Source organism: Anabas testudineus, chromosome 24 (genome assembly GCF_900324465.2).
Source record: "Anabas testudineus chromosome 24, fAnaTes1.2, whole genome shotgun sequence".
NCBI lineage: Eukaryota > Metazoa > Chordata > Actinopteri > Anabantiformes > Anabantidae > Anabas > Anabas testudineus.
Window position 1 is genome coordinate 3215037 of NC_046632.1, and position 143000 is coordinate 3358036.

Below are 143000 nucleotides of genomic sequence, written 5' to 3' on the forward strand. Positions count from 1 at the left end.
AGGCAGGCTGTTCCAGAGTTTGAGGGCTCTAACTGAAATGAGACAGAGTAACAAATGAAGATGAATGCACTAAAGCAGACAAAAAACTGATATACACACTAGACATACAAAGTACCAACAAAAGCCCTGCTCAAAGGCAGGTAAAGACAAACTAACACTGAGAAACAAAGTCCAAAGGGAAGAAAACAATGAACCAAAGAACAAACAAACTGGGAGTGAAGGTGTGTGATCTAGTCAACAAACTAACAAAAATCCTGAGTCCAAAAATGGAGTCCAAAGTGTAACAAACCAGCAGCAAACAAAAGACTGAGGGGAGCTTATAAAGGGATGGGGACAAACAGGTAAAATGAATCAGTCAAAAATGAGTCTGGTGAAGTCCAAATATGGGAAAACAGGAAGAGGCAGGAGAACAGGGTGAGAGCAGATGACAAACAAAACAAAACCAAGAGAACAGGGACCAAAGGGAGGAACTGTAACAGAAACTGGGAGGGGTTGGGTTTACTAGCATGTCAACAGTCTGAAATAAAAACTTTGGATTATGGAAGTGAGCAGTGATCAGGTCTGAGAAGTATTTCGCTCTGGCATTCTTTACCGTCGCATTGTAGTGGAATAGTGAGACTTTCATAACTTCATAATGCACTTAAGTCCCTTTTTCCTCCATATTCGTCTGCTTTCCTACGCTCAGCTTTACAGCTACGAATGCTGAGATCTATCAAAGGCTGTTTGTTGGTGGCTTTAGGGGACACAATTGCAGTTTTAAAGGGAGCAGCTGTCACTAGTGCAGAGGCCAAATTATTATTGAAAAAGCGAACAATATCATCAACATGTGATGCACAAGACATACCCTGCTCCAACATAGAAAAGGTGCTAGTGAACTTTGCTGCTGACTGGTTACTAAATAGACAGCGTTTAACTGTGAATTTTTGAGGTACAGTGATTGGATGAAGACAAGTATCAAATAAAACACATTAATGATCAGAGATGGAGTCCTTTAACTCAATGGAATTTAGAGTCAATCCTAAAGTGAATATCAAGTCAAGGGTATGCCCCTGGCTATGGGTGGGACCTTTGAAGTGTTGAACCAGGTTGAAAGATTCAGTAAGACTGATAAAATCATTTGTATTAATATTATTATCTAAATGAAGTTAAAGTCTCCAGCAATAATTATCTTATCATAACAGCATTATCATAACAGCAATGTCAGCAATATACTCAGAGAAAAGTTACAGTACAACATACAGGAACAGAACAGTGGATAAGAAATGACAGAGTTTCAAAGCTGTGAACCTGTTTAAGTGATAGCATTGAGCATTTGAATTTCACCAGCACCCCGACCACTTAATCTAGGGAAGTTCAAATAAATAAAATTAGGGGGACAGAGCTCTTGCAACTGGATATACTCACCTATCCTAAGCCAAGTTTCATTTAAGAAAAAAAAGACTAAATTCTGAGAGAGGATAAGGTCGTTTAGGAGAGATGCTTTGTTAGAAAGAAATCTGACATTTAGAAGACCGAGTCTTTTATTAGAGCCATTAATATTAGTACAGGGGTCGGTCAGAGGCTTAACAAGAATGGGATAGTTTCTTTGCACTGCTCTGTAGACTGTTTGCTGTCTGCCATTGATAAGAACTGGAATAATATTGACACCGATTGGAGAGACACTAGCTGAGAGAGAACTTAGATGAGTGGGGCTCACAGAACAGAGAGGGGAGGGGAGGGGAGCAGATCCGTGAGATGAACGTAGGGGAGGATCTCCATTAATTACATATTCTCATTCATTGTGTTTGCCTGACTGTCCTGACAGTGCCAAGAAAAAGTATATGAACCTTTTGGAATTTAATAGTCATAAACTGTCATAAATCTTCTTGTCAGTAAACTCAAGAGTAACAACAATTATAATGTGACTACCAGCAGTACCACACGCAGTTAATACTTGAAAAGTTTCTGTACTTTTTCTACTAGCACTATGAGGTTTTTACTTCAATATAGACATAAAAGATCAAACTTTTGGTCTTATTGTATTAGGTACATAATATTTGTTTAATTTTAACTTAGATGAAGATCAGATCATATTTTATGACAAAATAATGCAGAAAACCATGAAATCCCTTGTGACTGTATTTTAATACATGTCACGGCCAGCACTCCAAAAAAAAAAAAAAAAAAACAAACAAAAAAAACACCTGTTGCTACAGCAAAATGAAACACAACTATAGGCTTACAGTCATTACAAGTATAAAGCAACACTGTCTACCAAAAAGTATGTTTCTATGTAAGTAAACTGCTCATTTTCGAATGGTGAATGGCAAGGAGATGGTTTAGTGGATGGAAGATGTAAATATGTGCAAGACAGATAAATGACAGACCCGAGTTTGAGTCCAAAGTCCCATGTCAGGTTGAGTTCATATGGTTAAAGGAGGTAGGTTATTTAATTTGCATGTTTGCATATTTTCACTTCAGCATATGACAGAAATGTTCAGTTAAGTTCAGGTTGGGTGATTGATTTAGCTACTAAATAACTGAAGATTTGCTAACTTTGAAATAATCTGTGCTTTAGCACAACGTGTGGGATTATTGTCTTTTTGAAGGATAAACCACTGGTCAATGAGAATGTATTTTGTACTACTCCCAGCGTGTATTTTTTCAATGATAAGTTAGCCAGCCCCTGTAGGAGCTATGTTCAATGTGCCCAGGCTGTAACACCCACACAACTGGATTTCTCAGTTAATGTCTTATGATTTGTTTATGTTGTCCACAAGAGCCAAAGCTTGGGTTGCTCTTCTGAGTACTTCAGCAAAACCGTAACCTGACCAACCTGTTTTTATAGTTAACAAAGCACATCAATTTGACTCCAGAAGTCTTTCTGGTCTCTGAGTTCATGCTGGTGTTTGGAGAATATTCATTATTACTGTGAAAATTCTTCATTTTCGGTATTACCATTTATAATAACATTGTCAGACAAAGCAGCTGTGGTTCTCGCATGTTTGAGAAGTACAACTGCTGTTATGTGAAGTATTTAATTTGCATACTCAGTTTTGAGATTGTTGATAAAACTAAATTCTCTTTACTTCATGTTTGTTGTATTTTCAGCTGCTGGTGTGATCATCCAAAACACTGGAGCTAGCTCAACATCAGCACCTATTTCTACCAATGCTCCAACCACAAACTTCCAATCACAAGGCCCAACTACGTCCACTAAATCCACCAAAATTGCTATCAATGATACTACCACTATCCCTACCACTATCCCTACCACTGTCCCTACCACTGTCCCTACAACAGCTTATACTGCTATCCCTACCACTGTCCCTACCACTGTCCCTACAACAGCTTATACTGCTGTCCCTACCACTGTCCCTACAACAGCTACTACTGCTATCCCTACCACTGTCCCTACAACAGCTACTACTGCTATCCCTACCACTGTCCCTACAACAGCTTATACTGCTATCCCTACCACTGTCCCTACAACAGCTTCTACCCCTCTCCCTACAACAACTACTACTGCTGTCCCTACCACTGTCCCTAATACACCTACTACTGCTGTCCCTACCACTGTCCCTACAACAGCTACTACCCCTCTCCCTAATACACCTACTACTGCTGTCCCTACCACTGTCCCTACAACAGCTTATACTGCTGTCCCTACCACTGTCCATACCATGACTATTGCTGCAGTAATTAGTACTGGGAATATCACAGCTACCACCACTGTCCCTACAACAACTATTGCTTCTGTCCCTAACACACCTATTACTGCTGTCCCTACCACTGACCCTACCACAGCTATTAGCGATGTTCTTACCACCCTCCATACCACAGCTACTTCTGCTGTCCCTACCAATTCCCACACAACAGCTGACCCTACAACTGCCGACACAACTGCTACTACTTCTGTCCCCACAACCCATGCCACGGCTAATACCCTTACAACTACTATAACTACAACCACTGCGACTACTATGGCTACAGCCATCATCCCCACTACAAGGTCAACTACTACCACCCTAAGTACAAACACTACTAGTACTCTTTCATCAACTATGACAACTGCTACAACACTGCCAACAGGTATTGTTATACTTAAAAGAATGAAGTAAGGTAGTGCTTTAGATTGCTTTATGATTTCATAATTATAAATAATATATAATAATAATAATAAAGTGACAATTTATCTAAACTCAAATCAAAATCATGTTTTTCTTATGTTTTTTCATCTTTTTTTAAATTAACAGTATTAAATGTGGAAATGTCAGTCAGATTAAACATGGAATACAAACAAGAATTAAATGATAACACCAGCTCTGCATACAGCAACCTTACGTCAAGGATTCTTCCAGTGGTAATAATAATGTTAATACTGCACTCAATTATAAAATGTACATTCAGTTTGTGCTACTTGATGTTAATATTGCTTCTCTCAAACAGTTAATAAGGCAATATCAAGGAATCACAGGGTTTGTTGACGTTTTAGTAAAACAATTCAGGTAGGGAAAAGCTGGCAGTAGTAAAAAATAATTTCCTGTAAAATATTTCAGAAAAGAATCATGACACAATCATGACACACATCACAACTCTGACTTTTGCTTTTTCTTGCAGAAATGGAAGTGTGATTACAGACTTTGTTGTTCGGACAACACAAATTATTGCAAATGAACTCAATGCTGCAAATCTAACACTCCCAGAAGCAATGCAATCTGTTGCCCCTGTCATTGGCTCAGTTTCTGCATTTTATAACAGTGAGTAAAAAAATTATAGCATTTTTAAAATTTGGACTAAATTCCAAACTGATCTCTCTCCTTGTCCTCAAAAGGTCCAACGCCAATCAGCATTCCTAATCTCACTTATACTGGTAACAGCATGACGCTGACATGTGGAATATTTTCTGGAAACATTAACATCGGACACATTTCTGGTTCTGTGTGGAAGTTTAATGGACAGCAAATTAATACTGGTGGAAGGATCAACATTGCTACTGGCGATGTTTCAAATCTCACAGTTAACAATATAATTCCTGCTGATGTGGGTAAGCCAATGCTATTTAATGGATAGTCATTTGTCAGGAAATGACTTAATGAACTATTCATTTTATATTATAATTCATTATTGTGAAAAAACTAACATTGTCACTTGCTGTGTTCTAAAAAACTCAAATGAATAGTCTGTATCTCTGATGCACTTTACACTGCTTTTCATTCTCCCATTCACTCGCAAACACAAGCATACACTGATGACAGAGCTGCTACAAGCAACTTTATTGAGCAACGGCAGCACTGTCAGCTTAGCAGTCATTCTGTACACAGTACCAAAATACCTAATACATCTTTTATTAAAAGTAATATATACAATATATAGATGTAATCAATATCAAATACTTAGTCACAGCAAAAGTGACTAATTGAAGGAACCCTAACATACTTGCAGCTATCCAGTTTTGCCATGTGTTATACTGTCCTATTGAAATATTGGCATATACTCAACTTTCTGTTAACCACAGGACTTTATGAGTGTACCTTGAGGAGCAGTGGCATGGATTTTCTGCAGTCAGGAGTCGTAACAGCAGATCAAATCAAACAGGCTCCCATTTTGCAGTTACCAAGTCAAGTAAATATTCAGTGCATGCAGGGACAGACAATACTACAACCACTTCAGTGCTGTGTTCAGCAGCCCTACACAGTCCAATGGTTTAAGGACACAACCAATTTGAACTCAAGTAAGTATGAAGTAATGTTTAAACACTGTGATTTAGGAAGGTGGACATGTCTATTAATGGTTTGTCTCAATATAAACACTGTTAAATGTTCACAGCTTCTACAAACCATGTACAAAAGTACTGCGTCATGTATAATTATCAGCTACTAAGCTGCAATGAAACACACGAAGAGAAGATATCTTTTACATGTAGGGTGGATAACCTGCAAGGTTATGAAATGACAACAACAGTGACTACTTTCAGTGACGGTAAGCACAAATTTTAAAATGCAACTACACAATTTGTTTTATGTTTATTGTTCCTTTCTTTTTATAAATAATTTATTGAACTCTTCAGCTGTCACATGCAATGACACTCAGTATGGGACTGGAAGAGCAGGTGACATATCAGTCAGTTGGTGTGATGAAGGCCAAGAGGGCAGCAAGACTGCGGTCTGTCAGTCAACAGGACAATGGAAGCTTATGAGTGACACCTGCATAATGATAATAATCAAGGATTTCCTAATTTATTCAAAGGTAGGTGATAAATTACCTTATCAACTTGTGTATAATCATAAATACTACTAAATAAAAATATCTCTTGAGTAATCCTCTCTTCTGATTAACATTACACAGTGCAGTGTCCACAGACAGTTTGTATGTGACAGTTTGTATGTGGACAATAAATACTGACACTAAATACTGTTTAATATCCAATGGTAGTTTGATATCGCTGTTTAACTGATATTGCAAGTGCACTTATCTGTCACATAAGAACATTTCAAGAGGTTCGCCACAAAAAAAGCACAAAATTTTATTTTAATATTTAACATGAAGTATCTATACCACAAGCAACAAGTAGTAGCGGGTAATAAAGAGAGGAACAAAATAAAGTTACACGGACATACTACTTAAACTGTTATGTACCAACAACATCACAAACTAAATGAGAGAGTGACTTCAAAAACTATTTTGTTTTAACCAGGTCTTAAATCAGAAGACACGGGGAAGCAACAGAAAGATTTGAAACACAGTCATGAATAAAGTAAATAACAAACAAGTGACCACTCAACCAGGAAAACTAAATGATAAAAATTAAAACCCTCAATCCAAACGTGGCAACAAAAAAAATCACTGCACTAACACAGGCAAAAAAAAAAAAAAAAAACTCATCATAAATATAAAGAACAAACAAAAATCAAAGCTATGATGCAGACAAAAATATAATCCAACGAACTAATGCAAAGTACAAAGAACCAACAAAAAAATCAACGCCATAATGCAAACCAAACACAAACTCACCAAGTAGAACTACATACTAACAAACAAAAATAACTGCAAAAGGCAGTAAAGCAGCTCACAAATCGGGGGAACAAAGTCCGAAAAACAAAGGCAAGGTCCAGGGTGAAACAAATGGTGGTGAATCCTTTCATAGTCCATGTGGAAACAATCAACGAACCAATGAACAAATCAACAAATAAACGAACAAACAAACAAACCATGTGTATGTAATAGTGTAGTGCAACAAACCAGTGACGAGCAGAGGACTGAGGGAGCTTTTACATGAACGGGGATACACATGTGAAACTAATCCATGATTAAAGGTCCATGAGAGTGGAGGGTAAGGAAGTCCACAAATAATGGTATGGCAGGAAGTGGCGGGGCAACACGTGAAAAATTGAAAGGAAACAAACGAAACCAACTGAAAGGAGACAAAGGGAGGAATCGTAACATAAACACTAGGCTTAGGTTCCATTCAACACAGCATTTACAATGGGGGCCCTGCAGTCCTAAACAGAGGTTTGTGACATCCCACCCACTCTCTTCCATGGGATTCAGAAATAAGTAGGTTTATGGTATGTCACGTTCCCATTTTCTTTTGGCTGGTAGCTGTTCCTGCGCTGGTGCTCCAGAGTCCAGAAAATATAGTCCTGCCTGAAAAAAAAAAAAAAAAAAAAAAAAATATATATATATATATATATATATAAAATATAGTCACAACTACTTAGAAATATTCGTCCATGGAAGTCTAACTGTATCTGAAGAGACACTAACTTGTAATTTCTCAATAAAAGTACTGTAAATTAGGAACACACAGAATTTAGTTAGCCTAGGCTGCAGATACTTAATTTTACTGCAATTATCTTTTGGAGATGTTAAGAATATATACTGTTGTCTGTGATGCATTGTCCCTTGTATATTAATTGATAATTTCAATGGACCAATATAAGGCCTTAATGTGTTGTGCAGAAGTACTCTATCTACACACAAAATGTATTGTGAGAAAGAAAAGCATTTGTTATGTACATTTTTAGTTTTGAAATATGTGGTGTCACATATTAGTATTTTCAAGGTGTCTTTCTTTTAGGGTTTGGTTGGGGAAGAAGTGTCGTCGTTTGTAGTGAATCTGAGTCAAGCTGTCCATCAACACCAAGCTGAAATTCTTAATTCATCTGCAACCCTATCAGCTATTGTTGACATCCTAAACACTATTGCAAATGTTCCCATTCCTATTAATGTAACTGTCATGGAGGTAAGTTAAACTACAATCCATTTAAAAAAGGTTTGATGTTACACATCTACTTTCATATTTTAATGATATTTGTATGCTCATATTGAAATGTTTCTTCATCTCCAGAATGTACTAAACACTGTTGATGTTATCATTGGAGATAGTGCAAGAGATTCCTGGGTATTTCTGAATCGAAATAACACCAGCAATACCAGTTCAGAGTTACTAGGTTCACTAGAGACCCTCTCTAATCAGCTGGTTGGGGAGTTTACTATTGGGACACAACGGATCCTGCTCAACAGAACCACATTTAACAGCTACTTCGCTGCAGATCTGAACTCCAGCATCATGATAAACATTCCCCAAAACAAAGCTACCAACACCTTTATCACCACCATCAAATTCTCCAGTCTTAATAATGTTTTGCCAACACGGAACTCCACCACCAGCAATGGAACTGTCACTGATGGTGTCATCAATGCAGATGTGGTGCTTGTCAAAATAAATGCAATAATTCAGAATGTCACTTTGAGCTACGTCAAGTTAAACAACTCCCTGCCACTGAAATCACGCTGTGTCTTCTGGAACTTCACACTCTTTCATAATCTTGGTGCTTGGGATGACAAAGGCTGTACATTAGTTACTGACATAAACAACACAGTAACCTGCAACTGTAACCACCTCACATCATTTTCCATTCTGATGTCTGACAACCTTTCATCCATCCCTCCAACACAGGGGGAAACCCTGGATATAATCACTTATGTTGGAGTAGGGATATCTATGGCAAGCTTGGTTATTTGTCTCATTATTGAAGGCTGTGTTTGGAAAGCTGTTACCACAAATATCAGTGCCTTAATACATCATGTTTCCATTGTTAACACGACCCTGTCTCTGTTGATCGCTGACATCTGTTTCATCATTGGAGCCTCTATTGCTAAGAACCCAGCTGAAAACCCAGGGGAGGACTATAATGTACCAGTTGGACCATGTAGCACAGCAACATTTTTTATGCACTTTTTCTACCTGGCTCTGTTCTTTTGGATGCTTGTGTCAGGCCTTCTGCTGTTTTACCGGGTGATCACGTTCTTCTCCTACATGTCCAGGTCAAAAACGTTGGCCATCAGCTTCAGTCTGGGCTATGGCTGCCCTCTGATTATAGCAGTTATTACTGTTGCTGTCACAGCACCAGGACATGGATACATTAGCAAAGACTATGCTTGCTGGCTCAACTGGACTGAGACAAAGGCCCTGCTGGCTTTGGTGATACCTGCTTTAAGCATAGTTTTCATCAACATTTTAATCCTAATTATGGTCCTGTTCAAAAGCCTGAGAAATCGTGTTAGAGATGCCATACAAAGTAATGAAAAACATATGCTAGTGGTCATTGCAAGATGTGTGATCATTTTGACTCCTCTATTTGGACTGACCTGGTCATTGGGAGTGGGAACCATGGTATCGCCAACAAACAGAGCAATCCATATTGCCTTCGCATTCTTCAATTCACTACAGGTATTTATTGAATACAAGGCTGGAATTGAATACCTATGAGGCACCATTATTCTGTAATAAAACATGTTATTTTCTTTCTCTGTGATTTTCCTCAGGGCTTCTGCGTTTTAGTGTTTGGGACACTATCTGATTCAAAGGTATGTTGACTTTATGTTTGCTATAAAGCAGGCTAACATGAGCAGCACGTTATTACAGCAGCAGCTGCTCCTTCTGTTTATACACAGGATATATCCCGGTACACTGTTAAATGTGCATCACCAACCAGCAACAGGCTGGCCTTCTGTGCATTCAGTAGTTTTTCTAATTGTCCAGTCTGTCTGAATCATTCCTGCTGCAGTGACAGGATTTATCCAACCTGTAATAGAAGTAAATAGCTTTGCACGCAGGTAGTTGTTGCATGTGCAAAAATAGTAAGTTGAATGTTTAACGATAAACTAAATACCATTTTCAATTTGACCCGTTAGGTTGGGGTGATTTCATAGCAAATTCCTTCACTGTTTTTTGTTGGTAGTCTGCCCATACAACAAATTGAACCCAAAACAAAATCAGTCTAGATCCACAAACCAAAAAGAAAATATGTGTAAATATAGATAATGGTCAATCTGTACATATTTGACACATAAAAGACAAGTCTTTATTGATCATGTAAAGACAGCTAAATTAAAATAAGTGTATTTGATTGGAGAAATAAGTGCAAAACCAAAAACAGTTATTCACTTTCTTATCAAGAGTTGAATCAGAAGATTGAGACCACTGTGTAAAATGCTAATCATGCTGAATATTTTCTAAAATTCCTATTTGTTGAACACATTTGAATTTTAACAGGCGTAAATGTAATATTGCTTGTAGGTCTGTTCCATCCTCACCGGCTCTAACGAGAGTGAAAGAGTAAGTGTTTTTCTTTGATATCTTAAACCATTACATTCACAGTGCTTAGAATTTTTTAGCCTAATGTGTTCTACTTGAATCTACAGATCTTCCAAATGCTACAGAAAAATAAAGTCTCTGATCAAATTAACTACATATACTCTTCTTTTACTACAGAGTACAAGTTTTAAACATTCCTCTCTGAGAGGAATAAATGGTTTTCGTGGACGAGCATGTAAGTTGTTTTCCATCAACCAGCTTTTCTGCTTACTTATATAATATAGCTGACTTACCAACAATTTCTTTGTTTTTCAGCTGTCTACCATGTTTCAAAAGCCACAAAATTAAATAGCAGTCATAAACAAGATTCATATATTAGTATCTAAACAAATACAAATATTAATGATTTCATGGATAATCCATAAGGTAAATGGTTTCAAAGAGCTTATTTTAATTTAATAATTGTCTGAGTTCAAGTTATAATAATTGAAAGGCTCAAGGCAGTAATTCCTGGATAGGTCTGAATGTATGGCTGCGGATAAAGGAATGATGTGCATCCTCTCAGCTAAAGAAGAGAATCCCATAACCACACAAATTTTGCACGTGAGGCATACCAATTAAAGCTAAAATCTACAACTGATAATTATTTTAACTTTTAAAGTCACATTATTTTACATTAATTAAACTCTTGCCTTGACTACTGTAAAAGTCTTTACACTTGCGTTATTAAAACATCCTTTAATGAGGTCCACATTATCCATTATCCAGATTGTCTCCTGTGTGTTCGTGAGATTCAACTAAAGACTAGAGGTGACTGTACTTTTGCAATTATTGCCCCAAATCTCTGGAATGACCCATCTGAGGATATTAGGTCTGCAGATTCAGTAACTTCTTTTAAATTTCTTCTTAAAACATCAAGCTTTAATCAGAAAGCCTTCCTAGATTTAATTTCTTTCTTTCGACTTCGTGGTAATTTGGTTACGATCTTTTATTGCTTCATGCTGGATTTTATGTATTTGAGTTTCGCTGTGTTCTTTTTTATTACTGCATGTTTTTTTATATTATTGCTTTTTATTAACAATGCCTTCTTGCTCACGTGAAGCACTTTGTAACACACGTTTTGTGTGTGTGGGTGGTAAGGAAACAAAACACAGGACACAGGAGTAAGAGATATAATCAGCATTGTCTCTGTTCTTAGTCAATATTGTTGCTGTATACAAAGACTTTTACACAACCCTTATATAATGTTTGTGCCAAATCCAAACATAGTATGTACATAAAGATAATAATCTTAATAATAATGATCTAATGAGCCACATAAACTACTGGTCCCTACCTATGGAGGTGAGAGCACATAGTGGCCATTAAATTAAATGACGAGATCACATCTGGGCCTGGTGGCACATTCTCTGTTGTACATCTGTGTAATTGACAATGAAGTACACCAAACCATTTGATTACTCAAACGTGATATTGTTCATCACAGTGATATTCACATTTCTTTGTTGCATGTTTAATGCCTCTTTGCACATTTTCATTAAGTTTAAGTTTAACAATTACACATTCATAAAGTCATTACAATATAATTTCTTGTCATTGTTTCTGAACCATTAGAAATGTAATTCAAAGTCTTATTAAACTGCACTGTATGTCTCTTTTGTGTCTGCAATCAGCAGGTCAATAATTTGTGGTGATGAAAACACTGTTTTGCCTTATATTACCATATTGCTTTGATGTTTGTTGTTTTAGGGTGTTTTTTTGAAGCATGGATACAGATGATAACAAGTCCTGTAAATGAAGGTGTTTTAACTGCTTAAATTATGTTCATTTCTATAATTAAAGATACATTTCTTTTTCCATCAGTGTTGACATGATCAATATCATTCAAATATTATCTGTGACACATGCAGCATGGTGGGGGAACTAAACTACATTCTCTAGTTGACTACTAAACCTGTGAACAAAAATGAGCCAGGTCATTTCCAGGCAGTATACCTAGGAAAATAAGCAGGGCACTGAGCCTTGAGTACTGGGGCTCTGTTCTTTAAATCTTACTAACAGGATCAAATGAGTCATGCTGGATGTTTTATCGAAAACATATTGACATTTGCATGTCCAATGATTGTCATCAGACTGACTCAAGTTCCTGCATGTTCTCTCTCCAATTTATTTTGTGTGTCTATTTATTGGAATTCTCCAAAAATCCATCTCAGTTAAACAAAAAGGTCCAAATTACTGATTTTATGTATTAATGGAGTTGATGGAGTTGGCTGACTTCACAGCTTGCTGCTGCTGCAGTAAGGTAGAGATGACTGCATCTTGGACTCTAGACTCCCTCCTGTTTCTCTGTTATAGGACAATCCAATGAGCCTCTTCCTGTATAAAACATGTCTGAATTCTGGGCCGCGTCCTTTGCCAGCGGCCTGAGAAGATGACCAGCAGCAGCAACAACAGCAGCAACTAGCCTCGGCAACCTTTGCACTGGTAACTCAGAACAATATAAATTAACACAGGCAAGAATTGTTAAACATAAGTATGACAGAACAGAAGATAACTAATTGTGTGCACTATAAATAGAAAATAATTTACTGGCAAACAAACTAAATAAAAGATATTAAATAAACTATGACTGTTTCCTTTCTTTAACTTCTAAATGTATAGACTTAATCTTTCTAAATGTATAAACTGAATATGTTGGTTAACGTATATAAATCCAAACCAATACCTGAGGTTACCCACAGTTCACTTGTGTGGCAGCAAGTGCGGCCATCACAATCTGTCTGTCTGTCTGTGTGCTATACATGCAACCCCGCCCTGCCTCTCCTGCTCATTGCAGACACACACACATCAACACACATCACATACTTGAACAGTCATGTGAGGCTTCAACAGAAAAAAAGAAGAGAAAAAACAGCGGCTCCCAGGCAGGAGCTCACTCTTCTTGTTCACTTCAAAGAGCCAGCTCTAAGAGCAGTATTGATTGTGACTGACACATGACTAGTTCTGTTCCAACAAATTCCAGTTCTGCAGATCTCAGTTATGCAAACAGGTATTAAATGGGCCTTCCTTATGTGGTACACAATGCTGCACTGTAATTAAGTATGGCATTGTGTGCTTCCACAGACAGTGATGACAGACGATAAATTTGTGTTTACTTTTTTTCTCTTGACGTGAAGTTGGATAAACATATCAACGTCAGATGGAATATAAAGTGAAAAAGGAATCAGTAATCTCTTGTTGTGTTTTCTTGTCTTGTCCTGCCTAATATACATTTCATCCTCTTTCCTAGTTTCAGGTATGTTTTGTGAATAAATATGTCTTATTAAGTGCATTTTAGGGTCACCTCCCTTTTTATTTGTCATAACCATTCAAGCTGGTTGTGACGACTTAGGGGGTTTGTCAAAAAAGTAACTTAAGATTTGTTGAATTTGTTCTGCTTTTTGGCGGTGCATTGAAATACACCTTAGAGTGTAATTTCTCGTAGGGTTTCCTCATGGTAACCGCAAGGGAATTCTCTTTAATTTGACTAACGCACCTGGACCTGATGTGCAGTTTGTTGGTAGACAGCTTTGGTAATATAAAGTGTGCTTTGTTTCCTGGTTCGACTAGTTTTTTTGTTTTTTTGCTGGTAAGAGTCTTCAGTTAAGTTCAGGGAATTAACATGCAAGTTTGTAATGCAGCTTAAGTTTATTGTCCCCTGTGAGGTACAATGCTACTTATTTGAGTTGGACTGAGTTTGCTGTTTTTGTAGTGTGGTGGAGAAAGTTATAAAAGTTGTCTTGAAATCATGCCAATGGTATCTGGAGGATTGCCAACATAGTCTATTGTCTTTCATAGCATAAGTACTCAGCACAATTAACCTAATAAAGAGTAGTGATGAGCTCACTTTAGTATGTTGTTATGTAGTTAGTGGGGAGGGATTTCTGGCATCTGGCATGTTGATACTGTGCTTCCTGTGGTTTGTAGTGAGTAATGTTTTGTAACTCCATCTAAAGATAAAGAGCAGATACTTAAGAAAGTAAATCATAACATAAAGATCTGATTATAAAATTGAGTTTGTATTTCTTGTCAACCTTTTCTCAGTTTATTTTACAAGCAAAGCTGTTTAAATTGCAGATGGCTTTGAATCATTTGGCAAGGAAATATCAACAACAGTTCTGCTGTCCTAAGTATGGTGTTTTTTTTTCTGAAAACACCATTTGATACCTTTGCCTGTGGTCTGATATCTTGCTCTCTTTAGGTCTAACAAGCTGTGGTATCTTAGGACCAATTATAAATGGAATCAACCTTAAAAAGTTCCAGTTCTCATGGGCATTACCTCCCATGGTTCTTCTGCTTGAGAGATTTTGTGGCAATATATGTGGCTTATTTCTTTAATCTATCCACTTATATGAGGAATGTAGAATGGAAATGTTAGTATCTTCCAAGGTGATATACTTCTTTGATATCAGCAAATGTGAGACTAGGAGGAGAGGAGCAGGAGTTTGTCAGTAGAGGTCCCCCAGCAGACTAACCTATAGCAGCAGAACTAAGAGATGGTTCAGAGTCACCTGATGTAAACAAGTAAAACTTTTAACAGACTACAGTGACTGGACAGTTGTTGTGGGAAAAGAAAAAAAAGTGAAAATGTGAAACTTGAAAAAAAAAGGAAAAAGAAGTATGGTTTTGAAGGGAAATTAAAAGTAGTAGAATGTGAAAATTTATTGAGGGACATTGAAAAGAATGTTAGAAAAAGAAGGTCATGAGGAAGTAACAGATTAGTTAAAAGAATCAGGGAGGAGGAAGATTGGGAGAAAAGGGAAAGAGAGACGGTTGTAGTCATAGCAGGACCTGAATCATCCACCCCCTCATCCCAGTGGCAACCTCTATCCTGCTATATCACAGTTGGACCTGGCCGACTCTTTCCATAGTCCTTCAAGTCCTTCACCCTTTGTCCCTGACATAGAGCCTGACCATATCCACAGCAATTGAAATAATAATATTATTTCAATATAATATTTACATACTATACTAGTTTTGTTGACTTGCACAGCTACAATTTTCTTGGTTACTCTGAAGTAACTCTTCAAACTGAGTAGAGCAACCATGGTACTGCAAGACATACTGTAAAATACTGGCTTCTGCTTAGGCCTAGGCTTAGGCTTCTGCTTAAGTATTTTGTCTACCAGCTGCTGCGCTGAGGTATGCATGCTCCTTTGTGCAAGAGAACTACTGCCTTATTAATGTCATCGGTGGTCCTGAGAAGTTTATACAAACTTTAATTGTAGAAACTGTGCTTACATTGTTTATCAAAGACAGCACCGATCAAATCGTTCAGGATATTGTAGTTATTCTTTGTGAAAGTAAAAAGGTTTCTTACAAAGCACATTCGCAAGTTTTTAATGAAATACTAAAAGTTACTCAAATGGCAGCTTAAGAAATACTGATAACTCTTCATTACCCCTAACCCTTTAACTAATAAGCCTACTTTTAAATAACCCCTTATAAGAGATAGAATTTCAGCTATTATCCCCCAGTGATCAGTGATGTTTAAACTTGATCCTAAACTGCAAAGTTGCTACTGTAAAGTCTGTTTAAACATATACCATACCAGGTAAATCATTGATTTTTCGAATTGTAATGATAATTGAAATATCACAGTCATGATAGTTTAGTTAAGATGAATTTGTGTTATAAAAGTTCTAAACATATTTCTTAAGCCTTTGTAAGATTATACTGTTTGTGGACAAGTTTTTACTCAAAGTAACCTGCAATTACTGTACACAGGCAAAACAAGCTACAAACCTTTCAAACGCAATTATCTAACTAAATTATTTCAATTTTCAGCAGTATTCCAGTTAACTATATACTGACTATGACTATAGAGGACTGTCCTTACCCTCGAGATCAAGCCTGAAGCAATTGAGGAGTGTATGTGATAATTTCACCCATGTTACCAGTCAAGAATTATTTTAATGGTCCAATGTTCAATTCAATATAATTTTTCTTATTAAATTTTATTTGTGTAGCACCAAATCACAACAGTTGTCATCTCAAGGCACTTTACAGTGTTTAAGGTTCAAGACCTTTCAAAATATAACTGTATACATAAAGTATCGAAAGCTGCATTAAGATAATGTGCGTGTGCATGTGTGTGAGCTTCATGTGACTTCAAGTTTGTATCTATACCAGCATCTCAGTCCATCTGCCTCTTTCTTTGTGTCACTCTCTCTGTCTTTCTTTGTGTCTTTCTTCTTTGAGCTATCTGCAGTATTTAGATAAAGCCCTCTAGGAAAAGTCATTTTTTTCCCTAAAGGCCATTCCCTGATTCAACATCAAAGATGAAAATCATACAAGGAAATGAGGGCGTAATCAAACCTGAGCCACTCCAAGCATAGTCTGTTCCCCGCTGTATATTTCGGGAAGTTTTCTATCATTCAGAATGTAAATTTGACAGCCTGTACACTTTACACAGCATGTATAATGAAGTGTGGTGCTGTTTATACAGGAAGCAACTAAAGCCAAAAAGAGAGAACATATAAAAAAAAAAGGGTTAGGGTTAAGATTTATATTTTACAGAGAGTTAATGTATGTATTTTTTTGTTGGGATAATCTTTTTCTTTAATTTTTTTGACTCTTTTAAGGGATGTCCTCACAAAAGGAGCTGGATATTACCATTACTTTGACATTTAGTGATTTGGGAGATGCTTTTATCCAAAGTGACTTACAAGTAACCTATTTTCTGATTGTTTGTTTTTTCAACATTGACAGTGTTTAATTCCAAAGTTACCGCATTAGGGTTTATTTTTGTATATAACAATGGAAACACTCACGATAATATGTGATTTCATGGAAATCTTCCTCCAATTCTGAACAGGTCTCACTGCTGATATCTTGTTCATGATAAATCTTTTACTTATGTGCAGCACTGGATCAGTGTGGAACCTGCTCTGTCTAGTGCTCGTAGTGTTACCTGTTAAAGGTGCGTGTGGTAGAACAACATTTATTTGTCTCTAAATAAAACATATATCAAATAAATCATATATATAAAATTATATGGCAGGGTTTACGTGCCATCACAGACTACAAAGCAACACACACACACTTGGCGAGTGTTGATTCCTCCCTGCCTGACGAACTGAATAACTTTTTCCCACGCTTTGTGTTTGGAGACCGACCACATGCTGTGTTTCCAACTGGAAGCGAGGAGGAACTCACTGTGACGGAGCGCGATGTGAGGAGGGTGTTTAAATGCGTAAACACCAGGAAAGCACCTGAGCCAGACGGCATTAGTGGATGGGTCCTTAAAACCTGTACTGATCAGCTGGCGCCTCTGTTCACAGAGATATTCAACCTCTCTTTAAAACAGTGTGTGATACTAAGTTGTTTCAGGAAGTCCATTATTATCCCTACCCCGAAAATACCACACCCCACCAGTCCCCACGACATCAGGCCCATAGCCCTCACATCCGTAGTGATGAAATTTGAGAAGCTTATCAAAACATTCATTACCACCTCCTTGCATTACAATTTGCATGCAGGCCAGGGAGATCCACAGAAGATGTTGTTGCCCTACTTCTCCATAAGACCCTTTCCCATGTAGATACTGGCAAGGGGAACTACGTGAGACTGCTGTTTGTTGACTATAGCTCAGCATTTAATACCATAGTTCCCTCTAGACTGGTCTCCAAACTGTGTAACCTGGGTCTGAATCCATCCCTGTGCAGGTGGGTCTATAGTTTCCTGGCCAACAGATCACAAATTGTTCGGTTGGGCAGCCAACCTCATCCCCTCTTATCCTCAACACTGGATCCCCTCAGGGCTGTGTACTCAGCCCTCTGCTGTACTCACTGTACAACTATGACTGCAAAGCCACCTCAGACTCCAATATGATCATAAAGTTTGCTGATGACACCGTGGTAGTGGGGCTAATCTCCCACAACAATGAGGCAGCCTATAGGAGGGAAGTCTCCTACCTGGAAGAGGTAGCCGAGAGAATCACCTCCTGCTGAACATCAGCAAAACTAAGGAACTAATTGTGGACTTCAGCAGGAAACAGCAAAGGGTCTTCCACCCAATACTCATAAATGGCTCTGAAGTGGAGAGAGTAGACTCTTTCAAATACCTTGGAGTGTCTATTTCTCAAGACCTGTCCTGGACACATCACATAAACACCATGGTGAAAAGGGCCAGACAGGGTTTGTACCTCCTCAGAAGATTAAGAGACTTTAGACTCAAGGTGCTCAAAAACCTTTACACTTGCACCATCGAGAGCATCTTGTGTGGAAGTTTAATCACTTGGATGGGAAACTGTACAAAGCAGCACCTCTTAGTCCTCAACAGGGTGGTCCGCTCAGCTGAACGGACCATCAGAACCACCCTCCCTAATCTGCAGGACATCTATATGAAACGCTGCAGGTCAAAGGCTAAGAAGATTCTTAACCAACGCTCAACCCCTGGTCACTCTCTTTTCTCACTTCTCCCATCAATTCTTGTGAGATTATCAATAGACAAATGAATAGAATCCATGAGAGGGTGCATGATGTGCCTGTCGAGTGCCTTTACCTGCATCAGTGCGCCTTGGAGGAATAGTTAAGGGTGCGGCACAGCACCCTTAACTATTCCTCCCTTGTCTGCTGCCGAGCCGTGGCTTTTACTAAACATGATGCAACGGGATGTGATGAACCCCCATAGTAAAGATACACATTGTTCTGGATGCTCTGGATCCTTTGTCTTTCTTCTGTGCTAAGTCGGGTTAGTCCAATCTGCATCGGTTCAGGAGTGGTGACCTCAGATTGCTGAGCCAGGGGAAAATGAGCTCAACTGCAGGAAACAGATCTGTAAGAAGGCGGACTGCGAGAAGATGGGTGTGTCCGGAGGTGCTCCCTGGCTTGCTCTCTGATCCTATGGTCAATGTGAATAGCCCCATTAATTAACCCATCAAATTTTTCAGGGAGCCCCTGAGCCACCAACTCTTCCTTGACTTTTTCACGCCCCTTGCAGAAAATGGTAAACAGGGCTTTTCCCAGTTTTCAGGATTACCATTATAGGGTGGGGGTTTACTTAACAATAGTTTGCGAAAGGGAGGAGGAGAAAACACAGTTGTCTCCTAGGCCCTGAATGGCTGTGAACAAGGTCTCCACGTGGGTTCTGATGTCTGAAAGTAAACCTGACCCCTACAAGCTTTTGGAAACAGGAAACAGACCAAGTAAGGGCAGGAAGAACAGTCAGGCCGGAAGAGCTGGGACAGTGACAGTCAGAACTTCTGGTTTACAATCTATTAACGATGAGAACTATAGTAGTCTCGTGTTCTGCTCTTTTGGGATCCATAGATATTAGTTTGAAAGCTGCAATCTAAAAACATGCATGTTACATCCTAATTATTCTTCAGGTGTGTACTAACGTATATCATATCTTACAACAAAACATACACAAAAACCAGAGCACACAGAGTGCTGACACCATGGCAGGCAGACTGTGAGTTTGCTTGTCAATCTGCAGAAACTACAAACACCGGAAACAATATTCTACAATGGACAATTGCATTCTTGTAAACACAAGATGTTTATTTTAGCAGACCAACATAAAAATGACATGACTGGCTTACAGTCTTGGTCAAACACTTTAAAGCAGCTATGAGTTGCCCAAGTACGTGTGCCTGCGCACACACACCCACACTGCATTATCAATGTATGTTGAGACACTGAGTGACAGTATTTGAAATAAGATGCATAACATTACTTACCAGAAAACCTGGGCCACAGCTGAGGCACTGCAGGTGTCTGACGGTATTCTGCTGCAGCAATAGGAGCAACAACAATACAAACAAAAAACTGCTACAATCTGAAAGTGACTCACAAAAACAAAAGGGAGTGGACACTTTCTGACGTTCACCAAAAACAGTGAGCGGCTGACGAATGACCTCAGCAATGCACTGGTATGCCTCGCTGTCAAAACTAATCCAAAATGTAAAAATTAGCAGATGACCTTGCTGCAGATGCACATAGGCCAACTGTATCAATGCAAGCGATGCAATCACAACACCAGCTACATATCTGTGTAAATGAAAATAAAGCAACTCTATATTCTTTCACTATGACTCTATGCTTACCACACTAAATAACTTAATAAGCACAGAAATGATCAGCTCAGTGGTGTGGCACTTTGATTGAAAATTGATGCAGATCTTAAAAATGTGCAAGCAAATAGTTTCACTGGTGAACTCCCAGTTCCCTAACTTATGCTAGAGACTTGCAAGACAGTATTCAACATATGATTATGTATTCGTCAATATTTAAATGACTCCAGTACATATATGATTTAAATTATACACAATACAACATTACTTAATACAATAGTTCTTCAGAACACAAAACATTTGTGTAAAGTCCACACAAATGGCATTTATTTCACTGTAGCTTATTTGAACGTGCTACTTAAATATTAACATTGCATGTTCTTCTAGTCTACATCACAAATTCTTAGTGTACAGAGAAAAAGTACTAACATCTTTACCTTAATGTGGAATTATTTGGATTTAATGGATGTATGGCTATGTAAGGTACAGGAAATGCAGATGAAACTGAGGGAGGAAACAAGTTAAATTGCAGTCCCACAGTAGTCACTTAATATGTTTCATGAAACTTCCTTTAACTAACCATTCAGGCTTAACAGCCTCTCCACTGCAGACTGATTACAGCTCAAGAGAGGAACAGAGAACTACAGTAAGATATTTGCCTTAGCTTTTATTGTACTGTAATATACTTTTTATTTAGTTTTGTTTTGTTCACATTTGGAGCTGGTTGTTTAGATTGTGGGATATTTTCTGTTCATGTAGAAATCTATTTGGGTGTCACTGACTATGGAATTACAATGCAATGAACTAGTGTGATTAGGCCTTTATATGTTGACAATGAGTCTTTCACTACACGTGTTGGACATTGTGCTCTCATTGAGGGCAGCCCTTTTTGCTTCAGTACTCTCAATAGTTGTTTGTCTCCACAAAAAGCAGACTTTAATGTGTGTTGTGGGCAACTGTGGGTGACAGCATTTACACGGCATGTAGCATCTGTTTCTGTGGAGTTGAGCTGAATACATGAAAATACATTGGCAATGACCAGTATCCTTCATGCAGCATACTAAGCTTTGACATTCAGCTGCATCAGAAGCATCAGAAATCTTTGTTACCTCACTGGTACCATGTCCAGTATCTTGAAATTAATCAATAGCACAATAGTTTTATAATCTGTGGTAAGTTTTTAAATCTATTATCTGTTAATGTCAATCAAGTATGTTGTGAACATTTTAACATTAGTGCTAAACAATCCTTTCTGCTTGACTTACAATAAGCAACTGAATTCTAGCTTTCCCTAAGCATCAGTGTAAGGAAACCCCAAAATCTGACATTTGCTGCAATAGCCCTTTGCCAATGTGCAAATTCACAGTGCTGTTCCCAGTCATTAAATATTTGTGAGTTCCTGAAACTAATTGATATCGTTCACTTTCACAAGGTTGGCCCAGGCTCTGTTGACACACACTGTGTGCTCAAAGATACACAGCTTAGGCTGCACAAACAGACTTTTCTTGCTAAGTTTGAGGCTAGCATTTTCTCTTATCCAAGTGTGTTCTGCTGGCGTATTCCATGTGTTGCCATGTCCTTTCCATTAAAAAGTTCTCGCGAGCAATGATTATCCCATATTGCAAGCATTTGAAACAATATCTCTTAAAGGGTGTGAGACTACTAGCTGCATCCAGGGATGTGGGACTGTGGAGCCAGACAACTAGGCTAGTGTTTAATCTGTAGTTGGAAGTTGATATCTTTCTCTTGTTGTTGAGGCATAAGGCCTAAAGTACAAATCCTTATGGCACTTGTTTGCATCATGACTGGCACAATAGGTCTGCAAGTGGGACAGTGTATGTATTTTTTCAGTATTTTAGTCAAGTAACACGTGAAAATAGAAGTAAGTAGCAGAAGTAGAATACAGCTGTTATTGCAACTACACAGTGTAACTGTGTAACACCTTTCAAACATCTATCATTAAGCCTTTAGAAAGTTAACATCTGCAATCGATAAATTAATATATATTTTCTGACTTTTTCTCTCTAGGCAAGATGGCATTATCTAAGAAAATGGGATACGCAATTGTTCTTCTGGCTTTGGTCTTCGTTGTAAAAAAGGAATATAACTCATCTGTGAAAGTATTCTTTGAGGTAAGAGAGATAATTAACGAGGAAAGAGGAAACAAGTAATAGATTATATTACATAAGCTACTGTAGCAAGTGTGATTTGGCTACATGATTAAATATTAAATGCAGAACATTATTGTTGACTGACCAGGGTTAAAATCAGGCAGGCAGTGAAAATCATGCAATAAAGGTCCTAATTGCAGCAAGAAAGGGTAACATCTGTAACTAGGGCTAGGCAATATGGAAAGAAATCCTATCACAAGAATCATTATTAATATTAATATTAAGTCAATATCAAAATATGATATTTCAAATGTATATGTAAGTAGATAACATTTTAAAAACATGGAACTGACAGAGACTTAAACAAACAAACCTGGCAAACTAAACATACACACAGTACGTGAGGATGCTTTCTACAGAGCAGCGATAGAATGCTACTAGCAGCATCTCAGAGAGATGTTGTTTCTCGAGGAGTATGAGGAAGCATAGTCTCTGCTGGGCCTTTTTAACCAACATAGTGGTGTTAGAGCTTCAGGTGAGGTCCTCCTCAATGATTACGCCCAGGAACTTGAAGTCAGCCACCCTCTCCACACAGTCCCTGCTAATGAACAGGGGCTGAATGTCTGTTTTGCTTCTGTAGTTCACTACGACCTCTTTGGTCTTGAGTTGTTATCCATGAACCACCTAGCCTCTCCACCTCGTTCCGGTAGGTGTTTATCTAATGGTGTTTATCTAATGTTTGGAAGGCAGGAAATAATGTGACTACGGACCAACTTCTCAAGGCACTTCATAATGATTAGTGTTAGTGCCACTGGTCTGTGGGACTGCAGATGTTTAGCTTTTTAGGCAGAGGAACTATGATGGAGGACTTCAGGCATCGAGTAATAATGAACTGGAGTAAGGAGCAGTTGAATATGTTTGTAAAGACAGCAAACTAGTCTGAGCATTCCTTCAGCACACATCTTGCAACACCCTCGGGTCCAGTAGCCTTTTTGGGTTCCTGGTACTGGTTAGGCTCAATGCTTTTGTCTACAGTGACAGCGTCTGTGCAGTATTTGATTTGATTTTCCAGATCTGTGTTGTCAAAAATATCCCAGTTGATTCTTTCAAGGCAGTACTGCAGCTGCCGATAAGCACCTTCAGGCTAGTAATCAGAGCCTGTTTTCTGAGGGGGTGTATGCTGGTGCAGAGACATGTGGTCTGACTTGCCCTGATGTGGTAGCTGGATAGCCAGGTCGCCCTTTTTGATGTTGGAGTATTCCTTGTCCAATGTATTCACTCACCTAGTAGCACATTTCACATGCAACATGTCATTTAGGAAGGACGTTTTTTCGTCAGTATGGTTCAAGTCTCCAACAATAGCATGCACAGCAATGGGATGCCTGTCTGGCTTGCAAAAGTCCCAGGGCTTTCACACCTATAGGCTTTAGTTTGATTAAAGTGAACTCAAGTTCATTTTCGCACTCGAGTGTGCACCAAAACAACTGTGGTCTCGATCCACATCATCTAGCGAATTCTGGTGCGGCCCTCCTGGTGAGAAAGTGTACTGAATCTGAATCGCATTATTTGTTAGCACATACCTCACTTAATAACATATGACCTTCAAGAAATGTTGGAGACATTGTATCATTATTTAATCAGATAATAATTGTTTTTCCAGGAATTGTTGGGTATAAAACAATCACACATTCATGATAGAGAAAAAAGAGCAGGTAAGTCACATTTTGATAGTACTGACACAATGCATCAACTGTAACTCACTATTTAATGTAGCTGAAGCCTCTTTCAGTATTTGAGTCTATCCGTTTCATGTTCTCCCATTTGCCTTGAATTCCTCTTTACATACCACTGATTATGAACTCTAGTAGTTTATGTCTGCAGCCTCCATTTTCTGTTTGTAGCTGTTTAATGTATAAAAATTTACCTGATGTTTTCTTTACTGTCATTAAGATGATTCCAGTTCAAGAGCCTCAAGTTTTTACCCTTCCTTGATCATGATACTTCCTCAAGTTTTTACATATATAAACTTCATTAGATAACTTGTTTTGTTAGATACCTATAAAAAGGAATCTGTCACATGGAAAGAACCTTAAACAGACTTCCTAAAAATAGATTACAACTGTTCTGCTTCATATCCTAAAAGTACCTCCTGGTTTGAGGGAAAATGTTGTTTTGATTTTGTTGCAGTGTAGTCTTTGATCAATTGCATAAGTATATAAATGTATAGAGACACAAAACAATGCATAAGAGGGAGTTGCATGTGCAATGCTTTGATTAACTGATTCAGGTTCTGATGACTGTACGCAGGGCAGAGTCTTGTCAATCTGGATCTTTTTGATAGGGATACTTCTGTCATGCATTTTCTCTTGTTCTCATCCATAGTGGCAGTAGACATTGATTTAGTAATTGATTTAATTTTCACAAATAACAATATAAAGTCAACAAAAATCCTTTTGTCGTAGTACAAATTTTTTTTAATATTTAAGAGATATAAAAATATTAAAAAGCAATTAATCAAACCTAAGTCTGGATTAATCTTCTTTTCTTTTACAACAACAGCACTGTCAAATACCACAACTACGGACAACTCAACTACTGCCACAACTGCAAATACCATCCCAACAAGTATTACTACGACAACCTCGCCAACAACTGCTACCACTACTACAACTACTACTATCGCACCACTTACCGTCATGCCCATCCCAACAACAAGTATTACTACCACAACTTCGCCCACAACTGCTACCACTACTACAACTACTACTATCGCACCACTTACCGTCATGCCCATCCCAACAACAAGTATTACTACCACAACTTCGCCAACAACTGCTACCACTACTACAACTACTACAACTACTACTATCGCACCACTTACCGTCATGCCCATCCCAACAACAAGTATTACTACCACAACTTCGCCAACAACTGCTACCACTACTACAACTACTACAACTACTACTATCGCACCACTTACCGTCATGCCCATCCCAACAACAAGTATTACTACCACAACTTCGCCAACAACTGCTACCCCTCCTACAACTACAATTGCACCACTTACCTCAACAACTACTACTACCACCTCTGGTAGGTATGCCTTTACAGTTTATCTAAAAACAGGTCCACTTGGTCAGTCAACAAAGCCATTGGGCCTCATTTATGGTTCCTTGGTGCTTTGAATTCTTTCATATATTATGGAGTTCCTGGTTTTATTTTACATATCTGGCTAGTCAGAGACCCAGAGTTTGAGGTGAACCTGTTTTTGTATACTAGCTGATACTATTTTCTCCTTCCAAAAATCTCTAGTAGTTTTTACCCTTCCTTGATCATGACACTTCCTCATGTTTTAACATATCTAAACTACATTAGATAACTTGTTTTGTTAGATACCTATAAAAAGGAATCTGTCACATGGAAAGAACCTTAAACAGACTTCCTTGATAAAAATAGATTACAACTGTTCTGCTTCATATCCTAAAAGCACCTCCTGGTATGAGCAAAAATGTTGTTTGGATTTTGTTGCAGTGCAATCTTTGATCAATTGCAGAAATATATGAATGTATAGAGACAAAACAATGCATAAGAGGAAGTTGCATGTGCAATGCTTTGATTAACTGATTCATGTTCTGATGACTGTACGCAGGGCAGAGTCTTGTCAATCTGGATCTTTTTGATAGGGATACTTCTGTCATGCATTTTCTCTTGTTCTCTTCCATAGTGGCAGTAGAAATTGATTTAGTAATTGATTTAATTTTCACAAATAACAACAAAACGTCAACAAAAATCCTTTTGTTGTAGTACCAAATATTTGGAATATTTAAGAGACATTAAAATATTAAAAAGCAATTAATCATACTTAAGTCCGGATTAACTTCTTTTCTTTTACAACAACAGCACTGTCAAATGCCACAACTACGACAACTACTATAGCCAACACAACTACTGCTGCCACTGCCACAACTAGTACAACAATTATGACTACCACAATCTCAACAACTACTACTACCACCTCTGGTAGGTATGCCTTTACAGTTTATCTAAAAACCGGTCCACTTGGTCAGTCAACAAAGCTATGCGCCTCATTTATGTCTCCTTGGTGCTTTGAATTCTTTCATATATTATGCAGTTTATGGTTTTATTTTACATATCTGGCTAGTCAGAGACCCAGAGTTTGAGGTGAACCTATTTTTGCATACAAGCTGATACTATTTGCTCCTTCCAAAAATCTCTACCAGTATATACAGGTGCTTTGCCATTCTGCCAGACTTTACAGAGTTGTTCAGTGTTTATTTATAATGAGCAAATACAATCACAAAATCAACTGAAGCAAAGACACAGCTACAGTTATAATTGAGAGAACAATCCCAGTCATAATCCCAGATACTGCTAGTCAGTATCACAGTCTAATAACACAGTGTGAAGAGCTGGCTGGCTCTGATAATTATGTCGCTGTATCTATTTCACAAAGTTGTAGTCCTACTTGCTGCTCAGCAGCCACAGCTGAGGTTAAATCCATTGATATTGGTAAGTTAGCCTAATAAGTTATAAGATATCAAGACATCACTTTGCTACTGGAATAACATATGATTTCATTAAACTAACATTTTGTAAACTAATTAAATTGGGTTGAATTTGTTCATCATTGTATCTGTATAATCAATATACTTATTTCATCTTTCATCAAATGTCAGATGCAGTTAGGATGTAATTAATATAAAAATGTATTCCTACCTAGGGGTGAGTAATCTGGCTTAAAGGACATATCACAATCATTTTAACAAGAATCATGATCCTAAAGTTAGACTAGGAAAAATCAGTGCAGCAGGTAATTTGTCTAATGACCATAGGCATGTAATAGGCTACAGTTAACCATAACCATAACCACCAAAGCTGAATACATTTGCATTCAAACATTAGCAATGTATGGACATAACTTCAAAAAGCTACTTGTTTTTAAATACTGAAAAGATTTCAGCTATGAAGCTGTGAAGCTATGAATAAAATGTATTCATTCAATTCGCCCAGCATGAATATTCAGCTCTGTTAAAGAGTGATGCCAGTGTTGTGTCGAGGAAGCAGAAAACATGTATATTTTGTCAACAAGCCCTCCAACCTTAACATCACAACCATCTGATACGAACCATATACATGTAAGCATGCTTACAGCATGCCTCCATATACTGAGATAAAATTGGCAAAATTGCAGTTTTTGTAAGACTTTTCACCCTAAATTGTTCATTAAAAGGAATATCGTTAAAATTACGATATTTTAAATATGTTTAGGCGCTAAAAAATGTTGTTAGTTTTGTTAAAAATTAATGTTTGTCTTAATAATTATTACTTCCTTAACGTCATGAGGTTTGATCATCATATAACTACTTGGAATACCAGCAAGATGTGAACCCGAACTCCAGCCTCCTGTCTGTTTTTTGTTGTGACAGGATGACAGTAATTTTTTTCAATCACATATAACCTCCAGCTACAAAGTTGCAGTGGACCATAGCAAAACAGTTTTATCTGTAAGGTAGATAACCCACAAGGTTATGCAAGGACAACAATAGTAAATATTTCCACTGGCAGTAAGAAGAGTATTTGAAATTAAACTATAATAATAATGCCTTGGTGTTTTTAATGTTTAATATGTTTTTACTTACTGTTTTTTGACTCTTAAGCTGCCACATGCAATGATGCTCAGTATGGGACTGGACAACCAGGTAATATGTCAACCATAAAGTGTAATCCAGGTCAAGAGGGCAATAAGACTGCAGTCTGTCAGTCATCAGGACAATGGAAGATTACTGTCGACACATGCATCTTAACAATAATCAAGGATTTATTCAGTCAATCACAGGTAGGTGATCAACAAATCTACCAAACGTCCTGTATGATAATAAATGCTGAGAAATATCCTATAAGGGCTTTGGGTCTCGCCTGATTCTTTCACGTATCAGAGAGTACATCCAATGCGTCAGTGCCTGTGGATCCCAACTGATACTCACTATCTAACCATAGCTAGATATTGTTATGTAATTCACATTTTTCAGTCGATATTGCTTAAGAATTCCATTCAGTGAATTGTACTGTCTGATTCTGGGAGGCATCTAGATTATGAAAAGCACATCTTTAGATGTAGATTTTATAATCTACATGTGTATTTTTTATTAAATGTTCTGAAAGTGCAATGGGGCATATGGTACTTGGCATATAGTATGGTTGTTACTTCACATCAAAAGCATGTATTTTTAATCGTTTAACCTGCAACTTGCTCTTCACTTGTGTGGCCTGTAAGATGCAGAGTGGATGATTACAGCAGTAAGAGTGTAATAGAGGTTATCACAGACTCTTCTGAGGCATATTTCAGAGTTTACTGTTTTCTATGTTTCATTCTTTCAGAGTTTGAATGGGTCACAAGTGGGACAATTTTTGGGTAATCTAAATCAAGCTGTCCAGCAAAACCAAGGAGACATTGCTACTTCACCTGCAACTATATCAGCTATTGCTGACATCCTAAACACTGTTGCAAATGTTTCCACTCATTTGAATGAAACTCTCATGCAGGTAAGGTAAACCTGCCACTGAAAAACGTATGTGTGTGTTATGGTAACAGATATTTTCCTTTCTGACCTTTTGACGAGATGTGTACACTCACACTGGAATGTTTCTTTATCTGCAGAATGTGCTAAACATAACTGATGTCATCATTGGTGATAATTCAAGCCAGTCCTGGGCATTTCTGAATGCAAATGTTAGCAACAATGCCAGCTCAACATTCCTGGGTTCAATGGAGACGTTCTCTACTAAGCTGGTTGGGGAGTTTGTCATCAATAATACAAAACAGATCCTGCTCAACACAACCACAATGAACAACTCCTTCATGGCAAACCTGAACTCCAGTGTCATGATAGACATTCCAAATAGTAAGGTTACCAACACTTCAATCACCATCATCACCTTCTCCAGCCTTAATAATGTCATGCCAGCACGGAACTCCACCAACGTCTTCAATGCCACCAGCAATGGAACTGTCACTGACAGTGTCATCAATGCTGATGTGGTGCTTGTCAAAATAAATGCAACCATTCACAATGTCACTCTGAGCTACGTCAAGTTAAACAACTCTATGACAATGAACTCTCATTGTGTCTTCTGGAACTTCTCAGCTTTTAATAATCGTGGTGCTTGGGATTTTGAAGGCTGCAAATTAGTCTCTGACAAAAACAACACAGTAACCTGCAACTGTAACCACCTCACATCATTTTCCATTCTGATGTCAACTGACATCCCTTCATCAATCCCTTCATCAATGAGAGAAGCCCTGGATATAATCACTTATGTTGGAGTTGGGATATCTCTGCTAAGCTTAGTCATATGTCTCATTATTGAAGGCTGTGTTTGGAAAGCTATTACCACAAATATCACTGCCTTCATGCATCATGTTTCCATTGTTAACACTGCCCTGTCTCTGTTGATCGCTGACATCTGTTTCATCATTGGAGCTTTTATTGCAAAAGCAGCTGAAAGTGTCCCAGTTGTACCATGTACCACAGCAACATTTTTTATGCACTTTTTCTACCTGGCTCTGTTCTTTTGGATGCTTGTGTCAGGCCTTCAGCTGTTTTATGCAACCGTGGTGGTCTTCTCCACTATGGCCAAATCAACCATGTTGGCTATCAGCTTCAGTCTGGGCTATGGCTGCCCTCTGATTATAGCAGCCATTACTGTTGCTGTCACAGCACCAGGGCATGGATACATCAAGAGTGACTATGCTTGCTGGCTCAACTGGAATGAGACAAAGGCCCTGCTGGCCTTGGTAATACCTGCCTTAACCATAGTTTTAATAAATATTTTAATAGTAATCGTAGTCCTGTTCAAAATGTTAAGAAGAGGAGTTGGAGACACTGCCCAAAGAAATGAAAGACATATGCTCATGGTCATTGCAAGATGTGTGGCTGTTTTGACTCCTTTATTTGGACTGACCTGGTCTTTAGGAGTGGGGACCATGATAGCACCAACAAACAGAGGAATCCATATTGCCTTTGCATTCTTCAATTCACTACAGGTATTTGCAGCCACTGAAGTACAAGGCTTCATTTTGGCATGATAAAGCATTTTGTTATTCTTTCTGATTGCTAAGCAATGCACGTCTCATTCTCCACAGGGTTTCTTCATTTTAGTGTTTGGGACCTTAATCAATTCAAAGGTATGCTGATTTTAGTTAGAGTATTTAATTCATTTCAATTTTATTTATACATTTACAGAGTATAAATGTATAAAAAATTATAGAACAAACCCATTAGAGCAAGCCCAAGCAACAGTGGAGAGGAAAAACACCCTTCAGAGGAACCAAGGTTCAGCAGAACCAAGTTTATGGAAAGAGGAGATATAGGAGGAGAAATAAACAAAGATAAATTGGAGATTAGACATTTACTATGGGCAAAATATATATTTATAATTACAATACAGTACAACAGAACAATTTTGTCAAAAGTATTATGATTAAAATGTAGTTAAAATCCACCTAGCATCTACACTTAGCATGAAGACTTGAAGCAGGGGGGATGCAGGGATAAGGTACATTTTTTACTTAGATAGGGGATACCCTTCAATTACTATGTACTGTATATGAAATGTACACTTGAAAATACTAGTCATATCCTTACTGTATCTTAAAATCTAGTGTACAGACAAGGTAGTAGTCTTCTGAAAACCTGTATTCAAGTGTTCTTTTAAATTGCAAATTTTGCTGAAAACATTACACACTAGTTGAACACAATTGACTGTGACAATGACCTGAGTTTGATTTTGCCTTTAGATCTGGTCTATCCTTTCAAGGAGATCATCCACAACAAACACTGGCTCAAATCCAACAAGTGTAGGTATTTTTTTACCAGACATGGAAAAATGTAGGTACACTTCCTTCAAAGAAAGAAAAAACCTGGTATGGTCACTGAAATTTAATAATCATCAATAACAAATTACTAATAAGGGCTGCCTATTTAAAGGGTGAAACATAGTCACTTTGGTATCATAGGTGTCTGAATTTATGTATGTGTATGTGTTTATATCACTTAATTTTACTACTTTATTAATAACCTATTTGTTTTTCATGTAGAATACAAGCGGCAGAAGAAGAGGTAAGTTGATTTACATTAAGCAGCTTTTCTCCTTACTTAAATCAACTGTCTTTTAACAATTCCCTTTTTGTCTTTAAGCTATCTACCATGTTTCAGAACCTGCAACCAACTCCTAAGATCACCCAAATTGTATTTAGGAACAAGGTTTGTATGATAACTTATACTGGGATAACAACGAAAACAATGGTATAACAATCATGTTCTGGTTTAAAATGAAGAAACATAAAAGATAAAAGAAAACATTAATAAAAGATTGATTTGAACAAAGGAGCATGTTGTGACAATAAATTAAACTATGTTTTTAAAGTGGCCAAAATCATGTATATATATATATGTATAAATATATATATATGTACATTATATAAAATGTAGGGTATGCTTTTTATTCTATGGCTGCATTGAAACAAGGTTACAGGCATAGTTGTTAAAAAGTGCAAAAACATGCCTCTTTATGCAACAGCATTGAGATTTACAATCTTGCTAAAGTTTTTGGGTCTTCCCCATAGGTGAAACTTTTATATATTGCTTGCTATTGCCCTTAGGTAGCAACCTAGCCAAAAACCCTGCTGCATACTGCATGTGTTTCGTATGCAATTAATCCTTGCTATGTAACATACATAATAACAATAAGGCAAAAATTTTGACTTCTCAGTCTCTACAACTCAAGTGACCAGGTTAACTGCAGACTGATCTGCCAGATTTGTTAGCTAAAATGTATGTGTCCATTCAATGCCATTGATGCCTCTAATGAACTCAAAAACCTTTAAGATATCTCAACTTCCTAATTGTACATCTTTATTATCACTATTATGCTACTATATACTATTGATCTATTCAGTGTTTTTGTACCATATTGTATATTCATTCTGTTCAAAATGTTTTAACTTTTGATGTAACTTTTATTTTCTTGGTGTCACATGTGAATCTCCTATTTGGGAGATGAATACAGAGTTATCTAATCTAATCTAATATAATCTGCAACATAAGTGCTAATGTAACAAGTAGTAATCAAGTGTGTTTGCAATCAAACTGAGTTGTATTACATTGTGTTGTTTTTAAAGGTGAAAAGAACTAGAGAACCAGTAGCATCACCTGGTTTTATGAAGGAACTTTGCAATTGTATTGCTGGTATTAGTGTGTATTTACTATGAACTAATTCAGTGTATTTTGTGAATGTGTACAAAATAGGTATGAATGTGAAACCCTTCTAATTTTACACTGAATTGTTGCAGAAATGTTTTCTCTCCTAAATATCAATAATTATATCCTAATAAATATATTCATAAGACAAGGAGTAGTCATAATCTTGTTTGTCTCATGTTTGAAAAAAACCTGTGGTGGATAGTTGCACAGTGAAAAGGCAGGCTCATCAATTTTTGGACAGTGACACAGTTTTCCTTATTTTGGCTCACCAAAACTCTCAAAATGAGAAATTGTAACTTTGGAGGAGGTTGGCAACAGTGGAATGGGTTCAGGAGAGTAGTGACAGTACACAGAAATGCAATGAGAGACTGTCCAAAACCTAACAAACATTATAATGATGCTGGTGAAATCCAAAGTACAATAACCAGTGTAATAATACAGTCCAGGGAGATGTACAGAGGCAGTTCAAAACAATAGGTCCAATATGGTACTATCCACAATGGAAACAACAGTGCAGGTCAAACACTAGGAGGTCCACACCGAGTCAGAGCAGGGAAGGAACAACGGGGGAGAGAAGAGGTCAGAGGAAACACTCATGGTACAGAGGGCATAGGCAGGAAGGAGGTTCAGGTCAGCCAGGTCTGGTGAGGGAAATCGTGCAGAGACAGTGTCAAAGGGGTGCAGGTCCAGGAAGAGGAATCAGGGAGACATAGGTTCAGGTCCGGTACTGTGATCAGGGGAATGATGGGGAGTAAGCAGATCAGGAGAGATTAACTCACAGTACCAGAGGACCAGGCAAAAGGCAGGGTCCAGGGCAGGGACAGTCCACAAAATCAATTTGGCAAACCTAGTGAAACGCTGGATAGACTATCTGGCAGCGGGGGAAAGCAAACAGATCTGAAAAACCAGGTGCAGTCAATAAGTCAGTGAGAGTAATTATACCGAGAGGTGGAATCAGGAAGCTGACCAAACAAGGAAGTGAGGCACGAGGAGCTGGAATCGTGTCAGTGATTGACAGTGACATAGCCTCTAAACTCAAAACTTCCATTAGACTAGAACACTGCCCTAAAAAGTCCTGATCTTCTAGATTTGCTGTGTTTACTCTAACTGCATGATTCTCTAAATATTAGGTCTTTCCCGATTCATTTCACATGTGCAGCATATTTTGAATTGAACACAGTCAATCACTGCTGTACATTCCCTTTTCCATCTGTAGACAGAGCCTTCATGGGGATGCTTAAGCTTAGATTTAGTTTAGTCTGTTAGACCAAAACATTTCTAACTTGGGTTTTGGTCAGAAAAGCTCCGGAATCAATGATTTCTGTCTTGCCTTTAATTAACTGAAGAAGATTTAAGTCTGTGCGGCTGGTTAGTGTATCGGTAACATTGCCACCCTCCTTGTTACCTACCTCTAGTAGGGGTCTTTAGGCAAGACCTCCTTAAGCTTACCCTGCCTATCCTTATAAGTTGCTTTGGAGCATCTGCCCAATGACTAAATGTTAATGTAAGTCTAATAAAACATTGTGCTCTAAAACGGATTCTCTTGAGTTAGAAATGGTGACAAAACAGTGAGAAAGTTATGTAATACATGAGAGACACACAAACTTTTGTCCTTTAGGTAAGTTCAATAGGATAGATGATGATGATATATATATATATATATATATATATATATTTTTTTTTTCTTATAAAGTTTATTTGTATAGTACCACATCACAGCAGATGCCATCTCAAGGCACTTTACAGTGTTTGAGGTTTAAAACCTTCCAGAATATAACTGTATACATAATGCATCAAAAGCTGCATCAAGATAATGTGCAGCATGAACAGAGTCATATGAAGCTTGGACGAGACTCAAGTTTGTATCTATACCAGCATCTCAGTCCATCTACCTCTTTCTTTGTGTCACTCTCTCTGTCTTTCTTTGTGTCTTTCTACTTTGAGCTATCTGCACTATTTAGATAAAGGCCCTCTAGGAAAAATCCTTTTCCCCAAGGGCCATTACCCCACCCACGCTGATTCAACATTTCCCCGGTGTTTTCCGTTATCATGTTACTTTTGAACGTTTTTCTTAAGCTGCTGCTTCATTATATTTTACTTTATAAGAACTTTCTCCTTTACTCCTATTTCTCCTAGTGAGGAAATAATTTAATTTTTCTTTGTTCATTCATCAATCAGTTTTTCTGCTTAAGAAATTATTGTCTTTGATTCAAGATTCATACAGGTACAAAGACAAAGATGAAATCAAACATAGAAAATGAGGGTGTAATCTTCAGCCACTCAGGGCCACTCCCAGCACAGTGTGTGCCCCTTACTATATTTCAGGAAGTTTTCCATAGTTCAGAATGTGAATTTGACAGCGTCTACACTCTGCAAGCAGCTGTAATGAAGTGTGGTGCATTTTATACAGGGAGCAACTAAGGCCAAATAGAGGATGTATTAAAAAAAAGTAAGAAGTTTGGCAGATTTATATTTTACAGAGAGTTTATTTAAGCATTTTATGTGAACAAGCTTTTTTTGGGGGATTTTTTATAGACTTGGTGTTTTCACTGAAGGAGCTGGATATTTACAGTATGACCTATTTTCTGATCGTTTGTCTTTTCAACATTTATAGTGTTTAATTCCAAAGTTATCTCACTATGGGTTATTTGTGTGTGTGACAATGGAAACAGACATGCTTATATGTTATTTCATTACATTTTAACTCCAATTCTGAACAGGTCTAATTGCTGATGTCTTGCTCATAATAAATTGTCTACTTACTGTATCTGCAGCACTGCATCGGTGTGGAACCTGCTCTGTCTAGTGCACTTAGTGTTACCTGTTTAAGGTGCGTATATTAGAACAACATTTATTTGTCTCTAAATCAAAAATATATCTACTAAAAATACATCTAACTTGTCCCTTTACTTTTTCTGACAGGAATGGCAGTATCTAAGTATGGCTTAATCCTGCTTCTGACCCTTTCTATTTTGAAAATAGGCAATGTTACAAAATTTTCATTACAGGTACGTCTCCTGTCTTTACAATGCTCAACATCAATACGGAATCAAAGCTTTGTGCTTACATATTTCTTCTTTCTCAGGAACATGATGAAGAAGAACATGTTCCACCTCATACAAGACAGAGAAGACATGGTTTGTTTGATTAATTCATATTATATTATATCAGAATCAATTTTTTTTAAATAGTATTTTGGGAAATGGGAAGTGATCTTTGGAGATGCTAGTATGTGGATATTGCTATTTGGGAAGAGCTAAGTGAAATGTTTTGTCCTTTTCACCGTCTTTTACTAAAGCATGATTGTCTCTTAGATGTAGCTTCAAAGTTATCATACGTTTGCTACTTCATTAGCTAGACCTCTAGAATTGAATGCAATCCAATGTAGCAGTTCTGCTTAAATTCTGCTTTTACAAGGTTATACTTTCTCAGTTTTTAAGTTACAACTGTCAAATTTTATTTTATTGTTGATTTTATTAAGATGTGTTTTTAATGTTTTAGCATCATGCAATTTAGAAATCACAATTTTTAATGTTATGCAGTCCAGTACAACTCCACTGCAATTAATCATGTTGCATCTGTGCAGCGGTGCTTGCTCAGGTTGACTATGAGGTTGATGTGGAGTTGAATGCGACAGATGTCGAGACAGTGGACTATCTTAGGATGTTACTGAGAAGTAGCAGCTTTACCCTGGCATTTAATCCCAATTTAAATGTCACACACATTGATATCACCACAGGTAAGAGTTTCTGCTGGTCTGAACATAATGGATGCAAATTTTGCAAGCAAGGTGCTAGGTGTATTTATAGTAAGTGTATCAGTACTTTAAATGTTCCTAATGATTACCCATGTATATATTCATGTGTGATATTTGCTATTTTCGTTATTGAAAACATTTCAACATTATGTTATAGCTTTATTTTGCCCCATTGCATCAATGTATCATTGCGTTTATGATTATACATGGAGTCATTGACCCCCACAATTCTACAGGGAAAACAGTAAAAAACCCTTCACCAGCTCTTTAGTTTTTAATTTTTTCCATACTTTATACTGAATACATTATGGTTAAACTGAGACTTTCTTAATTTCTTACTAATGTGCCACAGTTTCACTTGCAGTCACAAGACAAAGTGTGTGAACCTTTTGGAATTTTATTGTCTTCTACATTAATTTGTCATAAAATGTGATCTGATTTTCATCTAAGTCAAGACTAACTGCACCAGCGTAGGATCTGACAATGGGTCCAAGGATTTCAATCTCATACCTATTGTCACTCAGGGTGCCATTGTCTAGCCTGTAGAGGTCTCCATTGATTTGCCTCCTCAGATACGAAGTTATAGGTAGCATAATGTTCTCCAGAGCTTCTCCAGACCCTTTCACATCTGTCACATGTGGTCAGAGGCAACCTGCTCACATCTATGAAAAGCACAGGGTGCCAGCGGAGCACCTGTCAATTCTGGTGTTCTATGCAAACAGCAATTGAGCTTCAGAGTGCAGGGCAGTGAGCATGGGGCCCACTAGAGGATGCTGGGCCCTCAGACCACTCTAATGAAGTCTGTGTGAGAGTAGCTGTCACTCTCCTAGAATCTCCTCCATGCTATTTGGATTGTATTGGGAAACACAGCAACCTTTTTTGCAATGGCACATATTGATGAGTAAATGAATATACGTTATTGTCCAAAGAGCTAAGCTCTAAATGACATAGCAGGGAAGGAGCTTCATGGGCTGAACAAAAAAGGCATGTTCAAGTGCGTAATGTAAAAGCAGCTATGAAAATGTTGGAATGTTGATTTTCTTCACTATTATTTTTCAAATGACTTTTTCTATTTCTAACTTTGTCTTTTTTTTAGCATGTTACCTAAATGACTCCATCTACCAATGCAGATGTGAGGATGAGTATTTTTGGTCATCTGAAAACTGTTCTACATATGGAGCTTGTGGTGAGATCATTGATGACACGTGCAGCTGCATCAACAGTGCTCCATCTGATGGGCTGTTCTGCCAGCCAAAAACAGGTGACAGAAAATGTAAAGACTCACTTAACACTTAATTAGGCTTGTTAAGTGACTTTTACTTGTCAACAGCAACTTGATGTCCTAACATTGCATCTTTAAAAGTGTAATAACAATAATATATAATAATAATAATAATAATAATAATAATAACTGTTAATTTTTATTCTATATGAATCAGAAAAGTCAAATTACTAGAGATTCTCTATGCTGCTATGGAAAAAATCATGAATGACTTGAATGAGTAAAACTAGAATAATAAAAAGAATAATTGACAGGAAATGTAATTTCAAGTTGAACGACATGAACATGCTAACAGATTTAGCACATTCTTACACACACACACATTATACATATACAGTACACGTATATACATATACACGTATATACATACACACATACATGTACATATACACGTACACATACATGTACATGTACACATACACGTACATGTACACGTACATATACACATACATATGCATATAGTCCATTAAATATAGATATAAGTATATAGATATAGGGCTATCTCTGCCATGGATTGTTCTAATCTAGTGAATGACACATTATTTTAACCTTTACAGGCAACAGAATGAAGCAATCATCACCAAAATTAGATTACCAGCCGTGTTAGCCAATGAGAATAAGTTAAATACAGGCGCATCAGGTCCTTTAATTGTACCCTGTTTTAAAACAGTGCCTCCAACTCATGAATATCAACTGTTTATTGAGGTGAGTACTCCAGATCCAGAGCAACTGAGAAACATTCTGAAAAACATCACATTTCCTGCCCAAATCAACAAGCATATTAAAATATCAGCTGCTGATATGACTACAGGTAAGAACAAAAATTTTTGTATTCAAACGGTGGAATGTGTTGTGTGAAATGTATTTTTAACAGTTGACTGTTTACAAGGGAAAATGTGGTGGTTCTTAGTTTGCAGCAAAAATAGCGCTGGTTTCCAGTGCCACTGTGAGGATCACTACCTCTGGCCCTGTGACAAGTGTGACACCTATGGGAAGTGTGATGGTGATACAAACAGCACATGCAGGTGCATCAAGGCAATTCCCATAGAAGAACAATACTGTCAGTCAATGCATGAAAGTAAGTTCTGTTGTCACGCACTACTCTCAGTTTTTACACTAATTGTGCTTGATACATGCTAATTTTGTAACTTTAACTGACTGTTAATGTTGGTAAGTTATTTTACTTAATGTAAAGGATAGTTATTTTGATAGTACGGCAAATCTTTGACTTGTTTTTTTTACAGATTTTGCAACCTGTTCTATTCCAACAACCTCAACATCAACAGGTAAAGCTGAGTAGAAATTGCTGAATTAAATCAAACAAAAAAGTACATAAACAGGAATCATTGTTATTCATGATCTATTTAATGTGTTTTTTCTTCTTTCCTTTTTTTCCTCAACACGATTAAACCAATTCAAGATTTCCAGTTGTTTTCTGCTCCTACAGCTCCTGCAGCTCTTTATGAATACTTAATTTTCATTGAGTTGAACGTCTCAGATGTTGCAGTAATAAATCAGCTAAGGACCATCCTGAGTAACATCAGTTATCCCATCATCATCAGCAACCAAATACAAATTTCTAACATCAGCGTTTCTACAGGTAAGAATTGTCAGTAACAGCCAATGTAAACTAATTTTGTCAAAAAATTTGACCTTGACAAAATAGCTCAAGTCAAAGGAACCTCTTGCAAATTTTATCTCTTTATTGTTATCATCAGCTCACATAAACTAGATGGTATTGCAAACTGAGGAAATGATAGTCCCACTTTAGTTTAAACAGACTTAATATTTAACAACACCAAACACCCTGACAGTGGTACCATCAACAACTGTAATACGCAATGTATACAAATTTTACAGTAAGTGTTCATACTGAAAATGCATAACCATTGCATAGAAGCAATACAGCTGCTCTTTTCTGCTGCTATTTACAAGGAAGGTACAAAGCAAGCAAAATATCTAAGCCAAAGAAAAAAAACTATAAAGTAAAGTGCTCTAGAAAGAGCAGTTTCAGTTCAGAGAAAGATTTAGAAGAGTTTCAGTTTTCAAGTTTTAAGTTTTTTTAAATTAAGAGTGAGGCAGCAGTGGGAGAGTGAGTAGGTAATTTCACCATCGTGGAACCGCTGACCTGAAAAATTTAGCGCAGGATCTTTTGAGGTAAGGTAAGATGATGTTCGCTAGCAGAGCGCAGTGGGCAGGTGGGTTTGTAGACCTGGATGAAGGAGTTTTGCTAAGCTGGTGCTGTTGAGCCAGGGCTTTGAACCTTTGCCAGAGATTTGTAAAGTGGTGTAATGTGGCTGATCAAAAAATAGACATGTTGCTGCATTATGGATCATCTGGAGGTGTTTGATGGTGCATGATGGTAACTCCGTCAGTAAGACATTGCAGTAGTCAAGACAAGATATGACCATAGCCTGCATGATGGCTTATGTTCTAAAGAGCATCCCAGGGACTTACTGGAGACACTCACTGTAGAACCTAATTATCTTTAAATATAAATATTGGTTTTAACTATTTTCTCTTTTTATTGTATTCTTTTCAGATTCAAAATTTACTGTCACAACAGATGTTACCACAAAAACAACTGAAACCCCAACAACTTTTGTGACAAGTAAGTTCTAAAAAAATGTTTTGGCAGTGAGGTAAACATCTGGACTACAACTCCAGAGAATGCTTTTTTATTGTCTACAATGCATCCAAAAAAACACATCACATCACATCATGTTATTCTGTATAAGCGTTGAAGTTTAGGTTATGTGTGTACAGTGTTTTGTAATGGAGTGGGCGCAGAAGAATGCACAGCACTATTTAAGTTAATGAAAAAAAGTCAATTCCTGGTTTACAAGTGGTGCACGCTCTGCTATGAACAGCTTGACCTGTACTCTGACTCATTAGATAGTGACCAGAATCGCTGCAATAATGATTGAGGCCTTTTCACACTCAATCTAGTTTAATTAAATAATAATGCCATTAAATGCATTGCTATTTCAGTAGAACAGGATCCCACACATCCACTCAAAGAACATTTAGCTCTGTTGCCCTCAGGTTGTACAGTACAAGTGCAAGGCTCTGAGGTTCATAGTTGTTGTCGTTAATTGTCACTATTGTCGCTATCATTCCTGTTACTGTGATATTATCACAATTCCTACCTGGCCTTCTGCCCATGAGATAATTTTTCTGTCCCTGCTCTCTCAGTCCTTTGCTCACTCAACTTGATCACATCACATGTGAAGATGTGAAGGAGGTGATCTGCTGGCTATAACTTATGAGTACTGGTGTGTGAGTGTGATGGTTCCATAGTGGTCTAGAGAGTCCTAATTGTACTGCTGCCAGATTAACCACCTTAGCAATAGGAAACAGGCTAACAAATTGAGGGGACAACAGAGTTCCCTGAACCACCTGATACTCCAATGCAGATGTTATAAGTTGCCTATTGTTCATACAGCTGAGACCTATGGAACAGGGCAATCCGAAACCCTCCTCCAGATCTGATGACATTTTCACAATGGCATGGGCTAAAGGGACCTGGATTTCCTCTTTCTTTGTGGAGAAAGGGTCAGCTGAAAGCCATAGAAAGCTGGGAAAGGGGACACCGTAGTGGCAGAAGGTGGGAGTGAGTGATACATACATGAGGAAATGGTGTCTACACCAATGTCTGAGGCATTAACCTCAACCACAAGCTCCCTGGAGTGAAGAACAAGTGAAGCCATTGGGGGAAGCAAGAGAAGTAACAGATAAATGGAGGATTCTAAAGGTTGTTGTAGAGCAGGAGAGTCCAGAGCCAGGAAGCATGGGATTTTGGAAATAGTAGTTAATTGGATGATTACAGAGTCTGAGTTTAGGATTCTGGGTGTAGTAGTTCATCGGTTGAGTACAAAGTCAGGGAGTTGAGAACTCTGGGCAGGACCTACAGAGGAGCTAATACAGTGAGTCTGTAACCTTAACTGGTAGATGGAGGTTGGGCAAGGAATGCTGGGAGATGAAGTCCAGAGTCAGAGAAACAGTAGTGTTGGTGCCAGTAGTAGTAGTAGTAGTACTAGTACTAGTGAGCTGGGGCAGGGGAGAATTGGAGAGAGGAGACTGGAAAGAACTGATGAGAGGCTGAGGCAAGCTAGTTTCAACATACAGTGGTCAATTGATTACACAGGTCGTTTCCAGGTAAACATGAGGCAAGCAGTCCGAAATCCAGAAGCAGGCAGCAGGTCAGGCCAATTAGGGGAAGACATGTAAATGATAATCAGAAGGTCAGATCCCATCATGTTGCCAGCTGCAACACAGGATGTTGAATTGTACGCTACAACAGCTGTGGCAACACCATTGGTAACAAGTGATCTCTTACAGATTACCTTAATAATTTTCTAATTTATTCCTCATTCTCTCTAGATTTACCAACAGTAACAGATACTGTATGAGTACCACAAGCACATAACACAACATGCACAATTTCACCAACAACAGTAACTACTTGTAGGTTTCTCACAAATAAAAATTTAACATCAACATTTGTAGAAAAATCTTAGGGGATTTTATCATCACTTTAGCATTGTCTGTTTTCTTCTGCAGATGCAACACCCACTGATGCACCAGATATAAACATTTCAACAGCTGAAACATCAACAAGTAAGTCCCTGTAAAGAACCCTGCATCACTGCTCCTTTTCTAAATATTCTTGCTATTTGTGTTAGGTAAAAATAAAATTTCTGTTGACTTAAATTTCTCTTAATTTACCCTTTGAGTTTACCAGTACTTTGTCAGTTGTACAATGTTTTAACTTGTCTCTTCAGATCCTGCAACAGTTGCAACACAGTATAACAGTTAACAGTTACAATACCTGACACATTATTACAATTAAACAGTACTCTCTAACATGATATCATGAATTTAAACACTAATGAAAAAATAGCAACTGAAATTTTGTATAAACTGTATTTTCAGCTACAAGTGTCACCAGTCAAAATGCCACAGTTGCAACAACAATTTCAGAAGCTATCTCTACAACTGCCAGGACCACAAACTTCACAACAGCTAATGGTACCATGGCTAATACAGCGAAGTTCCCCATGACAAATTCTGCGGCTAAAACCACTAACCCCAACACTAGCATGGCTAGTGCCACTACCTTAACCCCAATTGAAGCTAATATCACTCTGCCCACAACAAACCATACCTCTGTTAATACCAATGTCCCCACTATGACCCCTATTTCAGCAAGTAGTGATGTTTCTACCATGGACCCAACCTCAGAAATTACCGCTACTCCACCAGCATCTACAGGTATTGTGTACTAACCCTAACCCTGACGAAGGGCTACATCTGTATTACCTTATGCATGGCTGCAGAATTCAAGTATGATGTTTGTAAAACCTACATTTCAGTCTCTTACGATATAATGTCAGCTTAAGTAACCTCTTAAAAGTGTGTTACTTTGTGAACTGAAACACAAGGTAAACAATTTGTGTGCTCTATACGGTAACTGTGTATCTACTGCCCTAAAAGGCAATTCAATTTTTGTTGAGGGACATAAGAAGGATGCAAATTGCTGACAATTATAGCTTTGTTGAAGATTGTTTGTTTTGGCATAATAAATATAAAGTTGAAGTAAACTGTGCTCAGCTAGGATGCTTTCATAGCATTTATAAATAAATAGCATTTATTGAAGTACACATATTCATACATTTTAAAAAGTTGATTTAAACTTAATTGTCTACTGCCTGCTAGAATATTAGTCCAGTTGTAGGCTGCAGTAAGAAACTCTCAGTTTTGTTGGCAATAACTCTGTGGTATACAGTGCCTATAAAAAGTATTCACCCCCTTGGATGTTTCAACCTTTTATTGACATCATAAATCAATCACGGTCAAAAAAAAAATCTGAAAAATTCCTCATTAATGTAAAAGTGAAAACAGGTTTCTACAAAGTAATGTCAATTAAATAAAAATATATAAGGTATTGACCATGACTGATTTACAATGTCAATAAAAGGATAAAACATCCAAGGGGGTGAATACTTATAGGAACATGATGTGTAATGATCTGCACAGTCAAACACAGGCACAGCCTTGTGCTGCTTTCTCAACATGATCAAGATGTTAAAAAGAAACTCGACTACTCTCTTCAGTGCCATTATGTGTCCTGTTTAGATTTTTTTTAACAAAAAATTTTAAATGCTTATTCATACTAAAGTTCCTATTTTTTTAATCTTTTTTATAAACAGTATTTGATCTGGAAATGTCAGTCAGATTACAGAAGGAGTACACACCACAATTAGGCAATGCAACAAGTCCAGTTTACAAAGAGCTTAAATCAATGGTTGATCCAGTGGTAAGTGCTTAACTTTATACCAATTTGTATCTTGTAAGTTTTTTATCTAATGTTGATGTCATCAACCATGTTTTGCCAACAGTTAAAAGAGCAGTACAAAGGAATCACAGGCTTTGTCAGTGTTTCTGTAAAGCAGTTCAGGTAATGGTAATTCTTGTACCAAACATTTTGAAAGCAGGAATCACTTGCACAAAGTCAATGTTGTTTTGCTCATTGTTACAGAGAAGGAAGCATTATTGCAGACTTTGTTGTCCAGACCACACAAGTTATTCCGGATGAAATGGCTGAAGCAAATCAAAAACTTCCACAAACAATGAAGCCTATTGCTCCCGTCATTGGCTCAGTTTCTGCATTTTACAACAGTAAGTAAAGAACAGTTAGCTGTTTACTGCAAAAATGCCTGATCAATTTTAATTGAAAATACTTAAGATATGAGTTTTGTAGATTTGATTGCTGGTGCAATATGCATTCATGCATTATTATTTCTTAAATTGGGTTAAAATAAAGGCATAGAAGGAGCATAGGGGGCCGGTGCGGTGTGGATTGGGTGGCAGCCGTGGGGAGGTGCCTCGACGACCCAATCCCTGGACACGGAACCTGGCGATTGGGACATGGAATGTCACCTCACTGGGTGGAAAGGAGCCTGAACTTGTGTTGGAGGTGGAGCGGTACCGGCTAGAGATAGTCGGGCTCACTTCCACACACAGTCTGGGCTCTGGAACACAACTCCTTGGGGAGAGGTTGGACTCTCTTCTACTCTGGAGTTGCCCATGGTGAGAGGCAGCGGGCAGGTGTGGGCTTGCTTATAGCCCCCCAGCTCAGCTGCCATGTGTTGGAGTTTTCCCCGGTGGACGAGAGAGTTGTTTCCCTGCGCCTTCGGGTAGGGGATAGCTCTCTCACTGTTGTTTGTGCCTATGGGCCAAATAGCAGTGCAGAGTACCCGGCTTTCATAGGGTCTCTGGAAGGGGTACTGGAAGGTGCTCCGACTGGGGACTCTGTCGTCCTACTGGGGGATTTCAACGCCCACGTGGGCAATGACAGTGATACCTGGAGGGGCGTGATTGGGAGGAACGGCCTCCCTGATCTGAACCCGAGTGGTGTTTTGTTATTGGACTTCTGTGCTAGTCACAGCTTGTCCATAACGAACACCATGTTCAAGCATAAGGGTGTCCATCAGTGCACGTGGCACCAGGACACCCTAGGTCGGAGGTCTATGATCGACTTTGTGGTTGTGTCATCTGACCTCCGACCATATGTCTTGGACACTCGGGTGAAGAGAGGGGCTGAGCTGTCAACTGATCACCACCTGGTGGTGAGTTGGATCTGATGGCGGAGGAGGGAGCTGGATAGACCTGGCAGACCCAAACGTATTGTGAGGGTCTGTTGGGAACGTCTGGTGGAGCCCTCTGTCAGAGAGGTCTTCATCTCCCACCTCCGGGAGAGCTATAATCAGGTCCCGAGGGAGCCTGGAGACATTGAGTCCGAGTGGACCATGTTTTCCACCTCCATTGTCAATGCGGCTGTTCGGAGCTATGGCCGTAGGGTCTCTGGTGCCTGTCGTGGCGGCAATCCCCGAACCCAGTGGTGGACACCGGAAGTAAGGGAAGCCGTCAAGCTGAAGAAGGAGTCTTATCAGGCCTGGTTGGCCTGTGGGACTACTGATGCACCTGATGGGTATCGGCAGGCCAAACGTGCCGCAGCCCGCGCGGTCGCAGAGGCAAAAACTCGGACCTGGGAAAAGTTCGGCGAGGACATGGAGGAGGACTATCGGTCTGCCTCAAGGAAATTCTGGCAAACCGTCCGACGCCTCAGAAGGGGAAAGCAGTTTCCTGCCAACACTGTTTACAGTGGAGGTGGGGAGTTGCTGACTTCGACTGGGGACGTTGTAGGACGTTGGAAGGAATACTTTGAGGATCTCCTCAACCCCGTTGACACGCCTTCTGTTGAGGAAGCAGAGGCTGGGGGCTCAGAGGTTGAATCGTCCATTTCCCTGGTCGAAGTCACCGAGGTAGTCAGTAAGCTCCTCGGTGGCAAGGCACCAGGGGTGGATGAAATTCTCTGGATGTTGTAGGGCTGTCTTGGTTGACACGCCTTTGCAGCATCGCGTGGAGATCAGGGACGGTACCTCTGGACTGGGAGACCGGGGTGGTGGTTCCTCTTTTTAAAAAGGGGGACCGGAGGGTGTGTTCCAACTATAGGGGGATCACACTCCTCAGCCTCCCTGGGAAAGTCTATTCCAGAGTGCTGGAGAGGAGAGTTAGGCCGCTAGTCGAACCTCGGATCCAGGAGGAACAATGCGGTTTTCGTCCTGGCCGTGGAACACTGGACCAGCTCCACACTCTTGCTAGGGTGCTCGAGGGTTCATGGGAGTTCGCCCATCCAGTCTACATGTGTTTTGTGGACTTGGAGAAGGCGTTTGACCGTGTCCCTCGTGGCATCCTGTGGGGGGTACTTCGGGAATACGGGATTCGGGACCCTTTGTTAAGGGCCATTCGGTCCTTGTATGACCGGAGTAGGAGCTTGGTTCGCATTGCCGGTAGTAAGTCAGACTTGTTCCCGGTGCATGTTGGACTCCGACAGGGCTGCCCTTTGTCACCGATCCTGTTCATTACTTTTATGGACAGGATTTCTAGGCGCAGCCAGGGGTCGGAGGGAATCCGGTTTGGGAATCACAGGATTTCATCTCTGCTTTTTGCAGATGATGTTGTCCTGTTGGCCTCATCAGACCGGGACCTCCAGCAGGCACTGGGGCGGTTTGCAGCCGAGTGTGAAGGGGCTGGGATGAGAATCAGCACCTCCAAGTCCGAGGCCATGGTTCTCAACCGGAAAAAGGTGGCTTGCACCCTCCAGGTTGGGGGGGAGATCCTCCCTCAAGTGGAGGAGTTTAAGTATCTTGGGGTCTTGTTCACAAGTGAGGGAAATAGGGAGCGTGAGATTGACAGACGGATTGGTGCATCGGCAGCAGTAATGCGGTTGGTGTACCGGTCCGTCGTGGTGAAAAAGGAGCTGAGCCGAAAAGCAAAGCTCTTGATTTACCGGTCAGTCTACGTTCCTACCTTCACCTATGGTCATGAGCTTTGGGTCATGACCGAAAGGACAAGGTCGCGGATACAAGCGGCCGAAATGAGTTTTTCCTCCGTAGAGTGGCTGGGCGCACCCTTAGAGATAGGGTGAGGAGCTCAGTCACCCGGGAGGAGCTCGGAGTAGAGCCGCTGCTCCTCTACATCGAGAGGGGCCAGCTGAGGTGGCTTGGGCATCTGTTTCGGATGCCCCCGGGACGCCTCGTAGGGGAGGTTTTGCGGGCCTGTCCCACCGGGAGGAGGCCCCGGGGAAGACCCAGGACACGTTGGAGGGACTATGTCTCTCGGCTGGCCTGGGAACGCCTCGGTGTCCCCCTGGAAGAGCTGGAGGAGGTGTCTAGGGAGAGGGAAGTCTGGGCATCTCTGCTTAAGCTGCTCCCCCCGCGACCCGGTCCCGGATAAGCGGATGAGAATGGATGGATGGATGGATAAAGGCATAAAACAAAAGTCTGACTGTCCAGCTAATGTCAGAAGCCAATATTAGCTAAAGCTAGTGCTGCACATATCACAAAGCACAGAGGGCTTTTTTGAAAGTCTTGAGAAATCGTGTCTCAAACTTAACAACTTTAGGTTCACAGTCTGACCTGGTAACCACTGATTCATCAACCCAAACTGTAGTGTTGGTGACATCCAACACTTTTTCACAAACTGTTGGATGTCTTTACCAAGATATAATGAGAAGTAAATGTATACATTTAAGTACTGAGCCTAGAGGGCAGCTTGGGGTTCCCCTAGTTTAAGTAAATTAATATGCAGAATATATAAATGTATGGTTTTAAACTTCCCACTGCCTTGCCAGTGTTAAAATATCCTCTTCATCTAGCTAGATTAACAATGAACATTGTTAAATGCTACTTTTAATGACCCCTATCACCACTACTGGGAGGTTTAGTTGCCAAGAGTTAATAATGACTGCTGTAGTTGTAAGAAGTTTAATCTCTTGGGATTACGGTATATATAGTTTTACTTGTAGTATTTTATCATATTGTTTATTTAGAAATGTGTTTGACTTCACTGATCTCTCCAAAAGGTCCAACTTCAATCATGATTCCAAACCTCACTTATACCGGTAGCAGCATGAAGCTGACATGTGGACCACCTCCTGAAAACATTGATGTGGGACAAATCTATGAGTCTGAGTGGAAATTTCAAGAACTGACCATTAGAAATGGGGGACGAATTGAAATCGTTATTGATGACAATGTGTCAGTGCTTACAGTTAACAATGTAATTCTTGCGGATACTGGTAAGTCAAACCTAGCTTAATTTATTATCTTGTAACAAATGATTTGAAAACCAATAAGAATTACACAGTGAAGAGAGATACAGCAGTTACTTCAGAACAGTTGTGGATGAAAATATTGACACCCTTGCATATTTTTAAAAAAACATTTCTCAGAGCAAATTGTGAATTTAAAATTCATATATTATTAGTTATTTACTAGAATGACCTTGTTATAACACACAACACAGTCATGGTCATACCTGTTCCTGTTTTGTTCTTTTATTATGGTATACTACATGTCATCTCCCCAGTCAATGTTGTCCTTTGGCTAACCCTAACCATGCTTAATTGTTTCTACTCGTGTCTTTGTTATGTTCACTTCACATACTCTTCCCCATCAATGACTCCGCTGCCAGATTGTCAGTATCCATACTGCTCTCCAGCCACCTTTTTTGATAATTTGCCCTGTGTGTTTTAACCTTGCTATGTCCTAGAACCTAGCTTGCCTGCATGTTTTGGACGTTTGCTCACCTTCAGATTTTGCCCCTACATTATGTACGTTGTACCTTGCCATTTTAAGTTTGCACACCTTTTGTTGTTGTTTTACTCAATAATTTTGGTACGTAGTTTTGGTTGTTACTTAACTTTTTTGTACTTGCCATTTCCTGTCAGATTATTTTGTTACTTTGTATTTTTGTGACTCACCTTGTTTCTAGTTGTTTTTTGTTGTTTGTAACTTAGTTATTTTCGGTGCTCAGTCGCGTTTCTTTGTTTGCAAAAGAGTAGAAGACCAAGAACTGAGCCCTGTGCCATGCAAGTGGAGAGGCAGTGAGAGTTAGAAACCTGCCCCTGCAATGTGCTGTTACTTCTCCAGATTTATTTCTCTGTAGGGTTTGCTATTAAATATTTCTGTATATGATTTAAAAGGAAGTTATACATGCTATTGTGCAATGATCTCCTTGACCAGGGCCATGTTTATCAAGTGACTCAAAATCACTCCTAGGTTACTGCAGAAAAATACATTTTCACGTCAGTCTCCAAAAACTCAGAAAACTCCCCAATAACACCAGATAAATAGGTACTCACTTTTGATAAAGAAAGAAGATTTAGTTGCCAGACTTAGCGAGAAGGTTGCCACTGGCAAGGGCTAGGACTGCTCCTAGGTTAATGTGTTACATCACTGTTTTATGACCCAAAATGTACAAATGATAATAGTACTTTAAATTTTTATTCAGACAGTTGATGTTTAAATCTTCAAGTTTTAATGTGAGAGACTTGTGATTAAAGACAATAACTAATAATAATTACAAATATTTTAGTTATAGTAGCATTGTTGATAAAATGGTCTGAAGAAAAAACAAAATCATGTCACTGAAATGTTTTGGCCAGTTAGGAGTGATTTCCTGATTGTGTGCAAGGATGCCAATATTTTTCAATCATTACTGTCAATTATGAACATTTGCTTCTCAATCATTAATTCATTTGTTAATCACAGGACCTTACAAATGTACTCTGAGAGGCAGAGCAATGGATTTCCTCCAAGTAGGTGTTGTAACAGAAGCTCAAATCAAACGAGCTCCGAATGTGAGACTACAGAGTGAAGTAAATGTTCGATGTACAGAGAGGCAGAGGAGCTTCCCACTTAAGTGTTGTGTACAGCATCCTTATACAGTGAAGTGGTTTCTAGGTATAAAAGGTTTAAACACAAGTAAGTATGAGCTGACTTTAAAAACTCCTCATTTTAGCCAAGCAGATAAATTAAATACAACAATTAACTGTTTCTTATTACTATTATTAATTTTTACAGCTTCTACTGATGATGCAGAGAGTTACTGCATTACATATAATCACTGGTTACAGAACTGCAGTGGATCACAAGAAGAAAAAATACATTTCATTTGCAGGGTAGACAACCCATTGGGTCTTGAAATGACAACAACAATGACCTTTTTCAGCAACAGTAAGAACAATTATTTATAAAATACATATGTAATATATTCAGTATAAAGAAGTAGTAAAGAAGAAGTATATGTGTGCATATATGGTAATATAAGTATAAGTAATTATACTTTTATTTTGATGTTTTAGTGTCTATTTGACTAATTGAGTATTTAACTCCTAAGATGTCACATGTAATGATGATCATTATGGGACTGGACAAGTAGGTGACAGATCAGTCATAGGATGTGATAAAGGTCAAGAGGGGAGCAAGACTGCAGTCTGTGAATCTACAACCAAGTGGAAACCTGAGAAGGACACTTGCATAATAACAATCATCAAAGAGTTATTAATTTACTCACAGGTGAGTGATCAAATAGTCTGTCAAACTTTTTCATTTACGCCAATGCATATTAAAAATATTTGGGTGTTTGGTGTTTTGTCTGGTTCTGAATAAGACTGGAGAATTTGTGAGTTACTTCTGCAAATCTGGGTTTGCTTAGTAGCTTGATAGAATATTAGAAAGTTTTGCAAAACATATTAACTGCAATGCATTTCTTGCAAATTAAGTAGATATGTGGATCTAAGTCTAAATTATTAATGTTTAATCTTTCAGGATTTGGTGGTTCAAGAAGTACCGAAATTTGTGGAAAATGTAAATCAAGCTGTCATGCAAGATAAAAAACAAGTTCCAAATTTGTCTGCAACCGTGTCAGCTGTTGTTATTATTCTTAACAACATTGCAGATGCTTCCACTGCTGTTGATGAAACTATCATGCAGGTAAGAAAACCAAGAGGACTTTCTGTATTTCTATTATTTTTAACAAATCTCATAAAGAGACAGAAACCAACAAAAGAGGTCCATTCAGTATAATATCTGTAAATCCAGTCTTGAAACGGCCAACAGCTACATAGCTGGTCAAGATTACTGCAGATGCTTCCTTTTTTTTGTTTTTTGTACAGAGTTAACAATAGAAAATAAAGAACTCTGTACCTTGGGAATACCAAGACTGCACAATTCGTCCCATAATAGCATAGATGCTACAATTGTTGTTACAATCCCTAGCTTGACTTCCGGTTCCCTGTTTTTATTTTCTTCCTGGCCTGCTCCTTTCTCATTCCTTCTTGCAGTGTTAATTGGATATACTTATCACCTTGTACTTTTTTAAGCAGTACTTCTCCCGGAGCTTGGTGCCAGATTGTCTGATCCTTGCACTGATTCTCCAGCATTTGTTTGTTTTTGCCCAAACCTCTGATCTTTGGATCTGACCACATTTTGCCCTGGCCCTGCCTCTTCCTGCTTCTGGCTCCTGGAACCCGTGAGTTTAATTCTGTTTCCCTGGTGTATGACCATCGCTCCGATTTCTGGACTCTGTCTCTGGCTATTCCCTTGGAACTTGTTGGTGAGGATTCTCATTCATCCAGTTGAAGTTATCTTTAAGTTGAGTCATGGCAACCGGACTTTCTTTTTGTTAGGTCAAAACATTTCACTACTCATCCAAGTAGCTTCTTCAGACTAAGGATAGTTGGTTAGAGATCCCAAATTTAACCTCTAGGTTGGTTTCACTTCACGCCTGGTTGGAGTAGGCTTCGTAGGCGAAACAATGGAAGGGAATGGTGTGAAAAGATGAATAGTCACATCTCAGCCAACCCTCCTAATAGTTTGTTAGGTGTGGCCTAACATCATTACATCATCTGGATTGTGTTTTTGGATTTTGATTCTTGTATATTTGACTGAATTATATTCTGTATGCACAAGTAAATAGAATGATGAATGGAAGACTATCTTCAACACTCCAGCAGGGCATTTCCAGTAGTTAGTCTTGGCCTTTGAGGCTTACCAATGCTCCAGCAGTCTTTTAGAATTTGGTAATTTATGTTTTAAGAAATATGCTGAAGGCATTTGTCATTGTGCACCTAGACAAAAGTCTGTTCCAGTTCAAGTTCGAGACAGAACTTGTGTGTTCTCCAGAGGCTCCTTCAGAACCAGTTTCATGTCAAAGCAGATACTAAGTACTAGTTTGACATTTTCAGTGTCTTGTTTGTTGGTTTCGTTTTCTTTTTCCAGTAAAATTGTTATGGTTCTGGCCATAGTTCAAGCTGTTTCTTTCTGGTCCATCCCTGAAAGCTATAACCCGGTTCAGAAATTTGTTTAGTTTGCAAACTTTTGTAGAAAGTTTATAAGGGGCTTCATTGTTATTGCAGCACCTCTTCACCAACTCACTCTTGCAAGAAACAGTGCGAGTAATCTCCATTAGAGAGCCCTTGATCAACTCTGAAAGAAGGTCTCCACAGCCCCTATTCTTGAACTTCCAGATCTGAAAAAAACAAACAAAAAAAACATTGAGGTTGACACTTCAGACACCGTCAGAGATTTGACGTGGACTAGTAACTTCATCCGTACAGCTTCTTTTCTCTGTGCTTCTCTTCAGCTGGGAAAAAAAATATAACATAGGAGACCTTGAGTTACTAGGTATAAAACTAGCTCTGGAGGAGTGGAGACAATGGCTGGAGAGCGCAAGTCAACTGTTTCGAGTCTTCACCGATCCCTGAAACCTGGAGTATAAGCATCTGCATTTTACAAGATTTAATCCCCGCCAAGCCGAAGGGGCTCTGTTTCTTGACAGTTTTGACTTCTCCTTAACTTACAACTCAGGAAACAAGTATAACAATGTGGATGCCTTGTTGCATTTCTACAACAATAGGGACAACTCTAAAGATCTGCACTTCATCTGTCCTCCTGTCCCAATCCTGCTGGGATTGGGGAACTTTGAACTTGCCCCGCTGGCCTCTTCAGACCTCTACTTATACCCAGCCAATAACATCTCTTTAGACTTTGTCATGGGCATGCACCCCTAGGAAAAAATACCATCTTTACCCCATCACAATTGTGGCATCTATAGTTTTCCTTGACATTGATGAACATCAATGAGCATGAGCTCCACCACTCTCCTACATTGGTATTTAGGGCCACAAAAGATAAAAATAAAACAAAAATGAATTAGTTAAAATTATATATTTCCGACTTTCAAGCAAGAATATGTGCTCTTTGAAAGAAATGTCCTTTTTAACTCTTGGCTGTAGGTTGTACCATTACAATAAAATGTCTTTTTATCTGCAGAATGTACTAAGCACTGTTGCCGTCATCACTGGTGAAGATGCAATGAAGTCCTGGGACATTCTAAATGCAAATGCAACAAGCAACACAAGCTCAGAATTACTGTATTCACTGGAGACTCTATCTAATAAACTGGTTGGAGAGTTCACTATTAAGATTCAACATATTCTGCTCAACAGAACAACTTTTAATAACTCATTCATGGCGAACCTGAACTCTAGCATCAATATAAACATTCCAAACACCAACATGAGCAACGTCTTTATCACCACCATCCTTTTCTCCAGCTTTAATTTTGTCATGCCAGCACGAATGTCTACAAGCGAGTTAAACACCACCAGCAATGGAACTGTCACTGATAGTGTCATTAATGCTCATGTGGTGCTTGTCAAGATAAATGCAACAATTCAGAATGTCACTCTGAGCTACGTCAAGTTAAACAACTCCCTGACACTGAACCCTCAGTGTGTCTTCTGGAACTTCACACTCTTTCATAATCTTGGTGCTTGGGATGATGAAGGCTGTACATTAGTTACTGACATAAACAACACAGTAACCTGCAACTGTAACCACCTCACATCATTTTCAATTCTGATGGCAAGGGACATCCCTGCATCACTGAAAGAAACCCTGGATGTAATAACTTATATTGGAATTGGGATATCAATGGCAAGCTTAGCAGTCTGTCTTATTATTGAAGGCTATATTTGGAAAGCTATTACCACAAACAGCACTGCCTTCATGCGTCATGTTTCCATTGTTAACACGGCCCTGTCTCTGTTGATCGGTGACATCTGTTTTATCTTTGGAACCTCTATTGCAAAAAACCCAGCTGGGGCAGACTTTAACTTTCTATGTAGCACAGCAACATTTTTAATGCACTTTTTCTACCTGGCTCTGTTCTTTTGGATGCTTGTTTCAGGACTTCTGCTGTTTTACCGGACGGTCATTGTGTTCCCACACATGTCTAAGTCAACCATGTTAGCTACCGGCTTCTGCCTAGGCTATGGCTGCCCTCTGATTATAGCTGCAATTACTATTGCTGTCACTGGACCAGGAAATAAATACTTTAGGAAAAACTATGCTTGTTGGCTAAACTGGACTGAGACAAAGGCCCTGCTGGCCTTGGTGATACCTGCCTTAACCATAGTTTTGACCAACATTTTAGTTGTAATTGTGGTCCTGTTTAAAATGCTGAAAAGAACTGTGAGAGTCACTGTCCAAAGGGAAGAAAAACATACGCTGGTGGTCATTGCAAGATGTGTGATCATTTTGACGCCCATATTTGGACTAACCTGGTCTTTGGGAGTGGGCACCATGATATCAACAGCAAACAGAGGAATCCATATTGCCTTTGCATTCTTTAATTCACTACAGGTATCTGCACCCACTAAAATACATAGTTTTAATTTCTGTGCCAAAGAAGCAGTATTTTTGTGTAATAAAATAATATTTTCCTTTCGATCTAATAATTTTCCTCAGGGTTTTTTAATTTTGGTGTTTGGGACATTGTATGATTCAAAGGTATGTTAACTTTGAGTAATCTTGCATTCTGTCTAAAAAGAAAGTTTAAATGAGCTACATATATATATATATACACACACACATATATATATATATATATATATATACACACACATATATATATATATATATATATATATATATATATCTATATATATATGATCTTTCATGTTTTTTTTGAGAATAATAAAACCTGTTAGTGTCAAAGTATGTGAACCCTTGGAACCATCTCCCACCGCTGTCCAGGCCCTAATACAGCAAAGCAGGCCCAAATCATGATGTTTTTATGATATACAGTGCCTTTCCTATGCCAGATGTATTTGGGTACCTGTTCTTTCCAAATAGTTTAATATACTTGAGTCCCAAAGTGTCTAATTGCTGTAGACGGGTGAATTTCTAAAGTCTTTGCAATCATTCTGTAATCCTTGGCATCAATGATTCTTTATTGTAGATCCTCGAAAAGCTCCATTTGGCAAGGCACGACTCACATATACTCCTCACATATTTTTTCCACTAGAACTATAAGGTTTTTATGGTTGTTCTCAAAAGACGTGAAAGTTTAGAATTTATTTTTGTTATGTTTTTAGGCATGTATATATATATATATATATATATATATATATATATATATATATATATATATATATATATATATACTTCAGGACAATCAGGTATTGCTTTTCAGTTTTGGTTTAACAGATGTTTTTTCAAAAAACGTAATCAAACTGGCCTGGAAAAAACATAAGGGTACCCGTAACTTTTATTGTATCCGTAGGTTCGTGTAATTATTTCAAGTAGAACAACAACACCAAGCACTGGCTTTTCCAACAATAGTAAGTGTTTTTATAAGCTAAACATATTTTTTTTTAAATATTATATATATGTATATATATTTACACTGCTCAGAAAATTAAAGGAACACTTTCTAATCAGAGGTAAACTTCTGCCATGTTAATCTGGTCAATTAAGTAGCAGAGCAACAACAGAGGGGCAAAATTAAGACAATACCCCAAAACAGAAACATGTGGAGTTGCACTAACATTTCTTCTTTCCCCATCTTTTCTGGCATTTTTTGTCACTAGATTTGCGTTTGGCTAGGGTCAATGTCACTACTGGTAGCGTGAGACAGTACCTGGACCCTACAGAGGCTGAACAGGCAGTCCAATTCCTCCAGGATGTCACATCAGTATACGCCATTGTCAGAAAGTTTGCTGTGTCTCCCAGCACAGTCTCAGGAGGACAGAGATGATCCTTAAGCCATCAATGGTATCTGTCCCTTTGAATCAGGACCACTGTCAGAGCCCTACAAAAGGACCTACAGCAGCTGGTGTTAATGTCTCTAATTAAGCCATAGCATTTGCTATAGAACACTAGAATTGGGAAGTCTGCCACTGGGCCTCTGTACTTTTCACAGATAACAGCAGATTCACCCTAAACATGGACAGACATCAAAGGTCTGGAGAAGCCATGGAGAATGTTATGGTGTCTGTTACATCGTTCAGCATCACCCGTCTGTAGGTTCATAATTTTAATTTCCATCAGATGATGTGGCATCCTTTCCTTCCGAACACATCACCCAGACCAGTGTTTTCCTTTAATTTTTTTAAGCAGTGTATATCCAAACATTGTTGACATTGACAATGAAATACTACAGAATTATAACATTGAACTCTTGACAAAGTGCAAATATTTTTCTGCATTTACTTTATTTACACATTTTATTTCTACTACAGAGTACAACAGGCGGCCTTTTCTCTTGTGATTAATCAACTACATAGAAGAGGTAAGTTGTTCCACATTAAGCAGCTTTCACTTGATGTTTACTTTATTGAGCTTGTCAACAGTTTGTTTGTCTTTCAGATGTCTACAATCTTTCTCAAACAGCAAACTCAGGCAGCAGTGGAGCATCAGTCATTAGAAACATTTGAAAATAGAGCTTGTAGAAACCTAAAGTTGTAGTTAATCACTGGTCTACTAGTAGTTCCTACAGAACTCTATCTATAGCTGATTATAAAGCCATGATTTAGTTGTGATTAGTTTAGTAATTTACAATAAACTCATACAAACCAGAAAAGTAGTTTACTTGCTGACTTAGAAAACTATATAGTGTCATTGTTGTGGTTGACAGTGTCATGTGCCAATGTTTGTAGTTTTACATACTGAATAAGAAACGAATTGCTGAATTGAGAAAAAATTTTGTTAACTGACTAAATTTAGTTTTAGTGATGTAAAGTAATTTTAGTTGAAGACATTTAACATTATTGTAGATGTTGACAACTGCCCCAAAAATGTCATTCATTTACTGTCCCCATCGCTGTTACTCATAATGTAAATATACCCACTCACTGTTTTAATCACATCCTTAACCGTCTTCCTACATATGACATTGAAGTTGAGCACTGCGCTGAACAAGTTGATTATCTTGTTGATAATGCTGCAGCCTCACTGCGTACAATACTTGTGCTAGTGAATCAGAGGAGGCCAGCTCCATGTTACAATTTATAAATCCATTACTTAAAGCAGTCAAAAAGCAAAAGCTAGAAAGGAGGTAGTGCTCCTAATTTATATGAAGCTTGTCTAGCTTAGAAAAGCTTGCTTTTAAACATTCTATAATCAAACCTTCACTCCAAATCTTACTTTTTAGCCATTTTAGTCATTTTAGTCATTCCACCATGGACTATACCATGGACTATACTATATTACATATTGTCCAAATATAACATATTTTCATCCATCTTACATATTGTGTATATATTGTGTAGTTTTCCATACTGATATAATTTAGATTTATGTTTTTTGGTTGCGTGTCCTTTTCTTTCTGTCTGAGTTGAGAGCAACTGTAACAAAACAATTTCCCTCTGAGAGGAATAAAGTTTTTTCAATCTTGAATACTAGTATAATTTGTGAACTGATGAACCTAAGGTTGAATTGTTGCAGCACTACCTACAGTATAGCCTAGGAAGGAAGTCACAAATCAACATGATATCATCATCTCAACAGAAATGTATGGTGGAGGGATCATAATGATTTGGGGCTGATCTACTGCATCTGGGCCTGGTCAGCTTCATGATTTCCCCTCCACAAAGTTTATCAAGGTGTCTTACAGAAGGCGAAAGATCTTTAAAAACTAGTCCATTGATAATGAACAGCATTACGGGATAACCATAACATAGACAAGAGAGATGTAAACTCTGAATAACTGTAAAGGAAGCATAATTGCGGACTATACTATCAGTGCAATTTCTTTGCAAGATGCAGAAATAGATGCAGTAATGACTGGGATATTTACACAGTTAGGAACCACATATCCTTTAATAAATTTCTTAGAGGCACGCAATTATCCTTACTTTTTTATTATTTAGTTGTTGATTTTTTTGTTTGTTGTTTTCAAATTTGCGCTGTTTATCATATCAGGAAACTGTGATGACCTCTATGTCTCTTCTTTTTAAAGTCTCCACACCATTACAATCAGCATTTTATAGGGCAAACAGTAAATGTGACAATCTTACTTCTAGTAACAACTGTAAAGTGCATCCATAATGGCATCTCATTACTGTACTGACAGCAGATATAGCTTTTCAAAGACAGTCTCTCCCCAGGCCTCTTAGCATCCACCTGACCTTTCACGTCTCCCAGTTGAAAACTGAGGTCGTAAGTGATCTTGTGACTTTGCATGCTCCTGTAACCATCCATTAGGGTTTTGCTCAGTGCCCCAGGATTCTGTTTCCACCTCTTTCTCTCAGCTCCATGTGCTCTCCGATCTGCACCGGCCATCTTGGATTATGATATCACCACTTCTGGATCAGCACACATTCGGGTCATCATCTCGCTATCTCTTCACTTCCTGGCTCTTTTTTAGACCTCCGCCCACACCCGAAGCCGCCCCCCTTCAGCTGTGACGCTACTGGATCCCCTCACATTATTATTATATTCCATTCTGTATTAAATCTTTTTAACTCTGTTTTTACGTGTCATCTCTGGTTATCGAGTCTGACCAAAGCCTCAAGACATTTAGATAATTTCTGTAGATGTGTCGGATGTTTAAAAAATGCAGATTCTCTATTTACCTGATCTAGAAAAATGCCAAAGCAACTGGAGGTCAGTAAGGACATAATTTTTAAGGAGAATTCAAGTCCATGATTTACCCAATCAGGCAAATTCCTCCACCCAACTTTATACAATTCACAAATTTACATTTACATTTAGTCATTTAGCAGACGCTTTTATCCAAAGAGACTTACAAGTGAGGAATAAGGCAAACAAACAAAATCTAAGTCAAGGAGAAACAACATCAAAGCAGAGTGCTATCAAAAAAGTGTTTCTGTGTGGGAACGAAAGAGTAGAAAAGTTTTTTTTTTTGTTTTGTTGTGCAAATGAAGATGCGGAAGAGTTTTGTTTTCAGCAGTTTTTTAAAGATTGCAAGTGAGGTGGTTGAGCGTGCAGACATAGGCAGCTCATTCCACCATCGTGAGATCTCTGAGCTGAACAAATGATACATATTACTTGTCCTTTATGCAATGCAAGTATATGAAGACCATCATGATCGTCGTGGGTTTGTTGTGAACAATCCACTGATTTCTTTTTGTAGAGAGAAGCATTTTTTGAGTAGTTTGTGTATTTAATGGGGAAAATGGGCTTCTACAGTGTTTCAGTATCTATAATTTAAAAATAAAACAGGAAAAAAGGAGACATAGAATGAGAAATACAGCTGAAATAACTCCCAACACAGTTGGAGATCAGAAGATGACAATTTAGTTTTTGATACTTAGGAGTTTTCTACAAAAACTATTGTTTCTGATATTTTGTTACCAAAGTAAATTTTACAGTACAATTACTTCAATTGACTAATGCATGTTGGCTGTTTCACACAAAAACTATCATTGAATCAAACACCAATTGCAGGCACAGATAACAAGGCAGCAGAAGCTAATGTGTGAGAAAACTTGTATCTATAAGCGTTTCCTTTGACTCTCTGCCTGGTAATTACCTGATATGATGATCTGGCCCATTCATTTGCACTTCACTATCATACTAGTTTCATCCTTCTTCATGTCTCTGCCATCTCAGTCTCACATCTTATTTCACACAGATGTATTTCCTGTTAGCTACATTTAAAATCAGTGAAGACAATTTCCCTGTTACTACTGTGCGTATTTATGTTTGTGCTCACAGTTTGTGCTTTTAGGGTCTTCTTATGGAAACTGACCCAGCAGATTATGTGAATACACTTGCAATGGCTTTGCCACAGGAGAACCTCTGTCAAATAAGTTTTTTTGTAAATTTGGTAAAAGCAGCAATATCAGCATGCAGTGTGCCATTGTTCAGCATTCAGGGTCAGACTGGCAACAAAAAGCTGCACCCTTTTTTGGAGTGAAATAAGACATGGGAAAACTTTAACATATAGCTAAAGGTGGTTTGTTGACTTCCCATAATCATTACCTGCCAGTAATTGTGTGTGTACCAACTTAACCATTTTCAAATGAATTGTTTATTCACCAGCATCATATAGACACTAAAAGCAATGAACTGCCTTTAGCCAGACATAATGTTTGTGAATCTGCTACCTAGATTGGTGCACACGTTTTTTGCTGTAAACCTTTATTGTAGTAAAAAAAATATTATAAACACATTAGGAACACACATCCCTCTACTATGTGACCTATTTCTTTATTCAAGTACAGTTGGTGATAACATTTCAGAAAAACTGCTACTACCACCACTGTTTATATTTACAACAAAGCCCAATTTACAGTTGTAACAGCAAAACTTATACTAAATGTTTCTTTAAATAGCCTTCTTCCTGCCTGTTGAGACTGGCCACTGGCCAAAATTCCTAAACTTCCCCATGGCCATTCCACACCTTTTTGGTATGTGTGGTATTGGGTGTTTTTTTTATTTCTACTTCCTTGTTAGTTAACTTTGTACATGACCTACATTATCCAGAAGCTGAGCCATGGTAATTGGACTTCTTTTGTTGCACTGGACTGGCTCATCTTCAGGATTTGGTGTCCAGTGTTTAGGGTGGACGAGTCTCTTTTTGAGTGTATTTGTGGGTTTGAAGTGGACATGTATGACGTGTTCTACCAAAAACATTTGTACTCAAAAAACACAAGCCATGTAAGGAATAACTAGGTTCTTCCATTGACCCTGAATCTTGGAGTGCTCTATTATTCTTTTACTGAAATGGGATGGAAGCCTGTCCCCCAGTGTAAACACATGAAAGCTCTTTCATGTACAGAAAATAATACATAGTACAAGCTAATGTGAGCAACTGTTGCATGATAACATTTCATATTGATGACTTGGTTTGTCACAGTATAGAAAGTTTTGAAATACATCTTTTGCTGCAGTTCACTGTGACTAACAGCCTCAGTGAAAACATTTAAAGCCCAAATCATTTTCCTAAAGTTTTTTCTTTTTATTATTTTAACAAACTGCAATAAAACACATTAACAAGCTAACACAGTCTCATAGCTTACTTAGTCTCTTACTTTAATTAGTGTTGATGCTGGAAGTTTACTAAAGGTTTCAGTGGAGAGGAGAGACCTCTGTGGATTAGATTCATGTTTTGATGTTTTTAGCTGGTAGTGGGTGGGTGACTGGGTGTGTGGGTGTGATGAAGCCTTGTACTTCAGTGGGTGCAAATACCTGTTATGAATGAAGAATGCAAAGGCAATACGGATTCCTCCATTTGTTGGTAATATTATGGTCCCCACTCCTAAAGACCAGGTCAGTCCAAATAAAGGAGTCAAAGTGGCCACACATCATGCAATGACCTTGAGCATATGCCTTTCTTCTCTTTGGACAGTGTCTCCCACATGTCTTCTCAATATTTTGGACAGGACCATGATTAGGTTTAAAATGTTGATAAAAACTATGCTTAAAGCAGGTATCACCAAGGCCAAAAGAACATCAGGACTTGGACATGGTGGAGAAGACCATTAAGGTCCCATAAAACAGCAGAAGACCTGATTCGAGCATCCAAAAGAACAGAGCAAGGTAGAAAAAATGCATAAAAAATGTTGCTGTGCTTCATGGCCCAATTGAAACAGTGTTAACAATGGAAACATGACGCATGAAGGCAGTGATATTTGTGGTAATAGCTTTCCAAACACAGCCTCCTATAATGAGACATATGACTAAGCTTAGCAGAGATATCCCAACTCCAACATAAGTGATTATATCCAGAGCTCCGTTCCAAGGGGGGGATGATGACGGTAACCCATAACTCTCAATGTATACTGACCTCTTAAGTAGTTGGAACAATGAACCAATTTTGCAGTAGACTGAAAACATTGACATCTTAGAAGAAGCACCTTTTGTTTGAATCCAGTCATTTTTCATGTGAGCAAAACTATTGGAACTGCCAGGTGTGTTTTGTTGCCCCGGTGTGTCCTATTACATTCATGATTCTAACTATAAATAACACTGAATGTCAAGGCTTAATTTCATTTGGGTTTTGCCTGTTCAGACAGTATTAATATGTTAGAAGTGTAACCAACATAAAAACCAGAGAGCTACATGTGGTTGAAACACAAGCTGAGAGAAGATCAGTCAAACATTGGCCACAGCCAGTTCAACCATTTAGAATGTCCTGAAGAAGAAAGAGACCACTGGTGCACTACGTAAAAGTAGTCAAACAGTAAGTAATGTTATGGTTGGGGCTGCATGACTTCTTCTGGGACAGACTCAGTAGCCTTTAATGATGATGTATCACACACAACAGCAGCAAAATGAACTCAGAAGTCTACAAAAACATTTTGTCTTCCAGTTTAAAGAAAGATGCAACCAAACTGATGGAGGATGCTTCATCATGCAATAAGACAATGACCCTGAACACACAGCCAAAGCAACAAAGTTCAACAAGAGCAAGAAGTGGAACATTTTTGAAAAGGGGGTAATCGCCTAAAACAAACAACAGCTAAAAGAAGCTGCAGTGAAGAATGCAAAAGTTTGATGATGTCAATTCATGACAGGCTTTATATAGTTATTTCAAGCAAAGCATTGGCAACTAAATATTAAGTCTTGATACCTTTAATGTTTCTTTAGGTTCATCTGTTCCACTCTCATGAAAAATGGGTGGGTTCAAACATAAGGTGCTACCTTTTAAGTTACTGTATGATCCAGACATAAACACCTTGAAATGAAAGCTAGAATGCAGATGTTTTGCCTCATATTCAACTTTTGATGTCAAACCTAAATGTTTTCAGTCTAAAACAAAAATAAAAGAACTGGCCTCACTGTTGCAATACTTGAGGGAAGTGTAAGCATCTTCACTAAGTATTAGCAGTAAAAACTTGTCTATGTGAGTATACTTACTCTAATCTTCTTCTTGGATGCAAAATATAGGACATAACTAATTATCTTTTCAAGATTTAGGTACAGAGAAAGTTAATTTCAAAATTGTAAGTGATGCTGCTTGTTTTCAGAAAATGTGGTGTGTATGTTCCTGGTTACATGTACACATATCCCCATTATTATTGGTTGATGTTTTTTTTTAAAATTGAATGGAAAGTTCTGGGCAACAGGAAATTCTCATCAAAGTTACTTTAATCCCAAAACCTTCCATTTGTCAATTGAAGTAGGGAAGGATTGCAATAGAAAAGTTAAAATTTCAAATTTTATGAGTTTTGCTGATTTTGACAAATTGTCGGGTTTAAAATAACCACAACACTTTTCATACGCTGAGAGATGAAGACAATAAAGCACAACAAGGACACTGCTCGGCCTTTTTACTTGCAAGGGGAGCCGGCCTGAGATCTTAGCATCATAAATGCTTCACCCAGGAATTTCTACCTCCGACTCCGTTCGTCTCCCCTTTGTACAAGCTTTTTATTAAAGATGAGACACACCCTGAAGTTACAGATGTGGGTGTATGCTATGGTTACATGATGAATATAAGATGATCATATTGTAAGAAAAGAAACTCCATACAAGGATAAAACTTTTTTTATAGGCGTATAGCAACAAGACCTGTTCAACTTCAAGGCCGCTGACCTTTCCTTGACCTTTCCTGTTTCCTGTGTGTGTGCAAAGTGCAGCTTCAGTAGAGTACAACATGCTCTTGTTACTTACAGGATTAAACATCAAACACATGTATCCTTCATAATGACAATAAGTAAGAAACAAGAAATTATCCTTATGAGTGAAGTAACATTGTAATAAGAAAATTATAAATCAGTAAATCTGTACTTTTTACTCTAACACAAATGATGAAAACTGTGCTCCTGTGCAAAAATTGATGAACCTGCCTTTTCATCATGCAACTTTTCACAAATGTTTTTTATCAAACAACATAAGACAAATAAGACTATGACTACTCCTTGTTTTAAGAATATATTTATTGTTGTATACTTTGCTTTCAAGTAATAATTAGGAGAGACAACATTTAACCAACAATTCAGTGTAAAATTAGAAGGGTTACACATTCATACCTATTTTGTACACATACACAAAATACACTGAATTAGTTCATAGTAAATACACACTAATCCCAGCACTACATTTTCAAAGTTCCTTCATAAAACCAGGTGGTGCTTCTGATTCTCTAGTTCTTTTTACCTTTAAAAACAACACAATGTAATACAACACAGTTTGATTGCAAACACACTGAATTACTACCTGTTATTAGCAGTTATGTTGCTGATTATATTAGATTAGTTTAGATAACTCTGTATTCATCTCCCAAATTGGACATTCACAGAACAGAATGAATATACAATATGGTACAAAATCACTGAATAGATCAATAGCATATAGCAGCATAATAGTGATAAACAAGATGTACAATTAGGGAGGTGAGATACTGTAGAAGTTTATGAGTTCATTAGAGGCATCAATGGCATCAAATGGACAGATACATTTTAGCTAAGAAATCTGGCAGATCAGTCTGGCGTTATCCAGGTCACTTGAGTTTGCTGGGAACAATGGACTGAGAAGTCAAACATTTTGCCTTATTGTATGTATGTTATATAGCCAGGATTAATTGCATACTATACACAAGATTGTTAATCTCAATGCTGTTGCATAAAGAGGCATGTTTTTGCACTTACAAAACAACTATGCCTATAACCTTTTGTCAATGTAGCCATGGAATAAAAATTAAATAAAAAATTAACTAAATTGTATATAGTATACATATGTACGGTTGTACGGTTTGGCCACTTTAAAAACATAGTTGCATTCATTAGCACTACATGCACCTTTGTTCAAATATCTTTTATTAATGTTTCTTTTGTACTGTGCTGTTTTCTTCATTTTTTTCATTTTAAACCTAAACATGATTGTTGCACCACTGTTTTCGTTGTTATGCCAGTATACGTCGTCATACAAACCTTGTTTTTGATTATAATTTGGGTGATCTCATGAGTTGTTTGCTGGTTGTGAAACATGGTAGATAGCTTAAAGACAAACAAGGAATTGTTAAAAGACACTTGATTTAAGTAAGGAGAAAAGGTTCTTAATGTAAAATAACTTACATCTTGTCCTGCAAAGAATCCATCTAAAATGTATTCCAATGGATGAGAAAACGCTGCCACTCGTATTCTACATCAAAAACAAAAAAGTTAGTAATAAGGTAGTAAAACTAAGTGAAAACTATAAAAATGCTTGCTTGTTGTTTAACTGTAATATGAGTTTTGATGTAATGTACATTACATCAGGTTTGGGGGTCACTTAGATGTGTCTTGTTTTCCATCAAAATATATGTTTTAAGTTGAGCTAACAAAGGGGTTTTTTAATGACCAATTGCTGAAATAACATAAAACTCACAACTGTAACAATAAATACAAAATGTGCAAAAGACATTGCTTTTGAGTTTTAAATCAACAAAAGATAAAAAAAAAAAAAAAAAAAAACATACAAATGAAACTGACCTAAACAAAAACCCTTAACTTAATATTTTGTTACACAACCCTTTGAGGCAATCACTGCAATCAAGCAATTTCTATAACTCTTAATGAGACTTGAATTCTGAACCTGTAGAAGTAAACTGCTCCAGCTGTCTCAGGTGTCTCTTCAATATGATTTAGATCAGGACCAGTGTTTTGTGTTTGGTGTTTTAACTATGTATTGGACCTGTGACTGACAAAGCTTTCTGACACTGGGCAGTTCTCTCCCTTATCTCCTGAGACAACTCTCTCCTTAGCTTTCTATCGTCCATGTTCAGTGTGGTACACACTATAATACCGAAGTGACTATGTTCCATGTCTTGTTAAAAAAACAAACCAAAAAAAAAATACTTACGCTTGTTGAATTTGAGCCAGTGTTTGGTGTGGATGATCTCCTTGATAGGATAGACCAGATCTAAAGGCAAAATCTAACTCAGGTCAATGTCAATTGTCAGTCAATTGTGTTCAACCACTGTGTAACGTTTTCAGCAAAATCAGCATTTTAAAAGAATATTTGAATGCATGTTTTCAGAAGATTACTCCCTTGTCTGTACACTAAATTTGAAGATAAAGTAAGGATGTGACTAGTGTTAAACTGTAATGCTACATATAAAATATTACTTTGAAAGTGTACATTTTATATAGAGTACGTAGTAATTGAAGGCTATTTACAAGGTTAATTAAAAAATTAAGGTTAAGGCAGGTTAGCTGCTCCCCCTCTTTCAAGTCTTCATGCTAAGTGTAGATGCCTGGTGGATTTTAACTACATTTTAATGATAATACTTTTGATAAAATTGGTCTTTAGTGCTGTATTGTAATTATACATATATATTTTGCCCACAGTGGATGTCTAATCTCCAGTTTATCTTCGTTTATTTATTTATTTTATGTAGATTCAATATTGACATGCCTATTCATAGCGCCTCATAACAAATGTGAAATGTGAAATTATTCTACTACTCTACGTTATTGGCCCTACTGGTCAATGTTTTTGCTGCTTTTTTTTTTTTTTTTTTGTTATTTTCTCTCTCCTCTTTCCATAAACCTGGTTCTGATGGAGGTTTCCTCCTCTGAAAGGAGTTTTTCCTCTCCACTGTTGCCTAATGCTTGCTCTAATGGGTTTGTTGGTGTTTTTATACATTTTTTATACATTCATACTCTGTAAGGTCTTAAACCTTACACTGTAAAGTGCCTTGAGATAACTTCAGTTGTGATTTGGAGCTATAAAAATCTATTTGAATTTAATTACAAACTCTGACTAAAGTCAAAATACCTTTGAATTGATTAAGGTCCCAAACACTAAAATGAAGAAACCCTGAGGAGAATGAGACATGTGCGGTTCTTAGTAATCAGAAAGAAAAACAAAATGCTTTATGATGCAAAAATGAAGCCTTGTACTTTAGTGCAAATACCTGTAGTGAATTGAAGAATGCAAAGGCAATATGGATTCCTCTGTTTGCTGGTGATATCATGGTTCCTACCCCCAAAGACCAGGTCAGTCCAAATAAAGGAGTCAAAATGGCCACACATCTTGCAATAACCATGAGCATATGCCCTTCATCTCTTTGGATAGTGTCTCCAACTCCTCTTCTTAACATTTTGAACAGGAATACAATTATAATTAAAATATTGATGAAAACTATGGTTAAGGCAGGTATTACCAAGGCCAGCAGGGCCTTTGTCTCAGTCCAGTTGAGCCAGCAAGCATAGTCTTCCCTAATGTATCCATGTCCTGGTGCTGTGACAGCAACAGTAATAACTGCTATAATCAGAGGGCAGCCATAGCCCAGACTGAAGCTGATAGCCAACATGGTTGACTTGGACATGGTGGAGAAGACCATCACGGTTCCATAAAACAGCAGAAGGCCTGACGCAAGCATCCAAAAGAACAGAGCCAGGTAGAAAAAGTGCATAAAAAATGTTGCTGTGCTACATGGTCCAACTGGGACATTATAGTCCTCCCATGCGTTTTCAGCTGGGTTCTTAGCAATAGAGGCTCCAATGATGAAACAGATGTCAGCCATCAACAGAGACAGGGTCGTGTTAACAATGGAAACATGATGCATGAAGGCAGTGATATTTGTGGTAACAGCTTTCCAAACATAGCCTTCAATAATGAGACATATAACCAAGCTTGCCATAGATATCCCTACTCCAACATAGGTGATTATATCCAGGGCTTCTCTCAGTGTTGGAGGGATGTATGTTGACATCAGAATGGAAAATGATGTGAGGTGGTTACAGCTACAGGTTACTGTGTTGTTTATGTCAGAGACTAATTTGCAGCCTTCACTATCCCAAGCACCACGATTATTAAAAGCTGTGAAGTTCCAGAAGACACAATGAGCGTTCAGTGTCAGGGAGTTGTTTAACTTGACGTAGCTCAGAGTGACATTGTGAATGGTTGCATTTATTTTGACAAGCACCACATCAGCATTGATGACACTGTCAGTGACAATTCCATTGCTGGTGGCATTGAAGACGTTGGTGGAGTTCCGTGCTGGCATGACATTATTAAGACTGGAGAAGGTGATGATGGTGATTGAAGTGTTGCTAACATTACTATTTGGAATGTCTATCATGACACTGGAGTTCAGGTTTGCCATAAAGGAGTTGTTCATTGTGGTCTTGTTGAGCAGGATCTGTTTTGTATTATTGATGACAAACTCCCCAACCAGCTTAGTAGAGAACGTCTCCATTGAACCCAGGAATGTTGAGCTGGCATTGCTGCTAACATTCGCATTCAGAAATGCCCAGGACTGTCTTGAATTATCGCCAATGATGACATCAGTTATGTTTAGCACATTCTGCAGATAAAGAAACATTCCAGTGTGAGTGTACACATCTCATCAAAAAGTGAGAAAGGAAAATATCTCTTTCCATAACATATAATTTCTTCAGTGGCAGGTTTAACTTACCTGCATGAGAGTTTCATTAAAAACAGGGGAAACAGCTGCAACAATGTTTAGGATGTCAGCCATAGCTAATATAGTTTCAGGTAAAGGAGAAATTTCTTCTTGGTTTTGCTGGACAGATTGACTTAGATTAACCAAAAATAGTGGCATTTGTGACTCTGTCAAACTCTGAAAGAATGAAAATAGAAAACAGTAAACTCTGAAATATGCCTTAGAAGGGTCTGTGATAACCTCTATTACACTCTTACTGCTGTAATCATCCACTCTGCATCTTTCAGGCCACACAAGTGAAGAGAGGTCAAATGATTAACCTGCCATATATCATTGCACTTTCAGAACACTTAATAAAAAACACACGTGCATTATAAACATGTACTTTTGATTATCTAGATGCCTCTCAGACTTAAAATGTACAATTCACTGAACTGAATTCTGAAGCAAAATTGACTGAAAAACGTGAATTACATAACAATATCTATCTACTGTATAGTTAGATAGTAAGCATCAGTTGGGATCCACAGACTGGTTGATACGTGAAAGAATCAGGCGAGACCCAAAGCCCTTATAGGATATTGTCAATATTCATTATCATACAGGACAGTTGGTAAATTTGTTGATTACCTGTGATTGAATCAATAAGTCCTTGATTATTGTTAAGATGCATGTGTCACCAGTAAGCTTCCATTGTCCTGATGACTGACAGACTGCAGTCTTACTGCCCTCTTGACCTGGATTACACTTTATGATTGACGTGTCACCTGCTTGTCCAGTCCCATACTGAGCATCATTGCATGTGGCAGCTTGAGAGTTAAAAAAACAATAATTAAAAACATATTAAACATTAAAAACACCAAGGCATTATTAGCATAGTTTAATTTCAAAAACTCTTCTTACCACTAGTGAAAATTTTCACTGTTGTTGTCATTTCATAATCTTGTGGGTTATCTACCCTACAGGTAAAACTGTTTTGCTGTGCTCCACTGCAGCTTTGGAGCTGGAGGTTATATGTGATGCAGTAAGTTTGGGCATTGCTGGTAGAAACTGTGAACATTTAACAATATTGTTAATAAAATCAGCTGCTATAGCCACATCCAAACTCAGCATGACTACAGTACAATAAGAAACTTTCAGCATCACTTCATACTTGCCTGAGTTTAAACTGGTTGTGCCTTGAAACCACTGGACTGTGTAGGGTTGCTGAACACAGCACAGAAGTGGTTGTATCTGTCCCACTGTACATTTAACATTTACTAGACCCTGTAGTTGCAGATTGGGAGCCTGTTTGATTTGAGCTGCTGTTACAACTCCTGACTGGACAAAATCCAATGCACTGCTCATCAGAGTACATCCATAAGTTCCTGTGCAAAATGTAAGTGCATGTTAATGACTCCATTAGGACATTTCTTCATTTGTGACATTCACCCTGTCATAAATTCAAACATTTTATCATGGTCTTCTTTCACAGACCAGTGATAGCCTGCAAATCAAACGTGTGTGTGTGAATGTGGCTAATAATTTGGTTGCATTAGCGCAAGTGATTCTTGAGTTTTACACTGATATTAGAAAGAACGAGAAAGGGGGTGACAAAATTACTGTCAATATGTAAATTAAGCATCACACCACCTAACCATATTTTTTAGTGCTTAAACATATAATAATATCTTAACTTTAACCAAATTACTTTAATGGCTCAGTTGTTGTCCAGTAGTTTTAACAGTTAAGGCTGAAAAGTATTATAAAAACTGCATTTTTTCTGCCTGATGTCTACCTCAGTATGTGGAGGCTTGCTTACAACAAATGCTTATATGAATCGTATCAGAGGGTTGTGATTTTGAGGTTGGTGGACTTTTTTCAGAAGTAGGCTTTGACAAAACACTACTGTTAACAGCTCGTGCAGGGCAGAGGATTCGGTAGTTTGAACAGAGTGAGACATCTTCTCTGGTAAAAACCTCAGTTTCAGCAGTCTGATTCTCATGGTTTAAAATTTATTCATGGCTTCACACTTTCATAGCTGAAGTCTTTTCAATATTTGAAACAAGTAGCTATTTGAAATACATAGAAATAAAATACATTGCTAATGTTTGAATGGAAATGTATTCAACTTTGGAGGTTGTGGTTATGGTTAACTACAGCCTATTACATGGCTATGGTCATTAGACAAAATACCTGCTGGACTGACTTTTCCTAGTCTGTTCATACTGTACTGTAATTTTAAGTTTAGGATCATGATTCTTGTTAAAAGATTGTGATATAACCTTTTAGCCAGATTCCTCACCATAGAAGGTAAGAACAAAATTTAAATATTGATATTGATTACATCCTAACCGCATCTGACATTTAATGAAAGGTCAAATTAGTATATTGGTAATACACATGCAATGATGAACAAATTCAGCCCATTTCTTACATAATTTTAGTGTAATGAAATCATATGTTATTCCAGTAGCAAAGTGATGTCTTGATATCTTATTACTTATTACTGACTTTAGCTAACTTACCAATATCAGCTAGAATTACGTTGTTGACTGTAAGAGTGGACAAACTGCTAGTATCAGTTATTGTGATCCTTCCGCCGCTGTTAATTTGCAGTCCTTGAAATGTCCACACAGAACCAGAAATTTGTCCAACAGAAATGTTACTGGGAAACATCCCACATGTCAGTTTCATGCTGTTACCGGTATAGGTGAGGACAGGAATGTTGATTGGGGTTGGACCTTTTGAGAACAATGAAAGAGATCAGCTAGCGATTGAATCATTTTAATTAAATATAATAAATCTACTTTTATTAAACTTACTTTTGTAAACTACAGACATTGCAATGACCGGGGCCACAGAGTTCATTGCATCTGTGAAGTTTATTTTATCAATAGATATCTCAGCTGCATTAACGTGTGTTGCCTGAACAACAAAGTCTGCAATCACACTCCCTGGTCTGCAATCACTGCAATAAGAGTCAAAGTTGTGATATGCAATTCATTCTTATTCTAATTTGCAAATGTTTCTACAGACCAGTATTGGTATACCTGAATCCTTTCAATAAAACGCATAGTATTGAGGTATTCAGTGTAATTCCTGAAAAGTGGTCCACTAGCTGTGGGTGAGATGTGATACCAACATTAAGCACAAGGAACTGAAAATTCAGCTTAGAATTGGCTCTAGTCTTAACAATGTACTTACTGCTTGATTAAACTCAAATGTAATGATGTTGTATGCAGAACTGCTGGTGTTGCACAAGTCTGATGTGTATGTCATATTGAATTTGACTGACCCTTCCACATATAACACTGTTAATATAAGAAGATGAAAAATATGAGAAAAACTGAAAAGCCGAGGATACGATTTTCTTTTTTTCTTGTTGATTGGCCGTACAGTAAATATGCAAATTAACACCCTGAATCTGTGGTCAAGTTTTTAATTCATGTTTTTTAGACCTGTTTTAACATCTACTGAAAGGCACCAGGATCAGTCATTCTGAATGATGTAAAAAGATAACTTTAACTTTAATGATTTATGATTGATCATCGGGTAATCTACAGTACCATAATGTCTCATAACACACTACCTGTTGATGTTGTAGTTGTAGCAGCAGGGGTACAAGCTACAACGGTCATTTCGGCAACGCCAATGGTGTCAGGTATCACACTGGCAAACTGGAGACAGAGAATGAAAGGGTAAGTTCAGGATCATCACCACATCAGGACCAGGCTTGATCACTGGTTCTCCTTCCAAAACTAGCACTTTACCTAAAGCTGATTCTACAACTGGACTTGACCTGGTCTAACTAATCTTTTATGCAGTTTCTGGTTTAGATTTATTAAGCGTTATGGGTGCTGTATTTCCATACAAGGTAAGAACACACTGACTTTCTTTTGTTTCTGCAATGTTAGCTTCTTCCATTTCAACCCTTAATTGTACTGGATTGAATTTTCTTGTGCATTTACGATGTTCAATCTACAAAGCCTCCACGACATACACCAGTAAAACATGCAAAACTCTGATGCACATTATTTGATGTTAAAAAAGCAGTCATTTTTAACTCATTTTTAATATTTTTACAAACCCTAATCATGTTTTTTTTTTGGTGCATAACCCTAACCCTAAACCCATCACAATTACTTTGTGATGGGTTTCCAAGAACCCTGGATTCCCAGTTCCTTTCCCCTTTTGTTACAGTATAGTCACACAACAAATAAATTGATTTGCAGGCAGTATTAGGAGAAGGAATGATGGCAGTGACCCATAGTTATCAATGTATATAAGACATTGGACATGTAGCAAATTCACCGCAAAATCCGTATTTTGACACACGGAAGAATCAGATGATCCCCAAAGCCCTTAAGAGGTATCATCAGTAATCATCACCATCCAAGAAGTTGTGTGGTGGATTAGTTGATCACCTACCGTATTAGTTAAACTCTTGACTTGTGTAACAATACAGGTGTTGCTCTCAAGTTTCCACTCTCCTGTTGCCTGACATACAGCGATCTTATTGCCTTTTTGACCATTATCACATGCTATAGATGATGCATCATTTTCTCCTCCAGTCCCATACTGAGTATCATTACATATGACACCTGAGAGATGACACCAAGAGAATAATCATTTAGAAGAATTATGATAAATACTGAAGCAGAGCTGTTTTTTTTTATGTCAAAAGATATCTGTGCTGTAAACGAGGAGTACAGCAAAACAAGATCTCATGTTAGATCAAATCAACTCAAATGTATATGTAAATGTTCTCCTCCTAGCTTCACACTCAAGAGATCTTGAGACTTTTTTTCATTCAATGAAAAAGCCAAGAAGTAAATTTCACAAACTTTAGAACTATTATTATTCATAACATGTTTTTTTTTTTATTAATAAAATGGACTAACTGCTTCTTTTCTGCCTGGTATGAGGTAGAAACTGTTCTTTTTTGTTGTGGTCCTGAAACAAAGCAAATCAAAGAATTAAAAAAAACCTGTACACCATTAAAATGTTCAATGTTATCTACAAATCCCGTCATTCATTTTTTGTACATTACTACAAGTGCAGTAGACCTACCTGTAAAAATAAATGTGAAAATTCAGTGAACTTCCCGATTTCCAAAATAATTACTGTCAGAAGGACGAAGATTGAAAAGCCAAGCCCATACACTGCCATTCCTTTCAAGAAATGTAAAAGAAAAAAAAAGACAATTAGTGATTTCATTGTATGCTTCTGGGCTGCTGTGGATACAGCTGTTCATAAATCTGCAGAGATTCACTGCCCCCTTACAGTAAAAATCTTTAATTTAATTTTACTTTGGAAGTTCCCACTCCCACTTTCACACATGCTATATTGTAAGGGATGATTTGCAAGAAACTGGATAAAATGATTAGATTATGTTGGCTAGAAGTCATCGTCACTGAGGCCTATCTTTAGGGTTGCAACGGTATTCCATTTTAAGTCTTAGTACAGAAAAATATTACAGAAATCTTTTTACATTTCTGCTTCTCATAAGACTGATAACTTGTGACCATGTCTTTGTCCTTGTGCGATGAGCGCGACTGATGTCTTGTCTTTGGGACTCAGACAGAATGTTCCAGCATGGAATTCACCTAAAAGAAACTAACTGCAATTATAGAGCCACAGCTGCCAGTTGTTACTCTTATTTTCTACATACAGAAAAACTTCTCCCTCCCCTCTAAAATCCATAAAAAGAACTGTATGTGGAACATTCTGTCTGACTCCCTTACACCCACCTCCCACTTCAGACTGTATGTTCTAAAATGTATGCTTTCAGTACTTGCAACCTCTGCAGTTCCCCTGAACCAGACTTGTAAAACTGTGCATTTCTTTGTCCCCCCAGCAAAACGTTCAGTTTCCCCAGAAGCTGAATATTACTCTGCTAATTAAACCTGTACCAAAATAGCATTATATAAGGAAACCATTAACATCACCCCAGGAGACCTCCTCTATGATTCCTTATGGTGTGTAAACCCAACAGCAAACAGGTCAGATTCATGGTGTGTAAAAAAAACAACAAACGATACCCAAATACCCAGCATTTAAGTGCCTTTCACACATTGGGGTGCCAAACACATATAAGCTGTGGAGGATATGGAGGTTGAAGAATCAATCACATTTTCACTGCAGGACTTTTACTATTATTATTTAAGTCTTCTTCTTTTCTTTCGGCTTTTCCCATCAGGGGTCGCCACAGCGAATCATCCTTTTCCACCTCACTCTATCATGAACATCTTCTACCCTAACACTAGCCAACCTCATGTCCTCTGTTATAACATCCATATATCTCTTCCTTGGCCGTCCTCTTGCCCTCCTGCCTGGCAGCTCCATCTCCAACATCCTTCTACCAATATATTCACTATCCCTCCTCTGAACATGTCCAAACCACCTCAGTCTGGCCTCTCTGACTTTGTCGCTAACACAGGCAACGTGAGCCGTCCCTCTGATGTACTCGTTCCTTATTCTGTCTAACCTGGTCACTCCTAAGGAGAACCTCAACATCTTCATCTCTGCTACCTCCATCTCAGCCTCTTGTCTCTTTCTCACTGCTACCGTCTCTAACCCATAGAGCAGAGCTGGTCTCACCACTGTCTTGTACACCTTTCCTTTGAGTCTTGCTGACACTCTTTTGTCACACAACACTCCTGACACTTTCCTCCACCCGCTCCAACCTGCCTGCACTCGCCTCTTCACCTCTTTTCCACACTCCCCATCACACTGAACTGTTGACCCCAAGTACTTAAACTCCTGCACCTTCTTCACCTCAGCCCCCTGTAACCTAACGCTTCTACCTGGATCCCTCTCGTTCAAACACATGTATTCTGTCTTACTACGACTGACCTTCATGCCTCTTCTTTCCAGAGCAAACCACCACCTCTCCAGCTGTTCCTCTACCTGCTCTCTACTCTCACTGCAAATCACAATGTCATCCGCAAACATCATTGTCCAGGGAGATTCCTGTCTGACCTCATCTGTCAGCCTGTCCATCAACATAGCAAACAAGAAGGGACTCAAAGCTGATCCTTGGTGTAGTCCCACCTCCACCTTGAACTCCTCTGTCTGACCTACAGCACATCTCACCAGCGTCATACTTCTCTCATACATGTCCTGAACTAGTCTGACGTACTTCTCTGCCACTCCCAACGACCTCATACAGTACCATGGCTCCTCCCTGGGCACCCTGTCATATGCCTATCTACACTCCTAATCTACAAAGACACAAGGCAGCTCCTTCTGACCATCTCTGTACTTTTCCATTAACATTCTCAAAGTAAAAATGGCATCAGTGGTGCTCTTACGGGGCATGAAACCATACTGCTGCTCACAAATCTCCACCTTCTTCCTAAGCCTGGCTTCCACTACTCTTTCCCACAGCTTCATTGTGTGGCTCATCAACTTTATTCCTCTGTAGTTGCTGCAGTTCTGCGTGTCACCCTTGTTCTTTGTAAATGACCACAAAGGTAATGTCACTCACTCGTTGTGGGCGTGGGTCAATTGAAGCAGACACACCCCAGACCATGTGTGCCGAGCACTGAGATTTACGGCAGACTCACTGCCTTCATGTTTCTTCAAGTTGAATGTAAGTTTGGATGTTACTGTAACGTTTATTATGATGTTGTTTTATTTAACGCTATTTGGTAATATGTAAACACTTTACAAATCATAGTTGAGTTTCTCTTACCTCGCTTACATGCATGTGCTATTTTTAGCTCAGATGCCGTGTGTGTGTGTCAGTCAAGCTAGCGATGCTAAGATCGAAGACTTCAACACATTTTCCAATTATTGCGCCCTTTGTAAGCGGAGCCAGGTATGTTATTTTGACTCATTGTATCAGTGAACAAAAGTTTTAGAGAACCCGAAATGTTTACATTGGTTGTAGTATTTGTTCTTTGGGAAACTAAATATTTTCACGTGCTTATGCAGCAGTGCACATTAGTCATTTTTTTGTGTGTATTACCTTGCTTTATTCAGAATTTACGTTCTGTATTTATGTGTAGACATGTGTGTTACTGTGATATATGTGAGTTTATTTGCACTTTGTTAAATGTTAGTGACCACTAAGCAGCAACTTTGTTCATTTTTAGTTTTCACGATGCTTGAAGGATACTCAAGTGTTGCTGGTCAAACTTCTGTGGATGACACCAGCAAATAAACTCACTGCACCCGTTAGAGACTCTCCTGTGAATTTTTTTTGATACCAAGGGCAGCTACATTCTTAAAGATCGGAACCAGAACGCTTCTCCTCCATTCCTTAGGCATCTTCTCACTCTCTAGAATCCTGTTGAACAAACTAGAAACTCCACTGCTGTCTCTCCTAAGCACTTCCACACCTCCACAGGTATCATCAGGACCAACAGTCTTTCCACTCTTCATCCTTTTCAGAGCCTTCCTCACCTCATCCTTCCAATCTCTGCTATTTCCTGCTCCACAACAGCCACATCTTCCTCCCTATTTTCCCTGTCATTTTCCTCGTTCAGCAGCTCCCTCTTCACTCTACGCTGCGCTTCCTTGTACTCCTGTCTACTTTCCTCAGTTCTTTCTACATCCCACTTCCTTTTAGCTAACCTCTTCCTCTGGATGCATTCCTGTACTTCCTCATTCCACCACCAAGTGTCTTTACCTTCTTTCCTCCTTCCAGAAGACACACCTAGCACCTTCCTACCTGTTTCCCTGATAACCTCTGCTGTAGTTTCCCAGTCATCTGGAAGCTCATCCTGACCACCCAGAACCTGTCTCAACTTCTGCCTGAATTCCTCACAAGTTTCTTCATTCTTTAGCTTCCACCACTTGGTCTTCTTTTCTGTCTTCCCTCTCTTCTTCTTCCTGACCTCCAGAGTCATCTTACACACCACCATACGGTGCTGTCTGGCTACACTCTCTCCTACCACCACTTTGCAGTCACTAACCTCTCTTAAATGACCTTGTCTATATAGGATGTAGTCTACCTCTGTACTCCTATCTGCACTCTTGTATGTCACTCTCTGTTCCTCTCTCTTCTGGAAGTAAGTGTTGAGTACAGCCATTTCCATCCTCTTAGCAAAGTCCACCCCCATCTGTCCTTCCAGATTCCTTTCCTTAGCACCAAACCTGCCCATCACATCCTCATCACCTCTGTTGCCCTCACCAACATGTCCATTAAAGTCTGCTCCAACTACTAGTCTCTCTCCTCTGGGGATACTCTCTATGACAGGGGTATTCAACTAAAATTCACAGAGGTCCGGTTACACAATATTTTTGGAAGCAAAGGTCCAGAGGATTATAATGTTTAACTATTTATATATATTTATATTATATTTATATATTATCAAGTAGCCTGCATGTAATCAATGCTTGACTGTCAAATCTAATTATTTCAGTACAATTCAAAAACCTTTTGACAAATGTATTGTTATGTAACGTCAAACTGAGCATGTGGCTCAAGATCCTGGTGGGCTGGTCTTATTGGGCTCTGAGACTAGAAACTTTCTGTGATTGCACTTCAGATTTGAGTGGGTATGTGTGTTCAAAACCTTTGTGTTTTGTCTCATAATGCTGTTTGACGTTGGCACTAATAAGAGCCACAGTTTCTGAACATATCAGACACACTGGTTTACTGTTCTTTGGTTGTGTAAAGCTGCTTTGTGACAATGTCAATTGTAAAAAGCGCTCTACAAATAAAATTGAATTGAATTGAAGTTTAGTGCTCCCAGTGGGTGAAATGAACAGAAAGGAGTCTGTCCATTCAGGATTAAAAAGTCTTTGCTGTCCATTTTTCTCTTTTTGGACATTTTTATATTTAGGTCTTGCTTTTTCAGTCTCACTGTCCCTTTATCAACTTTTGCCTCTCTGTCGTCTGTATCTCTCCTCTCTTTCCCTCTGTTATCACCGTCTTTGTTTAATTCTTTCCAACCTCTCATCTACTGTTGAGTCATTAAATTTATCGCCTGTGATCCACAGAATTGATTGGCTTAGTGAAGTCACGTGAGATTGCTTAACTCGCATTGAATTTGGTCAGTGCGTTCTCGCATCCACTAAATGTTTACCGTAAAGATCGCAATAGCTGCGCCGGTTAAAAGTGTCCCACTAGATTTGGAATCTAAACGTTCGGTTTGGTCTGTAGCTCCTTTTACTATTATTTACAAGTAATTACTTTTAAAGCTAACAAAATAACATGTAACACACTAAATAATGTGTGTCATATAGAGGCCTAATATTTATCTAATCTAGACCTCTGTATCAGTACTTTTAATAAAGGAGGTAAAGGATCAAATACTTTTATGTTTATCATTCTCTTTATTGTTATAATCTTGTCAAGCCTTTAGGGTCCAACTACCTCTGTAAAGACATTTCCTGATCCAACTCTATTAACTGTTACACAATTACTTCCAAAGGCGATTAAATTTGATTCGCATCTAAACTAGTATCCCTGCATCATGCTGTAACATATTTTATTGCCAAGGACATGATGCCATTACGAGTAATGGAAAAATCTTGTTTTGTCGGCCTAGCAAGGCAGTCCCAATCTACAAAGTGGATCAGTTGGCAGGGCAATCATCTACTACAGGGTTAGTGGTTCAGCTCCTGGTTTACCTAATTCCTGACTACATGTTGAAGTGTCCCTAGACAAGACACTGCTTAAGGCATCAAACTCTACATTTGCTTATATTTGCAAAATCCAAAATTTCATCAGGGGAAAACCAGAAAATGTTTTGTTTGCACATTAATCAGATAAATATAGGATTACACTGACATGGCATTTTAGAAAACGTCTCAACATTTCTGTAAATAGGTCTTATTGTCATGACTTACCTGTCACTGTCAGGTTCCTCACTGGGCCAAGCCAAAATGTTAAAACTCACACAATTTCAAATTGTCAAGCATCTAACGCAAGAAAGTTTACTAAAAGTCAAAACTAGCTGATGACAGGATGAATTAAAAAAACAGCTTGTTTACAAAAAATATATATAAATCATTCTGCTTTCTTAATCAGTTTAAATTACCTCTCACTTTTGCTGCAATTGTTCAGTGTGTAGAGCCACCCTTCAATGTTATAAACCTGAATGTTGAGCTATGAGGAATGTCATGATATATATAAACCCACTTAGTTTCCTTGTCTGATCTTCTGTAAACAAGCTGTCATCAGTCTGCGAATGAAAGAGAAGACTGTTGATGGAATGTGTGAAATTTGTAACATGCTGTAAAAATACATCACATGTTACTGAGGTAAGAATACGGACTGAATCACTGATAATTCATCAAAAAAAAAAAAAGATCAGAAGCATTGTAAGAACTGTGAAGAAAACCACATTCACTGACATAGACAAAAAGACCAAAGTGTGGAGGAAGAAATACTTTGGTCATCATCCAAATCAAACAAACTCATGGTGGAGACATGTCATCACATCTTATCACCACTTATTAAATTCAAGTGAGAGAACAAGTGTTTAAGTGTTTCAAGTTTCAAGTGTTTTCACCTAAGAAATGTACCACTGTAAGAAAGCAGTAAGGTTTTTGGCTGCCACATGTATCAAAAAAGTTGGGACAGGGCCATGTTAACCCTTTCATGCATAGTGGTCACTTCAGTTGACAGCTATTTAAAAGCTGTTTTCTTCTATGTGCATGGGTTCTGACAGCTGAATTCCATTTAAAATTGTGTTTAGAGACAATATTATTATATATTGACAATATTTCTGATAGAATATGTTCAAGAATGAAACATTTTGTGATGTTGCAATGCATTGAGTAGTGTTAGAAACCATAAAAAAATATTATATTTAGTATTAGTATATATAACAGTAGTAACAACATTTCAAAATAATTCAAATTTCTTAGCTTCGAGATATAATTTCTTTCTGTGTTTTTGTGAAATTGTTTCCCCACTTTAAAAACTTGAATTCATGCAGTCCACCTGAGTGGACAGGTAAAGAACTCATTGAAAGTTGCAAGTAAAAAAAAAAAAACGTTATTTTTTCTTTTTTTTAAGCCCAAAGGGTAATAAAAGCACTGAGAAAAAAAAATCTTGACTGTGGCTTTCATAATTCATGCATGAAAGAGTTAACTAAATGTTTCTGTTACTGTGACTCTCTAAAAGGTATAGCTCCAGAAATAGGAAATAAGATGTGAGACTTTTGTCAACATGCAGATTGTAAACAAACACACAAGGTCATGTAATACCTACTCAAATAATTTAAAAGCTCTTAATCACTGGAATTGGTGTTTTCAGTCATGATGTTGAAACCATGGCTAGATAAAACAGATTGTTAGAAGCATGCAAGACCTTTACTATGACATTGTTACGATTCCTCCCTCTGCCCCTGTCTGTTATGTTTGTTCTGTCTCACTCTCCTGCCACACACCCATATATGGACTTCCTCTTCCCCCACTCTCCACACTCTGGACTAATTACGGACTCAATTCACCTGTTACTCCCTCTGTTTTAAAAGCACCCCTCAGTCCTCAGTCCGGTGCTGGTTTGTTGCTCTTTGACTTTCACGCTCATTCATGACACCCTAATTTCATTCATGCAGCACACTACTCCTCCACAATCTGGTCAGTCAGTTAGTCTGTTTGTTTGTTGGTTTGTCTGTGAGGCACTGTTCTGTTTTTGGTTTGTCGGTTTGAGTTGTTTGGTCTGCGCTCATGCAGTGTTTTTCAGTTGATACTTTGTCCTGTTAGTTTTGTATGTTTTGTTCTCGTTTTCCTGCCCTCTGCAGTGATTTTGGTTTGTTACTTTGTACATCTGCTTTGTCCGTTGGTTTGGTCCACATTAGTGTGTAGTTTCAGTTGTTACTTTGTATGTTGGGTTATGGTTTTGTTTGTATGTTGTTACAGCGCTTTTGGGTCTCTTTAATTTGGTACTTTGTTCGTGTTTGTTAGTTCCCTGTGTCCCCTGCCCTTTTTGTCAATAAATATATACTTTTTGCTGTTACTCGTTCGTCCCGTTAGTCTGTTCGTAACAGAACAAACCAGCCACTAGTGCAACCATGGAACCACCACGTTCCACCACTGGTTGCTTCTCCCTTCCGTCCTGCCCCAGTTTTGTGCGCTATGGGGGCCTGGCGGATATTCTGGAGGAGGAGTATTTGGACCTATGTTGCAGTGCAGAGCATGTGGTCGGTTGGCTACACTCGGGTGTGGACCCCGAGTGTTTCGAGGCGCTGTACAGGGCAGCAATCGGAACCTTTGTGAAGAAGGGATACATGATGACGTATCCAGAGTTCCAGTGTCTTAAAGACACTGTGATGTCTGCTCTGAATTCCTTCAAGCAGGGGTTTCGTTTGACTGCCCTGCCTAGCCAGCACTGTTTGCTCTCCTCCTCCTCCAGTACTCCCCGGTCCCCAGCGCTTGTTTGTCCGGCAGCTAATGCTGCTTTTGTTAGTTCTGCAGCCGAAGCTGCTTTTGTTGGTTCTGCAGCCGAAGCTGCTTTTGTTAGTTCTGCAGCCGAAGCTGCTTTTGTTAGTTCTGCAGCCGAAGCTGCTTTTGTTAGTTCTGCAGCCGAAGCTGCTTTTGTTAGTCCTGCAGCCACTGCTGCTTTTGTTGGTCCTGCAGCCACTGCTGCTTTTGTTGGTCCTGCAGCTGATGCTGCTTTTGTTGGTTGTGCAGCTGAAGCTGCCTTTGTTAGTCCCGCAGCTAGTGCTGCGCTAGTTAGCCCAGCAGCCCATGCTGCGCTAGTTAGGCCCGCAGCTACTGCTGCTCATGTTAGGCCCCCGGCTAGCACTACTGCTCATGTTAGGCCCCCAGCTAGCGCTGCTTTAGTTGGTCCCCCAGCTGCCGATGCCGGTTTTGTTAGTCCAGCAGCCGATGCCGTGTGTGTTAGTCCAGCAGCCGATGCCGTTTTTGTTAGTCCAGCAGCCGGTGCCGCTTTTGTTGGTCCCGCAGCTCCCGCTGCTTTTGTTGGTCCTGCAGCCCAGGCTGCTTTGGTCTCGGCTCCTGTTCCTGTCACGGATCCGGCTCCTGTTCCTGTCACGGATCTGGCTTCTGTTCCTGGTCCTTCAGCTGTCGCCGCAGTTGCAGCCACCTTGATTGCTGCAGTCACCGCTGCTCTGGTGTCAGCTGCTGCTCCGGTCCCTGCAGCCGCCAGGTTCCCAGGCGGGTCGACGCAGAGGTCGCCGTCGTCGCCGTCTCTTCAGTCTGTGGACGGGTCGACGCAGAGGTCGTCGCCGCCGTCTCTTCAGTCTTCGGACGGGTCGACGCAGAGGTCGTCGCCGCCGTCTCTTCAGTCTTCGGACGGGTCGACGCAGAGGCCGTCGCCGCCGTCTCTTCAGTCTTCGGACGGGTCGACGCAGAGGCCGTCGCCGCCGTCTCTTCAGTCTTCGGACGGGTCGACGCAGAGGCCGTCGCCGCCGTCTCTTCAGTCTTCGGACGGGTCGACGCAGAGGCCGTCGCCGCCGTCTCTTCAGTCTTCGGACGGGTCGACGCAGAGGCCGTCGCCGCCGTCTCTTCAGTCTTCGGACGGGTCGACGCAGAGGCCGTCGCCGCCGTCTCTACCCTTTGAACTTTGTTTGTCACCCCAGGAGATGTGGTGGGATGACAATGAGGACACCACCACCCTGCTCCTGTCTCCTTGGGGGGCCCCTGAGAACTGTGGTCCTGTTCTGGCCCCTCAGCTCCAGCTGGCTCAAAGTTTGTCGCCGCCGGGCAGTCCGCCCGGGGCTCTCCAGCCTTGTTCGTCGCCGCCGGGCAGTCCGCCCGGGGCTCTCCAGCCTTGTTCGTCGCCGCCGGGCAGTCCGCCTGGGGCTCTCCAGCCTTGTTCGTCGCCGCCGGGCAGTCCGCCTGGGAGTCCTCAGCCGTCTTGCTGCTCCCCGGCTCTCTGCTCCCCATCCGGCAGTCCGCCTGGGGGTCTCCTGCCTCGTGGGTCGTATCCTGGCCCCCGGCCTGGGGGTCCTCGGCCTGCTCTCCGGCTGGCTTTCCGGTCCCTGGTTCTCCAGCCGGCTCAAGGGTCTCGGGTTCTGTCTTCTGGTTCGCCGCCTCCCGGCCGTCCGCCCGAGGCTCTGTCTTCTGGTTCGCCGCCTCCCGGCCGTCCGCCCGAGGCTCTGTCTTCCTGTTCGCCGCCTCCCGGCCGTCCGCCGGAGGCTCTGCTGGTCCGTTTGCCGCCTCCTGGCCGTCCGCCGGAGGCACTGCTGGTCCGTTTGCCGCCTCCTGGCCGGCCGCCGGAGGCACTGCTGGTCCGTTTGCCGCCTCCTGGCCGGCCGCCGGAGGCACTGCTGGTCCGTTTGCCGCCTCCTGGCCGGCCGCCGGAGGCACTGCTGGTCCGTTTGCCGCCTCCTGGCCGGCCGCCGGAGGCACTCCTGGTCTGCTGCGCCCGGTCCCTCCTCCGGGCCTCCCTCCGCCCGCCCGGTCTGGTGTTTCGGGCCCTCCTCCGGGCCTCCCTCCCCCCGCCCGTCCTAGTTTGTTTGGGGCTGTCTGGGATCCGCCCCTTGCCGGGGGGGTTCTGTTACGATTCCTCCCTCTGCCCCTGTCTGTTATGTTTGTTCTGTCTCACTCTCCTGCCACACACCCATATATGGACTTCCTCTTCCCCCACTCTCCACACTCTGGACTAATTACGGACTCAATTCACCTGTTACTCCCTCTGTTTTAAAAGCACCCCTCAGTCCTCAGTCCGGTGCTGGTTTGTTGCTCTTTGACTTTCACGCTCATTCATGACACCCTAATTTCATTCATGCAGCACACTACTCCTCCACAATCTGGTCAGTCAGTTAGTCTGTTTGTTTGTTGGTTTGTCTGTGAGGCACTGTTCTGTTTTTGGTTTGTCGGTTTGAGTTGTTTGGTCTGCGCTCATGCAGTGTTTTTCAGTTGATACTTTGTCCTGTTAGTTTTGTATGTTTTGTTCTCGTTTTCCTGCCCTCTGCAGTGATTTTGGTTTGTTACTTTGTACATCTGCTTTGTCCGTTGGTTTGGTCCACATTAGTGTGTAGTTTCAGTTGTTACTTTGTATGTTGGGTTATGGTTTTGTTTGTATGTTGTTACAGCGCTTTTGGGTCTCTTTAATTTGGTACTTTGTTCGTGTTTGTTAGTTCCCTGTGTCCCCTGCCCTTTTTGTCAATAAATATATACTTTTTGCTGTTACTCGTTCGTCCCGTTAGTCTGTTCGTAACAGACATGCTATTACAAGTTATTTTTTATTATATTTATGTAATTAGATAAAAGTTGGACATTGCTAATGAGAGCCATGTTAGCAAGAATATTTGCAGTTTGAAATATGTGGAGGATTTTTAAAAATTTGTGCTGACGCTCGTTCAAAAAAGTGATGATAGAAAAGTCTGCTTGTCGTTCTTTATTCATTACCCGGGGAGAGTCGCACATATCACCTGTGGTGCAGGTAGTGACAACTCTAAAACTCTGTGTCTGTACACCTCTTTTCAATGTGTGCTTTAAGGAACTCTTAACCAATCCGATCTTCTCATTTTAGTCCACTCTAATGTTACAGGAAGAGGAAAGTCCACTTGTATATCATGTCCACCATACTATGGGGTTTGGCTTTAAGTGGTACTACTCACAAACTAGTTTTGCAACACTTATTTGGTTCACAGAGCTTCCTGAGTTTTCTGCACGCATCGTTTCATAGATAAGAGAAGCATGTCTTCACTTTGGGGTTCAGCTAAGTCATTCCATAAATTCAAGATCACAGTATAAAGTTTCTTAATAAAGGAACAAGATAGTCTTGACATGACTGGTATGAAAGAGCTAGACGCATTGTCATAATGGAACAATTAGGCACAAAAAGCATAAAGGGAACTGTCTCTTGTCTGTTACTGCAGTTTGTAGGACATCAAATAGGACATCAAAAAAGCCACATTTGAAAAATATTACTGAAAAAAATTATTTTCAGTTGTGAGCAGTTGTGAGGAAGAGGAAAAAGTTTGGAGTTTGTTTAGTTTAATTTCCCTTACTGTGACTTGGAGGTATTCCAACCCACAGGGTTTTTCCCACAAATAATAAGTTACTCTTCAGCAACTCAGGTGATCCATAGTGGCCTGCCAAAATTCTTGTAAGATGATAACCAGTGAAATTATTGTGGCACATGTTGCAACATGAGCAACAGTTTGAGCCAGGACAACGTATCAGCAAATGTCGCAGATACTTCTCAAGTAAAGGTTGGAAAACATAATAACATGCTCAACAGTCCATGGTCACTATTGTCAGATTTACCTCTTTATAAGCTTCATACATTTTTAATAGAAGATAGACTGCTGACAGGTTAGTGAAATGCACACACTATGCATCTCCAACACCACACTGCTGTTGGCTGCTGTTATTCAGGTGAGTTGAAGGCATTGGAGAAATGAAAGAATTCATTGAGAGCATGTTTACCCCTAGTGTTTCCACATTTAGTACGGTGGATGAGTCATGCCGTATTGCAGCTGTTGAGTGAGCTACAGGCTGCTTTGGAGACAAAGGCCCTAACAATGCAAAGCTGGAAATTCAGCATAGTAAAGTTTTCCCCTGCTCAGGACTCACTGAACAAGGAAAAGTGTTACCTGAGTTGCTGAAGAGTAACTTGTCATTAGTGGAAAAAACCCTGTGGGTTGGAATACCTCCAAGTCACAGTAAGGGAGATTTCTAAACAAACTCTAAACTTTTTCCTCTTACTCACAACTTTACTGAAAATGTTTTTTTCAGTTGCCAGTTACCTGAGTTAAAGGAGCAAGTGAGTAAATATTGAGACTGCACACAATCTAGTACTCACTGTTTGGCTTTAGGCCCTTCTTGCTGTGCACCATTTAGGACAGTAGAGGGCAGGACACTTGTTTTTTTTAGGGTCATGGCAGCGAAATGTTTTTTTGAGCTCTCTCCCAAAACCTTTGTTTAACTTTGATCTATTCTGAGTATAACATTTTGGAAAAATTACAACAACTGGACAACATCTGTGTTATGTGTTCCTTTCTTTAAACGTCTCCATCTTGCTGAGTTACAGTGGTACTTGCTGCTCAACAGCCACAGCTAAGGGTGAACCCACTAACCCTGTGGCCACAGCCAGCGGGGATCTACTGCGTGACATGTGGTATACTCTCAGAATAGTTCATTATGGACCAGTGATAATGCAAAGTTTTGTGAGGTAAAGCAAAATCAATTTCAAAGAAATGGAAAATGTAGCTCTGAACTTGAGTTACGAAAAAGAAAATACAACACTGTTGTATTTATTTATACTGTCTACATATGTCAAGACAGAAACAAAGCATTTATTACATCAAAAGGTGTTAATTATATCATGATATAACCACTTCAGGACCTTAACTATTCCCTAAAGGAAATGTATCTTCATTCTTTCATAAGCTATATTTAGCCACCACTAAGGTAGGCATGGGTTAGTGCTGTCAGAACATGACAGATACAATGTTCAGTGTTTGTAATATATCATGTAAGTGAGTAGTAGTATGATCTGTGTACAAGTTACACAAGGACTAACTTTCCCTGCACGGTAAATGACAGTAGCGGAAGTATGTGACACCCAGGGGAAAAACATGTTATGTTGAATGGGAAAGTAAATTGTTCTGGAGGAGCAGCATGGCAGACTGATTTACTGGGACATGAGGCATCAACACAGGCGCAATATGAGAACCATGTCACCATGTTCTGCACTTCCATCTAGTACCAAATTAAGACAGTCACTAATCAGTCTTTGACAAGCTCCTCTTTTTCTCATTGGGCAACAGTTTGACATTTCAAGATCTGTCCAAGTGGATTAGCAGAAGCTGGAATCTCTTAACCAAAAGCACCATTATGATGTTCAAGTAGCATGAGGAAGGCGGTCAGTTATTTGGTTTTTGGACATAAATAAATTACCAGTCCTGTGCTAGTGACTGTAGCCAGTTTGCCTGTCAATCTGCCTGTCTGCAACCTCCTGATAAAACTGACCCAGCTTGTTTGACTCTTGCTTTTGATTCTAATGTGTAAGTTTCCTGTTTTTCTGGATTTTTGTGGACTGATTCACTTGAAAATAAGTATTTTCTGTTGAGGAAGTTCTGTTAATTCAATTGTTAAATTTAGTTTATTTATATAGCACCACTAAAGGCACTTTACTATATAAGACCACATGGGATATAACTGCCTACCTGGACAGGTAGGGTGAGTGGAAAGAAGAGAGAGAGCAGAACAAAAGTTAATTATGTGCAATTTTGGCACAATTTGGCAGTTAAGTTAAAAGAGGAGAGAAGCTCAGTGTATCAAAGTAGTCTATAGCAGCATAACTAAGACATGGTTAAGTCACCTGAACCTGCCCTAACTACAAGCTTTATAAAAATGATGCAGTGCATTTAGGAAGTATTCACCGTGCCTATTATTATATATTAAATATTGTATGTAGACCTCTGAGACAGGATTGCATTGAGACACAGATGTGGGGAACAGTACAGAAAAAGTTCTGCCGCATTGAAGATCCCAATGAGCACAGTGGCCTCCATTATCAGTAAATGGTAGAATGTTTTGAACCACCAGGACTAAAGCAGGCCCCTGGTCGAACTGAGCAGAGAGCAGAACCTTCCTTGTGTAGTGAATATTTGATTTGAAAGGGTTTTTTTTAACCTCTGCCTTCTTGCAGTCTGAATTATTTCCTTTTTATTTCTGGTCACATTTTTTAATTATTGTCTTCCTGTGCAACTCAATCTCAAATCTATTGTATTGCAGGATAACGTTTCAATTTTAGTCTATTTGTAATGTTAAAAATTAAATTACATTCACACACAGCTTCTTGTGAATATGTGGCAGTGACTGGTCTATAATGAGGGGTGACGGAACCACCGTAGTGAGGAACCACCTCACCAGTCTGCTTGTATGTGTGAAAGAGAGAGAGAAGGAAAGGAGAGCATGCATCTGTCTGCTAGTGATCATCAGCTCGACTTATTTTTTCCCATCCCAAACTATATCCAGAGAGGATAGGGTTTTTGGGGTTCTCCCTTGACTTGTGGCAGCCACAAAGTACAATAGCACTGCATTTTGTAAGCTCCCTGTGTAGCGGCCATGGCAGTCTGGTGCTCGTGAGCTCCTGGTCGGCATGTACATGTATAAATAATCCTTGGTGTAGGGCTGTTTGGTATTACCTTAACCATCTTTGTTCACCTTTGATGTCAACGTAACCTGGCTGTTAAACCTGCTTTGATTTTGTGTATCTGAAAGAGTTTCCTGTACCTTTCGGTGGTTCGGTGGAGTTCACTCGGAGAACTCCAGTTACCCAGCTAACCAATTTGATTTACACTTGTGCAGTTAAGAGTTTGATAAACCATATAAACTAGACTCACATAGAAAGGTAGAAATAATTAGGACAAGACAAAGATTGTGGTCTTGCACAAGGGCCAATGAATCAATGCTTTACTTTTGGTTTGAGAAGATTGGCCTTTATTGGATAGTCGCTATTTGGAGAGCACTTTGAGAAAATACAAACAGTCCTATAACAATAACACAGACATTTGTAACAACGCAGATATCTGAAATGTATAAACCTGTTGTGTGCCAGCTGTGATCATTTAAAACACGTGTTGGACCGCACTGACTTTGAGACTTTAATGGAGCTTTGAGTTAGAAAAATCAGCTTGAAATATTCTTCCAGTAATGATCATTCTGAAAGCTGCTCTGAACCAGCTGTAAAAGAAAGCATAAACAAATGGGTTGAGCATTGAGTTGGACCTTCCGAGGATGCTAAATATATCCATGACAGAGTCAGGTATCTCATAGTTACTCACTGGCTGAAAGTTGACACAAAGAAAATAGGGAGTCCAACACATCAGAAAAACTCCCATAACAACAGCCAGAGTTTTTGTGGCTTTTTTCTCCATCTTACTGACAGTGGCTCCAGGCTTTGTGCTCTGACAGGTTGTGTTCTGGATGCTGTGGACCTGTTTTTGTGCCACCTGGAAAATCTTTAAGTAGGTACAGAGCATGACACTTGCAGGCAGATAAAAAGATACAATGCATCCTATAGTGGTTGTTATTCTAAAATCAACTGAGCAACTTTCAGCACATTTGTTCTTTGATCCAACAACCAGCACGCCAATTCCAATGACAACAGAAACACACCAACTCACCAAGCTCATGATAGTAGCAACTTGAACATTGATTTTTGTTGTGTACCTCAGAGGCTGGCACACTGCATAATATCTGTCAACAGAGATACAGCACAGGTGAAGAATTGAAGAATTACACAGCACTATGTCAAAGCTGCTTCTTATTCTGCAAAGTAAACTCCCGCAATACCAACATGAGGTCTCACTGAGTGCTATGCTCAAAGGACAGACTAAAATCCCAACAAACAGGTCAGCCACAGCCAGAGAAAGGATTAAATAGTTTGTAGGAGTGTGGAGCTGTTTGAAATTATAAATAGACATTATTACAAGGAGGTTTCCACATGTTACAATTACTGATGAGCATCCATAGAAAACAGACAACAATACACCAATGCATGTCAAATTTACTGAGCTATCACAGGAAAATCTTTTCTGATAAATATTTGTTTTGTTAAATATTAACCTGAAGTCCATTGTTCTTGGCTGCAGTGGTTCAGGTAAAGTTTTCTTTTAGCATAAAGTCAAGTAATAACAGCATGTGAGGACAAAGCACACTACAAATTTGTTTTGACTCATCACACAGGTTTCTACCACAATGTGAACCTCTTTGTCAAAAAGTTAATGAAATAGGTACAGTATGTTAGTACCTACCTAATTATCATAAATGATTAATTCATCAGCTGACCAATCCATATGGGGAAGGCTTGCATCATGATTGCAAATGTTTCAACATAGGTGTAGCAAGCCATTGTGTGTGTACATGTCTATTTGTGTATTACATGATCATCAGTTGTTCTTCAAAAGAAAATAGTTAATGTAAAAAAACAAAGAAATTACAAGATTGAATGCAGAATGATTCAGAAATCATTGCTCTGGACATAGCTTGACTAAAGGGACATGGCTAGGGTGTCACAGTTTCGGCCTGGCATCAGGCCAAGTTGTGGATTTCCCTCACTTCACTCTCCCTCTGGACTCCGCCCACCAGCCCATTCTCTCCCTCTGCTCACAGCAATCAGCTGAACATTGGACTCACCTGTGCCCACTTTCCCCTACAAAACTCTCCTCAGCCCTTTTCCCCGCTGTCAGTTCGTCGTCGCTCCCCAACCAGTCTCCAGTCTGTGTTTCCCGTGCCTGCTAAACCTGCCTGTTCCTGCTCATCCCCCTCAGCCCTGTCTGCTTCCCCCCTTGGATTCCCTGGACTTTGTTCCCCCTCTGAATTCTGGACATTATTACCTGTGTTCCACGTGAGTGTTTTCCTGCCCTTGTGCAGTGGTTTTGTTTTGTATTTTGATATCCTGATTTGTTACTTTGTTTTCAGCCATTCTGTTAGTTTTACGTTGTCACTTTGTATCCCTGTTTTCCTGCCTGTTTTGTAGTGTCGGTTGACACCCCCCTTAGTTTCTGGAGCACGCCACAACCATCACCAGGTTGGCCATCAAAACCCTCGCCGATAAGGATTTCCTCATGAACTACCCGGAATTCAGACACCTCAAGGACTTTACTCTGGCTACTCTCAAAACCCTCAAGTCCCGGACCCCTACCTCCCAGGCATCTGTCCACCACAACAGGTCTGACCCAGTCTCTTTGGCCTCCCCTGCTGTTAGCCGGCCTACTACACCATTAGCCTCACCTACTCCCAGTCATGACCTCCCCGCTCAGCCAGCTCCATTCCACTCACACACCTCACTTTCTCCTCTGACGCCTGTTGCCCTGAGTCCTGCAGAGGCTCGGGACATCTATGCCCAGCTGAAGGCTCAATCAGCCCCAGACTGGACCTCCGGGTCCCCAGCGCTCCCGAAGATGGTCCTGCTAAACGCCGCCGCTCACGGCGGAGACCCAGAGCTTCACCGGCCCCCGGCTCTGAATCGTCCTCTGCTCCAGTCCTCACGGCCGCTCCAGTCACCACGCCCGCGCCAGTTCCTGCTCCAGTCTCAGTCACGGCTGCAGTTCCTGCCACCACAACTGCAGTTCCCGCTTCAGTTCCCGCGCCAGTTCCGGTCTCAGTCTCGGCTCCAGCTGCCCCAGCTTCAGCTTCAGTTCCTGCCACCGCAGCTGCTCCTGCACCAGTCACAGTTCCTGTCACCACCGCCACCACAACAGCTCCAGTCCTTCAGTCCGCATCCACACCAGCTCCAGCCCCGGTCTCCACCACCACAACAGCTCCTGTTCTGTCTCCCCGTCCTGTCTTTTCTCCGGGCGGGTTGACGCCGGCACTCCAGGCGTGCGCTCCTCAGCCGGCACTCCAGGCGTGCGCTCCTCAGCCGGCACTCCAGGCGTGCGCTCCTCAGCCGGCACTCCAGGCGTGCGCTCCTCAGCCGGCACTCCAGGCGTGCGCTCCTCAGCCGGCACTCCAGGCGTGCGCTCCTCAGCCGGCACTCCAGGCGTGCGCTCCTCAGCCGGCACTCCAGGCGTGCGCTCCTCAGCCGGCACTCCAGGCGTGCGCTCCTCAGCCGGCACTCCAGGCGTGCGCTCCTCAGCCGGCACTCCAGGCGTGCGCTCCTCAGCCGGCACTCCAGGCGTGCGTTCCTCAGCCGGCACTCCAGACCTCCGCTTCACAGTCCCGAGGCTCTCCGGTCTGCGGCTCTCCTGGCGCCCCCTCCGGGACGTCCGCCCGACACCCTTCGGTCAGCGGATCTCCTGGCACCTCTGTGGCTCTCCGGTCCTGTTCGCCGCCTCTCCTGCCGCCTCCCGGCCGTCCGCCCGGGGCTCTCCGGTCCTGTTCGCCGCCTCTCCTGCCGCCTCGCGGCCGTCCGCCCGGGGCTCTCCGGTCATGTTCGCCGCCTCCCGGCCGTCCGCCCAAGGCCCAGCTTTCTGGTTCGTCGCCTCTCCTGTCTCTGAGCGGGTCGACGCTGAGGGCTCCGTCGTCGTCGCCTCTCCAGCCTGTCCCGTTCATGCCGTCGGAGCACCCGCCCTGCGCTCCTCAGCCGGCACTCCAGGCGTGCGCTCCTCAGCCGGCACTCCAGGCGTGCGCTCCTCAGCCGGCACTCCAGGCGTGCGCTCCTCAGCCGGCACTCCAGGCGTGCGCTCCTCAGCCGGCACTCCAGGCGTGCGCTCCTCAGCCGGCACTCCAGGCGTGCGCTCCTCAGCCGGCACTCCAGGCGTGCGCTCCTCAGCCGGCACTCCAGGCGTGCGCTCCTCAGCCGGCACTCCAGGCGTGCGCTCCTCAGCCGGCACTCCAGGCGTGCGCTTCGCAGTCCCGAGGCTCTCCGGTCTGCGGCTCTCCTTGCACCCCCTCCGGGACGTCCGCCCGACACCTTTCGGTCAGCGGATCTCCTGGCACCCCCTCCGGGACGTCCGCCCGACACCTTTCGGTCAGCGGATCTCCTGGCACCCCCTCCGGGACGTCCGCCCGACACCTTTCGGTCAGCGGATCTCCTGGCACCTCTGGGGTCTGCTGCGCCTTGTGCAGTGGTTTTGTTTTGTATTTTGATATCCTGATTTGTTACTTTGTTTTCAGCCATTCTGTTAGTTTTACGTTGTCACTTTGTATCCCTGTTTTCCTGCCTGTTTTGTAGTGTCGGTTGACACCCCCCTTAGTTTCCCTGGTTTTTGTAGTGTGACTTAATAAATCCTGTTTCAGTTCAGACCTGCCTCGTCCCCCTCCTTAAACTGTGACATAGGGTGTGAATGGGTCAAGTCAGATTATTAGCACCCTATCTAATAAATCTAAGACCTAATTGATACAAGATGCACTGACAGCAAAGCAGTTGATACAGTGTTCTTGCAGGTGAATGTCTCTATGCTAATAATCATAATACACCTGGCTATAGAAATATTAAAATATGCAATTAACATATATAGTGTCAAAACACATTGATACATGGTTGAATCTACTCAAGTATTGTGTGGTTTGTTGTAATCATATTTTTGTAATATTCCATCAAGTGACATTTTTTTATTTCACTAAACCCAATATCTTATAAGTTTCCCTAAGCTATAACTGATAGGAATGATTTGTACAGTATACAATGTGATTACAATTAAATATTTCTATATGCTTATATGTTTAAAATATTTATTTGTAAATTAACAGATTTTTACTTAAACTTATAAAAACTAATAAAATATATGCTGCTCATGGCAACACTGACAGATATTATCAAAACAGAATATTTGTATAACCTGAAAATAACTACTTCATCTTTTGTTTGGTGAAGATTCTGTTTACATAATTTTATTTTCGTTGATTCTTGTTTTCTGTGACAAACCAAAGAAGACTTAAATTTACATTTAATAATTTGTCACATGCTTTTATCCAAAGCAACTTACAAGATACAAGGCAAAGACAATGTAAGCGTAAGGGTGTCTTGCCTATGAGGTGAGGTAGGACACAGCCAGGTTTCAAACCCTGGTCTCCTGCATGGAGGACAGTGGTCTTACTACCACACTATCAATATAATATAACAGTCACTTCAAGAATGCATTGTATTCTTCCAAATCTCCACTGGCAAGGGGAACCAAACTATACAACTATTGCAGTTAGTTAGTATACTACTTTGAAGTGTCTAATATAATAATTCAAACAATAAATATCACTGAATGTCTACGCTCAGTTTCAGATTTGGGTTTTGCCTGTGTGTATATTGTGTGTATACTTACGAGGTGTAACCAACATGAGAACCAGAGAGCTGTCTATGGGTGAAACACAAGGAATTGTGAAGCTGAGAGAACATGGAAATCAATCAGAGCCAAACATTAGCCATAGCCAGTACAACCATTTGGTATGTCCTAAAAAAGAAAGAAACCACTGGTGCACTAAGTAACAGACGTCGAACAGGTAGAGTAAGGAAAACAACAGCAGTTGACAACAGAAACATTTTGAGAAAACAACTCTTAGTGACATCAGTAACAACCTCCAAAGCGCAGCAGAGAACGTATCGCAATCTACTGTTCGCAGAAGACTTCATGAAAAAAAATTACAGACACCAGAACACCGACTTTTTGTGGTTTTGTGCTGGTTTTGACTCGGTCTGTTATTGGATTGCAGATTTTGCCTGCCGGACTCCTTTGTACTACCTTTCTGTGTATGACCTGGATTACCCCTGACCACGGATATTAGTCTGCTGGATTTATTGTTTTGAACTACCCCTGTAACCCCAGACTGCATCAGCACACTGTTTATTTGGACTTTGGATTTCACAGTCATCATTCAAAAGCTATGTTGCAGTATAACATTATTATCGCTCTGTTGCAGTTAAGTTACATAGAAATATAATTTACAGGACACACGGCTGTCATAAAATGACTGGCATAACTTATATGTGTATATATGTGTAACTAAGTCACTTTACATTCAAGTTGTATAACTAAGTCACTTTACATTCAAGTCCTACTGTGTGTTTTGTTGTTATTACTGTCTATTCTGTGTCTATCTATCTATCTATCTATATAAATTATAACTGATAAAAGCAAGATATTTAAATTGTTTTGTTCTTGTATATTTTCATTCACTGTACAACTGTACAAAAAGGGATGGCCATAAAACATCAAATTATTTTAGCCTTCAGTATAACCAAAGTTTGTTTTCAGTCTCACGCAATGATATTATGCAACCTGACACCTTCCCCTATTAAAGGTGTGAACAACTGTTGGGTCCTTGGTCCCTGTGCTTCACTGCCGGTAAACATGAGCTCTGTTTCTCCCCAAAGTGCATTGAATGAGCAAACTAATTCTCATTAGGAAGCTGTGATATTTATTTGTAAAATTCAAAACAAAGTCACAAGCTGAAACAAAACAGCTGCAAAATAACATGTCATGGTAACAGCAAAATAACAATATGACAAACAGGAATTCAACAGCAGTCAGTTTTCATTCTTGAAAGCTGAGCTCACAAAGCATAATGGATGCAATTACATTTTTAAGATGTGTTGGACAGTTTGAATTAAATTACCAGCATGACAAAAATAAACTTTACAAAAATCAAACCTATATAATAAATAACTTTATTAATCATTGATCGAAATTGTTGTTTGGACAGCTGCAGTAGATGATTGCACTACTATGGGCTGTCAGTGTATCAACTGTGATTTTAAATCCAAATAATTTCTAAAATGTACAAAACAATCAAAAGCACCAGTAATGTTTTGGTGACAATATATATCTGGCGTGTGTGTTATCACATTAAACATCACACTGTAAAGCAGGGGTGCTGGTTACCTATGTAAAATGCACACTGAAGCACCTTCACTGCAACATTTTACAGTACAGTGTAAATAGGTATGGGGAAGACTTTCTCACCAATACAGAAGCGTTTCTGTGTTTAAAAAGAGCTATTGCCTACTGTTTTTCTGAAGTATACTCTACTAATGTCAGTGATTATTGACCACATCATGGGGTGGCTGTGGATCAATAGGTAGGGCAGTTATCTGCCAATCATAGGATCGGTGGTTTAATTCCCGGCTGCCATGTCACATGTCAAGAGCCAAAGTGTCCTTGGGCAGTAACTGGAATCATGAATCTTAAGAATCTAAATGTGTCTTAATTGAAGATTTGAAGCTACACATTGGGTTGGGTTGAGCATTGAGTTGGACCTTCCGACGATACTAAATGCATCCATGACAGAGTCAGGTATCTCATAGTTACTCACTGGCTGAAAGTTGACACAGAGTAAATAGAGGGTCCAACAAATCAGAAAAACAAACCCATCTTTGATGTCTATTGTGGTCGTTGTTGTGTTGGAACTTCCATTTGTGCCTAAAGTTGTTTTCACAAATGCATTCTGGACTCCTGAGCATCAGGTCCAGACATTGCACAAACTTGTGCAGTCACACATGCAGCACACAGCAGAAAGAAAGCCCAGGTAAAATACATTCTCACTCAGGGAAATAGCCAGTTTGATTTTGGGGTGAAGGAGGGCAGTCATAGTCTAGAGCGTTCAGGAGGAACAATGTGACACAAGAAATGCACAGGGGACCAAAATTGTGTTGTTCACAGTGCATCAATAAACCAAGTCACAAGATTAGAAACAATGCTTTATCATAATACACCAGTTTTCTGAAAGTAAGAAGCACGATCCAACAACAGAAAGCTGTTTTCCTAAACTCCTAAATTTTCTGATGTTGCGCTGAGTGGACTGGCTGAAAGGAAACTCCCCCTTGCTTCATGTGAATACTCCAGACTATTACCTGCTCACACATAAACTCACTCAGACTTTATGCTGACTTTGCCCTTGGAGGCTCTTAGGACAAACGCTGGGTAATCGCTGAGCTGAATAACTTACATGCAGCTCACCCGGATAAAATCCGGAGAAGTTCAGGGTGTCAGATGCACTGACAGCAAAGCCATGATGTACAAACACCATGTTTAACAGTTGATACAATGTTCTTGCGGTTAAATGTTTCTACAATAATAATAATAATCATAATACAACTAACAAGAAATAGAAATAACAAAATATGCAGTCTACATATATAGTGTCAAAACACAGTGATACACGTTTGGATCTACTCGTGTATTGTAAGAAGTACTTAACGACCACATTTGTTTGAATCTTCTACCAAGTGACATTTTAATATTTTAAAAGTACATGACAGAATCAAAACAGTTTTGTGTTAGCAGAATCACCTTTAAATATCTTTCCAGAAATAATCATTCGGAAAGCTGATCTGAACCAGCTGTAAAAGAAAGCATAAATTAGTGGATTCAGCATCGAGTTTGACAATGTGAGCCAGTTAAGTGCTTCAATCACTGAGGCTGGTGGAGGATTATAAGCCAGAGGCTGAAAAACAACACAGAAAAAGTAAGGAGTCAAACATAAAAGAAAAATTGCCATCACAGTAGCCAGAGTTTTTGTGGCTTTTCTCTCCATCTTACTGACTGTTGCTCCAGACTTTGTGCTCTGACACATTGTGTTCTGAATCCTGTTCATCTGTTTATGAGCAACAAGAAAAATCTTAAGATAGATACAGAGAATCGTAATTGCTGGAAGGTAAAATGACAAAACAGGTCCTATAGTGTTTGCCACTGCAACATCGACTGAGCATACTTCTTTACACGTTCCTTGGCTAAATCCTGCAATTATGATGCCAATTCCAATCAAAGCAGAAATTCCCCAGCTAACCAAGATCATAATCACAGTAAAGTGAACATTCATTTTAGTTCTATATGTCAAGGGCTGGCACACTGCATAGTATCTGTCAATGGAAATACAACACATGTTCAGGATCGAAGACGTGCACAGTGATACATCAAAGCTGTCCCGTAGTTTACAAAAGAAATCTTCATGATAGAGACACAATGTTACAGAGAACGCCAGGCTGAAAGGAAAAACTAGAACCCCGACAAGCAGGTCAGCAACAGCCAGAGAGAGGACAAGGTAGTTTGTGGGAGTGTGGAGCTGTTTGAAGTAAGCGATGGACATAATTACAAGAAGGTTTCCACATATTGTGCAAACAGATAAGAAACCAAGAAAAATATATACTGAAACACATATTATGGACGGGTTGGTTGTGAATGCATAAGTTGTGTTATCAGATTCGTAGCAGGGATGTGTGCCATAAATGTAGGTGCTGTTGACAGTCAGCTCCATGCCAATATCTGCATTGACCTGCAATAATCTACAATGTTAACAACATTTAACATTTTTAGAAAGAAACAAAATGCAAGGTGAAAATACAGTTGTTTCCAGAACGTAATGAAAATAAAGTTTTTTCCCTTACCTAGAAACACCTAAATTCTCTAAACTCTCTAATCAGTGCAAGGACAGTGTTGTGTGTCCTTAGTATCCGTGCCACTGCACAGGACCTGAATGCTGCTTACAGTACTTAAGAAGCTCTGCATATTTACTTAAAATAACACAAGCTCTGAGCATCCAGTTAGACGTCAGCACCTATGTCTTGGTGTCATGAGACACTAATAAGCAAGGTGACACAAACTATGTGTGTACACATACATGTGTTTGTTAAGCTGCAAGTGTTATAAAAAATATTTAGAAATGAACGTTTTCATATTGCCAGTACGACTGAAATAATACACATTATGTAAACTACTAAACCATTATTATCTATCTAACTCTAGCAAAGTCCAATTTTCATGAGTTAATTTTTATTTATTACTTTTTTCAGTTTCAAGTTATTTCAGTGACCTTTGTGGTTTTTTCCTTTTTCTTTCTTTTTAATTTTTTTTTTTTTTTTTAGGGAAAGATGCAAAACTTTTTTTTTCTCAATAAAAACTCTAAAAAAGACTGTTTACCTAATCTATAGCCCTACACAAGTGGGTATAGTCACACAAGTATTCTGGAACTTTATAGTTTTTTTTGTTTTTTTCAGCTAAAATGTAGTCATATTCAGAAGTACAGCGCATAACAATGATATATCAACAAATATAAAATAAACCCCATCTGACTGGACAAGAGGCATTTGCATTAATTATGGTAATTATGTGGGTGGGCTAGGTGATCATATAAAAACTGTCAAATGATTGTGCACAGTGATACAGTGAATGAGGATACACATCAACACTGAGAAACTTTAAAGGTAGATTGTCTTTGCTTCCTAAGAACATTTATGTTATTCGGTATAATTGCACATGCTGAGTAAATATCCATGTTTTTAAAATGCTTTTGCAGTGTGATTGATTGTTCATAATAAAATTGCAGGAATCTACAAGCATGGAAGCACAACCGACAGTCAACAGAACCTACTCTGTTAATAACATACATCCTTGCTATGATTCAATTAACACAACTTACATATTTACAAGCAAACCTTCTGTAATATGCGTATTATTGTATATTTTTCTTGGTTCATTGTCTGTTGTTACCATGTGTGGAAACCTCCTTGTAATCATTTCCATTATTTACTTCAAACAGCTGCACATCCCTACTAACTATCTTATTCTCTCTCTGGCTGTAGCTGATCTGCTTGTTGGTGTTTTAGTCTTTCCTTCCAGCATGGCGCTCACTGTAACCTCATGTTGGTATCATGAAGCCTTATTTTGTAAAGTAAGGGGCAGCTTTGATGTTACACTGAGCACAGCTTCTATTCTGAACTTGTGTTGTATTTCTGTTGACAGATATTATGCAGTATGTCAGCCTCTTACTTATAAAAGTAAAATAAACCACAGTGTTGTTGTGATCATGATCCTAATGAGCTGGGGCATTGCTGCCTTAATTGGAGTTGGCATCATAATTGCAGGTTTTAATCAAGGTAAATGTGAAGGAAGTTGTTTAACAGATGCACTAATATCTACCACCCTGGCATGTATTTTCTCTTTTTATATGCCAGTCATTATAATGCTTTGTATCTACCTCAAAATTTTGCTTGTTGCGCAAAGACAGGCAAACAGGATCCAGAGCACCATATGTCAGAGCACAAAATCTGAAGCAACTGTCAGTAAGATGGAAAGAAAGGCCACAAAAACTTTAGCTACAGTTATGGGAGTTTTTCTCTTATGTTGGACTCCTTATTTTCTTTGCATCGTCTTTCAGCCTTTAACATACAGTGTAACACCAGTTGCTGTTATTGAAACACTTAACTGGCTCACACTGTCAAATTCAATGCTCAATCCATTTATTTACGCTTTCTTCTACAGCTGGTTTAGATCAGCTTCTCGAATGATAATTTCTGGAAAAATATTTCAAGGTAATTTAGCTAACTCTAAACTCCTATGAGTTTTCGTTACAAATACTTTAATACAATTTTGAATTGAGAGTAATACTTATAAGAATATTTAAGATTATTGTTTAAAACAATATAACATTTCACCAATTGCACCTATTCACTACCTAAGCCAAATTAAATCTACTGTATAAACCTGTATTTTCTGTTTAACTATACTTACAATTAAAATAAAAATTATACCAAAACAATATCCCATAGCGATAACAGGAGGATCTGCACATATTATGTGTAAAATATTAGTTAATATCTGACATATCCTACATAAAAGTCCCATTCCACACACTTACTCTGTTTTTAATCTTAAGATGTGTAAGATATACATTCATATGTAATGTATTTTCTGTCTATATATGTATGTACATGTATGTATTTTCAAAGCTATTACTGTAATAATTTCTCCTCTCTATACTGTATGTGGTTTCCACAAAGAACAACTAAATAATGGGTGTCAAAATCCTTAATAAATCCTTATTTTTCACAAAAATACCAGTAATTTGTTTAGTCTGCGTACAGTAGTGTGATTTTAACACAAACTTGAGCAGATGTGTAAAGATACTGAATAAATGAAATACTGCAAACAACTTAAAACTACATCTCTTTCATTCAGGCAATGACAGAATATATGAAGACCTGTATACGAAGATGCCTCAGGTTTTGTGCACCAGGCTCTTGCCATTTGCACTAGCTTGAATATGCTGTCCCAAAAATATAGAAATGTAACATACATGTAAAAGAAATTGTCCTCTGCAGTATTTCTGTGGCCAGATGGAGAATGGGCTGCTTACTAAAAAGAACATTGCTGCAAGTTTGCCAAAGATCACATTGACACTCCAGAGCAGTATTGGTAAAATGTTTTGTGGATTGATAAAATTAAGGTTGAACATTTGAAAAGAACACACAGTATTACATTTGGAATGGTAGAGTCAGAGCCCTGACCTCAATCTAAACGAAATGCTATGGAATGACTTGAAGAATATATATTTTTTTGTGCGTGTACATTATATTTATTAATACTCTTGACTTAGATGAAGATCAGATCACATTTTGACAAAATAATGCAGAAAACCATGGAATTCCAAAAAGTTCACCCTAAGGTTGTTGCACCTGTGCAGGCCTTAAAAGAGAGAACACCTACAACTGAAGGTGATCTGGTGCAGATGCTGGGAATCCTGTCTTATTATCAACCCTTCATCCCCAACTTCTTCTACAGAACACTCAACAGGAAGACACAAGAAGACAAAGAAGAGCCGCCTACCCTCCTCCAACCCTAAACAATGGACCAGCTCACACCAGGAGGTGTTGGTTGGTGCACTCACAAATAATCACGGGATTGATTAATTATATTAATCACTATATAATATAATATAATATAATATAATATAATATAATATAATATAATATAATATAATATAATATAATATAATATAATATAATATAATATAATATAATATAATCATATTATAGATCTAATAAGATAGATCTTAATCTATAATATTATAGATTAATTATTAGTGGAATACTAATAATTAACTTTAATGTGACAACTTCAAGAACATTTGTGTTTTTGGTGTGGTTGTTTCTTTTTTTTCTTGCCTTTTCTTCTCCCTAATGCCAGATCCTTGTGCTCTCTTTTTCCAGCCACGTGGTTCTCTCCCCCTCTTCACCTCTTTTCACTCTATCAATTATCCATCCCTCTGTCCCTCAGCCCCCACATCTCATTCAACTTCATCAATTACTATCTTCTGTATTAATACCTGTCATTTCCCCCTGATCAAAGTGACTTAAATGGAGTGAAATGTAACTCAACATAACCAATGTTGTATATATTATTTGTATAATTTAATTGTAAAATATTTATATGATGTCATAAGTGCATATAATGATATACACATGAAAGCAGTCAAATTGACGTATACATATATAGAAACTGCAAGAGGTCAAACACAAACAATCAAATTTAGAAAATCAATTCAATCACATGCATAGACTACATAAAACATTATTATTAATGATGAAACACTTTGGAGACTTGAATTTGTAGGTGTGTAGAAAATGTTTCTCTCATGTTTGACTAAAACATAATGGTGGGAGTAGAATTTTAAAAAAGTGAGTTTTTTATGACACATTTTTAAATTATGTAAACAGAAACATGTCATCAGGGAATACCAGTGAAGCACAGCAAGATAATTTTTGGCCAGATGAGAACCATGGATACACTAACACCTGCATCACATTTGTGATCTCTAGCCATTATAATCAAAATCTGTAGCTTTAGGTACTTTAATTTATGGTCATAAGCACATGGACAAAATTATTGGTACCCTTCTGTTAAAGAAATAAAAACCCACAAGGGTCAATGAAATAACTTGAAACTGACAATAGTAATAATAAGATTACTTTTGTCAAATCAGCCTTAAAAAAACGAATCAATGAATTGCTTTTGAATTGTGGCTCAACAGAATCATTTTTAAAAACAAACTAATGTAACAGACCTGGACAAAAAGGATTGTACCCAGAAAAGATAAGAGAAAACAGTTTACCATAGAGATGTGTTAAACAAAGGTGTGTCCTCTAATTAGCATCACAGGTGTCTTTGAACTTCGTATTTTAATAATCATCATATATTTCTGCTATAATTTGTCAAACAAATCTAGACTAAACTTTTACATTTATGTTGTCAAAAGCATCATATTCAACACTCTTTAAAATACTGTTATCTTTGGTAAAGACTTTTACTTTTGTATATTAGGTAAAATTTTAAGTTTGTATTTCGAGTAGAAAATTATGCTTCTACTCATGGTATTAAGTATTAATTATAAGCAGATACTTGCAATTTTACTTGAGTATTGACTATGTGTACTTTAAACACCTATAAAGATTAAATGTTCCTACTGTACAAATGTATAAATGACAAAAAATGGAGCCATCTCAGATATAAATTGTTAGTCATTACTGATGTGTGCAGAATATTTCAGCACACTAAACAACAAGTCAAAGCAATTTTAAGTTAGTGTAATCACCTTGAATTATTTTTCCTGAAACTATCAGTCTGAAAGCTACGCGGAACCAGCTGTAAAAAAAAGCGTAAATTAATGGGTTGAGCACTGAATTTGACAATGCGAGCCAGGTAAGAAATTCGATCAAAACATCTGGTACTGAAACATGAATAAGATTAAGGATAGTTGTACAGAGAAAAAAAGGCAGCCAACACATCAGAAACATTCCCATAACAATAGCCAATGTTTTGGTGGCTTTCCTTTCCATCTTACTGACAGTTGCTCCCAACTTTGTGCTCTGGATGCTGCGCGCCTGTCTCTGTGCAACAAGGAAAATCTTCAAGTAGATACTAAGCATTATGATCATTGGGAGGTAAAATGCAAAAATAAGTCCCATAGAGTTTACCAGTATAACATTATTTAAACACAGTTTTCCACATATTTTTGGGGGTGATCTCACAGTAGCCAAGCCGACTCCAATAAAAGCAGAAATACCCCAGCTCATCAAGGTCATGATCACAGTAACACTATTATTGATCTTAGTTCTATATGTCAGAGGCTGACAAACTGCATAATATCTATCAATAGAAATACAACATAAATGCAGAATAGAACATGTGCACAGCGATGTACCAAAGGTGCTCCGTACTTTACAAAACAAATCATAATTGTAATGACATGCACTTGTAGAGAATTTTATGGTAAGAGGACAAACTAAAGTCCCTACAAGCAGGTCAGCCACAGCCAGAGACAGAACAAGATAATTTGTAGGTGTGTGGAGCTGTTTGAAGTAAATTATGGAAATTATTACAAGGAGGTTTCCACATGTTGTAACAACAGATATTGACCCAAGGAAAATATGAAGTAAGATACATACGACATGCATGCTTGTCAGTGTGTAAAAAACATCTATTTCGAAGCAGGTATTTATGTTAGTAATGTAAGTCCTGTTGACAATCATTTCCAGTTTGTTTGTAGTTAACAGTAACAACAGTAATACATACATAAAAATATAAGAAAAGTAATATTGAATACACTACATTTATATATTATTATTACTATGATAGTTTCATACCATACCGATTCAGCCCTAATGAGGTGTGTTTATATTCAGAACTGAAAATGTCCTTTTCCACTCTGCCACTGTGACAGATTTGTACTTATCAAATACTAGTTATCTCATGAATATAATACAAGGTTAGCTTGTCCAATCAGATCATTTCCCACCCATGACAACAATGATGTCAGTGTATTCATCAGTGTATTAGGTGTGGGTGTATGTAATTTGTTTTAATAAATATTATTCTGCATGCATTTATTCTGATAACTGATATGTTGACAAAAGGCAGACACAAAGGGAGGTAATGATATGTAACAAAAGGCAATAATTAAAATTTGGCATAATAATTGTGCTTGTTTGTAACTGCCTTTCATTCCTGAAACTATATCACAGCACTGGTAAAAGTCACTAACAATCTTCTCTTAACATCAGACCACGCTCCAAGAGCACAACAAACACTCACTAATGAGGTAAAGAGGAAACCCTGAGTGACAGGTCAGGTTTTAATGGTTGTATTTATGTATTTTTTTTAATCACACACTGAATAGCATGATTAAAGGTGTAAGATTTAGTCCACTATTAGGAATTGCGAATGCCCATATGCAGTCCCATATTTAATAATAGTTTCATGCTCTTACTTAGTAGCAGGGCAGTTTATCAACATTCCTACCTAAAGAAATTATTCCTATGGGCCCCAAAATGTGGGAGAGTTATGGATGTGTTCTAACTGGCTAGGAGTTGCCTGTGAGAATTTAAGTTTAAAAGGACAGAAAAGACGCTGGAAGCAAGGAACACATTTTAAGGGTACACAAAAGTGTAAAGTACGAAGCGTGGAGACGATAGCTCTGGAGCTTTGGCTGATTGGGATCTACAAGGGAGAGAAAATACATAAATACAACCATTAAAGCCTGACCTGTCCTGACCTATAAATAAATATATATATATATATATATATATAGTGTACTGGAAATCTCAAAAGGTTATACTTCATAAGAGTTTTTTTACATCTTCTGCAACTTTATTATGTTTATGAACCTTTTTTTTACATGTAACTAGGGTCAGGGAGTGGTAGAGGTTTACCATTTAGGTACATATTGCCTATGTCAAATAAACAGAAATTATAACTACATGAAATGTGGGCAATGCATTGTCAAATATTTAGAAAATGGATTGCAGTGCTTTCTCCGAAAGATCCCATTGCCTCTTAGGTTGTTTTTCTCCATTAATGGATAAATATGAATATAGCATTAACCATTTTCAAAACATGGATTATATTTACACTTCTTACACTGCTATTGGCATATGTAAATAGTCAATATGTCTTATTATAGCATGTTTTGTTTTAAAATGTTTATATGGTGTCAGATAGAATAATGAAGTAAGATAGAATAAAGTAAGCAGCCTAACATAAAGATCCACAGAATAAAGAAGCCTTAACCTGTATTTTGCCACCTTTTCGTAGTACTGTATATGTTTCAGTCTATTTCAGCACTCCAAAGAATGTCATTGTAGTTTATAGTTAGCAAAACCCCCTTGAAATATTTTTCCAGAAATTATAATTCTAAAAGCTGATCTAAACCACTTGTAAAAGAAAGCATAAATAAATGGATTGAGCATTGAATTTGACAGTGCAAGCCAGATAAGTGTTTCAGTCAGAGATACAGACACTTCATAATTACCAACAGAAGTAAAGGTCGTGCAAACAAAGCAGGGTGTCCAACAGATGAGAAACACTCCCATAACTATAGCCAGTGTTTTTGTGGCCTTTCTCTCCATCTTACTGACAGTTGCTCCAGACTTTGTGCTCTGACAGGTTGTGTTATGGATGCTGCGTGCATGTCTCTGTGCAACAAGAAAAATCTTCAAATAGATACAGAGCATTATGATCAGTGGGAGATAAAATGACAAGATAATTCCCATAGTTGTTGCTAGTAAAACATCAATGAAACACTTTTCTTTACACGCATCTTGGTTTAACCCTGCCATTAAAAGGCCAATTGCAACAACAGCAGATGTACTCCAGCTCACCAAAATCATGAGTAAAACAACAGAATGGTTTATCTTAGTTCTGTATGTTAGAGGGTGACACACTGCATAGTATCTGTCAATAGAAATGCTACATAAATGCAGAATAGAAGATGTACTCAGTGTTACATCAAAGCTGCTTCGTATCTTACAAAATAAATGCTCATAATACAAACATGAGCTGACAGAGAACGCCATGGTGAAAGGAAAAACTAAAATCCCCACAAGCAGGTCAGCCACAGCCAGAGAGAGGATGAGAGCGTTTGTAGGAGTGTGGAGCTGTTTGAAGTAAATAATGGAGATTATAATGAGAAGATTACCACAAATTGCAGTAACAGATATTAAGCCAAGGAAAATGTACAACGAAACACATATTGTGGAAGGGGTGCTTATTAGTACATAAGACAGATTTTCTATTTTATAGCAGGGATGTATACTCTTAGCCCAGCTGACAGCCACTTCTGGTTCCATTTATGGCTCCTGCAAATTAATGTTCCATTATTGATCAACTTTATAGTGAATTCAAATATATATTTAGATTGAACCATTTTGTTCTGCAGTAATACACCCTCATAAAAGTCACCCTCTTTTTTGAATACAGTTCATATCATACCTATCAAACCATCAAGATTATCGATGCATTGATGCTGCAGGGTGATCTGAGCCTCTTTGCAGTGTGCACAACCTTGGGGGTTGATGTTTATTATCCTACATCACATGACTTTAATGAATGCAGTCTTAGTTTGTCCAATCAAATGTGTGAACCTTATAGGGACCCTAAGGGCTCAATACACTAAAAGTAATTCTAACTACTAACTCTAAGAAACAACAAAACAGCATTTAGGAAAAGAAATATCCAGCTCTTACACTATATTACATTCATGACATAGATGTAAACAGATAAAAAATAACTTGTCACTTGTTTGATTTACAAAATGAAGGAGCTTTTTGCATCATATTATTATGTAAATCAGGCAAGACTAATACCAACTACTTGGTACTTCGCAACTACTTAATTAATTAGTTACTTAATTATTTTATAAAACAATATACATTTTGCAACTAGCATCAACCTCATTTGTGTGGGATCTACTTGGGATCTACTTGTTTTGCCAAATGTGATCATGTCAAAGTTACATCTAAAAGTTGAGCCATTCCAACTGGAGACAATCTGTTTCCAATGTATCATTCTGCCTTTTCATCTATCCCTGGAAACATTAAGAGCACTTCACACATCAGCCAGAGGGGCTGGTTAATTCGGGGCAGGTGACAAATCCTGGAGGATAAATGTATGTTTTTGAATTTGTTGAATGAAGAGGGGACTTAGATGAGTAGTGACAATGTTCAATCTAACAAGAAGGAAGTCAACTTGAAGATAACACCTCTCCTAGATGACTGGACTCAAAATTATATTTATTTGGATTTATGTTAGCAACTGAGACATATCAGGAGAATGGAGTTGACTAGGGTGTACTACAAGGTCATATAGTCACAAGTACTCTTTGAGCACTATGAAAACACATCAAATATCATGGCAATCCATTTATAACATCAAGCGATGTTTTGTGTACTGTATAAAACAGATATTTGGCTACATGAATCTAAATGGAAAGAGTATAGGCAAAGTCAGCAAATTAGCATGGTATCTTCCTAGAAATAAAATTGAGTAGTGCAACTTTATTGCTGTGGAAGAATGTTTGAATAAATGCAATGTTAATCCTACGACTGGAAACTGAGTGAAACCCTACATCTTCAGTTACATCTGAATAGGTGTTAGACATGTAAAATGACTGTAAGGTCATGAACCTAAGGGGACAGTTCTTTCCGTTGTCAGTCTCTAGGAAGAAATCTAAAAAAAAAACATGCCTAAAAGCCATAAACACATAATTGAACACTGAAGACGAATAAACTCTCATTTCATTCTTAGATTAAATTAGTTTCAGGCAATACATAAGGCCCATTAGGTAGATACAAGCATGTACCACATTGGGAAGATCAAAGCAGACAACTGCTTCCTCCACTGGCTTTGGTGGATCACAAAATTGGCAAATGCAATGAGGATTTTACATCTGAAGTAAACACACCTGATCCAGGTAATCAAGCTTTCAACGCTGGACAACACGTGGGAGAGGGTTTAACAGGATATCATTCAGCTCCCTAACAGTTTGTGGTGGTGTTTGGTGGCATCGGATAAACCAATACATGCCCCATAGGTGCCCAATTAATTTTAGATCAGGCAAAAATGTGGACCAGTCAGTGGCATTGATGGCTTGGTCATCCTTGAACTGTCTACCTACTTTGGCCAAATTAGCTCATACATTCTTATGAAAGAGAAATCCCTGTACCTTACAGCACTCAAGGTACCATCGGCTACGGCATGAAAATCTAAATGAATATGCCTCCCCAGACCATCTTTGAATAGGAGCAATGCTAGATTTATATTTTATTCACTTAGTAGTCCTTAATCAACTCCCATCTTATTTTTTACCAAGATAGAAAATGAGGCTTGCCCTTACAGCTATTCTCTAGGACTACAGATGCCCTTGCATAATGATATTATGTTAAGTTGTGCCCTCCATTGTTACAGTTCCTCGGCTCCTTGGTTGGTTGTCTTTTTGTTTCCCTTTTGATTCACCTGCTCTCCTGCCATACCCTTTTATGGACTTTCCCTTCCTCCACTTGCCAGACTCAGTGATTACAGATTTTTTTTCACCTGTGTGTCCCTTTTGTTTTATATGCTTCCCTCAGTCTTTTGTTTGTTGCTGGTTTGTTGCTTTGGACACCATGCGCTGCTCTTGTTTGTTGGTTCGTTGGTCTGATGGTAAGATAACTCTTTGGACTTGGCATTCTTGTTTGTAAGTTGGTTTTTGTTATGGTTCCGGCCTCCTTGCAGCCTGGCTTTTCCACATGCCCTTATTTTGGCAACTTCCTGTTTCCTCCTCCCAGCCTGATTACTTTCACTCACCTGATTGATTGCACCTGGCTTCCCCCACACTACATATACAGATCTGCTTACCTTTCTCTGCTGTCAGATAGTTTATTCTCTGCTCCTGAACCCTAACCAGCATTTCATTTGGACTACCATTTTTGATATTCTGAGTCTGCCTGCCCTGGATCTGACCCTCGGCAACTGTGAGTTTTTCCTCTCCTGTTCTGTGTTCTTCTTGTCCTCCTACCCCTGCTCACAGTACCGGATTAGTGTTTTAGCTGGACTGTTTTGCTATTGTGGAGTAGGCCTGCTGGACTTATCACTGAATTGTCTCACTGCGTATTAACTGGATAACCCCTGACTTGGATATTTACCTTTTGGACTGTTTGTTTAAACTGCCTTTGTATATCACCCCAGACTGTTTTGCCACATGGTGTTTTGGGACTTTGGATTTAGCATTACCATCACCCCCATCTGTGTTTGCATTCGGACTCTTCTCTGGACTCATCCGCTGCTCCCAGCCGCCATTCCCAGCAAACACTGTCTCTCTGGCCGTGGAGTCCTTCGTCCAGCTTGTGAAAGGTTTTGATGTGTTCCTGTAGAAGAAAAGAGCAACTTGAGAATGAAAGAAAGCAAAGATACTAAACATGACAAGGGTTCATAGACAAGACATGTATAGGAGATGGGTTATGGCTCACAAAGTTGTAACAAATGATTAACACAGACTTGGAGTGAAGCTTTTTGTCCAAACAGTCAATTTATGTGTAGAAGAACTTGTTTTCTTTATGGTATACGTATACATAGTTCTTCAGGAATATTATGTTATATTACATGATTGTGGTGTTTTCTCCATGGCAACATGTATCTATAAAATTGAGATGGTTCATCACACTAAGTCCTTCCTTGAAGTCTGCTAAGATTTTACAACATTTAGAGAAAAAGGGAAAAATCTCTACGACATTACTTTGTATTGTTTGGTTCATATACCTGTTGGTGTTTTCCTGCCTTTTTTGTTACTTTGTATTGCATCAGTTTGTGTTTAATAGTTTGTATTTTTGTTCATTGATTGTTCAGTTGGTACTTTGTATGTTTTAGTTAGTTCATAAGTCTGTATTTTTGCCTGCGTTATGGCAGTATTTTTAGTTCATGGTTTTGTGGGTGGCTGTGGTTCAATAGGTAGAGCAGTTGCCAATCACAGGATTGGTGATTCGATTCCCGGCTGCCACGTCGCATGCTAAAGTGTCCCAGCTTTATAGTAGCTCTGCCATTGGTGTGTGTGAATGAGACGCAGTGTAAAGCACTTTGAGTACCAGCTAAGCAGAAAAGCGCTTTCTAAGAGCGGACCGTTTACACTTTTTTTTTTTTTTTCTTCTTCTTACTCGTTTGTCTGATCTAAACACCCATTTGACACTCAAAATAAAATGGCTGATTTAAATATTTTATTCTGTCCAATAAAAATCAGTTGGTGTAACATCTAAGGTTTTTGCAGACATTAAATAAACTGGCTAAATGGAAAAACAATGTTTGTTGGTGTTTGTTTCTTTTTTTTTTAGATACATTTTAATGAATACTGTGTGAGATAATGAACTAGCTTAAAACGTTTTATTTAGGAGATCACTTTAAAAAACGCATTACTACTACAGACAATATGTAACATGAAAGTATAAACATTCAAACCCCAGTATAAGTAGCCTAACTACACTGCACCATTTGGTCTGCATCAATTTACACAACAAAATGGGAAAATGAGCAGACTATTATAACCAGCATTTATATAAAAGCTAAATACCTGAGCTCCACAGTGTAATTTAAACTGAAATGAATCCATACATTTAAAATGATGTTTATTTCAATTTAAAGGGAATAACAGTTCTAAGTGAGTCTTTGAATTAAATTAACTACCATGTTTATTGATGTGTTGTTAGTTTAGCAAATCACAGGTTTGAGTTAGTAAAATCACCCTGAAATATTTTTCCAGAAATTATCATTCTGACAGATGATCTAAACCAACTGTAAAAGAAACCATAAATAAATGGATTAAGTGTTGAATTTGAAAGTACAAACCAATTCAGTGTTTCAATCAAAGGAACTGGCACTAAAATGAAGAAGGAAAGAAAGGTGAAACAAAAGAAGAAAGGAAACCAGCACACTAAAAACACTCCCAACACAGTAGCCAGAGTTTTTGTGGCCTTTCTCTCCATCTTACTGACAGTTGCTCCAGACTTTGTGCTCTGGATGCTGCGAGCCTGTCTCTGTGCAACAAGGAAAATCTTCAGGTAGATACAGAGCATTATGATCACTGGGAGATAAAATGCAAAAATAAACCATATGATGTTTGCAAATACAACATTAAGTGAACATGTTTCACATGTTCCTTGCTCTAATTCAGCAAAAGTGAAGCTATTTCCAGTTATGACAGATACAGTCCAGCTGATCAGGATCATGACCACAACAGCAGAATGATTTATCTTAATTCTGTAAGTCAGAGGCTGACACACTGCGTAATACCTGTCAATAGAAATACAACATAAGTTCAGAATAGAGCAGGTGCAAAGTGTTATATATATGCTGTCCCGCACTTTGCAAAATACATTTTCCCTAAAAAGACATAAGCTGAAAGGGAACGCCATGCTGGAAGGAAAGACTAAAACCCCGACCAGCAGGTCAGCCACAGCCAGAGAAAGGATGAGAGAGTTTGTAGGAGTGTGGAGTTGTTTGAAATAAATGATGGAGATTATTACCAGAAGATTTCCAAAGACTGTAACAACAGACAATGAGCCAAGAAATACATAAAACAAAACACATACTACAGAAGGGGTACTTATCAGTATGTAAGAAACATTGTATATCTTATAGCAGGGATGCATGTCATAAACAATGGAACCAGTAGACTGTGTTTCCATGCTCCTATAGGTTATAATGATTAGATTCATGCTTATAATCAATAGTGCTGACAAATGTAAAAAACATGAATTTAGCTCAGTAGAAATGTACAAAACAAACAGCATGATGTTTCTTGAAATAAGTGGTGATTTTCATTTCATTGAAGAATATCAATAATAAGCTGCCCCTCAAGATACATCATCCACACTGCTTATCAGTGTCTGTTGCTTTAACTGCTGGTGTTCATTATTATGAGTTGTCGTCTCGTTAACATAACGATGACGAATAAGAGCTGTCCAGTCAGAATTAAGAAAACATTTGTGTGTGTGTGTGTGTGTGTGTGTGTGTGTGTGTAAATTACTAAAAATGTTATAGACATATTATATCAGCATTTTGAAATAAAGCTTAAGACAGGTCTTAGTCTTTGTCGAACTCTGCCACACATTTAGCCTCTTTTTAAGTCAATTAAAGAAGACACATTATTAGGGACTACAGTAACACTGTGGCAAATTCTAAATAGTTAATGAGATCTGTGTTTTTGCCATTAGGCATTCCATCCTTTTTCTTATAAAGACTTCAGTGAATTATGTGAGATTTATTTTCATTACAGTGAGACATAGGGGAAACTTCCAGCACTGTTGTGAAGGTTGTGGTTCAGGGGCATAATAAACTTACAAGGGAGTCCTTCATCTCCTGCATTAAGGAATTTATAAGTAAGAGTCTTTAAGTCTTTGCTGAGTTACATTTGTGTACAAACAAACCTACTGGTCAGAGTCAAGCATTAGGAGCCCTTTCTAAGAAGGTTGGAAAAAATATTCTAAACTTCAAAATTACATTTTTATGCAACGTAGTATCTGTAAATGATCTATAAAAACTTAACACAGTCATGTTTAATTAAAAATGACTTTTTCAATATGCATTTTTATGTCCTGTACCTGTATGGTACAGGTTAGTACAGAAATGTAGGTTTATCTCTGTGTGACTGTGTTTATGCATCTTATTAGTTTTCAGCACTGCAAAACTTAAATCAGAGGAATTTTGAGTCATAAAAATCACCTTGAATTTTTTTCCCAGAGATGATCATTCTGAAAGCTGATCTGAACCAGCTTTAAAATCTATCGAACATATCTATTACATGTAGAATGATGATGGAAAAAAATCTTTTTAATAAAGAAATCATAATAAAAGAAGCATTTCCTTTCTGTAGCTGTGGATTAGAACACAACAACATCCTGGAAGAATCTCAACATTGCCATAATGAATATGTCTTCTCTCCAAAAATAATATTAGAGTGCACTGATGGTTTAACAAACGCCTTGACACTCGCCTGTGCTACTGGGAAAAAATAACAAAAAAATAACTAAACTAAGGTTGAATTGTTTGCATTATTATGTAGGAAACCAGTACATTGCATAGTCTTGTAACCTGTAGAAGTACAAAATAACATAAAAGTCATCCATAAAGTCATGATAAAAAAGTCAGTCATGTCAGTCATGTTACAGACATTATTAAGAGCAATGATCACTGACTACAGACTAGTTTTGCACGTGTTTAAAATAACCAATGATGAGATTATTCACAGAAACTATCCTTCATTTATTGTAGCTTTTAGAAAGGTAAAAATTTTATTTTCAAGTTAATTCTTATTCAAGGTTAATGGGTCTAATGGCTTGATCTTCATAGTACTGTCATGACTATTGTCAGTGAGCTCTCCAAACAATGTGTTAGGACAGTTTTGTGTTAGCAAAATCACCTTTAAATATTTTTCCAGAAACAATTATTTTGAAAGCTGCTCGGAACCAGCTGTAGAAGAAGGCATAGATGAACGGATTGAGCATTGAATTTGACAGTGCGAACCAGTTAAGAGTTTCATACACTGCTGCTGGAACGGAGACATTATTCAAAAGCTGAAAGCTAAAACAGAGGAAGATAGGAGTCCAGCACATGAGAAAAACCCCTAAAACAGTAGCCAGAGTTTTTGTGGCCTTTCTTTCCATCCTACTGACAGTTGCTCCAGACTTTGTGCTCTGACAGGTTATGTTGCGGATGCTGCGTGCCTGTCTCTGTGCCACAAGGAAAATCTTCAGGTAGATACAGAGCATTATGATCACTGGTAGGTAAAAAGAGAAAATAGGTCCCAAAATATTTGCATTTCAAAATGGAAGCCGTGCTTAGTGTTACATCAAAGCTGCTTCGCGCTTTGCAAAATGAATTTTCACGATACAGACAAGAGCTCACAGTGAATCTGGTGCTGAAAGGAAACACCAGGATGCCGACCAGCAGGTCAGCCACAGCCAGAGAGAGGATGAGAGAGTTTGTAGGAGTGTGGAGCTGTTTAAAGTAAATGATGGAGATTATAATGAAAAGGTTTCCACATACGATTACCACAGACAGAGAGCCAAGACAAATATACAACAAAACACATATTGTGGACGGAGTGTTTATCAGGACATAAGAGACCTTATCTAACTCATAACAGGGAGGTGTGTGATCAGCAGCAGTGCGGTTGACAGGGACTTGTGGTGCCATCCTTCTGGGTTCCTGCAAATATTTTGTTTCTATTAATAATCCACAATTCTGCAAAATGCCAAAATATCATTTTAAATTCATTCAGCAATGCATGAACTCAGTGCAATCGCATTTCTATAAAGGAAAAAAAAAATTATTTCAGATTATTAATTCATACCCAAGTCCAAGCTTGAAGGCAAATCAGTGTTCATGGCAGTTCTTCCTAATAGCATCAATGTATGCAGTCTCCATATATAAATCCCGACCTCATTTTCATAATGAATACATTATATTATTGTCCAATCAGATGTGGGAATTCTCACCTCTCTGACATCAGTAGTCATTTGAGAAATCAAAAAGCAGAAATCAGAAAGCTGGAAAAACAGCAAGACAGACACAATGCACTGCCTTAGTGCATTAAAGTTTGTTTGAAATTTGTACAGAACAATGGTCAGTGAAAACCAAAATCATAAACTCAGGAAACCCCAAAATAGTGTAAATTGAAAAAGTGAAACATTTGTTTTAAAGATCTATTTAAGTTGCATGTATTTTATGACTACAACTGCCAAGCTTGTATATTAAGCTGTGTCCACCATATGACCTACTAAATAACATGGTGTCACACATAAATAGGTATTTTGCACTTTGGGCGCAACCTGCTGCCTTTGTGCTTGTGAATTATCGATAGTGTAATCAATGCTTTTTCTAGGACAAAGGCTGATAATGCTTTCAGCAAGGAAGTGCAGAAAATGGAGATTATTACATGGAGCGATGCTGCCTCATTCTTATATCAAGTCCACCTAAAATCCAAGAAAAAAACCCAACAGAATGCCTGTCTGTCCCTCATTCCCTTGTTTGATCTGTTTCTTGTTTTCCTGTCCACCCTGCCAAATTACCCTCTGATTGCTGATTGACTGCACCTGTCTTACTTTATCTTGTTAAAAGTCTTAGTGCTGCATTCGACACTATAGATCACAATGTTTTATTACGCAGACTGGAACATGTCATTGTGATTAAAGGAACAGCACTAGGGATGTTTAAGTCGTATCTATCAGAAAGATTCCACTTTATACATGTTAATGATGAGTCTCCCAAGCACAGCCAAGCTAGCTATGGAGTTCTACAGGTTTCTGTGCTTGGACCAATTCTTTTCACTTTATATATGCCCCCCTTAGGCAATATTATTTGGAAACACTGAAACAAAAAAAAAATTCATGAAAATATATCATAAAACATTTTACTGAAACCAGCAGAAACTAAACAATTAGTCAAACTTTAAGTATGCTTAAAAGACATAAAGGCCTGGATGTCCTCACACTTCCTTCTGCTAAATCCAGACAAGACAGAGGTTATTTTGTTTGGGCCTAAAAATCTCAGAGACACAATGTCCAATCACATTCTTATTGTAGATGTCTTAAAATTGGCCTTAAGTAAAAAAGTCTTCAGTTAATCCAAAATGCTGCAGCCGGAGTTCTGACTGGAATTAGTAAGAGAGATCATATTTCTCCTAAGTTAGCTTCTCTCCATTGGCTCCCTGTAAAATCCAGAATTGAATTTAAAACTTATCTTCTTATAAAGCAATTCATAATCAGGCTCCATCTCATCTTAAAGTCCTCATAGTACCATATTTTCCATGCAGAACTCTCCGTTCTCAGACTGCAGGTTTACTTTTGATTCATAGTGTTTCTAGATGTACAATGAAAGGCAGAGTTTTTAGCTATCAAAGTGCTGCCATGTAACAAAAGGCTTTACCTTAGCCAGCTGCATAAGCTGGAAAAAACTTTATAACTGCACTAATTTGGCGATCCAATTTAAAATCTCATAGTACCATATTAAAATCAAATTAAATATTACATATTAAAATCAAATAAAATCAAAGGCCAACCAGGGAGGGTTTGCCGGAGCCATTTGGACTGAACACAATCATCTTGTTTTTTTTTATTATTAAACTTCAAAAAACTTAGGGCCATCCAGTCCTTAATGTCATCAAGGCAAGACAGAAGCGATTTTATACAGAAGTCATCCCTTTTTTTCAGCGGCATATAAACTTGACTGTCATCAGCATAACAATGAAAAGAAATGCCATGCTTCCTCAAGATGGAACCCAGAGTAAGTAGATAAAGGAAAAAAAGGAGAGGCCTTAAAATTGACCATTGAGGAATTCCATATAACAGGGGAGCTGCAGATGATTCAGAATCCACAAGGTTCACACTTGTGTCGCTGTCCGCCAAATAGGACCTAAACCATTCTAAAGCGGTACCCTGAACGCCCACCAGATGCTGCAGCCAAGATAATAAAATATTATGGTCCACAGTATCAAAAGCAGTCACATCTAGCAGAACAAGGATCATAAAATCACCATTATCGGTTGCTTGGAGAATGTCATTAAAGACCTTTAGCAATGCTGACTCTGTGCTATGCAGGGTTTTAAAACCCGTTTGAAAGACCTCTAAAAGAATTTGCTCAACTAAAAAAGATTTCAACTGCACATAAACAATTTTCTCTAAGATTTTAGAGATGAAGGGCAGCTTGGAGATGGGCCTAAAATTAGCCAACTCAATGTGGTCGAGACCTAGTTTTTTAAGCAGGGGCTGTATCACCGCATGTTGAAATTTGCCGGGACGATACTTAAAGTCATGCTGCCGTTTATAGTAGACAAAACCAACTGCCCTATACTGGGGAAAACCTCTGCAAGAAAATGAGGAGGAAGAACATCTCGAGGGGAGCATGATGGCTTGATGTTGCTAATGACTTCCTCCAAAAGTGAGAGTGTTACGGGCTCAAACGTATCAAACAGAACCAGACTAAGGGCACAATCAGATGGGTCAAAGGCAGGAGCTGAGATGGACGCCCTTGTGGTGACAACCTTCTCAGTAAAAAAGTGCAGGAAATGATTGCACACTTCAGCAGAGGATTCCAGGCAGCACAATCTTGTTGAGGGATTTAAAACAAAGTCAATTGTCTTAAATAACACATGTGGATTTTGACTATTTATAACCAGCAGAGACTAAATACCAATGGTAATACGAGCAGCCTGATGACGGAGACCCAGTAAATTGTCGGCCATTTCTCACACAATGCACAATCAAGTTTCAACCCTCTGTTTTTTGCTCTGATCTGGCCTTAAAAGGATTTGTGATCTCTTTGCTCACCGGACTCCCAAGCCGGGGCGGTGGCATCTTACTGGTCCTCTTTTCAAACCATCTCAGAGGAGCTAATCACGATATTCAATTCATCCAAACCTGATAAAGAAAGCAGCAATCAAATTACCAGAGATCGAGCAGGATCCAGGGGGAATCAGAGAACGGAATAGAGGACACATAAATATACACCTTACTTCTTGTAGCTCGCCACTGCACATATTATAGTTTGATGACATTCCTATTTTCTTCAAGTCTTAAGCAACGTCTCTTACAAAAGCACCTTTATGGTAAAGCCGAGACATGTCAAATGACAGTTTCATTTCTGGGATTCATTGTTTCCTCTGACCAGATTCAGATTTTAAAGTATAGGTCAGTGATAGATTGACCTACCCAAGTCTGGGAAGGCCATACAGCGCTTCTTAGGTTTTGCCAACTTCTATAGGAATTAGTTACATTAGTTACAGCAACTTACAGCATTATTGCCAGCCTACTTCATGCACTTACCTCCGCCAAGACCCGTTTCACATGTACCCCAGAAGCCCCGCAAGCCTTTAATCATCTTAAAGAGAACTTCACCACAGCCCTCATTCTGACCTTATCCGACAGAGAATCATTGCCAGTGAAGCTTGCACTAGACGAAAGGCGCCATAGGTTGAAGGGAGCAGTTCTTGGTGTGAACAAATCATAAAAACCTTGAGTACCTCTGCATAGCTAAATGCCTGAATGCCCGACAAGCCTGGTGGGCCCTTTTTTTTAGGTGTAACTTCTCCCCCCCGTCTTCTACGTGCTGTGTTTCTAGTTGCCTGGTTAGCGGATGTTGGAACCTTGATTTCTGCTTGCTCTGTCTGTGCTCAAACCAAGCAGGTACATCAAGCACCTACCAGTCACCTTCGCCCATCCTCCATCCCTCTCAGCCACTGGTCCCACATCTCTTTGGATTTTGTCACTGAACCCCCTCTCTCTAAAGCCTTCAATATTACCTTGACTGTAGTGAGCCCTTTCTATAAGATGGTCCACTTTGTTCCCCTGATGAAACTCCCATCTGCTAAGGAGACAGCACACCTGCTTATACCACATGTTTACCTTCACTTTAGGGCGGAGTTCTGTCGCCTTTTGGGGAACTCTGTCAGCTTGTTTTCTAGTTTCCATGCACATCCCAATGCACAGAGCATTTCAACAAGAAGCTGGTGACTGGTCTCCGTCTTCTATGCTCCTGGGACCCACATCTTATTCAACAAAGGTCGTGTGGGTTAAGCACATACACAACTCCCTGCAATCTTCAGCCACTGGATTGATGCCTTTCCAGATGGTGTATGGCTACCAGCCTGTTCAATGCAGAGGGGAAGGACACGTCTGTCCCATGTGCTCAGGCCTCAGTTTGGTACCGTCCCCTGGCCTGGAGGAGAGCCCATTCCTATAAAACTCGTAATTCTTACGAAACTCATAAGAATGAACTTCACCTAACCTTTCACGTTTTGCCAACTTGTTATGAACTTTGCCTTACCTGGTAATGCTCTCTGCTCGCCCCCCCCCCCGGTACTGTGAGTGTATGCCTAACTGATCTGTTCTCTCCTTCGTCTTCCCCCTCTTCTCAGTACCGGACCTGCCTCTGTTCCCATTCTCTTCCTTCCTCTACCCTGCTCCGTCTTCGCTTTGGACCTCCCTGTGAAAAAGCCTTGATCGTCGTTTTTTTGTTTTTGTCAGAACTGTCTTTATGTGTATGATTACACACCCTTATCACCCTGGTCTTTAAAGTATGGATTTTGTTATCGTAAGGATTGATGTTAAGATACTAACTGATTTATGTCGTGCTTCTACAAAACAGTAATTACTCTCTTGAAACCCTTCAACTGTTACCAGCCACTATTCCCAGTAAAGACCTGTCTCCACCTGTTACCTTCAGCTCCATTCACTCTCCATTTGAACCGCCATCTTGGTAGTGACATCAGACTCACCTCTCACCCTCGGTAACCACTTCCAGATTGCCACCATCACCAACAGCAGCTCACACTTCATTCTTGCCTCTGTGTGGTCTTTGGCAATGGAGTCTAACCCCTGTCTCGTGACAAAGAAAGTGATCCATAGACATCTAAAAAACTAAATCACATTTTATTGTAAGACATTATATTTTATAATGAAATGTATTATGTAATAAAGTATGTGAAAACATTAACCATGAGAACAGCTTAATTATTTACTAAACAAGTCAGTAGTAGAAGTTAGAACAACATAGATTGCATCATGTCCCTATCCTTAAAGCGACTCCTCAAATACATATATTTCCTTAGTAAAAATATGTTCCAAGACCTTATTTTAACCCAATCCACAGTCTTTTCCTAAAGCTAAAAATGTATTTAACAAATTTATATGATATTCACATTATGTTCTAATCAATGTTTAATGAGCAAAAACAAGAATCTGTACAATTCAGTTTGTTTGGAATGAGACTTTATTATATCTACATAGGGACTAGGTTGCTTTTAATGGAGGCTGTCGTGTTTCTACAGTAACACAAAATAGACCAATCCTAGCTTAGACACCACATCTTTGAAATATCAATGTCTCAAACTGGTTGTAAAAAAAAACAATGATGATTGTTCTGTAGAATAAAATTAGCTTGGTGTAACATCTAAACTTTTTGCAGACAGCCAAAAAAATGTCTACATGGAAAAGTAAACGATATTTGCTTGTTACAGATTTTGTGAATAACATTTCTGTACAAATGTATGATATAATTAAATAGCTTTTTATTATTATTTAGGAGATAATTTTACAATACATATTACTATTGCCGACATTTGTAAAAACTATTAAATAATATGACTTGATAGTAATGACATACATACCCCAATGTATGTAGCCTAACTACACCGTGCAATCTGGTCTGCATCAATTCACACAAAACGTAAAGGGAAATTCACCTGACTGTCACAACTGGCACTTTTAGAAAAAGCTGAATACCTGAGCTTTACAACCTAAATAAACTAAACTAAATGAATCCATACCTTTTAGAATATTTGTTTATTTGACTTTAAAAGGAATAACGATAATAAAAAACTATAATAACTAGCATGTCTATTGATATGTTGTACTACATGTTAGTTTATCACAGTTTTGAGTTAGTAAAATCACCCTGAAATATTTTTCCAGAAATTATCATTCTGACAGATGATCTAAACCAACTGTAAAAGAAAGCATAAATAAATGGATTAAGTGTTGAATTTGAAAGTACAAACCAATTCAGTGTTTCAATCAAAGGAACTGGCACTAAAATGAAGAAGGAAAGAAAGGTGACACTAAAGAAGAAAGGAAACCAGCACACTAAAAACACTCCCATCACAGTAGCCAGAGTTTTTGTGGCCTTTCTCTCCATCTTAGTGACAGTTGCCCCAGACTTTGTGCTCTGACATGTTGTGCTCTGGATGCTGCGAGCCTGTCTCTGTGCAGCAAGGAAAATCTTCAGGTAGATACAGAGCTAAAAAGACAAAAGCTGAAAGGGAACGCCATGCTGGAAGGAAAGACTAAAACCCCGACCAGCAGGTCAGCCACAGCCAGAGACAGGATGAGAGAGTTTGTAGGAGTGTGGAGTTGTTTGAAATAAATGATGGAGATTATTACCAGAAGATTTCCACAGACTGTAACAACAGACAATGAGCCAAGAAATACATAAAACAAAACACATACTGCAGAAGGGGTACTTATCAGTATGTAAGAAACATTATATATCTTATAGCAGGGATGCATGTCATAAACAATGGAACCAGTAGACTGTGTTTCCATGCTCCTACAGGTTATAATGATTAGATTCATGTTTATAATCAATAGTGCTGACAAATGTAAAAAACATGAATTTAGCTCAGTAGAAATGTACAAAACAAACAACATGACGTTTCTTAAAATTAGTGATGATTTTCATTTCATTGAAGAATATCAATAATACGCTGCCCCTCAAGATACATCATCAACACTGCTTATCAGTGTCTGTTGCTTAAACAGCTGTCCAGTCAGAATTTGGAAACATTTGTGTGTGTGCATATGCATATGCATTTTTATGTCCTGCATCTGTATGGTACAGGTTAGTACAGAAATGTAGGTTTGTCTCTGTGTGACTGTGTTTATGCATCTTATTAGTTTCCAGCACTGCAAAACTTAAATCAGAGGAATTTTGAGTCATAAAAATCACCTTGAATTATTTTCCCAGAGATGATCATTCTGAAAGCTGATCTGAACCCGCTTTAAAATCTATCGAACATATGTATTACATGTAGAATGATGATGGAAAAAAATCTTTTTAATAAAGAAATAATAATAAAAGAAGCATTTCCTTTCTGTAGCTGTGGATTAGAACACAACAACATCCTAGAAGAATCTCAACATTGCCATAATGAATATGTCTTCTCTCCAAAAATAATATTAGAGTGCACTGATGGTTTAACAAACGCCTTGACACTCGACTGTGCTACTGGGAAAAAATAACAAAAAAATAACTAAACTAAGGTTGAATTGTTTGCATTATTATGTAGGAAACCAGTACATTGCATAGTCTTGTAACCTGTAGAAGTACAAAATAACATAAAAGTCATCCATAAAGTCATGATAAAAAAGTCAGTCATGTCAGTCATGTTACAGACATTATTAAGAGCAATGATCACTGACTACAGACTAGTTTTGCACGTGTTTAAAATAACCAATGATGAGATTATTCACAGAAACTATCCTTCATTATTGTAGCTTTTAGAAAGGTAAAAATTGTATTTTCAAGTTAATTCTTAATTCAAGGTTAATGGGTCTAATGGCTTGATCTTCACAGTACTGTCATGACTATTGTCAGTGAGCTCTCCAAACAATGTGTTAGGACAGTTTTGTGTTAGCAAAATCACCTTGAAATATTTTTCCAGAAACAATTATTTTGAAAGCTGCTCGGAACCAGCTGTAGAAGAAGGCATAGATGAATGGATTGAGCATTGAATTTGACAGTGCAAACCAGTTAAGAGTTTCATACACTGCTGCTGGAACGGAGACATTATTCAAAAGCTGAAAGCTAAAACAGAGGAAGATAGGAGTCCAGCACATGAGAAAACCCCCTAAAACAGTAGCCAGAGTTTTTGTGGCCTTTCTTTCCATCCTACTGACAGTTGCTCCAGACTTTGTGCTCTGACAGGTTATGTTGCGGATGCTGCGTGCCTGTCTCTGTGCTACAAGGAAAATCTTCAGGTAGATACAGAGCATTATAATCACCGGTAGGTAAAAAGAGAAAATAGGTCCCAAAATATTTGCAAGTAAAACATCTTTTAAACATGCTGCTTCACACTTTTCATAATGTAATCCTGCAACTAAAAAGCCTGCAGCAACAAGCACAGAAACAGTCCAGCTCACCAGTATCATGATCACAACAACATGAAAATTCATCTTAGTCCTGTATGTGAGAGGGTGACACACTGCGTAATATCTATCAATGGAAATACAACACAAATTCAAAATGGAAGCCGTGCTTAGTGTTACATCAAAGCTGCTTCGCGCTTTGCAAAATGAATTTTCATGATACAGACATGAGCTCAATGTGAATCTGGTGCTGAAAGGAAACAAGAGGACACCGACCAGCAGGTCAGCCACAGCCAGAGAGAGGATGAGAGAGTTTGTAGGAGTGTGGAGCTGTTTGAAGTAAATGATGGAGATTATAATGAAAAGGTTTCCACATACGATTACCACAGACAGAGAGCCAAGACAAATATACAACAAAACACATATTGTGGACGGAGTGTTTATCAGGACATAAGAGACCTTATCTAACTCATAACAGGGAGGTATGTGATCAGCAGCAGTGCGGTTGACAGGGACTTGTGGTGCCATCCTTCTGGGTTCCTGTAAATCGTTTTTTTCTATTAATAATCCACAATTTCATTCAGCAATGCATGAACTCCGTGCAATCGCATTTCTATAAAGGAAAAAAAAAGTATTTCAGATTATTAATTCATACCCAAGCTTGAAGGCAAATCAGTGTTCATGGCAGTTCTTCCTAATAGCATCAATGTATGCAGTCTCCATATATAAATCCCGACCTCATTTTCATAATGAATACATTATATTATTGTCCAATCAGATGTGGGAATTCTCACCTCTCTGACATCAGTAGTCATTTGAGAAATCAAAAAGCAGAAATCAGAAAGCTGGAAAAACAGCAAGACAGACACAATGCACTGCCTTAGTGCTTTTGTTTGAAATTTGTACAGAACAATGGTGAGTGAAAACCAAAATCATAAACCCAGGAAACCCCAAAATAGTGTAAATTGAAAAAGTGAAACATTTGTTTTAAAGATCTATTTAAGTTGCATATATTTTATGACTACAACTGCCAAACTTGTATATTAAGTTGTGTCCAACATATGACCTACTAAATAACTTGGTGTCACACATAAATAGGTATTTTGCACTTTGGGCGCAACCTGCTGCCTTTGTGCTTGTGAATTATCGATAGTGTAATCAATGCTTTTTCTAGGACAAAGGCTGATAATGCTTTCAGCATGGAAGTGCAGAAAATGGAGATTATTACATGGAGCGATGCTGCCTCATTCTTATATCAAGTCCACCTAAAATCCAAGAAAAAAACCAACAGAATGCCTGTCTGTCCCTCATTCCCTTGTTTGATCTGTTTCTTGTTTTCCTGTCCACCCTGCCAAATTACCCTCTGATTGCTGATTGACTGCACCTGTCTTACTTCATCTTGTTAAAAGTCTTAGTGCTGCATTCAACACTATAGATCACAATGTTTTATTACGCAGACTGGAACATGTCATTGTGATTAAAGGAACAGCACTAGGGATGTTTAAGTCGTATCTATCAGAAAGATTCCACTTTATACATGTTAACGATGAGTCTCCCAAGCACAGCCAAGCTAGCTATGGAGTTCTACAGGTTTCTGTGCTTGGACCAATTCTTTTCACTTTATATATGCCCCCCTTAGGCAATATTATTTGGAAACACTTTTCATGAAAATATATCATAAAACATTTTACTGAAACCAGCAGAAACTAAACAATTAGTCAAACTTTAAGTATGCTTAAAAGACATAAAGGCCTGGATGTCCTCACACTTCCTTCTGCTAAATCCAGACAAGACAGAGGTTATTTTGTTTGGGCCTAAAAATCTCAGAGACACAATGTCCAATCACATTCTTATTGTAGATGTCTTAAAATTGGCCGTAAGTAAAAAAGTTTTCAGTTAATCCAAAATGCTGCAGCCGGAGTTCTGACTGGAATTAGTAAGAGAGATCATATTTCTCCAACCTTAGCTTCTCTCCATTGGCTCCCTGTAAAATCCAGAATTGAATTTAAAACTTCTCTTCTTATAAAGCAATTAATAATCAGGCTCCATCTTATCTTAAAGTCCTCATAGTACCATATTTTCCATGAAGAACTCTCCGTTCTCAGACTGCAGGTTTACTTTTGATTCATAGTGTTTCTAAATGTACAATGAAAGGCAGAGTTTTTAGCTATCAAAGTGCTGCCGTGTAACAAAAGGCTTAACCTTAACCAGCTGCATAAGCTGGAAAAAACTTTATAACTGCACTAATTTGGCGATCCAATTTAAAATCTCATAGTACCATATTAAAATCTAAATAAATATTACATATTAAAATCAAATAAAATTAAAGGCCAACCAGGGAGGGTTTGCCGGAGCCATTTGGACTGAACACAATCATCTTGTTTTTTTTTTATTATTAAACTTCAAAAAACTTAGGGCCATCCAGTCCTTAATGTCATCAAGGCAAGACAGAAGCGATTTTATACAGAAGTCATCCCTTTTTTTCAGCGGCATATAAACTTGACTGTCATCAGCATAACAATGAAAAGAAATGCCATGCTTCCTCAAGATGGAACCCAGAGTAAGTAGATAAAGGAAAAAAAGGAGAGGCCTTAAAATTGACCTTTGAGGAACTCCATATAACAGTTGCAGATGATTCAGAATCCACAAGGTTCACACTTGTGGTTCTGTCCGCCAAATAGGACCTAAACCATTCTAAAGCGATACCCTGAATGCCCACCAGATGCTGCAGCCAAGATAATAAAATATTATGGTCCACAGTATCAAAAGCAGTCACATCTAGCAGAACAAGGATCATAAAATCACCATTATCGGTTGCTTGGAGAATGTCATTAAAGACCTTTAGCAATGCTGACTCTGTGCTATGCAGGGTTTAAAACCCGTTTGAAAGACCTCTAAAAGAATTTGCTCAACTAAAAAAGATTTCAACTGCACATAAACAATTTTCTCTAAGATTTTAGAGATGAAGGGCAGCTTGGAGATGGGCCTAAAATTAGCCAACTCAATGTGGTCGAGACCTAGTTTTTTAAGCAGGGGCTGTATCACCGCATGTTGAAATTTGCCGGGACGATACTTGAAGTCATGCTGCCGTTTATAGTAGATAAAACCAACTGCCCTATACTGGGGAAAACCTCTGCAAGAAAATGAGGAGGGAAAACATCTCGAGGGGAGCATGATGGCTTGATGTTGCTAATGACTTCCTCCAAAAGTGAGAGTGTTACGGGCTCAAACGTATTAAACAGAGCCAGACAAAGGGCACAATCAGATGGGTCAAAGGCAGGAGCTGAGATGGACGCCCTTGTGGTGACAACCTTCTCAGTAAAAAAGTGCAGGAAATGATTGCACACTTCAGCAGAGGATTCCAGGCAGCACAATCTTGTTGAGGGATTTAAAACAAAGTCAATTGTCTTAAATAACACATGTGGATTTTGACTATTTATAACCAGCAGAGACTAAATACCAATGGTAATACGAGCAGCCTGATGACGGAGACCCAGTAAATTGTCAGCCATTTCTCACACAATGCACAATCAAGTTTCAACCCTCTGTTTTTTGCTCTGATCTGGCCAAAAAAGGATTTGTGATCTCTTTGCTCACCGGACTCCCAAGCCGGGGGGGGGGGCGGCAGCTTACTGGTCCTCTTTTCAAACCATCTCAGAGGAGCTAATCACGATATTCAATCCATCCAAACCTGGTAAAGAAAGCAGCAATCAAATTACCAGAGATCAAGCAGGATCCAGGGGGGAGTATTTCACCTTTTTTTACTCTTTCAAAGGGTTTAGCGAAAGAGTCAAAGATGAATTAGTGGCTTGAGAGCTCCATGAGAAATTGTGTTCATTAATTTGGCTATTCACATTGACCGGAGAATCAGAGAACGGAATAGAGGACACATAAATACACGCCTTACTTCTTGTAGCTCGCCACTGCACATATTATAGTTTGATGACATTCCTATTTTCTTCAAGTCTTAAGCAACGTCTCTTACAAAAGCACCTTTATGGTAAAGCTGAGACATGTCAAATGACAGTTTCATTTCTGGGATTCATTGTTTCCTCTGACCAGATTCAGATTTTAAAGTATAGGTCAGTGATAGATTGACCTACCCAAGTCTGGGAAGGCCATACAGCGCTTCTTAGGTTTTGCCAACTTCTATAGGAATTAGTTACATTAGTTACAGCAAGTTACAGCATTATTGCCAGCCTACTTCATGCACTTACCTCCGCCAAGACCCGTTTCACATGTACCCCAGAAGCCCCGCAAGCCTTTAATCATCTTAAAGAGAACTTCACCACAGCCCTCATTCTGACCTTATTCGACAGAGAATCATTGCCAGTGAAGCTTGCACTAGACGAAAGGCGCCATAGGTTGAAGGGAGCAGTTCTTGGTGTGAACAAATCATAAAAACCTTGAGTACCTCTGCATAGCTAAATGCCTGAATGCCCGACAAGCCTGGTGGGCCCTTTTTTTTAGGTGTAACTTCTCCCCCCCTGTCGTCCACGTGCTGTGTTTCTAGTTGCCTGGTTAGCGGATGTTGGAACCTTGATTTCTGCTTGCTCTGTCTGTGCTCAAACCAAGCAGGTACATCAAGCACCTACCAGTCACCTTCGCCCATCCTCCATCCCTCTCAGCCACTGGTCCCACATCTCTTTGGATTTTGTCACTGAACCCCCTCTCTCTAAAGCCTTCAATATTACCTTGACTGTAGTGAGCCCTTTCTATAAGATGGTCCACTTTGTTCCCCTGATGAAACTCCCATCTGCTAAGGAGACAGCACACCTGCTTATACCACATGTTTACCTTCACTTTAGGGCGGAGTTCTGTCGCCTGTTGGGGAACTCTGTCAGCTTGTTTTCTAGTTTCCATGCACATCCCAATGCACAGAGCATTTCAACAAGAAGCTGGTGACTGGTCTCCATCTTCTGTGCTCCTGGGACCCACATCTTATTCAACAAAGGTCGTGTGGGTTAAGTACATACACAACTCCCTGCAATCTTCAGCCACTGGATTGATGCCTTTCCAGATGGTGTATGGCTACCAGCCTGTTCAATGCAGAGGGGAAGGACACGTCTGTCCCATGTGCTCAGGCCTCAGTTTGGTACCGTCCCCTGGCCTGGAGGAGAGCCCATTCCTATAAAACTCGTAATTCTTACGAAACTCATAAGAATGAACTTCACCTAACCTTTCACGTTTTGCCAACTTGTTATGAACTTTGCCTTACCTGGTAATGCTCTCTGCTCGACCCCCCCGGTACTGTGAGTGTATGCCTAACTGATCTGTTCTCTCCTTCGTCTTCCCCCTCTTCTCAGTACCGGACCTGCCTCTGTTCCCATTCTCTTCCTTCCTCTACCCTGCTCTGTCTTCGCTTTGGACCTCCCTTGAATAAGCCTTGATCGTCGTTTTTTTGTTTTTGTCAGAACTGTCTTTATGTGTATGATTACACACCCTTATCACCCTGGTCTTTAAAGTATGGATTTTGTTATCGTAAGGATTGATGTTAAGATACTAACTGATTTATGTCGTGCTTCTACAAAACAGTAATTACTCTCTTGAAACCCTTCAACTGTTACCAGCCATGATTCCCAGTAAAGACCTGTCTCCACCTGTTACCTTCAGCTCCATTCACTCTCCATTTGAACCGCCATCTTGGTAGTGACATCAGACTCACCTCTCACCCTCAGTAACCACTTCCAGATTGCCACCATCACCAACAGCAGCTCACACTTCATTCTTGCCTCTGTGTGGTCTCTGGCAATGGAGTCTAACCCCTGTCCCGTGACAAAGAAAGTGTTCCATAGACATCTAAAAAACTAAATCACATTTTATTGTAAGACATTATATTTTATAATGAAATGTATTATGTAATAAAGTATGTGAAAACATTAACCATGAGAACAGCTTAATTATTTACTAAACAAGTCAGTAGTAGAAGTTAGAACAACATAGATTGCATCATGTCCCTATCCTTAAAGCGACTCCTCAAATACATATATTTCCTTAGTAAAAATATGTTCCAAGATCTTATTTTAACCCAATCCACAGTCTTTTCCTAAAGCTAAAAATGTATTTAACAAATTTATATGATATTCACATTATGTTCTAATCAATGTTTAATGAGCAAAAACAAGAATCTGTACAATTCAGTTTGTTTGGAATGAGACTTTATTATATCTACATAGGGACTAGGTTGCTTTTAATGGAGGCTGTCGTGTTTCTACAGTAACACAAAATAGACCAATCCTAGCTTAGACACCACATCTTTGAAATATCAATGTCTCAAACTGGTTGTAAAAAAAAAAAACAATGATGATTGTTCTGTAGAATAAAATTAGCTTGGTGTAACATCTAAACTTTTTGCAGACAGCCAAAAAAATGTCTACATGGAAAAGTAAACGATATTTGCTTGTTACAGATTTTGTGAATAACATTTCTGTACAAATGTATGATATAATTAAATAGCTTTTTATTATTATTTAGGAGATAATTTTACAATACATATTACTATTGCCGACATTTGTAAAAACTATTAAATAATATGACTTGATAGTAATGACATACATACCCCAATGTATGTAGCCTAACTACACCGTGCAATCTGGTCTGCATCAATTCACACAAAACGTAAAGGGAAATTCACCTGACTGTCACAACTAGCACTTTTAGAAAAAGCTGAATACCTGAGCTTTACAACCTAAATAAACTAAACTAAATGAATCCATACCTTTTAGAATATTTGTTTATTTGACTTTAAAATTAATAACGATAATAAAAAACTATAATAACTAGCATGTCTATTGATATGTTGTACTACATGTTAGTTTATCACAGTTTTGAGTTAGTAAAATCACCCTGGAATATTTTTCCAGAAATTATCATTCTGACAGATGATCTAAACCAACTGTAAAAGAAACCATAAATAAATGGATTAAGTGTTGAATTTGAAAGTACAAACCAATTCAGTGTTTCAATCACAGGAACTGGCACTGAAATGAAGAAGGAAAGAAAGGTGACACTAAAGAAGAAAGGAAACCAGCACACTAAAAACACTCCCATCACAGTAGCCAGAGTTTTTGTGGCCTTTCTCTCCATCTTAGTGACAGTTGCTCCAGACTTTGTGCTCTGACAGGTTGTGCTCTGGATGCTGCGAGCCTGTCTCTGTGCAGCAAGGAAAATCTTCAGGTAGATACAGAGCATTATGATCACTGGGAGATAAAATGCAAAAATAAACCCTATGGTGTTTGCAAATACAACATTAAGTGAACATGTTTCACATGTTCCTTGCTCTAATTCTGCAAAAGTGAAGCTATTTCCAGTTATGACAGATACAGTCCAGCTGACCAGGATCATGACCACAACAGCAGAATGATTTATCTTAATTCTGTAAGTCAGAGGCTGACACACTGCGTAATACCTGTCAATAGAAATACAACATAAGTTCAGAATAGAGCAGGTGCAAAGTGTTATATCTATGCTGTCCCGCACTTTCTAAAAGACATTTTCCTTAAAAAGACATGAGCTAAGAGAGAATGCCATGCTGGAAGGAAAGACTAAAACCCCGACCAGCAGGTCAGCCACAGCCAGAGACAGGATGAGAGAGTTTGTAGGAGTGTGGAGTTGTTTGAAATAAATGATGGAGATTATTACCAGAAGATTTCCACAGACTGTAACAACAGACAATGAGCCAAGAAATACATAAAACAAAACACATACTGCAGAAGGGGTACTTATCAGTATGTAAGAAACATTATATATCTTATAGCAGGGATGCATGTCATAAACAATGGAACCAGTAGACTGTGTTTCCATGCTCCTACAGGTTATAATGATTAGATTCATGTTTATAATCAATAGTGCTGACAAATGTAAAAAACATGAATTTAGCTCAGTAGAAATGTACAAAACAAACAACATGACGTTTCTTAAAATTAGTGATGATTTTCATTTCATTGAAGAATATCAATAATACGCTGCCCCTCAAGATACATCATCAACACTGCTTATCAGTGTCTGTTGCTTAAACAGCTGTCCAGTCAGAATTTGGAAACATTTGTGTGTGTGCATATGCATATGCATTTTTATGTCCTGCATCTGTATGGTACAGGTTAGTACAGAAATGTAGGTTTGTCTCTGTGTGACTGTGTTTATGCATCTTATTAGTTTCCAGCACTGCAAAACTTAAATCAGAGGAATTTTGAGTCATAAAAATCACCTTGAATTATTTTCCCAGAGATGATCATTCTGAAAGCTGATCTGAACCCGCTTTAAAATCTATCGAACATATCTATTACATGTAGAATGATGATGGAAAAAAATCTTTTTAATAAAGAAATAATAATAAAAGAAGCATTTCCTTTCTGTAGCTGTGGATTAGAACACAACAACATCCTAGAAGAATCTCAACATTGCCATAATGAATATGTCTTCTCTCCAAAAATAATATTAGAGTGCACTGATGGTTTAACAAACGCCTTGACACTCGACTGTGCTACTGGGAAAAAATAACAAAAAAATAACTAAACTAAGGTTGAATTGTTTGCATTATTATGTAGGAAACCAGTACATTGCATAGTCTTGTAACCTGTAGAAGTACAAAATAACATAAAAGTCATCCATAAAGTCATGATAAAAAAGTCAGTCATGTCAGTCATGTTACAGACATTATTAAGAGCAATGATCACTGACTACAGACTAGTTTTGCACGTGTTTAAAATAACCAATGATGAGATTATTCACAGAAACTATCCTTCATTTATTGTAGCTTTTAGAAAGGTAAAAATTTTATTTTCAAGTTAATTCTTAATTCAAGGTTAATGGGTCTAATGGCTTGATCTTCATAATACTGTCATGACCATTGTCAGTGAGCTCTCCAAACAATGTGTTAGGACAGTTTTGTGTTAGCAAAATCACCTTGAAATATTTTTCCAGAAACAATTATTTTGAAAGCTGCTCGGAACCAGCTGTAGAAGAAGGCATAGATGAACGGATTGAGCATTGAATTTGACAGTGCGAACCAGTTGAGAGTTTCATACACTGCTGCTGGAATGGAGACATTATTCAAAAGCTGAAAGCTAAAACAGAGGAAGAAAGGAGTCCAGCACATCAGAAAACCCCCTAAAACAGTAGCCAGAGTTTTTGTGGCCTTTCTCTCCATCTTACTGACAGTTGCTCCAGACTTTGTGCTCTGACAAGTTATGTTGCGGATGCTGCGTGCCTGTCTCTGTGCTACAAGGAAAATCTTCAGGTAGATACAGAGCATTATGATCACTGGTAGATAAAAAGCAAAAATAGGTCCCAAAATATTTGCAAGTAAAACATCTCTTAAACATGCTGCTTCACACTTTTCATAATGTAATCCTGCAACTAAAAAGCCCACAGCAACAAGCACAGAAACAGTCCAGCTCACCAGTATCATGATCACAACAACATGAAAATTCATCTTAGTCCTGTATGTGAGAGGGTGACACACTGCGTAATATCTATCAATGGAAATACAACACAAATTCAAAACGGAAGCCGTGCTTAGTGTTGCATCAAAGCTGCTTCGCGCTTTGCAAAATGAATTTTCATGATACAGACAAGAGCTCACAGTGAATCTGGTGCTGAAAGGAAACACCAGGATGCCAACCAGCAGGTCAGCCACAGCCAGAGAGAGGATGAGAGAGTTAGTAGGAGTGTGGAGCTGTGTGAAGTAAATGATGGAGATTATAATGAAAAGGTTTCCACATACGATTACCACAGACAGAGAGCCAAGACAAATATACAACAAAACACATATTGTGGACGGAGTGTTTATCAGGACATAAGAGACCTTATCTAACTCATAACAGGGAGGTATGTGATCAGCAGCAGTGCGGTTGACAGGGACTTGTGGTGCCATCCTTCTGGGTTCCTGTAAATCGTTTTTTTCTATTAATAATCCACAATTCTGCAAAATGCAGAATTAAATTCATTCAGCAATGCATGAACTCAGTGCAATCGCATTTCTATAAAGGAAAAAAAAAAAGTATTTCAGATTATTAATTCATACCCTTTAAAAGTCCAAGCTTGAGGGCAAATCAGTGTTCATGGCAGTTCTTCCTAATAGCATCAATGTATACTGTCTCCATATATAAATCCCGACCTCATTTTCATAATGAATACATTATATTATTGTCAAATCAGATGTGGGAATTCTCACCTCTCTGACATCAGTAGTCATTTGAGAAATCAAAAAGCAGAAATCAGAAAGCTGGAAAAACAGCAAGACAGACACAATGCACTGCCTTAGTGCATTAAAGTTTGTTTGAAATTTGTAAAGAACAATGGTCAGTGAAAACCAAAATCATAAACCCAGGAAACCCCAAAATAGTGTAAATTGAAAAAGTGAAACATTTGTTTTAAAGATTTATTTAAGTTGCATGTATTTTATGACTACAACTGCCAAACTTGTATATTAAGTTGTGTCCACCATATGACCTACTAAATAACATGGTGTCACACATACATAGGTATTTTGCACTTTGGGCGCAACCTGCTGCCTTTGTGCTTGTGAATTATCGATAGTGTAATCAATGCTTTTTCTAGGACAAAGGCTGATAATGCTTTCAGCATGGAAGTGCAGAAAATGGAGATTATTACATGGAGCGATGCTGCCTCATTCTTATATCAAGTCCACCTAAAACCCAAGAAAATAACCAACAGAATGCCTGTCTGTCCCTCATTCCCTTGTTTGATCTGTTTCTTGTTTTCCTGTCCACCCTGCCAAATTACCCTCTGATTGCTGATTGACTGCACCTGTCTTACTTCATCTTGTTAAAAGTCTTAGTGCTGCATTCGACACTATAGATCACAATGTTTTATTACGCAGACTGGAACATGTCATTGTGATTAAAGGAACAGCACTAGGGATGTTTAAGTCATATCTATCAGAAAGATTCCACTTTATACATGTTAATGATGAGTCTCCCAAGCACAGCCAAGCTAGCTATGGAGTTCTATAGGTTTCTGTGCTTGGACCAATTCTTTTCACTTTATATATGCCCCCCTTAGGCAATATTATTTGGAAACACTTTTCATGAAAATATATCATAAAACATTTTACTGAAACCAGCAGAAACTAAACAATTAGTCAAACTTTAAGTATGCTTAAAATTGGCCTTAACTAAAAAAAGTCTTCAGTTAATCCAAAATGCTGCAGCCGGAGTTCTGACTGGAATTAGTAAGAGAGATCATATTTCTCCTAAGTTAGCTTCTCTCCATTGGCTCCCTGTAAAATCCAGAATTGAATTTAAAACTTCTCTTCTTATAAAGCAATTAATAATCAGGCTCCATCTCATCTTAAAGTCCTCATAGTACCATATTTTCCATGCAGAACGTTCTCAGACTGCAGGTTTACTTTTGATTCATAGTGTTTCTAGATGTACAATGAAAGGCAGAGTTTTTAGCTATCAAAGTGCTGCCATGTAACAAAAGGCTTTACCTTAGCCAGCTGCATAAGCTGGAAAAAACTTTATAACTGCACTAATTTGGCGATCCAATTTAAAATCTCATAGTACCATATTAAAATCAAATTAAATATTACATATTAAAATCAAATAAAATCAAAGGCCAACCAGGGAGGGTTTGCCGGAGCCATTTGGACTGAACACAATCATCTTGTTTTTTTTTATTATTAAACTTCAAAAAACTTAGGGCCATCCAGTCCTTAATGTCATCAAGGCAAGACAGAAGCGATTTTATACAGAAGTCATCCCTTTTTTTCAGCGGCATATAAACTTGACTGTCATCAGCATAACAATGAAAAGAAATGCCATGCTTCCTCAAGATGGAACCCAGAGTAAGTAGATAAAGGAAAAAAAGGAGAGGCCTTAAAATTGACCATTGAGGAATTCCATATAACAGGGGAGCTGCAGATGATTCAGAATCCACAAGGTTCACACTTGTGTCGCTGTCCGCCAAATAGGACCTAAACCATTCTAAAGCGGTACCCTGAACGCCCACCAGATGCTGCAGCCAAGATAATAAAATATTATGGTCCACAGTATCAAAAGCAGTCACATCTAGCAGAACAAGGATCATAAAATCACCATTATCGGTTGCTTGGAGAATGTCATTAAAGACCTTTAGCAATGCTGACTCTGTGCTATGCAGGGTTTTAAAACCCGTTTGAAAGACCTCTAAAAGAATTTGCTCAACTAAAAAAGATTTCAACTGCACATAAACAATTTTCTCTAAGATTTTAGAGATGAAGGGCAGCTTGGAGATGGGCCTAAAATTAGCCAACTCAGTGTGGTCGAGACCTAGTTTTTTAAGCACGGGCTGTATCACCGCATGTTGAAATTTGCCGGGACGATACTTGAAGTCATGCTGCCGTTTATAGTAGACAAAACCAACTGCCCTATACTGGGGAAAACCTCTGCAAGAAAATGAGGAGGGAAAACAGCTCGAGGGGAGCCTGATGGCTTGATGTTGCTAATGACTTCCTCCAAAAGTGAGAGTTATGGGCTCAAACGTATCAAACAGAACCAGACTAAGGGCACAATCAGATGGGTCAAAGGCAGGAGCTGAGATGGACGCCCTTGTGGTGACAACCTTCTCAGTAAAAAAGTGCAGGAAATGATTGCACACTTCAGCAGAGGATTCCAGGCAGCACAATCTTGTTGAGGGATTTAAAACAAAGTCAATTGTCTTAAATAACACATGTGGAGTTTGACTATTTATAACCAGCAGAGACTAAATACCAATGGTAATACGAGCAGCCTGATGACGGAGACCCAGTAAATTGTCGGCCATTTCTCACACAATGCACAATCAAGTTTCAACCCTCTGTTTTTTGCTCTGATCTGGCCAAAAAAGGATTTGTGATCTCTTTGCTCACCGGACTCCCAAGCCGGGGCGGCGGCAGCTTACTGGTCCTCTTTTCAAACCATCTCAGAGGAGCTAATCACGATATTCAATTCATCCAAAACTGGTAAAGAAAGCAGCAATCAAATTACCAGAGATCAAGCAGGATCCAGGGGGGAGTATTTCACCTTTTTTTACTCTTTCAAAGGGTTTAGCGAAAGAGTCAAAGATGAATTAATGGCTTGAGAGCTCCATGAGAAATTGGGTTCATTAATTTGGCTATTCACATTGACCGGAGAATCAGAGAACGGAATAGAGGACACATAAATACACACCTTACTTCTTCTAGCTCGCCACTGCACATATTATAGTTTGATGACATTCCTATTTTCTTCAAGTCTTAAGCAACATCTCTTACAAAAGCACCTTTATGGTAAAGCCGAGACGTGTCAAATGACAGTTTCATTTCTGGGATTCATTGTTTCCTCTGACTAGATTCAGATTTTAAAGTATAGGTCAGTGATAGATTGACCTACCCAAGTCTGGGAAGGCCATACAGCGCTTCTTAGGTTTTGCCTGAATGCCCGACAAGCCTGGTGGGCCCTTTTTTTTAGGTGTAACTTCTCCCCCCCTGTCGTCCACGTGCTGTGTTTCTAGTTGACTGGTTAGCGGATGTTGGAACCTTGATTTCTGCTTGCTCTGTCTGTGCTCAAACCAAGCAGGTACATCAAGCACCTGTCGGCCACCTTCGCCCATCCTCCATCCCTCTCAGGCACTGGTCCCACATCTCTTTGGATTTTGTCACTGAACCCCCTCTCTCTAAAGCCTTCAATATTACCTTGACTGTAGTGAGCCCTTTCTATAAGATGGTCCACTTTGTTCCCCTGATGAAACTCCCATCTGCTAAGGAGACAGCACACCTGCTTATACCACATGTTTACCTTCACTTTAGGGCGGAGTTCTGTCGCCTGTTGGGGAACTCTGTCAGCTTGTTTTCTAGTTTCCATGCACATCCCAATGCACAGAGCATTTCAACAAGAAGCTGGTGACTGGTCTCCGTCTTCTATGCTCCTGGGACCCACATCTTATTCAACAAAGGTCGTGTGGGTTAAGCACATACACAACTCCCTGCAATCTTCAACCACTGGATTGCCTTTCCAGATGGTGTATGGCTACCAGCCTGTTCAATGCAGAGGGGAAGGACACGTCTGTCCCATGTGCTCAAGCCTCAATTTGGTACCGTCCCCTGGCCTGGAGGAGAGCCCATTCCTATGAAACTCGTAATTCTTACGAAACTCATAAAAATGAACTTCACCTAACCTTTCACGTTTTGCCAACTTGTTATGAACTTTGCCTTACCTGGTAATGCTCTCTGCTCGACCCCCCCGGTACTGTGAGTGTATGCCTAACTGATCTGTTCTCTCCTTCGTCTTCCCCCTCTTCTCAGTACCGGACCTGCCTCTGTTCCCATTCTCTTCCTTCCTCTACCCTGCTCTGTCTTCGCTTTGGACCTCCCTTGAATAAGCCTTGATCGTCGTTTTTTTGTTTTTGTCAGAACTGTCTTTATGTGTATGATTACACACCCTTATCACCCTGGTCTTTAAAGTATGGATTTTGTTATCGTAAGGATTGATGTTAAGATACTAACTGATTTATGTCGTGCTTCTACAAAACAGTAATTACTCTCTTGAAACCCTTCAACTGTTACCAGCCACTATTCCCAGTAAAGACCTGTCTCCACCTGTTACCTTCAGCTCCATTCACTCTCCATTTGAACCGCCATCTTGGTAGTGACATCAGACTCACCTCTCACCCTCGGTAACCACTTCCAGATTGCCACCATCACCAACAGCAGCTCACACTTCATTCTTGCCTCTGTGTGGTCTTTGGCAATGGAGTCTAACCCCTGTCTCGTGACAAAGAAAGTGATCCATAGACATCTAAAAAACTAAATCACATTTTATTGTAAGACATTATATTTTATAATGAAATGTATTATGTAATAAAGTATGTGAAAACATTAACCATGAGAACAGCTTAATTATTTACTCAACAAGTCAGTAGTAGAAGTTAGAACAACATAGATTGCATCATGTCCCTATCCTTAAAGCGACTCCTCAAATACATATATTTCCTTAGTAAAAATATGTTCCAAGACCTTATTTTAACCCAATCCACAGTCTTTTCCTAAAGCTAAAAATGTATTTAACAAATTTATATGATATTCACATTATGTTCTAGTCAATGTTTAATGAGCAAAAACAAGAATCTGTACAATTCAGTTTGTTTGGAATGAGACTTTATTATATCTACATAGGGACTAGGTTGCTTTTAATGGAGGCTGTCGTGTTTCTACAGTAACACAAAATAGACCAATCCTAGCTTAGACACCACATCTTTGACATATCAATGTCTCAAACTGGTTGTAAAAAAAAACAATGATGATTGTTCTGTAGAATAAAATTAGCTTGGTGTAACATCTAAACTTTTTGCAGACAGCCAAAAAAAATGTCTACATGGAAAAGTAAACAATATTTGCTTGTTACAGATTTTGTGAATAACATTTCTGTACAAATGTATGATATAATTAAATAGCTTTTTATTATTATTTAGGAGATAATTTTACAATACATATTACTATTGCCGACATTTGTAAAAACTATTAAATAATATGACTTGATAGTAATGACATACATACCCCAATGTATGTAGCCTAACTACACCGTGCAATCTGGTCTGCATCAATTCACACAAAACGTAAAGGGAAATTCACCTGACTGTCACAACTAGCACTTTTAGAAAAAGCTGAATACCTGAGCTTTACAACCTAAATAAACTAAACTAAATGAATCCATACCTTTTAGAATATTTGTTTATTTGACTTTAAAAGGAATAACGATAATAAAAAACTATAATAACTAGCATGTCTATTGATATGTTGTACTACATGTTAGTTTATCACAGTTTTGAGTTAGTAAAATCACCCTGAAATATTTTTCCAGAAATTATCATTCTGACAGATGATCTAAACCAACTGTAAAAGAAAGCATAAATAAATGGATTAAGTGTTGAATTTGAAAGTACAAACCAATTCAGTGTTTCAATCAAAGGAACTGGCACTAAAATGAAGAAGGAAAGAAAGGTGACACTAAAGAAGAAAGGAAACCAGCACACTAAAAACACTCCCATCACAGTAGCCAGAGTTTTTGTGGCCTTTCTCTCCATCTTAGTGACAGTTGCCCCAGACTTTGTGCTCTGACATGTTGTGCTCTGGATGCTGCGAGCCTGTCTCTGTGCAGCAAGGAAAATCTTCAGGTAGATACAGAGCTAAAAAGACAAAAGCTGAAAGGGAACGCCATGCTGGAAGGAAAGACTAAAACCCCGACCAGCAGGTCAGCCACAGCCAGAGACAGGATGAGAGAGTTTGTAGGAGTGTGGAGTTGTTTGAAATAAATGATGGAGATTATTACCAGAAGATTTCCACAGACTGTAACAATAGACAATGAGCCAAGAAATACATAAAACAAAACACATACTGCAGAAGGGGTACTTATCAGTATGTAAGAAACATTATATATCTTATAGCAGGGATGCATGTCATAAACAATGGAACCAGTAGACTGTGTTTCCATGCTCCTACAGGTTATAATGATTAGATTCATGTTTATAATCAATAGTGCTGACAAATGTAAAAAACATGAATTTAGCTCAGTAGAAATGTACAAAACAAACAACATGACGTTTCTTAAAATTAGTGATGATTTTCATTTCATTGAAGAATATCAATAATACGCTGCCCCTCAAGATACATCATCAACACTGCTTATCAGTGTCTGTTGCTTAAACAGCTGTCCAGTCAGAATTTGGAAACATTTGTGTGTGTGCATATGCATATGCATTTTTATGTCCTGCATCTGTATGGTACAGGTTAGTACAGAAATGTAGGTTTGTCTCTGTGTGACTGTGTTTATGCATCTTATTAGTTTCCAGCACTGCAAAACTTAAATCAGAGGAATTTTGAGTCATAAAAATCACCTTGAATTATTTTCCCAGAGATGATCATTCTGAAAGCTGATCTGAACCCGCTTTAAAATCTATCGAACATATCTATTACATGTAGAATGATGATGGAAAAAAATCTTTTTAATAAAGAAATAATAATAAAAGAAGCATTTCCTTTCTGTAGCTGTGGATTAGAACACAACAACATCCTAGAAGAATCTCAACATTGCCATAATGAATATGTCTTCTCTCCAAAAATAATATTAGAGTGCACTGATGGTTTAACAAACGCCTTGACACTCGACTGTGCTACTGGGAAAAAATAACAAAAAAATAACTAAACTAAGGTTGAATTGTTTGCATTATTATGTAGGAAACCAGTACATTGCATAGTCTTGTAACCTGTAGAAGTACAAAATAACATAAAAGTCATCCATAAAGTCATGATAAAAAAGTCAGTCATGTCAGTCATGTTACAGACATTATTAAGAGCAATGATCACTGACTACAGACTAGTTTTGCACGTGTTTAAAATAACCAATGATGAGATTATTCACAGAAACTATCCTTCATTATTGTAGCTTTTAGAAAGGTAAAAATTTTATTTTCAAGTTAATTCTTAATTCAAGGTTAATGGGTCTAATGGCTTGATCTTCATAATACTGTCATGACCATCGTCAGTGAGCTCTCCAAACAATGTGTTAGGACAGTTTTGTGTTAGCAAAATCACCTTGAAATATTTTTCCAGAAACAATTATTTTGAAAGCTGCTCGGAACCAGCTGTAGAAGAAGGCATAGATGAACGGATTGAGCATTGAATTTGACAGTGCGAACCAGTTGAGAGTTTCATACACTGCTGCTGGAATGGAGACATTATTCAAAAGCTGAAAGCTAAAACAGAGGAAGAAAGGAGTCCAGCACATCAGAAAACCCCCTAAAACAGTAGCCAGAGTTTTTGTGGCCTTTCTCTCCATCTTACTGACAGTTGCTCCTGACTTTGTGCTCTGACAAGTTATGTTGCAGATGCTGCGTGCCTGTCTCTGTGCTACAAGGAAAATCTTCAGGTAGATACAGAGCATTATGATCACTGGTAGATAAAAAGCAAAAATAGGTCCCAAAATATTTGCAAGTAAAACATCTCTTAAACATGCTGCTTCACACTTTTCATAATGTAATCCTGCAACTAAAAAGCCCACAGCAACAAGCACAGAAACAGTCCAGCTCACCAGTATCATGATCACAACAACATGAAAATTCATCTTAGTCCTGTATGTGAGAGGGTGACACACTGCGTAATATCTATCAATGGAAATACAACACAAATTCAAAACGGAAGCCGTGCTTAGTGTTGCATCAAAGCTGCTTCGCGCTTTGCAAAATGAATTTTCATGATACAGACAAGAGCTCACAGTGAATCTGGTGCTGAAAGGAAACACCAGGATGCCAACCAGCAGGTCAGCCACAGCCAGAGAGAGGATGAGAGAGTTAGTAGGAGTGTGGAGCTGTGTGAAGTAAATGATGGAGATTATAATGAAAAGGTTTCCACATACGATTACCACAGACAGAGAGCCAAGACAAATATACAACAAAACACATATTGTGGACGGAGTGTTTATCAGGACATAAGAGACCTTATCTAACTCATAACAGGGAGGTATGTGATCAGCAGCAGTGCGGTTGACAGGGACTTGTGGTGCCATCCTTCTGGGTTCCTGTAAATCGTTTTTTTCTATTAAGAATCCACAATTCTACAAAATGCAGAATTAAATTCATTCAGCAATGCATGAACTCAGTGCAATCGCATTTCTATAAAGGAAAAAAAAAAGTATTTCAGATTATTAATTCATACCCTTTAAAAGTCCAAGCTTGAGGGCAAATCAGTGTTCATGGCAGTTCTTCCTAATAGCATCAATGTATACTGTCTCCATATATAAATCCCGACCTCATTTTCATAATGAATACATTATATTATTGTCAAATCAGATGTGGGAATTCTCACCTCTCTGACATCAGTAGTCATTTGAGAAATCAAAAAGCAGAAATCAGAAAGCTGGAAAAACAGCAAGACAGACACAATGCACTGCCTTAGTGCATTAAAGTTTGTTTGAAATTTGTACAGAACAATGGTCAGTGAAAACCAAAATCATAAACCCAGGAAACCCCAAAATAGTGTAAATTGAAAAAGTGAATTTTCAAGTGAAATAGAGATTATTACATGGAGCGATGCTGCCTCATTCTTATATCAAGTCCACCTAAAACCCAAGAAAATAACCAACAGAATGCCTGTCTGTCCCTCATTCCCTTGTTTGATCTGTTTCTTGTTTTCCTGTCCACCCAGCCAAATTACCCTCTGATTGCTGATTGACTGCACCTGTCTTACTTCATCTTGTTAAAAGCAGGTCTTGTTAGATCTTAGTGCTGCATTCGACACTATAGATCACAATGTTTTATTACGCAGACTGGAACATGTCATTGTGATTAAAGGAACAGCACTAGGGATGTTTAAGTCGTATCTATCAGAAAGATTCCACTTTATACATGTTAATGATGAGTCTCCCAAGCACAGCCAAGCTAGCTATGGAGTTCTATAGGTTTCTGTGCTTGGACCAATTCTTTTCACTTTATATATGCCCCCCTTAGGCAATATT

At 38.8% G+C, this 143000-nt stretch overlaps 14 protein-coding genes and 1 pseudogene across 17 annotated transcripts; 5 read left to right on the forward strand and 10 right to left on the reverse strand.

The window, feature by feature from the left end:
• The first annotated feature begins 3594 nt into the window (after window positions 1-3594).
• LOC113149576 (adhesion G-protein coupled receptor F1-like) lies at window positions 3595-12021 on the forward strand. Its single transcript, XM_033325871.1, has 14 exons — window positions 3595-4071; window positions 4236-4342; window positions 4429-4487; window positions 4600-4739; window positions 4814-5026; window positions 5498-5713; window positions 5809-5961; window positions 6050-6228; window positions 8060-8224; window positions 8330-9715; window positions 9811-9852; window positions 10565-10603; window positions 10760-10817; window positions 10898-12021. The coding sequence occupies exons 1-14, from the start codon at window positions 3663-3665 to the stop codon at window positions 10966-10968; spliced, it is 3237 nt and encodes a 1078-aa protein (XP_033181762.1). The 5' UTR covers window positions 3595-3662; the 3' UTR covers window positions 10969-12021.
• A 13315-nt stretch (window positions 12022-25336) lies between these two features.
• On the forward strand, window positions 25337-29439 carry LOC113149577 (cell wall protein DAN4-like). Its single transcript, XM_026341783.1, has 5 exons — window positions 25337-25843; window positions 26651-26770; window positions 28429-28607; window positions 29150-29319; window positions 29430-29439. The coding sequence occupies exons 1-5, from the start codon at window positions 25447-25449 to the stop codon at window positions 29437-29439; spliced, it is 876 nt and encodes a 291-aa protein (XP_026197568.1). The 5' UTR covers window positions 25337-25446.
• Window position 29440: 1 nt separating this feature from the next.
• Window positions 29441-32125, forward strand: LOC113149313 (adhesion G protein-coupled receptor F5-like). The gene is made up of 5 exons (XM_026341360.1): window positions 29441-30815; window positions 30915-30956; window positions 31569-31628; window positions 31869-31890; window positions 31969-32125. Exons 1-5 carry the CDS (start codon window positions 29538-29540, stop codon window positions 32004-32006), a joined length of 1440 nt encoding a protein of 479 aa, XP_026197145.1. The 5' UTR covers window positions 29441-29537; the 3' UTR covers window positions 32007-32125.
• A 10983-nt stretch (window positions 32126-43108) lies between these two features.
• LOC113149578 (adhesion G-protein coupled receptor F1-like) lies at window positions 43109-56525 on the forward strand. The gene is made up of 13 exons (XM_026341784.1): window positions 43109-43346; window positions 44285-44391; window positions 44474-44532; window positions 44614-44753; window positions 48502-48717; window positions 50192-50404; window positions 50504-50656; window positions 50820-50998; window positions 51251-51415; window positions 53756-55129; window positions 55235-55276; window positions 56052-56109; window positions 56359-56525. Exons 1-13 carry the CDS (start codon window positions 43109-43111, stop codon window positions 56523-56525), a joined length of 3111 nt encoding a protein of 1036 aa, XP_026197569.1.
• Window positions 56526-64635: 8110 nt separating this feature from the next.
• LOC113148966 (adhesion G-protein coupled receptor F1-like) lies at window positions 64636-80094 on the reverse strand. Of its 4 annotated transcripts, none has more exons than XM_026340740.1 (19): window positions 80048-80092; window positions 79857-79877; window positions 74124-74224; window positions 73955-74006; window positions 73482-73654; window positions 72643-72730; window positions 72258-72364; window positions 72104-72171; window positions 71876-72021; window positions 71579-71794; window positions 70229-70438; window positions 69975-70121; window positions 69702-69880; window positions 69084-69248; window positions 67578-68972; window positions 67439-67480; window positions 66521-66580; window positions 65755-65821; window positions 64636-65676 (listed from the first exon to the last, which is right to left on the reverse strand). In XM_026340740.1, the coding sequence occupies exons 3-19, from the start codon at window positions 74220-74222 to the stop codon at window positions 65639-65641; spliced, it is 3252 nt and encodes a 1083-aa protein (XP_026196525.1). In that variant the 5' UTR covers window positions 74223-74224; window positions 79857-79877; window positions 80048-80092; the 3' UTR covers window positions 64636-65638. The 4 variants fall into 4 exon arrangements, with proteins under 4 accessions (XP_026196525.1, XP_026196527.1, XP_026196526.1 ...); XM_026340742.1 differs by having other exon boundaries at window positions 64636-65193; window positions 65611-65676; window positions 79857-80077; XM_026340741.1 differs by lacking the exon at window positions 79857-79877 and having other exon boundaries at window positions 80048-80094.
• A 9451-nt stretch (window positions 80095-89545) lies between these two features.
• On the reverse strand, window positions 89546-90520 carry LOC113149579 (trace amine-associated receptor 1-like). Its single transcript, XM_026341785.1, has one exon. It carries the CDS (start codon window positions 90518-90520, stop codon window positions 89546-89548), a length of 975 nt encoding a protein of 324 aa, XP_026197570.1.
• A 7060-nt stretch (window positions 90521-97580) lies between these two features.
• Window positions 97581-98890, reverse strand: LOC113149581 (trace amine-associated receptor 1-like). Its single transcript, XM_026341788.1, has 2 exons — window positions 98874-98890; window positions 97581-98601 (listed from the first exon to the last, which is right to left on the reverse strand). Exons 1-2 carry the CDS (start codon window positions 98888-98890, stop codon window positions 97581-97583), a joined length of 1038 nt encoding a protein of 345 aa, XP_026197573.1.
• A 763-nt stretch (window positions 98891-99653) lies between these two features.
• Window positions 99654-100655, forward strand: LOC113149568 (trace amine-associated receptor 1-like). The gene has a single exon (XM_026341774.1). It carries the CDS (start codon window positions 99654-99656, stop codon window positions 100653-100655), a length of 1002 nt encoding a protein of 333 aa, XP_026197559.1.
• Window positions 100656-103656: 3001 nt separating this feature from the next.
• On the reverse strand, window positions 103657-104547 carry LOC113149583 (trace amine-associated receptor 1-like). The gene has a single exon (XM_026341789.1). It carries the CDS (start codon window positions 104545-104547, stop codon window positions 103657-103659), a length of 891 nt encoding a protein of 296 aa, XP_026197574.1.
• A 1677-nt stretch (window positions 104548-106224) lies between these two features.
• LOC113149584 (trace amine-associated receptor 1-like) lies at window positions 106225-107217 on the reverse strand. Its single transcript, XM_026341790.1, has one exon. It carries the CDS (start codon window positions 107215-107217, stop codon window positions 106225-106227), a length of 993 nt encoding a protein of 330 aa, XP_026197575.1.
• A 4392-nt stretch (window positions 107218-111609) lies between these two features.
• LOC113149585 (trace amine-associated receptor 1-like) lies at window positions 111610-112578 on the reverse strand. The gene has a single exon (XM_026341791.1). The coding sequence runs from the start codon at window positions 112576-112578 to the stop codon at window positions 111610-111612; it is 969 nt and encodes a 322-aa protein (XP_026197576.1).
• Window positions 112579-123060: 10482 nt separating this feature from the next.
• LOC113149586 (trace amine-associated receptor 1-like) lies at window positions 123061-124059 on the reverse strand. The gene has a single exon (XM_026341793.1). It carries the CDS (start codon window positions 124057-124059, stop codon window positions 123061-123063), a length of 999 nt encoding a protein of 332 aa, XP_026197578.1.
• Window positions 124060-130350: 6291 nt separating this feature from the next.
• LOC113149563 lies at window positions 130351-131334 on the reverse strand (annotated as a pseudogene).
• Window positions 131335-132406: 1072 nt separating this feature from the next.
• On the reverse strand, window positions 132407-133405 carry LOC113149587 (trace amine-associated receptor 1-like). The gene has a single exon (XM_026341794.1). The coding sequence runs from the start codon at window positions 133403-133405 to the stop codon at window positions 132407-132409; it is 999 nt and encodes a 332-aa protein (XP_026197579.1).
• Window positions 133406-141053: 7648 nt separating this feature from the next.
• Window positions 141054-142052, reverse strand: LOC113149588 (trace amine-associated receptor 1-like). The gene has a single exon (XM_026341795.1). The coding sequence runs from the start codon at window positions 142050-142052 to the stop codon at window positions 141054-141056; it is 999 nt and encodes a 332-aa protein (XP_026197580.1).
• Between the last annotated feature and the right edge of the window lie 948 nt (window positions 142053-143000).

Bases quoted from the DNA above. Each gene is read 5' to 3' on its own strand.
- LOC113149588 (XM_026341795.1), bottom strand. From the start codon at position 142,052: ATGGCACCACAAGTCCCTGTCAACCGCACTGCTGCTGATCACATACCT.
- LOC113149578 (XM_026341784.1), top strand. From the start codon at position 43,109: ATGGCTAATACAGCGAAGTTCCCCATGACAAATTCTGCGGCTAAAACC. The intron at 50,405-50,503 runs GTAAGTATGAGC...TAATTTTTACAG, and splicing joins TATAAAAGGTTTAAACACAA to CTTCTACTGATGATGCAGAG. The intron at 56,110-56,358 runs GTAAGTGTTTTT...TTTTGTCACTAG, and splicing joins CACTGGCTTTTCCAACAATA to ATTTGCGTTTGGCTAGGGTC.
- LOC113149583 (XM_026341789.1), bottom strand. From the start codon at position 104,547: ATGCATGTCGTATGTATCTTACTTCATATTTTCCTTGGGTCAATATCT.
- LOC113149568 (XM_026341774.1), top strand. From the start codon at position 99,654: ATGGAAGCACAACCGACAGTCAACAGAACCTACTCTGTTAATAACATA.
- LOC113149579 (XM_026341785.1), bottom strand. From the start codon at position 90,520: ATGGACTTCAGGTTAATATTTAACAAAACAAATATTTATCAGAAAAGA.
- LOC113149584 (XM_026341790.1), bottom strand. From the start codon at position 107,217: ATGGAACCAGAAGTGGCTGTCAGCTGGGCTAAGAGTATACATCCCTGC.
- LOC113149313 (XM_026341360.1), top strand. From the start codon at position 29,538: ATGGAGACGTTCTCTACTAAGCTGGTTGGGGAGTTTGTCATCAATAAT. The intron at 30,816-30,914 runs GTATTTGCAGCC...CATTCTCCACAG, and splicing joins CATTCTTCAATTCACTACAG to GGTTTCTTCATTTTAGTGTT. The intron at 31,629-31,868 runs GTAGGTATTTTT...TTTTTCATGTAG, and splicing joins CTGGCTCAAATCCAACAAGT to AATACAAGCGGCAGAAGAAG.
- LOC113149576 (XM_033325871.1), top strand. From the start codon at position 3,663: ATGACTATTGCTGCAGTAATTAGTACTGGGAATATCACAGCTACCACC. The intron at 10,604-10,759 runs GTAAGTGTTTTT...CTTTTACTACAG, and splicing joins GCTCTAACGAGAGTGAAAGA to AGTACAAGTTTTAAACATTC. The intron at 10,818-10,897 runs GTAAGTTGTTTT...TTTGTTTTTCAG, and splicing joins TGGTTTTCGTGGACGAGCAT to CTGTCTACCATGTTTCAAAA.
- LOC113149585 (XM_026341791.1), bottom strand. From the start codon at position 112,578: ATGGAAACACAGTCTACTGGTTCCATTGTTTATGACATGCATCCCTGC.
- LOC113149586 (XM_026341793.1), bottom strand. From the start codon at position 124,059: ATGGCACCACAAGTCCCTGTCAACCGCACTGCTGCTGATCACATACCT.
- LOC113149577 (XM_026341783.1), top strand. From the start codon at position 25,447: ATGCCCATCCCAACAACAAGTATTACTACCACAACTTCGCCCACAACT. The intron at 25,844-26,650 runs GTAGGTATGCCT...TTACAACAACAG, and splicing joins AACTACTACTACCACCTCTG to CACTGTCAAATGCCACAACT. The intron at 28,608-29,149 runs GTAGGTGATCAA...TCATTCTTTCAG, and splicing joins ATTTATTCAGTCAATCACAG to AGTTTGAATGGGTCACAAGT.
- LOC113149587 (XM_026341794.1), bottom strand. From the start codon at position 133,405: ATGGCACCACAAGTCCCTGTCAACCGCACTGCTGCTGATCACATACCT.
- LOC113148966 (XM_026340741.1), bottom strand. From the start codon at position 74,222: ATGGCAGTGTATGGGCTTGGCTTTTCAATCTTCGTCCTTCTGACAGTA. The intron at 71,795-71,875 runs GTAAGTTTAATA...TGTTCTCAAAAG, and splicing joins AATGTCTGTAGTTTACAAAA to GTCCAACCCCAATCAACATT. The intron at 65,677-65,754 runs GTAAGTTATTTT...TTTGTCTTTAAG, and splicing joins GATTCTTTGCAGGACAAGAT to CTATCTACCATGTTTCACAA.